This window comes from Acanthochromis polyacanthus, chromosome 10 (assembly GCF_021347895.1).
Source record: "Acanthochromis polyacanthus isolate Apoly-LR-REF ecotype Palm Island chromosome 10, KAUST_Apoly_ChrSc, whole genome shotgun sequence".
Taxonomy (NCBI): Eukaryota; Metazoa; Chordata; class Actinopteri; family Pomacentridae; genus Acanthochromis; species Acanthochromis polyacanthus.
In genome coordinates, this window is record NC_067122.1 from 29,779,702 (window position 1) to 29,923,880 (window position 144,179).

Here is a 144,179-nt window from a genome sequence, read left to right on the forward strand (position 1 = left end):
TCTATAGGAGGATTGAGACATTTGTATTTCTGTAGGTTTTCATTCACAGAAGGATGGAGCTCCTGTGAACACTTAAACCCCTGGAATAACTTCTTCTTTTTAAAAGACAATGACTTTCAATTATATGCTATGGATGTTTGTTTAATGAACTTTCATGCTAAAATCCCTTTTCAGCTTTAGGAGACCCTCAGCCAGAGATGCCTCTGCATTCCACAGATCAGATAACAAGTCGTAAAACTTTATGGCTGAAGGCTGGAGTCACCCTCTCTCTCTCTTTGACTGAAACAAAGAAACTGGAACTGAACTTAAAAACCTTGCCAAATTAATATTTCTGGAATGTATTTTGTGTTTACAGGATTACCAACGTCAATGGAAATCATTCATAATTAACATATCCGAAAATCAAGATTCTATCTTTCACAGAAGTCTAGATACTAATTTGTGATGTTTAATCATTTCTTCCCCAGGATACTATGATTTTGGAATGAATTCCAGAATTAACCTCTGAATTTCCTCTCCATTTAGGTTGAATGATGACCATTGTATTTACCTGTTACCAAATCTCTGACTTGTTGTTATATTTTCACTGTGATACATATTTTTAATGTCATAAACATAAACATATAGTTATGAATGAAATGATTCACATCATATGAACATATGTATTAATCTACACATTTCACTTTCACACAACTGAATATGGTGGGATAGACAGATCGTGTTTTGCGCGTTTAATATCATATTTTAATCCATTCTGGATTCCTCTTTCTTCTCTACTCTGTGAGAACAAAGAGATTCCAAATTCCACCAGACTCGCGCCTAAAAGTTCTCTCTCTCCGCCCAGGTCCTCCCCTTAGCTGGACCCACAGATAAAGTCAGCCGTAGCCCACATCATCGCTCTCTCTTACCGACTCTTCTCTCTTGCCTCTTACCGACCTACTCTCTTACCCCTCTCTTCCTGAGAGGCCAACCAAAGTCTCTCTCATTATTTTCTTACCTAAAGCGCGTTTTTCCTATCTTCAAAATTCCCTCACCATCTAAGTTTGTTAACTATTTATCTCTTAATATTTTTGTAACTTAAGGAGACATTTTGCTCAATTTTAAACCAACGTTATTCGTTTTAATCTGAAGAACCGATTCAGAACCAGCATTTATTTTTCTTAATTTTGACCGTTTTTCATCAACACCCATTTTTCTTGGCTAAAGCCTGAGAACCATCATTTTTAAACACTCAGCTGAGAACTACGGAGACCTGTTGGACCAGGTCTTTGCATAGAACCGATCAACCCGCGGCAGGACATCTAGGCCACCACAACGACGACGCACCGCTCCGAACCCGCAGGTCCAGACCGTGTGCTGCGAATCTGAAGGCCTCGCAAGTCCCAGCCCCATGACGGTTCACTTCAATAACTCCAGCTGAGTTTGCTCTGATTCCATTCTATGGGTGATGTACTAACAGCTTGGTCAATTAATTAATTTAATCAATTTATTCTTTTACAAATCATTAGAATTCTTAATCCAAATTACCGGTTACCTCGTCAGGTTAGCTCTGGCTAATCCTCACCATATTTCCTTCTCTCTCACACCACACACACACTCCCACATTCCACGCACACATGTAGTCCTGCACGCACACACACACACACACACCATATCTACATTGTACATAGTTCACTTGTCATTATTTTCATAGAATAGTTAATAAATACCTCATTTTAGACCAAGTTACAGTCTTGTGTTTCTTTGTGTAGAATGTGTTCAATTTAAACGAGGATTCAAGACTTTTTGATATGAGATTGATCAAAATTTTTATGAATATTAATTTTTTTATTAATATTAAATTTTTCCCTAGAAATCTAGGGTGGTGCCCCAATTATTGATAACGAGAGCAATAAATCATAACGTAGTACCGCTACAATGAACATCCTTTCAGTGTTTGTACGGCTGTGCTCGATAAAAGATTAAATTTTTGGTCAAAATAGACCCATGCAAGCATTAGTCAGCCATTGTTTTCTGTCGCTGTTTTCATTCCGTTTCATTTGGTGTTTACTGTTGGTGTTCTCAGTCATTTTTTGTCACTGTTTTCAGACGTTTTCTGTTGCTGTTTTTAGTCAGTTTTCAGTCATGTTTAAGCAAAGTTTTCAGCCATTTTCTGTTGTTAATTTTTTAATTGTTTTCAGTTGCTGTTTCAGACTGCTGTCTGATTGCTGTCATTTTCACTCATAGTTTCCAGGTCAGTTATTGTCAGTTCTCGTTTACGCCAGAAACCTACTTGGTTAAATTTAGGCACCACGACTACTAGGTGCTGTTTAATGTTGAGGTTTTCAGTCATTTTCAGTCGCTGTTTCCTATGCTGTTTTCATTTCTTCTCATTCACAGCTTTTTAGTCAAATTCTGTGTTTTCTGTCACAGTTTTCCACTGTTTTCAGTTATTATCAGCACTGTTTTCAGTTGTTTTCAGGTACTATTAAAACTCCTTGGTCAGGTCATTTTTAGTCACTGTTTTTAGTTGTTTTCAGTGGCTGTTTAGGTAACATTTTTCAGTGGTGATCACTTGCTTTTCAGCCGTTTTTAGTTGCTGTTTGTCTCGCTGTTTTGTGTTTCAATTGCTGCTTTCACTCATTGTTTTCACTTACTATTGCTTTTTTACTCTACAAAACTACTGGGTTAAGTTCAGGCACCAAAATTGCGAGCTGTTGATGCCTCCACTGGAGGTCTGGTTTAACATACACCTGTCCAACCGTCAAACATGAAGCTCTGAATGTTTTCTACATTGCTCAGGTAGCAGGTCCAGCTCAATAATAGCCCCTTAAAGGACTGTTTTACAGCCTTTTTAATGAAACTAATACATTTTGTGTTGTGGATCAATGTAGCGATTGCAGATTTAGTTTTTGCAAGACTGGACTGTTCGGTCATTTGCTACCTGAGTGGATGCTATGATACAACTTAATGGAATGGAGCCGTTGCTGATGTGATTGGTCACATCTGTAGAAAGGCATATAAATTGCTATCTAAATGGTAACAAATGGGCATGTTTACATCGATTTATGAAAAGCCAAAGGCTGTCTCGAGGAACATGTTGAGGTAGAAGGAGGAAAACAGGTACAAAAGATTAAATTGAGGGTCTTTAGCTGCTAGCGTTGCTCCACAGAGCGCCAACGAAAAAGCACCGTCTACAGAAACTCAAAACTCATCAGCAGGAATTTTAAGGCCTGAACACATTTGAGTGTTTGATTGACAGGTGCAGTGCAGAGACACCTCAGCTCTGAGCCCGAAGCTCTACAGATGGAGACAAATAAAAGTTCATGTGGAGTTCATGCTATCGGCTGCCAGATGATCTCACTGATGCTAAATGCTACGGCTACATCTCTGCAGCTCCTCCTCGTGTACCTTATGTAACTCTGTAGATGAATCACAGGCACACTTAGCTTATAAAAATTAAAAAGGTCACTTTCATGACCCTGGCAATGTTATTTATGTAGCAGGAGTTTTCTGCTCTCACTGTTGCTAATTTCCCTCAGGTTACCAGGGAAACTAAACCGAGTGCAATCCCCTGGTCCTCTGTGTCTTGCTGGTCATATTGCATCTGCCATCTTCAGCTCCAGAGTTTCTACAATAATTCCCTTTTTAGCCGCGGCTAAATTTAACCGCTGAGCTGGTGTACAAACAGCAGAGAGGGAAAGCGTGGGCTCTCACACCTGGTTTCTACTGTCACATGCCGAAAAACATCTCAGCGTCACAATACAGCAGAGAAACAGAAAAAATGACAGATTCTAAGTTCAGGAGCTGGAAGTGGGCGGTTTGATATTGTGCGACTGAAGTAGTACAAATCTGAAAAAGGTGTGTTATAAGGTGTGACTACTCAGACTTATTTACAGGAATTTGTACTTCTGCTTTATGAATGACGCATTTTGTACGCTGAACCACAGTCTATATCGGTTTGTCTTTAATTTGAGAGTAAAAATGGGCGAATGCAGCTGTGATTCAAGCTAAAATATTCTAAAAAAAGAAGTCATAATGTTACTAGAATACATTTTTCAAATAGTTTTGTCTCTTTTAAATAGCCTGTCTCAATAATTAGTAACTAATTTAACATTATTTGTGCTTTTCACTGTTAATTTCAGTCTCCTACAATTAAAATCTTACACATAATTGGTGTTTTACATGATTTTTCCAGTCTATTCAGAGACACACAAAAGTTTGGCTACTTTTACGACAACAAAAAAATAGTTGTTGATATCAACGCCTGTATAACAACTTACCTGTAAAATTATTTAATGTATCACTAATAAAACAAATAAAGCATAAAATATAGTCAGAAAGAAAATCAGGTTTTAAAAATGTAAATATCTGATTAAAAATAGATAAATGGTTGGTTTTTAAAAAGTTTTATCCATTTAATTTTTTTTAGGTATTTATCCAGCAGAATATTTTCCAGACAGATTGAAAACAACTTTTTAATCAGCGTTTTTACCTTCATGCTGGGAAAATAAAGAGTTGATGTAAATAATAAAACATGAAATACCCTGATACTAATAACAGAGTTTACTGGGCGACTTGCAGTCTTTGCAGTATTTCTAAAGCTTCCCTAACATTTCCTATAAAGATCACCTTAACTCTTCATTAAAGTGATTAATGATGATAGTTGTGCTAGTAGTAAAGTATATTTTGAGGTGCACGTCAGTGTTGTTCTGTATATTTCCAGCTGCTGTTAAAAACAACCACTGGATTCACTAGATTCAACCACTCATTCAGCCTGCAAAGTGAATGAACAAATGTAATTCAGACAAGAACTAATTAAATCTTTTTTGACTTTCAAACTTCATAAGAATTCAGTAGTCGATCGTTTGGAATCGTCTCTTTTCTAAAGACAGAACAGCGACTAAACATCAGATAAAACACATTGTCATGGAGTACCGGCACATCCTTTTGTTTTTCAGAAAATATTAATTGAATACAAGCAAACCAGAATAAAATAAAAGCATCTGTAAAGTTAAATGAATCATATAGCTTTCAATATAAAATGCAGCACTGCTGTCAGTATCTGCACTGTTACTGTAATTGAATTACTGGTGTAAATTAGTAACACAGTGATGTTTTGTTTTGTCCATTATGTTTATTTGATTTCCTTATAGAAAAAGAAACAAAAAAAAAAAACAGAAAATGACTTAATAGGTCAAGAGGTTTACACAGCAACATATACATCACAACAGAAAACAGAAACAAAACAGAACAAGCAGCTCAGGTGGAATCAATTAGCTACACAGGTCCAGGCAACAACAATTATACACTCATACTTGGTCGAGATACAGATTCAAGGGACTCCTTTAATAATAATGGCAGAGAGATCAGGTCCAGCGTAATCCAAATAAGGCTGCCAGACTTTATAAAACTGGTCTTTCTTTGCATGTAATATACTTGTAAGGTATTCAAGGGCAACAAGTTCAAAACCAAGTTTGCTCCACCCTTTAACAGAGAGGCTCTTATCATTAATCCAATTTAACAATATATTTTTCTTGCTGCAAAAGTGAGAATGTTATACAATCAATTTGCATCAGAGTGTAACATCCGACTTGGAAGACCCAAAATTAGAGAAATGGCATCCATCTCAAAGTTTTTATGAAATATTTTTTTCATTTCAAAAAGTATTTCTGACCAGTATTTCTGTACAATACGACATGACCAAAAACAATGCGTTAGAGTGCCAATCTCTGTTTTACATTTAACACACAGAGGGGAAAGTGAAGGGTTAAAGGAATGCCTGCGACTGGGAGATATATGAGTTTGATGTATAATTCTGTATTGGATTGACTTGGTCCGTGAGCATATTGAAATCTTCCTTGCATGTTTCCAAATACTTTCCCACACCTCATCACTAATAGTCACTGATAAATCCTTCTCCCATACACCTTTCACCCTCTGCGTATCAGTTGGTGAAATATCAGACTATACCTTGTAAACAGAGCTCAAAGACATTTTTTTCTGGATGCTGTAGTAACATTTTCTCAGTTACAGACACTTCTGGATGCTCTATAAGGGTAGTACTCTGAGTAACGTAATGCCTCAGCTGTAAGAAGTGGAAAAAATCCTGCCTTGAGAGCTGGTGTGCATTTCTTAATTGTTCAAATGACATCAAACCATTATTCTGAAATAAGTCCCCAAGTATACTTATATTTTTGTCACACCAAAGCTGAGAACCAGAATCTAAAATGCCTGGAAGGAAATCTGGATTATTAATTATAAGAGTAAACATTGAAGTTAGTTTAGACCTTCCCTCTAGATGTCACACCAACCTCCATGCCTTTAAGGCATTAAGTATTATTGGATTAGAGCAACTCTCTGTAATATTCTTAAAATTCTTAATAAATAACATGTTTCGCAATTTATATTTTGATAAGGATGATACAATATCCAGCCAGATGCAAGATGATTTGTTCTTTATCCACTCAGAAATGAACTTCAAGTGAGCAGACAACTGTTATATTTTTTATGTTCGGCATATCTAAGCCACCCAATGCACTTGGCAGTTGTAGGACAGCCAATTTAATTCTTGGTCTGCGTTTATTCCAAATAAAAGAGGTCAACCAACTGTTCAAGTCCTTGAGAACCCTCTTTGAGAACAATACAGGGATCATTTGAATAGGATAAAGCAGTCTGGGTAATACAACCATCTTTATCAAGGCTGCACGTCCCAGCCAAGAGACAGGAAGAGAGTTCCATCGATCTAAATCTTGTTTTATTTTACTGAACAAGGGAACAAAGTTAGCTTTGTACATTTGGTCAAATGATGGGGTGACAAAAATGCCCAAATAAAAGAAACCTGAAAGCGACCATTTAAAAGGGAAAGATGGTATGGTTTGGGGTATGGTGGTAAGACTTCCCAGGGGCATGGCTTCTGATTTATTTAAATTAATCTTATACCCTGAAAATGTACTAAACATGTTAATGACATTAATTAGTGCTGGCACTGACATCTCAGGATCACTCAGAAAAACTAACACATCGTCAGCATATAAAGTAATCTTATGACAGTAATTACCAATCTGTAGACCGTATATCAAGGGATTTGTTCTGATGGCTTCAGCCAGTGGCTCAATAGCCAAGGCAAACAAGAGAGGGGAAAGGGGATAACCCTGCCGTGTGCCTCTATGTGTACAAAAATACTCTGACTTGAGTCCATTTGACATAACTGCTGCTTGAGGATCATTATATAGTATTTTAACCCATTTGACAAAGTTGAAGCCTAGTCCAAATTTTTCTAAGGTATAAAATAAAAAGACCACTCAATTCGGTCAAAGGCTTTCTCTACATCCAGAGAAAGCACTAAACCATCTATGGACTTCCGTTTAAAGGCTTGAATTACGTTTAAGAGGCGTCTCATATTGCTTGTTGAGTTGCGGCCTTTTATGAATCCAGTTTGATCTTCTTTAATTAGAAACGGCAGGAGATTTCTAATCGAACAGCTAACACTTTTGCAAGTATTTTCCTATCTACATTTAACAAAGCAATGGGTCTATAAGATGAGCAAGACTCCGGAGATTTACCTTTTTTTAGTATCAAAGATATATTAGCCTCTTTGAGAGTTTGAGGTAATTCCTCGGTACAAAATGAATGATTTAACATCCCTAGTAAGGGTTCCAAAAGTAGTAAAATTCCCCCGTGAACCCATCAGGCCCGGGTGATTTCCTGTTTTGGAGACTTTTAATAGCATTAATTAACTCTTGTTTTGTAATTGGACCATTGAGAACATTGTTTTGTTGTTCTGTTATTGTTGGAAGCTTAATCTGAGTAAAGAAACAATCCATTAATTTAGAAGCGTCCTCTGTTTGCTCAGAAGAATATAGATTGACATAGAATTTTTTAAAACATTCATTTATCTGTCTATTTTCAAAAACTCTGTTGCCATCAGTGTCCACTATAGTAGTGATAGACTGGGATTCTATTTGCTTTTTCACTAAGTATGCAAGACATTTACCTGGTTTTTCTCTGTATTCATAGAACTTCTGTTTAGTATATTTAATCTTACGCTCTGCTTTAATAGTCAGGAGACAGTTTATGGCTGATCTGAGAGCCAAGATTTCTCTCCATAAAGCAGGTGATGGGCTATTAATGTATGCTATTTCTTTATTTGACAGTTCACACTCCAAGGATTTTTGTTTCTCTAAATTCTGACGCTTTTTAGTGGTGGAGTAAGATATGATCAGCCCTGTTGCAAAGGCCTTACAAGTTTCCCACAGTAAAGAGGGGTTATCTATTGAACATGAAGTCACAGACCAGAACACCTTAAATTCTGTAAAAAAAATAAGAGGTAAAGGTATTATCTTTAAGAACTGAAGTATTAAATCTCCATTGCTGTGTTCGGTAAATGACGGTTTTTGGTTTCAGATCCATAATAATACTTGCGTGATCTGATATAGTTATACTGCCAATATCACAGGACAAAACAGATTGCAGTTCAGTTTTGGGGAGGAAAAAAAAGTCAATTCTTATCTGGCATTCATGAGGTGGCGAAAAAAAGTGTAAGCCTTATCTGAGGGATGAATATTTCTCCATACGTCTTCAAATCCAAAATCCTGACATAAATTATGGAGAGCAATGGCCTGAGAAGAGGGAGTCAATAGGCTGTGAGGGAATCTGTCAATGAGTGGATTTAAAATACAATGAAAATCACCACCTACAATAACCAAATCAGCTGTCATTTCTACAAGTTCTAGGAATATTTTAGTAAGAAAATCAAAGGAGGGACCTGGTGGGTAATAAACATTCAATATTAAAATATCTTGTCCCTGCAAAGTGCCTTTAATTAAAATGTAGCGACCATTTATATCTTAATATAGTTTGTCAGCTTAAAAGGTAGATTCTTTTTCATAAGCACAGCTACACCCCTGCTTCTGGTTGTAAATGATAAAAAGAAAATTTGACCAAAATAACCCTGTTTCAGTTTTAGATGTTCTTTATCATCAAGATGAGATTCTTGTACAAGTGCTAATCTATGTTTTCTTTTTTAAAGAAGGTAAGAACTTTCCTGTGTTTTATGGGATTATGCATACCTTTTATATTCCAGGTACAGATACGGAGTCTATTTGACATTGCCTTAACCTATCCCTGTAAGCATAAGCCTGAAAACCTCTTGAAAATAAAAGAAAAATAAAGTCACTGAGCTGCACATGAACAAGTTAGTCAGAACTATATACAAATTGAAAGACAAAACAAAAAATGATGTGGGACCACTCCTACTTAACCTGCAGGGAACTGAAGATTTCACCCTATCCATGGCTAAAAGCCAGTGGATCAACAAACTGCACTTACTTCTAACCAAAGACAAAACACAGGTCCCACTGCGCCCACGGCAATGCATCATTAAATTACTCGGCAGTTAATAACGGCAGGGAGGTTAATTATAGATAACATATATATTAATAAAGTTAAAGTAACGGGAAAGCAAGGCGAGTACTCACATACAAATACACACCAAAGTTCCAGTCCGTTAGTAGAAAAGAGAATGTCCAATGTGGAAACATTTACTCATTCAGACAGTTCAGCCGATAGAGTCCACAAACGCCGCAGCATCTTCAGGGGTGTTGAACCTCTTCTCTACCCCATTAACAGTCATCTTGAGCGTGGCAGGATAAACCAATGCATAGTCTATATTCTTCCTTTTCAGCTGTGCCTTTATCTCGTCAAACGCTTTGCGCTTCTTAACAACCGCTGCCGAGTAATCATTGTAGAAGGATACCCGTGGTCCAGTGGCGGCGTGGTCCGGGTTGGCTCCACAGCAGCGGGCAGCATCCATTACACGCTGTTTGTCGGTAAAGTTGTGAAACTTTAGAACCATCAGTCTGGGGCGTTGTTTAAGTCCAGGCTTTGGTGCAAGAGAACAGTGTGCGCGGTCCAGTTTGATCCTTCCGTTTTTGTTGAGATTTTTAGATGGGTGGGTAACCACTTTTCCATGAAATTAACAGGATCAGACCCTTCAAAGTCCTCCGGCAAACCAACCACTCGCACATTACATCTGCAACTTCGGTTGTCTAGATCATAGATGTGGTCTAGCATTCTGGTCACCTGCTTCTCCAGACATGTCACCTTAGCTTGTAGTGATTCAGCCGCTGTTTCCACGCTGGCGATCCTGTCCTCCGCCTCACCGACCCGTGTCCCCAACGCCTGAATTTGGGTTGTTTGTTCTTTATGGCTGCCAACACCATGTCCACTTTAGTATCAATGACTTTTGTGATGTTAGCAGTTAGTTTATTCATAGCCTGAAGAAAGCTCGGGTCACTGCCAACATTACCGGTATCTCCCTCTGCTGCTGCAGTGGTCAAGCTAGCAACCTCACTAGCACTCTCGTCTCGCTCCCCCACCTCTTGAGCAACCTTCGTGTTTTTTTCCTTGGCATTTGCAAAAAGTAGTCGTCAATGTTCATTATAAATCGCTCCCACACTTTAGAGGGTAACACCTGCCTTGTAAATCTGTAAGATAATCGAATAACTGGACAAATTACCGGAGCACAACGTAACACCGCGCTGTCGCTACGACGCCATCTTGCCCCCCAACACAGTGATGTTTAATTTTCCTGTGGTTTATCTTTTACCTTCTACTTTCAACCTTTGACAGCCATATATGAAGAGAAACATTTGCATTTCATTATCTATAAGGGTTCCAATGACAACATTAATGTTCAGTTGTGAGCAACTATGAGCAAGTTGGACTCATGAAGGTAAAAATTGAAACCAAATTGTCAAATTATCTCATCTAAAGTCAAGAGTATCTGAAACTACGCAGCAATTTAGACAAATTTATTCACTCACTAACCTGCTTGCTTTGGATTTGAGCCAATGAGGACATTAAAGGTGCAGTGACTACATTTTTCTCAGATTTTTAATAACCTCATATCTGTGTAACATGATTGAAGAAAAAAATCTAAAATATGGTTTTGAGACACTTGACGGCGACAAAACAAGCTGGAAACACAACATTTAGAGGTTATTGCCTTCTAAAGTTGTTGCGGTTGCTAACATGTTAGCAAACAGCTGCATATTTACATATTCAGCAAATGCAAAGCCATGTAACGTGCTGTTCATGTAACAAATCTATGTTCAAAATTCACAGATACCACTGATATTCTCAAACAAAGAAGCATGGCCCTTTAGGATCTGAATCTGACAATTAGCATGGTTCTAGATCTCTAAATCACTGTTCTCTTGAATTTGTCTGAGCTGTGAATTTGCATGAAGAGAAACAAAAAGGCAATTCAGACTGCAACTCGATTTGGGGGGATTTTTTTATTTTTATGTTTTCCTGAAAACAGCAGCCTGCAGTGACTTAAAACAGACATGACAGTCTGTTGAGCTAAAAAAAATCTGCAGAGTTTTTTATATCCCTTATTAATCCCACGAGGGGAAATTCTGATTTGGGGTGATGATTCCTGATCATTTAGTGACTATTTGACATTACACATTTAATTAACTGTTAATACTAATTAGTGTTGTTGTGTTAAACCACCTGTGCTTGACAGGTGATGACAGATGATGACATTTACTGTCACTGTCATGTTCTAAATCTACTAATTAACACAATCACATGACAGAAGAAAGATATTGACTTCGGAAAGTTCTGTTTGTGCAGTTTGAGGTTTCTTGAGACGAGGAGTCAGCAGCTTTGTGTCATGACATTAAACTGGCAGCGAAACCCAGCAGCTGCTGTTTTCCCAGCATGGACACATGAAGAAGTTTGTCCTTTTATCCTGCAGTTTTGTGGTGACGTATTGAGGCTGTTTTCAAGTTTTGACTTTATATTAATGCATAAACAAAATTAGAAGATATTTTGCTTGAGAATAAAATCAAAATACATCAACAGAAGTACTAGATTGTTACGAACTGGAGTGTAGAACCCAAGCAGCAGGCAGACAGGTGGATGATTTATGGAGAGGTTTTAATAATAAATGAACAGGGAATATTCAACAGGAGGCACGGGAAATAAACAGAGCAATAACTAATAAACAGATAAGCTAAACTAACAAAAGGCGACGGCCTAGGACCGCAATGAAAACTAAACTAAAACTAAACGGGGAGAGGTGGCTTACAGAATGTCCAGGAGACGAGGCGGGGCAGAGTTGAGGGAACTGATGGCGAGAATATGGCGGAGACTGAGGAGCGAGTAGACCATGGGCAGACGCCGGAGCGGAGGATGGGAGACAAACAGATGAGAATTCCGGGGTGAGGAGGGAGACGGAGCAGGCGAAGAATATCCAGGGTTTGACAAGTCCAGACAGCAGTGTAATCCATACGGGGAATCTCAGTCAATGGTCCAGCAAGGCATAGTGGAAAGAGCCAGGCTTTTATGCAGCCCTGATTGATAATCTGCGCCGGCTGTGCTGGAAAGCCCGGGGGCTGCACAGACTGGAGCCGGACAGGCTGGAGGAATCGCTCGGGGGACGGCCCGAGGGATGGGTGGGCTGGGGTTGGGCGGGTGGGAGGGACAACTCCGGAGGACGGCTCGGAGGATGGACATGCTGGAACCGGACAGGCTGAAGGAACCGCTCTGGAGGATGGCCTGGAAGCTGGACAGGGAACTGATGGCCGGGCTGATGGGGACCTTCTGGAGGCCGAGCTGGGAACCGGCAGCTGGACCGACGGGAACCCTCTGGAGGCCGGGCTGGGAACCAGCAGCTGGACCAACGGGAACCCTCCGGAGGCTGGGCTGGGAACCGGCAGCTGGACCGACTGGGAACCGGCAGCTAATCCAACGAAAATCCTCCAGGAGCCGGACTCGTAACCGGCGGCGGTAGAACTCCTCCGGGGGCCGAACAGGAGCCGAAGTTGGAGCCGGGGGCCGCCTCCGGGGGCGGAGCTGGAGCCGGGGACCCCTCCGGGGGCAGAGCTGGAGCCAGGACTGGGGACCCCTCCGGTTGCAGAGCTGGAGCTGGAGCCGGAGCCAGAGCCAGAGCCGGAGCCGGAGCCGGAGCCGGAGCCGGAGCCGGAGCCGGAGCCGGAGCTGGAGGTCCCTATGGGGTGCGGAGGAAGCTGGAGCCGGAGCCGGGGGCCCCTCCGGGGCAGAGCTGGAGCCGAGGGCCCCTCTGGGGCAGAACTGGACTGGACTGAAACTGGACTGGACTGGACTCGAGCTGGATTGGACAATAGCTGGACTGGATTAGGACTGAACTGGACTGGACTGGACTCAAGTTGGACTGGACTAGCACTGGACTGGACTAGGACTGAACTGGACTGGACTGAACTTGAACTGGACTGGAGTAGAACTGGGCTGGACTAGACTATAGCTGGACTGGACTGGGACTGGACTGGATTGGAACTGGACTGGACCCGGGTGCAGGATTGGGCTTAAGATTGGGCACCTCAGGGAGTAGGACAGAAGACTACACAAAATAAGGAATGAGGAACCCCTTGGGGGACAGGACTGAATTAGGGACCGAGGACCCCTCGGGGGGTAGAATTGAGATAAGATAAGATAGACTTTATTGATCTCACAAAGGAGAAATTTACTGTTACAGGGCTCTTAGGAACAAAAAACAGAGGAATGCAAAAGTCACGAAAGTGCAAGAACAAGATAATAAATATTGCACATTATAACAACTACACAGTAGTGTTATATAGTCTGATGGCAGTGGGGATGAAAGGACCTGCGGTAGCGCTCCTTCTTACACTGAGGATGTCTGAGTCTCGTGCTAAAGGAGCTGCTCAGCTCCACTACAGTCCGGTGCAGTGGGTGGGAGCTGTTGTCCATGATGGATGAGAGTTTGGTCAACATCCTCCTCTCACCCACATCCATCACAGAGTCCAGTGGGCAGCCCAGGACAGAGCTGGCCCTCTTGGTCAGCTTGTTCAGTCTCTTCATGTCCCGCTCTGTGCTGCCCAGGGCCCAGCAGACGACAGCGTAGAGGAAAGCAGAGGCTACCACAGTGTCATAGAAAGTCCTTAGTAGAGGTCTGCACACTCCGAAGGACCTCAGCCTCCTCAGAAGGTGGAGGCGACTCTGGCCCTTCTTGTACAGAGCATCAGTGTTGTGGGACCAGTCCAGTTTATTGTTGAGGTGAACACCCAGGTACTTGAAACTGTCCACTGTTCAATGTCCTGCCCCTGGATGTTCACTGGTGGATGTGGGAGTGTCCTTCTCCTGAAGTCGACCACCATCTCCTTCGTCTTACTGGTGTTGAGGCACAGGTGGTTGCGCTCACACCAGTCCACAAAGTCCATGATGACCGACCAATACTCCAGCTCGTTCCCCTCGGACACACGGCCCACAATTGCGGAGTCATCGGAGAACTTCTGGAGATGGCAGCTGTCCGTGTTGTAGGTATAGATGGTGAAAAGGAAGGGCGAAGAGGACGGTGCCCTGGGGCACCCCCATGCTGCAGACTACCACCTCTGACTCACAGCCACGCAGCCGCACGTACTGTGGACGGTCAGTGAGGGTAGTCAGTGGTCCAGGCAGCGAGATGTCCATCAACTCCCGCGTCCACCAGCTTCCCCCGCAGCAGCGCCGGCCCTGATGGTGTTGAAGGCGCTGGAGAAGTCAAAGACATGACTCTCACAGCGGCTGGCGCGCTCTCCAGGTGAGTGAGGCGCTCGCTGCAGCAGGTAGATGACAGCGTCTTCTACCCCCATGTTGGGCCTGTAAGCAAACTGCAGCGGGTCCAGGTTGGAGCTCACCACTGAGCGGAGGTAGTGGAGGAAGAGCCTCTCCATGGTCTTCCATGAGGTGGGAGGTGAGGGCGACAGGTCTGTAGTGGGCCAGTTCCTTGGCGTGAGCTGTTTTAGGGACTGGGACCACGCAGGAGGTTTTCCCACAGGACGGGGACCCGCTCCAGGCTGAGGCTCAGGTTGTAGAGGTGGCAGAGGACCTCACAGAGCTGGTTCGCGCAGGTCCTCAGCAGCCTGGGACTGATGCCATCTGGTCCTGCAGATTTCCTCTGCTTCAGTCGCCTCAGCTCTCTCCTCATCTGGTCCGGTGTGAAGGAGGAGGGGGAGTGAGGGGGGAGTGAGGTGGGCTGCAGGGGGTGGGAATAGTCCATGTGGGTGAATGGGGGGCCGGTGAAGGTGTCGCAGGAAGGAGAGTCCGCTGGGCTGGGGATGTGTGAAGAGGGGGGAGCAGGAAGGGGGGCAGAGGGGGTGGGGGGAGAGTCAATCTGTTAAAGTAACAGTTCAGCTCGTCCGCCCTGCGCTGGTCTCCATCAGCTGTGCCCTCTGGCACTCTGTCCATGCCCAGAAATGTTCTTAAGTCCTCTCCACACGTCCCGCACCGTTGTTCTGAACCAGCTTCTCCTCCAGCTTCTTCCCATAGTCCTTCTTGGCCGTCTGATCCGCCACTGGAGCTCACGCTGCACTCTCTTCTGCTCCTCTCTGTCCCCTGAGATGAAAGCCCGTTTCTTCTGGTTCAGGAGGGCTTTGAGCTCAGGGGTGACCCAGGGGTGGTTGTTGGAGAAGCACCGTACCGTCCGAGTTGGCACAGTGCTGTCCACGCAGAAGTTGATGTAATCTGTGATGCATGCGTGAGGCCATCGATGTCTCTCCATGAGGACTGTAGAGCACGCTCCAGTCTGTGGTCTGGAAACAGTCTCTGAGTCTCTCACTGGCCTCATCTGTCCATGCCTTCACAGTCCTCTTCTGCACAGGTCCTCTTCTCACCTTGGGTGTGTAGTGGGGGAGCAGATGAACCAGGTTGTGGTCGAGCGGCCCAGTGGGGGGAGGGGGCAGCGGTGTAGGCGCCTTTCACATTCACATACAGTAAGTCCAGTGTCTTGTCGCCCCGCGTGTGACACGTGACATACTGTGTGAAAGTTGGGAGAAGGCGGTGAGGGAGGCGTGGTTGAAGTCTCCACTGAATCAGCACTAGCGCCCCGGGGATGGCGCTCTGGGCTTCGCTCACGCGCTGTGGAGTCTTTCACACGCTGTCCCTGCATGAGCTGATGGTGGGATGTACATGCAAAACACAATCACCGTACGAGAACTCCTCGGTAGATAATCGGCCGCAGCGCCACCGTAAGATCTCCAAGTCCCACGTGCACAGCTGTTTCTTCATGTGCACATTTGCTGGGTTACACCACCGCTCATTCACGTACACAGCCAGTCCTCCCCCAGACTTTTTGCCGCTTCCCACCGCGTTCCGGTCCGCGCGCACGAGTGTAAAACCATTCAGGAAACCACAGAGTCCGGTGTATGTCCATTCAGCCACGTCTCCGTGAACACCATGAGGCTACACTCGCGATGCTCCTTCAGCCGCGTCAGCGTGGCCAGCTCCTCTACCTTGTTGGTGATGGAGAGGACGTTTCCCCATGATGATGGAGGGAAAATAAGTCCTGCGCTTTCGCCGTCCTCCTCTGCAAGCCTCTTCTTTTCCCTCGTATCTCCGCGGGGACATGGGCCTCTCCGTGTAAGAAAGGATGAGCTGCGGAGGCCGAGAAGGGTCTCACGTGTGTCGCGTCTTTGTTCCTCAGAGCGGCCCACCACTGTGTCCAGAGGGCTCTCCTGAAGCAAGTTCCAAAAGTGCAAAAACAGCACAACTCCGAATAAAACTGTGATAAAAGTGGGTTCCCATATGCACGATTGCACGAAGCTTCACCCACTTTAAGGAAAAATAAGAAAAGTGCCCTATTTACAATAGAAAGAACAAAAAAGTAAGAAAAATAGGGTTGAGAGCTCCTGTAACCAGCTGCTGCTCGCACAGCGCATCCAGGACAGGACTGGGTTTGTGGACTGGGACGGGGCTTGATTTGGGACTGGGGACTGAACAAACAAAAAGCAGAGGACTGAACTAAACAAAAAACTGGGGATCTTTCGAGGAGCTGAACTGGGGACGGAGCTGAAAATGGAACTGGGGATTCTTGGGGAGCTGGGCAGGACCTAGGAGAAAAAATGGGGGCAAGGAGACCACCTGCAGTAGACCAATTGGGGGTGGCCCACTGCAGGCGTTTCTCTTCTCAAGGCTGGTGGAGAGGCGCTTGGCCTCTTCTGGGTTTGGGAGGAGTCGATACGTCTCCTCAAGGCTGCCGAGGAGGAGCTATGCCCTTTTGAGGGTTCAAGGGGTGGCGTTATGCCTTTTCAGGACTCGGCAGTAGCACTAACGCCTTCTCAAGGCTGCAAGGAGGCGCTACGCCTTCTCAAGGACTCGGGGAAGGCACTACGCCTTCTCAAGGCTGCCGAGGAGGCGCTACGCTTCTCAAGGACTCGGGGAAGGCGTTTCCGCCTTGTCAAAAGCTGCAGGAGAGTGGGAAACCTCTTCAAGCTGCAGGAGAGGCGGGAAACCTCTTCAAGGCTGCAGGAGAAGCTTTACACTTCCTCAAGGCTGCAGGAGAAGCTTTAGCTTCTTAGAAGCTGCTGAGGTGGGACGCCTCCTCCAGCCCGCGGAGGGGGCTTCTTGCTCCTTCAAGGCGCAGGGGGAACTTCTTGTCTGCTTCAAGGCCGTGGGGGGAGCTTCTTGTCCTTAGACACTGCAAGGGAGCTTCTTGCTCCTCAGACACTGCAGGAGGAGCCTTTCGCTCCTTTAATGCTGCAGGGGAGCTTATGCTCCCTTTACGGCTGCGGTGGGAGCTTTTAGCATCTTTAAGGATGCCGGGGAGGCTTTACACCTCTCAGCAGGCGCCGGGAAGGTTTTAAAGCCTCTTCCAGGCTACAGGGCCGCACGGGCTGGAGACGGGGCGATGGCCCCCATTAGGACAGAAGACGGGGCTATGGCCCCCACGAGGACAGAAGACAGGGCGATGGCCCCACTAGGACAGAAGACGGGGTGATTGCCCCCACCAGGACAGAAGATGGGGCAATGGCCCTCACTAGGACAGAAGACGGGGCGATTGGCCCCCCACCAGGACAGGAGATGGGGCAATGGCCCCCACTAGGCAGAAGATGGGCAATGGCCCCGACTAGGACAGAAGTACGGGGCGATTGCCCTCACCAGGACAGAAGATGGGGCAATGGCCCTAACTAGGACCAGAAGACGGGGCGATTGCCCCCACCAGGACAGAAGATGGGGCAATGGCCCCCACTAGGAACAGAAGACGGGGCGATGGCCCCCACTAGGACAGAAGACGGGGCGATGGGCCCCACAGGAAGCAAAGACGGGGCGATGGGCCCCACAGGAACCAAAGATGGGGCGATGGACCCCACAGGAACCGGAGGGAGTGAGGCGGCACGGGGCCTCTCCTCAGCCGGAGGGAGTGAGGCGGCCCGGGGCCTCTCCTCAGCCAGAGGGAGTGGAACAGCTCGGGGCCTCTCCTCATCCGGGAGGGAGGCAGCCTCTCCTGGGCATGAACCAGGGACGAGGAATGGAAGCAGCAGGCTGGGCAGGCTAATTGGTGTGCGCAGGAAACGCAGGAGGTTGCTGGGAAGGTAGGGAACCAACTCTGGTTTCTCAAAAGTCAACCTGCGTCCCATAGAAACCGCTGCATCTTTATAAGCCTGCCCAACCGGTTTTTTCCATTCCTGCAACAGGGCATACAGGGCCATCAAAAAAATCATATGACTCTGGGGTTTCAAAAAAAATATCCCAGGGGCCGATAGGGGACATGGGCAGGTCCAAATAATCTGGGTTGCCTGCTGGGTTTCTTGGGTGGCTGGGCCATTCTGTTACGAACTGGAGTGTAGAACCCAAGCAGTAGGCAGACAGGTGGATGATTTATGGAGAGGTTTTAATAATAAATGAACAGGGAATATTCAACAGGAGGCATGGGAAATAAACTGAGCAATAACTAATAAACGGATAAGCTAAACTAACAAAAGGCGACGGCCTAGGACCACAATGAAAACTAAATTAAAACTAAACGGGGAGAGGTGGTCATATGGGGAATCTCAGTCAATGGCCCAGCAAGGCGTAGTGGAAAGAGCCAGGCTTTTATGCAGCTGCACTGCTTACAGCACCAATGTCCTTTTTAAATAATATTTATTTTTCTCACTGTTATTTCTTTCACTTTTCACTCTTTTTCTTTCTCACCTTTTCACAGTTCACCATTATTTCACCCGTAATAATCACTTAAACCTCACAGACAGACATGAGAATAGGAATTTGTTGACACACATCAGCACTATACACAGCTCACATAAACACATTTACTTAAAGTTTGTTGGAACAGCACAACCACGTTTGAAAATATTTAACAGGGTGATTCAGAATGCACACCCGGCTGGCATGTATGCACGTATGGGGCCCCTTTTAGATATAAGCTCTGGTAATATGCATGTAGCACTTACTTTTGTTGCTCAGTCATGAACACACTAAGGTTTGTCACTTGGAATGTGCGTGGAGCTGGTACAAGGGAAAAGAGACTGAAAATCAATCGGCAACTGCAGAATTTACAAGCAGACATTGTCTTATTGCAGGAAACTCTTGTAGGATCGACCAGCCATCATTATCAACAGTGGAACATGACAAGAACAGATTTAACACCTTCACAGCCACAGTGGAGACGAGGCTCCCCTTTTGATCAGCGAAGCAAGAGGGACACCAGGACACCACGCCAGATGTGGGACATGTCTGGCATGGGGGCGCGAAGCACCAAGTCAGCAGGAAGCAATGCCGAGAGCTGACTTTAAAGGATTCCCCCCAATACAGACCTCCAGGATGTGTATTGGACCTGTTTTAGCAAGAACCTGGCTCAAAAACCCCAAGCACCATCAAGCCTCAAAGGAACCAAATTGAGGGCAATAAAATTCTGACTGATTCCTGAATCACAGAAGAGGGGAAGCTCAGAAACCTGGAGGAACACTTCAAAAACATTCCATTCACAAACAAAGGAACTCTGGACTCACCTCAAAGCTAACAAAGACAATCATCTCCCAATTCTGGACAAAACTCCTTTTTTGTACATCCATTTCACCAAACAAGTGAACTTTTCAATGATTTTGTGATTAATCTACCTCTTGCCTTACTTTTAATATTTTACTCCTCCTGATTAGTATCAGTGTCATCATTTTAACATGTCTGCCGATCACATATGAGCATGTTTGGTACCATTTTAATCAGCTATCTGTCAGTAATGCTCCTAGATAAACCATGTTCAACAAATTTTAATATTTTGGAAAGTTACAGAAATTTCCTGAAAATGTAACTCTGTGAGGGACCTCTGGACATCAGCCTTCCCTGACAGGGATGTACCAGACCCCTGCTGAGTTAATGATATGCAAAGGCACACTTTAAAAGACCACATCTGAAACCAGCCTTTTGAGTTCTCCTGAAATTTGAAGTCCACTTGCCATCCATCACTCTGAGAGTTCTTTTGAGTTCTCCTGAAAGCACCACTCTGAGTTTTTCCGAGTTCTTCCGAGTTCTCCTGAGTTCTCCTGAGTTCTCCTGAATTTTGAAGTCGACTTGCTATCCATCACTCTGAGGCTCCACTCTGTCCACCTTTGTTCCGACCCACATCAAACAAGGCCGACCGGACCATCCACCGAGGCATCATCATCATCATCATTATCATCATCACGGCACGCAAGTACCTTTCAGTCACTGGAACTTGGTGCAGCTTTCTCAAATTATCTTTTCAAAGATAATATTTACAGGCTAACAAATTAGCCTACTATCAAATTGACGGCTGCTTTCAGGTGTGGTCTACTTATCCTGTTTCCCTCAGAACTCCATATTTCAAGTGTAATATTAATCCCAGTGTTACGTTGAAATATTGTGTTCTCTTCCTTCCCTTTTCCCATCATTCACATCTCACCATCTTATTCGTTTGTGTTGTTGTTGTTCATCTTAATGTGTGTTATTGTTGTTGTTATTGTTTAGCTTAGTTTAATAAATGTACATAAATATAAGTTCAGTGCCTCAATTGTTTTGTTGTTCACATTTTGGTCCCTAACTTGTATAGATTCCAGCTACCTCAATTTTATACATAACCTCTCAAGCTAAATAATTCCCCTTATGATCCCTTGACAACGCAACATGAAGTGTTTCATAGGCTAATTATTATATTTGTCTAATCTAAATACTTCGCTGGTCGAATATCAGGTAGACTATATAATAATTCTGTATAAAACCCTTAACCCCATTTGAGCAAACATTAACCCGACATTATTATAATCTTACGATTATAATTGGTGGAGAAAACCCTTAAAACATATATCAAAACACATATCAAGAAATCCTACACTCATTTATCAAATTCATCATTGGATCTTCTTCCATCAGCACAGTTTCCACATGTGTACTCAGCCTGTTATAATTCTAGGCAAAGAGGAGTAGCAGTCCTTATAAATAAAAGACTAAACTTCAGTATTGATAGCACAATTGCAGACCCACAAGGCAGATTCATTATAGTTGTATTATCCATCCAAAATGTTAAACTGTGCATTGTGAATGCATATGGACCAAATGTTGATGACCCCTCCTTTTTTCACTCCGTCTTCACTTCACTTGATGGTTACTCAAATAACGCACTGATTATAGGAGGGGACTTCGACATGGTATGTGACCCGGGAATGGACAGGCTCAGTACCACAGGAAACCAGCGAGTGTGGCAATCCTCAGAAACAGTTCAACAATATATGAAGGATTTTGGTCTTTGTGATGCATGGCGCTCTCATCACCCTACCGTAAGAGAATATACATTTCTTTTCTTCAGCTCATCGTTCTTACTCTAGACTAGATTATTTTTTAATTGGCAACACGCTGATGAATGACATTTCAGAAATCAAAATCCATCCCATTACCATCAGCGATCATGCACCTGTATCATTCACTCTTAAAAATAAGAATAATAAACCCTCAACTACAAACTGTAGATTTAACACATCATTACTTAAAGATTCCGAATTTATCAGCTATGTTAAAAGAGAATGGTCTATATATCTAGAAGATAACGACTTGCCAGAAACATCAGCGTGTGTTCTGTGGGAAGCAGGAAAAGCAGTTTTGAGAGGAAAAATAATATCTTTCTCTTCAGATAAGAAAAAGAAAGAGGTTTCAAGAATCTCAGAGTTAGAACTTCTAATTCAATCCCTGGAGGAAGCTTATCGTGTTTCTCCAGAGGAGCACCCGCTGAAGGATATAAGACAAGCTAAACTTGAACTTAATGAAATTATAGATAATAAAACTAAATTCATGGTGCAAAGACTTCGCTTAGAGAACTTTGAACATAGCAATAGATCTGGTAAATTTCTGGCCAATCAATTAAAAGTAAACAAAGAGAAAACAACAATCTCTGCTGTCAAAGACCCAGATGGAAACATCAGCCATGACGCAGATAAGATAAATAATACCTTTAGAGATTTCCATAAAGGATTATACAAATCAAATATAAACACAACAGAAGAGGACATTAATCAGTTCTTTAGTTCAATTACTCTACCAAAACTACAACATGAAAATAGATTGGTGCTGGATTCTCCTCTGTCAGTCGAAGAACTCCACAAATCTCTGCAGCATATGCCGAACAATAAAGCACCAGGTCCAGATGGCTATCCAGTTGAATTTTATAAAGAATTTTGGACAATGTTGGCTCCCACCTTTCATAAAATTGTAACAGAAATTAAAAACAAACAAAAAATACCTTCAAATATGAACTTAGCCAGAATTATTTTGTTATTTAAAACCAGAAATAGAACAAGTGCAGTGTTTTACATTTTCACTTTAGACAGCAGGGGCTGACAACAGGTAGGGACAGTTTGGCTCGTAAGGAAGAAAGCAGTGACAAGCTTAGATTCTTGCAGTCAGTCTACTAAGTTCCGGTGTAGATTTTGAGAGGAAAGGAAAAGGGACAGCACCCTCTCTGACCCCACACTTCCATCTAGTTACCGTCCAATTTCATTAATAAATGTACATCTTAAAATTAATAGCAAAGCTCTCACCAGTAGAATAGAAAAAGTAACCCCCCTTATAATACATCCTGATCATACAGGTTTTATTAAAGGGAGACATTCTTCCACTTATACGCGCAGATTAATTAACATAATAGATTATTCCACAATACATCAATTAGAATCCACAATTATCTCGTTAGACGCAGAAAAAGCATTTGATCGAGTAAACTGGAAATTTCTGTTTGCAACATTAAACAGATTTGGTTTTGGGCCATCTTTTATAGACTGGATAAAAATCTTTCATAATAACCCGGCTGCATGTGTTAAGACCAATGACCAGACTTCTCCAAGTTTCTGTTTGCAGAGAGGTATCAGACAGGGTTGCCCACTTTCTCCATCACTTTTCGCCATCTTTATTGAATCTCTTGCAGCTGCCATAAGACAAAATAAAGACATCAGAGGAATCCAAGCCAACAATATAGAACATAAAATAAGTCTTTATGCAGATGATGTATTACTTTTCCTAAATAACTCCAAATCGTCTATCTCCCAGACAATTACGCTTATTAATAACTTTTCATTGATATCTGATTATTCTATCAACTGGTCTAAGAATACAGCCATGCCTATTAATTGTGACATACCAAGAATACCTAACATCACTATACAGTCTGGAAACCTCAGATATTAAGGCATAAATATCTCTCCCAGGATATCATCCATCCATCCATTCTCTATACACCGCTTTATCCTCACTAGGGTTGCGGGGGGTGCTGGAGCTTATCCCAGCTGACTCGGGCGAAGGCAGGGGACACCCAGGACAGGTCGCCAGTCTGTCGCAGGGCTACATATACAGACAAACAATCACACTCACATTCACACCTACAGGCAATTTAGAGTACTCAGTTAACCTCAGCATATTTTTGGACTGTGGGAGGAAGCCGGAGTGCCCGGAAGAAACCCACGCATGCACAGGGAGAACATGCAGACTCCATGCAGAAAGATCCCAGGCTCACCCCGGGATTCGAACCAGGGATCTTCTTGCTGCAAGGCGAAAGTGCTAACCACTACCCCACTGAGCAGCCCCAGGATATCAGAACTTACAAAACTAAATTATGTTCAGTTATTGAAAACAATAGAGGATGATCTTTTACAGTGGAAGCGCTTACCCATATCACTCATGGGGAGAGTTGCCACTATTAAAATGATGGTTTTACCTGAAGTTAACTATCTATTCTCAATGATACCATCCAAACCATCCCTCTGTTGGTTTAAATCACTGGACTCACATCTATCCAAATTTCTTTGGAAAAACAAACCATCACGTATCAGTTTAAAGACTCTACAACAGACTAAAAATAGAGGTGGACTGGATTTAGCTAACTTCAGTCACTACTTCCTAGCTAGTAAGTTGCAGTATATTTCCAAATGGCTAAAACCGAGTAATGTAGATGAGCTATGGTTAGATGTAGAGCAACATAGCCATTTCTGACTTGCCATTTATCAGCACAACTATTAAATTTTATCAGTGTTTCAAAAGCATTAATATCAGCTCTTCTTTAAGGGCTTGGTGGGAATTTCTAAAATCAAGTAAGTCTTCAGTCATTCCATGTAGATGTAAGCCGGCACAAGGGGATGTGGCATTTAATTTGTGTTTTTCCTTATACCTTTGTTTGTTTTGCATGTATTTATGGTTTATTGGGTTTGTTGTGCATGTATTTATGATTTATTGGGTTGCTGTGTTTTTGAGTTTATTTGCATGTGTAATTAGTTGTTGCCACCTACCTGCCGTTGCCATGACAACCCTAAATCACATGATGTTTTTCCCCAATCACTGAGTCCTGGGCAATCATGCTCAGCTGTGCGTGATTGAAGCCAGGGAGAATAAAGCAGCTGAACAGGAGCAGCAGAGGGACGCTGAGAAGCCGACACCAAGGGACGGGCAGCGGAGAGGCGCCAGAAGCGCCAAGGGCGCCAAGACGCCGAGACCAAGGGAAGAGAAGCGGAGAGGCGCCAAGGGCGCCAGGAGCAAGGCGCCGGGAGCAGCGAAGAGACGCAGAGTCAGATCGCAACCGGGCTAAAGGGGCTAAAGGAAAGGCACACGCACCGGAGACCGCAAGTGTTACGACGTGATTCACTCGCAGCGGCAGGGAGAAGTCCCTGCCTGTCGTGTAAGTATCGGGAGAGAGAAAGTAGTAGCACTTGGCGGACATGAGCTAAGCTAACACTGTTGTTGTACGAGAACGCATACTGCCACTTGTTGTTGTGTCTATGTAAGGGTTCCCAGCGTGCCAGAGGAGTGGCCAGCCGGGTGGAATTCCGAGACGAGTGAAGCGGCGTCGTGAGCTGACACACGTAGGGGCAGCGGTAACCCACATTGTGCATTTTTGGCCCATTTGTTTTTATTGAATTTTAATGGACTTTTAGGATAAACCTATTTTTATTCATGGGCATTTTTAAATTGATTTAATTACATTTTGTATTAAAGCCTAATAATTGCACCTCTCTGTCTTGTCCTCTTTGGCAAATTCCAAGTGTGCTCCACCCGGTCATTACTCAAGGTTTGCAATATTTGCTTCTCTGGTCATTTACTCACTTATTCCACAATTCAACCCTTCCAATAGCCCCCATCCCATTACATAAACATACACCAATCTGGAATAACCCTGACATTCTGCAAAATAAAAAGATGATAAATTTTACTCACTGGAGAAATCAAGGGATAAAACAGTTAGAACATATCATAAAAGATGGTAACTTTCTGTCATTTGACACACTTACTTCACAATATGGAATTAGCAACACAAAATTTTTAGAATACCACCAACTTAAATCTATTATAGGAAAAAATACACCCTCAATCAATTACATTGGCAGCTTCCTCTTAGGGTAGAAGAATTCTTAAATCTTCGTCCCCCAAACCTATTATCAAAAGTATATAGAATATTATCAAAGTCACAAGATACCACCTTTCTTCCTACAGCAAAATGGGAAGCTGACCTATCCAGTAACCTTAATCAAAATGCATGGTCACAAATATGTTTAAATACCTTTAAAATGACAAAGAACTCAAATATGCAACTTATACAATTTAAAATTCTGCACAGAATTCATTATACAGGACAAAGGATGTTCAGGATGGGTCTGTCCCATTCGGATATTTGCTCACACTGCAGTGATAACACGACTGACAGTTACCTCCATGTCATGTGGTCCTGCACACCTGTGTAAAGGTTCTGGCTTGAGGTATGTGAAGACCTGTCATTATGGTTTAAATGCAACATTGCTGCAAGTCCCACACTGTGCCTATTAGGTGACCTAGGTGAAATCAACATAGGATCTAACTCTGTATGCATGGTTCTCACCAGCTTATGCATCGCAAAGAAAACTATCCTTATAAATTGGAAAGCCAAAAACAATCTGAACAATAAGCAGTATAGGAATCTCTTATTAGACTACATCAGCTTCGAGACAATGTCTGCAGATTCAAAGGATCAGTTAGCTGATTTTCATTCCCTCTGGTCCCCTGTGATCAGTTCCATCACCTAATGTAAGGGGTGAATTGGGGCCCGGATTTGTGGCCTGGTATCCCCCGGCCTTCCGGGGGTGCCCTCATGGGGCACTATGGGTGGGTGAGTGAGTAAATGAGTATGGATGTTATGGGGGGGTTTTGGGGGGGGGCACTGGTGAGTGGTGAGGGGGCAGTGGGGGGGGTGCCTTGGATCTTGGGCTGCGGCGGGGGCACCGGCTCATGCCAGGCGGCCGTCTGGGGTGGCCGGTTCCCCTGGTGATGTTGCCCCTCTGCCTGGGGGGACGGGGGTTGCCTCTTGGATGCCTGGGGCCCGGGGTCCTGGGCTGTGTCCACCCTGGGCCTCCGGCCCCTGGCGGGGTCGGCGGCCACCGGTCTTGGTCGCCTGGGGCCCGGCCCCGCTGGACGCTGGGGGTCCTGGCTGGGTTCTCCCTCTGCCCCCTTCCAACCCGGTCTCACGGGGATTCGTGAAACTGTCACGTAAGTTTTAGTTTCGGTTTCGTGCGCACCAACACGATTTCGTCATGTTTTTCGTGCCGCTCACCATGAAATGTTTTTCGCTGTGGTAATCACATCTGAAAGTGGTTTTTACCGGCGGATTCATGACGATCTAAGCTGTCCATCGGCGTATACTGCTTGTGTGATCGCGTTTGCGGCCGCCGGCCGCTGGACATTCTTGAAATTCCTATGCAAATTGGTAAGTGTACCACCGGCTTATGGTTAGGTTATGGTTAGGTTATGGTTAGGATTATGGTTAGGGTTATGTTTAGGGACGATGTCATGCAAAATATAGCGTTGGATTCGCCGCGGTTTTACATTAAAAATATAATATACACATTCTTTTGAAATACGTTCTGAGTGGCACGAAAAGTCCGCCGTTTAAAATACATTGGCGCGCATTTCATGGTGAGCGGCACGAAAAACATGACGAAATTGTGTTGGTGCACACGAAACCGAAACTAAAACTTACGTGACAGTTTCACGAATCCCCGTGAGATCGGGCTCCCCCTTCCGGGCCAATCCGTGGTCATCCTCGTGGTTTGGTGGCTCGGGTCTCTACTCTGGGATCGCTGCCGGTTCGCCTGGGTCTTGTGGGCTCTCGGGCCCGCTTCTGGCCTTCACGGAGGTCAGAGGTCATAGTTGCATGATCACAGTCACAATTGCACCGTACTCTGCATGTGGACATAGCAACCATGTTGTCTTGTGGGGTGTTAAGTTTGTCCTGGTGCCAAAATATCAAAAGACATGTTTCCTCAGTTTGTTCGTTTCACGTAGATGTTCTGAATAATTACTAGCTGTGTTTCCTAACAAAACCCGTAGGATACTTTCCGCTGTGTCTTTGTTAAGGTGTACTAGCTTGTTGTCTGTTGTGTCGGTTTCAATTGGAAAATTATTGTATTCTTGCACTCTTCCTTTTCTCTTCTCTATCCCCCTTTGTTTTTTTTTTGTTTGTTTTTTTCTTCTTTTCTTGTTTCTCTCTTCCTGCCTCTTTGTTTCCCTGTCAGGTCCGGCAAATTTATGTATATTTAACTAATCAACAAGTATTCAAACTAAATAAATTACTGAACATTATCAAGGGGATTCATATACTTATAAACTCCCCTTGGAAAAGCAAACTTGTGTGGCACAATGCAGCAGCCAGATCCCCATTCTGCCTGCTCTGTTGCTGGACAGGAGAAAAAGAAGAAAAAAAAAAACGGGACACATCAGCCGGTCGGACTGCTCCGACCGACAAAACGGGACAAAAACATAAAACAAGGCGAAAAAAATAGATTAAAAGAGCATCAGCTGGTCGGACTGCTCCGACCGACAACGGGACACATCAGCCGGACGGACTCCTCCGACCGGCAAGACAGGACACATCAGCCGGTCGGACTGCTCCGACCGACAACGGGACACATCAGCCGGTCGGACTGCTCCGACCGACAAAACGGGACAAAAACATAAAACAAGGCGAAAAAAATAGATTAAAAGAGCATCAGCCGGTCGGACTGCTCCGACCGACAACGGGACACATCAGCCGGTCGGACTGCTCCGACCGACAAAACGGGACAAAAACATAAAACAAGGCGAAAAAAATAGATTAAAAGAGCATCAGCCGGTCGGACTGCTCCGACCGACAACGGGACACATCAGCCGGACGGACTGCTCCGACCGACAAAACGGGACACGTCAGCCGGTGGGACTGCTCCGACCGACAAAAAAGGGACAAAAACATAAAACAAGGGGGAAAAAATAGATAAAAAGAGCATCAGCCGGTCGGACTGCTCCGACCGACAAAATGGGACAAAAACATAAAACAACTTGAAATATATATATATATATATATTGATTGATAGATAAAAAGAGCATCAGCCGGTTGGACTGCTCCGACTGACAAAACGGGACACATCAGCCAGTCGAACTGCTCCGACCAACAAAAACGGGACAAAAACATAAAACAAGGGGGAAAAAAAAAAAAAAAAAATCGATAAAAAGAGCATCAGCCGGTCGGACTGCTCCGAACGACAAAACGGGACACATCAGCCGGTCGAATTGCTCCAACCGACAAAAACGGGACAAAAACATAAAACAATGGGAAATTTACAGTGGGTACGGAAAGTATTCAGACCCCTTGAAATATTTCACTCTCTGTGTCATTGCAGCCATTTGCCAAAATCAAAAAAGTTCATTTTATTTCTCATTCATGTACACTCAGCACCCCATCTTGACAGAAAAAAACAGAAATGTAGAATTTTTTTGCAAATTTATTAAAAAGAAAAACTGAAATAGCACATGGTCATAAGTATTCAGACCCTGTGCTCAGTATTGAGTAGAAGCAACCTTTTCAGCTAGTACAGCCATGAGTCTTCTTGGGAATGACGCAATAAGTTTTTCACACCTGGATTTGGGGATCCTCTGCCATTCTTCCCTGCAGATCCTCTCGAGTTCTGTCAGGTTGGACGGTGAATGTTGGTGGACAGCCATTTTGAGGTCTCTCCAGAGATGCTCAATTGGGTTTAGGTCAGGGCTCTGGCTGGGCCAGTCAAGAACGGTCACAGAGTTGTTCTGAAGCCACTCCTTTGATATTTTAGCTGTGTGCTTAGGGTCATTGTCCTGTTGAAAGGTGAACCTTCGGTCCAGTCTGAGGTCCTGAGCACTCTGGAAGAGGTTTTCCTCCAGGATATCTCTGTACTTGGCCGCATTCATCCTTCCTTCAATTGCAACCAGTCGTCCTGTCCCTGCAGCTGAAAAACACCCCCACAACATGATGCTCCCACCACCATGTTTCACTGTAGGGATTGTATTGGGCAGGTGATGAGCAGTGCCTGGTTTTCTCCACACATACCGCTTAGAATTAACACCAAAAAGTTCAATCTTGGTATCATCAGACCAGAGAATCTTATTTCTCATAGTCTGGGAGTCCTTCATGTGTTTTTTGGCAAACTCTATGTGGGCTTTCATGTGTCTTGCACTGAGGAGAGGCTTCTGTCGGGCCACTCTGCCATAAAGCCCCGACTGGTGGAGGGCTGCAGTGATAGTTGACTTTGTGGAACTTTCTCCTATCTCCCGACTGCATCTCTGGAGCTCAGCCACAGTGATCTTTGGGTTCTTCTTTACCTCTCTCACCAAGGCTCTTCTCCCACCATTGCTCAGTTTGGCTGGACGGCCAGGTCTAGGAAGAGTTGTGGTCGTCCCAAATTTCTTCCATTTGAGGATTATGGAGGCCACTGTGCTCTTAGGAACCTTGAGTGCTGCAGAAATTCTTTTGTAACCTTGACCAGATCTGTGCCTTGCCACAATTCTGTCTCTGAGCTCCTTGGGCAGTTCCTTCGACCTCATGATTCTCATTTGCTCTGACATGCACTGTGAGCTGTAAGGTCTTATATAGACAGGTGTGTGCCTTTCCTAATCAAGTCCAATCAGTTTAATTAAACACAGCTGGACTCTAATAAAGAAGCAGAACCATCTCGAGGAGGATCAGAAGAAATGGACAGCATGTGAGTTAAATATGAATGTCACTACAAAGGGTCTGAATACTTATGGCCATGTGATACTTCAGTTTTTCTTTTTTAATAAATTTGTAAAAATTTCTACATTTCTGTTTTTTTCTGTCAAGATGGGGTGCTGAGTGTACATTAATGAGAAATAAAATTAACTTTTTTGATTTTGGCAAATGGCTGCAATGACACAGAGAGTGAAAAATTTCAAGGGGTCTGAATAATTTCCGTACCCACTGTATATATATATATATATAAAACAAAAAGAGCGACGCGACAGCCGGTGGGACTGCTCCGACTGACAAAAACCATAAAACAAAAAGAGCGACGCGACAGCCGGTGGGACTGCTCCGACCGACAAAAACCATAAAACAAAAAGAGCGACGCGACAGCTGGTGGCACTGCTCCGACCGACAAAAACCATAAAACAAAAAGAGCGACGCGACAGCCGGTGGGACTGCTCCGACCGACAAAAACCATAAAACAAAAAGAGCGACGCGACAGCCGGTGGGACTGCTCCGACCGACAAAAACCATAAAACAAAAAGAGCGACGCGACAGCCGGTGGGACTGCTCCGACCGACAAAAACCATAAAACAAAAAGAGCGACGCAACAGCCGGTGGCACTGCTCCGACCGACAAAAACCATAAAACAAAAAGAGCGACGCGACATCCGGTGGGACTGCTCCGACCGACAAAAACCATAAAACAAACAAATAGATAGATAGATAGATAGATAGATAGATAGATAGATAGATAGATAGATAGATAGATAGATAGATAGATAGATAGATAGATAATCAGCCGGTTGGACTGCTCCAACCGACAAAACGGGACACATCAGCCGGTCGGACTGCTCCGACCGACAAAAACTGTACAAAAACATAAAACAAGGGGAAAAAAATAGATAAAAAAGAGCATCAGCCGGTTGGACATTTCCGACCAACAAAACAGGACACATCAGCCAGTCGGACTGCTCCGACCGACAAAAACGGGACACATCAGCTGGTCGGTATCACAAACTAGACTGGAATGAACCCATGCAGCAGGCTACAGACAGGCAGTATGAGATAGTGAGAATTTATTAAATGAATAATAAAACAAAGAGGCACTCCATAAGGGAGGCGTAGGGAAATAAATCAGGAAACGGAAGAGACGAAACTGAAATTAACTAAGGGCGACGGTGCGGGACCGTGACGTAGAGGATAACTAAGCTAAACGGGGAAACGCAACTCACAAACTGTCCAGGGGGGTCGGGAGACTGGGGGAAGGTGGAGCAGAGGAGCCAGTGTCGGAGGTAGGGTGTGAACAGCGGGGCAGACGGGCTGGGAGTAGACACCGGAGGTAATTGAGCAGAGGAGTAGTGATGAACCATCCGAGTATCCGTGGAATGAGAGAGCGGAGCCCTCACAGCAGGTGGTGAGCAGAGAGTAGAGAGTCTCTGGCCAGAACATGATGCAGCAGGAGTGTGGCAGGAATGCGACCGGGATGTGGTTGGTAAGAGGCAGATGTATCTGAATGACGCAGCGTGGAGTTGAGTGGAGCGCCTGGCTTTATACCAGGCTGATTGTCATTATGCACAGCTGTGCCTCTCCCCAGCTGCTCCTAATCAGCCGAATCCGCACTGGCACAGGAGGATTGTGACAGTCGGACTACTCCAACCGACAAAAACCGGACAAAAACATAAAACAAGGGGAAAAAAATAGATAAAAAGATTATCAGCCGGTCGGACTGCTCCAACCGACAAAACTGGACATGTCAGCCGGTCGGACTGCTCCGACCGACAAAACGGGACATAAACATAAAACAAGGGGAAATGTATATATATATATATATATATATATATATATATATATGTTTATATATATATATATTGATAGATATGTAGCCAAGTGAAAAAATATCAATATATATTTGCTCATGTAAAACAGGCATAAATAAATAAATAAATAGGGTTGAAAAGTGTATTAAAAAGTGATTAAATACATGTTTTTGGTTTGTTGAAATTGTGTGTGTAAAAGTTCATAAGAATGTTTGAAATGGTTAAATGTATTTTATTTCATTTATTTTTGAAAAGGAAGTGCTAAATCGTGCTTGAGAAATGTATGTGATCACGAATGCACTTTACTTTGGGTTGATTGCTTCACGTGAGGAGCATGCAATGAGGCCATGTGCATGTGTGAGAGGTGGGTGTGCGCATGTGGAAGAGAGAGAGAGGAGAGACTAGCGGTGTTGGCAGGAGTGTATTGTTGTAGCAGAATCTTTAAGGAAGTTTTGCACCGGAGTGTGATAACTTAAGTTTACAGTTTATTGGAAAAGTAATCTGTAAAAACCGGAACTTTAGTACAGAGTTCCAAGTAGAGGACTGCATCGGCGGCTCTTGGACAATTGAGTCGCAGTGAACTGACACAGACACTGATGTTGCGCTGCTGCTAGCTAACCCAGCTGGTTCCCGTGGCTTCGTTTGGGCTGTTTTCGGCCGGGAAGCTGGATAGTACTCTGAGCACCCTGGACACTCAGAGTTAGTCTGGCGACGCTGGAGATCTGCTGGACGATACGCCATCTTCATCCTGTTCCTTGGCTCTCCTTCGGATATTTGTGGACCACCCACTCACGGATGTTTGGACAGGTACCTCCAGGATTACTATCGTTTGTGCTCGCTGGAGGAGGGGTGAGTGCTAATCCCAACGGACTTCAGTGAATCAGGTCTGCAACGTTTATTTTATTTTATTTTAGTTTATTTTGCCGGCTTAGCATTGTGTTGTGTTTCTGTGTGATGTGATCTGCATACAATTGAAAGGACATTTTTGTGTTTATTATTTTTATTGTTTTTGTATTAAAATAAGGCATTTTTTGTGTAATTTAATATGGTTCATGGATGTTACTGTTATCCAGGAAGACATGTTTAAGGTTTAAAGGTTCTTAGAATAATAAGCCCTACAAATTATTTAAATGTGTTTCTAATTTGGAGCCCCAAATCTGAACTGGAATATGGGCTAGTTCAAGGGTGGGGGGGAGTTGATGTTATAAAGGCATGTAATTCTCTTTGAATATAATTTTACAACTGTCAAGATGAAAATCATGCTGAAAATTAATAAAGAAAGTTGGATTAAATGTGTTTCTAATTTGTACAGTTACCTTGACTACCCAGAACTATTATTACATTGACAGTGTTTCCCCTAGGATTGGTGCCTTGGGGGTGGGGGGTGGGGGTGGGGGTGTTTTCGCGTCAGTTGTTGTCGCCGTCGTACAAAAAGTCGAAATAAGGAATTTGAGTCATAATATGTTTTATCAAGTATAGCCACGCCCCCTGGCTCCGCCAACTTTAACGATTTATTTAAAATTCAGTATTGACTTATTTTAAGATCGGCCACCTGATCTCTCATTTTGACCATGAAAACTAACGGGAAAAAAATCCTGAGCTTTAGAAAATCAGTCTATCAAATTTTATTTTTTCCAAAAATGAATTGGGGTCTATGGAGCAAAAGCTTTTTGGAGCCAACCCTAGTGGACGGCGTGATATCGCAAGTTTTTGACACTTCCGGGTTGGCTTCAATTCTGGAGCCAGATGCTACGTCCACTATATATACAGTCTATGGGTCAAAGCCCGACATGCGGTGGTGAGATGATGACTTTTCTGCGGGGCAGGTGGGGGGGCTTGCCATGCAGAACTTTGGCTGCTGTCACTTGGCCCGGGAGAGGCAGAGCTGCTCTGGGTGCTACCGCTTGAAGAGCCAGAGGGGCGGCTGGTGTTGCCATTATCACCCTGTGATTGTGAGCGTACCTGTCACAGTTCCGCTCCTCTGTTCTGTCTGTCTGGTTGTTTCCCGTCCGCTCCTCTGCCCTGTCTGTCTGGTTGTCTCAGTTCCGTTCCTCTGCCCTGTCTGTCTGTCTAGTTGTCTCCCATCCGCTTCTCTACCCTGTCTCTCCTCCCACAGCTCGGTGCCTGAGTGGAGTCTAGCTTCTCAGCTGACTCCACTCAGGCAATCAATTACCTCCACGGCTCCCGGACAGCTGACTATCATCTCACTAACGACTCACCTCTACAATAAGTACCGGCTCAGCCTTCCACTCCCTGCCAGAGTGTTGAACCAAAACCACGCAGTTAGTTCGCTCTCTAGCCTTTTGCATTTTCTGTTTTGAGTTCCTGCCTTGTTTTGACATTGTTTTTTCCTGCCTCCACACAGCCAGCTGTCCGGGATCCCCGCTGTCATCCTTCCCCTCCGGCTCTCCCCCAGCCAGTTATCACCGGTTCTTCCTTGCCTGGACCCCCACTCCTGCCTGGAACCCCCCACTCCTGCCTGGAACCCCCCCACTCCTGCCTGGAACCCCCCCACTCCTGCCTGGAACCCCCCACTCCTGCCTGGAACCCCCCACTCCTGCCTGGAACCCCCCACTCCTGCCTGGAACCCCCCACTCCTGCCTGGAACCCCCCACTCCTGCCTGGAACCTCACTCCTGCCTGGAACCCCCTGCTCATGCACTCTGGTTTCTCCATCCTGGCCATAATCCACCCCATACAATAAATCATTCTAAATCATCCTCTGGTCGAGGAAGCATGGCTCTCTGCTCGGGTCCAACCAGCTCCGTTTCGTGACAGAACACTCTGGCCAAGCATGGACCCGGAGAACTCGCCGCCAAGGCCGGATCTGCCCATTCCACCCAACATCAGGCAAGTCCATCAAACCTTCTGTCAGCTTTCAGCCAATTACCAAAGGATGCACAGTCAACTCACCGTTTTAACCAGCCTGAAATCACAGGAAGTTTCCGTCCCGTCCCTGACAGCTCAATACAGCCAAGCATTACAGGATGTTGCCGCCACAAAGGCACAATTGGACCACTTCATCGCCCTGCTCACCCAAGTTTCCTCGCCGCCAGCCCAGCCAGCACCCTCTTCCCTCCCATCAGTGCCACCAGCCCCGGACCCAGTCCACACCCCGACCCACGTCCAAGACACGCCCTGGGTCTTCTCCTCCTGCGATGAGTACAGTGTTTATTTCAACTCGCTGTACGATTTGTGGGAGGAATGGAGGGAAGACCCAAAGGACTCGAGCATAACCCTGGGTCGCAAGCGAGCAGGACAGCGACCCGGGTTAGCCGACCTTCTTCCCGATGACATTCATGAATTCTTGAATGCTCCTCTGTCTGACCCGCCTGCTGGCTCCCCGCCACCTGTCAAGCGGCTTGGCCGTCAAAGACGCAAGGCCAGGAGGCGCTATGGCCCCCGGCTCCCGTTCTGGCCCCGGAGGAGTTCCCGGCTCCGCCTCCAGTCCCCGCGGTGGTCGACGCTCCGCCTCCAGTCCCCGCGGTGGTCGACGCTCCGCCTCCAGTCCCCGCGGTGGTCGACGCTCCGCCTCCAGTCCCCGCGGTGGTCGACGCTCCGCCTCCAGTCCCCGCGGTGGTCGATGCTCCGCCTCCTGCCCCCAGGATCTCGGCCTTCGAGAGGCTCTGTGCCTTCCCTCCGGCTCCGCCCCCGGAGGACCCACCGGACCCGGCTCCGCCCCCGGAGGACCCACCGGACCCGGCTCCGCCCCCGGAGGACCCACCGGACCCGGCTCCCAACCCAGTTGTCTGTCCGACCCCCGGGCCGTCCGCCGGAGCGGCCCCTCTGTCCTGTCCAGCCCCCGGGCCGTTCGCCGGAGCGGCCCCTCTGTCCTGTCCGGCCCCAGTCTGTCAAGACCCGGTCCCTGTCCTACCTGCCTCTGTCTGTCCGGCCCCCAGGCCGTCCTCGGAGGTGGACCCTCCGGCGAGTCCAGCTTCGGCCGGTCCCGCCTCCAGGTCACCCTCTGAAGAGGACCCTCAGGCCCACTCATCCCCAGCCAGTCCGACCTACGGTCCGCCCGCCGGAACGGATCCTCCGCCCACCGGAACGGACCCTCAGGCCCACTCATCCCCAGCCAGTCCGACCTACGGTCCGCCCTCCGGAACGGACCCTCCGCCCACCGGAACGGACCCTCAGGCCCACTCGTCCCCAGCCAGTCCGACCTACGGTCCGCCCGCCGGAACGGACTCTCCGCCCACCGGAACGGACCCTCAGGCCCACTCGTCCCCAGCCAGTCCGACCTACGGTCCGCCCGCCGGAACGGACCCTCCGCCCACCGGAACGGACCCTCAGGCCCACTCATCCCCAGCCAGTCCGACCTACGGTCCGCCCGCCGGGCCGTCCGCCGGAGCGGCCCCTCTGTCCTGTCCGGCCCCCGGGCCGTCCACCGGAGCGGGCCGTCCGCCGGAGCGGCCCCCGGGCCGTCCGCCGGAGCGGCCCCTCTGTCCTGTCCGGCCCCCGGGCCGTCCCCTCTGTCCTGTCCGGCCCCTCTGTCCTGTCCGGCCCCCGGGCCGTCCGCCGGAGCGGCCCCTCTGTCCTGTCCGGCCCCCGGGCCGTCCGCCGGAGCGGCCCCTCTGTCCTGTCCGGCCCCAGTCTGTCAAGACCCGGGCCGTCCGCCGGAGCGGCCCCTCTGTCCTGTCCGGCCCCAGTCTGTCAAGACCCGGTCCGTCCGGTCCCTGTCCTACCTGCCTCTGTCTGTCCGGCCCCCAGGCCGTCCTCGGAGGTGGACCCTCCGGCGAGTCCAGCTTCGGCCGGTCCCGCCTCCAGGTCACCCTCTGAAGAGGACCCTCAGGCCCACTCATCCCCAGCCAGTCCGACCTACGGTCCGCCCGCCGGAACGGACCCTCCGCCCACCGGAACGGACCCTCAGGCCCACTCGTCCCCAGCCAGTCCGACCTACGGTCCGCCCGCCGGAACGGACCCTCCGCCCACCGGAACGGACCCTCAGGCCCACTCGTCCCCAGCCAGTCCGACCTACGGTCCGCCCGCCGGAACGGACCCTCCGCCCACCGGAACGGACCCTCAGGCCCACTCGTCCCCAGCCAGTCCGACCTACGGTCCGCCCGCCGGAACGGACCCTCCGCCCACCGGAACGGACCCTCAGGCCCACTCCTCCCCAGCCAGTCCGACCTACGGTCCACCCGCCGGGCCGTCCGCCGGAGCGGCCCCTCTGTCCTGTCCGGCCCCCGGGCCGTCCGCCGGAGCGGCCCCTCTGTCCTGTCCGGCCCCCGGGCCGTCCGCCGGAGCGGCCCCTCTGTCCTGTCCGGCCCCCGGGCCGGCCCCTCTGTCCTGTCCGGCCCCCGGGCCGGCCCCTCTGTCCTGTCCGGCCCCCGGGCCGGCCCCTCTGTCCTGTCCGGCCCCCGGGCCGGCCCCTCTGTCCTGTCCGGCCCCCGGGCCGTCCGCCGGAGCGGCCCCTCTGTCCTGTCCGGCCCCCGGGCCGTCCGCCGGAGCGGCCCCTCTGTCCTGTCCGCCTACCGGAACAGACCCTCCAGCCCACTCATCCCCAGCCAGTTCTGCCTTCGGGTCGACCCCCGGAGCTACTGCCTGGCCACTCCAGTCCCCGTCCTGCCCTGCTCTCAGTTCAGTTCAGTCCTGTCCAGTCCAGCCCTGCTCTCAGTTCAGTTCAGTCCTGTCCAGTCCAGCCCTGCTTTCAGTTCGGCCCAGTCCTGTCCCTCGCTCCGCTCAGTCCAGCCCGGCCCAGTCCTGTCCCTAGCTCCGCTCAGTCCAGCCCGGCCCAGTCCTGTCCCTAGCTCCGCCCAGTCCTGTCCCTAGCTCCGCCCAGTCCTGTCCCTAGCTCCGCCCAGTCCTGTCCCTAGCTCCGCCCAGTCCTGTCCCTAGCTCCGCCCAGTCCCAGTCCTGCCCTCAGTCCGGCCCGGCCCAGTCCTGCCCTCAGTCCGGCCCGGCCCAGTCCTGCCCTCAGTCCGGCCCGGCCCAGTCCTGCCCTCAGTCCGGCCCGGCCCAGTCCTGCCCTCAGTCCGGCCCTCAGTCCAGCCCGGCCCTCAGCCCGGCCCTCAGTCCGGCCCTCAGCCCGGCCCTCAGCCCGGCCCTCAGCCCGGCCCTCAGCCCGGCCCTCAGCCCGGCCCTCAGCCCAGCCCTCAGTCCAGCCCTCAGCCCAGCCCTCAGTCCAGTCCAGTCCTGCCCTCAGTCCAGTCCAGTCCTGCCCTCAGTCCAGTCCAGTCCTGCCCTCAGTCCAGTCCAGTCCTGCCCTCAGTCCAGTCCAGTCCTGCCCTGCCCTGCCCTCAGTCCAGTCCAGTCCTGCCCTGCCCTGCCCTCAGTCCAGTCCAGTCCAGTCCAGTCCTGCCCTGCCCTCAGTCCAGTCCAGTCCAGTCCAGTCCTGCCCTGCCCTGCCCTCAGTCCAGTCCAGTCCAGTCCTGCCCTGCCCTGCCCTCAGTCCAGTCCAGTCCAGTCCTGCCCTGCCCTGCCCTCAGTCCAGTCCAGTCCAGTCCTGCCCTGCCCTGCCCTCAGTCCAGTCCAGTCCAGTCCTGCCCTGCCCTGCCCTGCCCTCAGTCCAGTTCAGTCCAGGCCAGTCCTGCCCTGCCCTCAGTCCAGTCCTGCCCTGCCCTCAGCTCCGCTCCGCTCCGTTCAGTTCAGTCCAGTCTTAGTTCAGTCCCTCTCCCATTTCCCTCCCTCCCGTCCCTCCTGTCGTTTCGGTCCCTCCTGTCTGTTACCCTTGTTTTCTGCCCTTCCTGTCCTTTTGGTCCCTTCTGTTCTGTCTGGTCCCTGTGTCTGTATGCGTGTCTCTGTCTGCTCCTTGGTTGCCCCAGTAGGTTTGGTTGGGCCCATGGGGCGCCGGGAGGCGCCCGTTGAGGGGGGGGTACTGTCACAGTTCCGCTCCTCTGTTCTGTCTGTCTGTCTGGTTGTTTCCCGTCCGCTCCTCTGCCCTGTCTGGTTGTCTCAGTTCCGTTCCTCTGCCCTGTCTGTCTAGTTGTCTCCCATCCGCTTCTCTACCCTGTCTGTCCTCCCACAGCTTGGTGCCTGAGTGGAGTCTAGCTTCTCAGCTGACTCCACTCAGGCAATCAATTACCTCCACGGCTCCCGGACAGCTGACTATCATCTCACTAATGACTCACCTCTACAATAAGTACCGGCTCAGCCTTCCACTCCCTGCCAGTGTTGAACCAAAACCACGCAGTTAGTTCGCTCTCTAGCCTTTTGCATTTTCTGTTTTGAGTTCCTGCCTTGTTTTGACATTGTTTTTTCCTGCCTCCACACAGCCAGCTGTCCGGGATCCCCGCTGTCATCCTTCCCCTCCGGCTCTCCCCCAGCCAGTTATCACCAGTTCTTCCTTGCCTGGAACCCCCCACTCCTGCCTGGAACCCCCACTCCTGCCTGGAACCCCCACTTCTGCCTGGAACCTCACTCCTGCCTGGAACCCCCTGCTCATGCACTCTGGTTTCTCCATCCTGGCCATAATCCACCCCATACAATAAATCATTCTAAATCATCCTCTGGTCGAGGAAGCGTGGCTCTCTGCTCGGGTCCAACCAGCTCCGTTTCGTGACAGTACCCCTAATATAATGGTAGGGGAAACACTGATTGAGCAATATATATTCTATAGTTTAAGAACTCAGGGCCCCTTTCTATCCATTTAGCTGGTAGACGGGCTACATAAAATGGAGGCACCACTGGGATAGTTTTGGGTCAAAAGTAAATTTAAATGACTTTATTGCAAAGTGTTGAAACAGCTAAACAAAGTGACATTATGGAGGACAAAACAGAGCTAGTTTTGGAGTTAAAGAGATGGTGCAGAGGTGAGGGTTTGGATGAGGCTCGTGCACTGGTGACTGTAGTCCCTGAAAATGTAGAAATTGCCCAAATTGAAGAGACTCTTGAAACAATTAAGTGTTTGGGCAAAGTTCGTGTAAGAGGGAGAATCTTCAGCACGAGACTTGACAACCTGATGGTTTTGTGTGAAACTAAGGAAGACTTATCCACAGCCAGTGTTCCTCCTGAGGTGTTGTTTCCAGTGAGTGGAGAAACTTGGCCTCTAGTTGTAGCAGGCAGTCGCCCTGCTGTTGAGGGAGATTTCAATAGCAAGTTAAAAGCACTGTTGCAAGCTGAGGGCCGTACCATGGATGACATCAAAGCTCTCTTTCCTACCCCACCACCCTCTACTAACTCTACTGAGTCTATTCTTAAAGCAGTTGGAGATTTTATGCAAAAGACTAACAAACCTCCCATTGAAAGTGGCTATCGCCACCTCCACTTGTTCTCAGGAATGCAACCTGTACCAGTAGGTGAGGAGCAGTTTGACCACTGGCTGGAACAGGCACGGCTCATGGTGGAGGAAAGTGAATGCACTGATAGAGAGAAAAAACACCGGTTAATGGAAAGTCTTAAGGGGCCAGCCCTTGAGATAGTTAAAGCTGTGAGAGATTCAATTCCTGATGCTAACCCTGCAGAGTTCTTAGAAGCTCTTGATAATGCTTTTAGGACTGCTGAATCAGGTGATGATATGTATTTTGCATTCAGACTGATGCAACAACAGCAAGAAGAGAAACTGTCAGACTTTCTCAGGCGACTTGAGCGCTCTCTGTCTAAAGTTGTACAGAGAGGTGGTCTACCTTCCAGCTGTAAAGATAGGGCCCGTGTGGAGCAGTTGCTGAGAGGGGCAGTTTCTTCAGACCTGATGCTAATGCAGCTACGTCTCAGAGAAAGAAAGGCTCGGCCCCCAACTTTCCTCCAGCTTCTTAGTGAGATTAGAGCTGAAGAGGAATATGAAGCTTCGAGAATGAAACTTAATACCTCAGTGCATCAGGTACAAGCAAAGCAATCTAATGAAGTTAAACAGACTGAGATTCAAAGCCTTAAAGCTGAGATAAAAGAGCTCAAATCACTAGTTGCATCTGTAGGAGCTAAGGCAGTTGTAACCGAAGAGGGATATTCCTGTCCTGTACCTGCAACCACATCCCATTCGTGGGAAAAGCAACAGAGTCCGAGCTTACAGCTTTAAAGAAACAAGTAAAAAGATTACAGCAAAAACTGAGTAAGACCAATAATGCAGCCAACCCAAACAAAGACTTTACCGTGGAAGCTACCTCTAGAGTTGTCAACACTCCTCCTACCAGACCTTCAAGACCTGCTGAAGATCAGTTCTGCTACAGGTGTGGAGAGAATGGACATTTTGCCACAAAATGCCAAAATGAAGAAGATCATAGTAAAGTCATTAAAAACTGATTCAAGCTCTCAGACTGTCCAAGACAACCAGACTTCCACAAAGTTCACAGCACCTAAAGTGAACTGTGATGTCAAGAAAAGTCTTGCAACCTCACCAGCAACAGCACAGCCCGATCTCACGGGGATTCGTGAAACTGTCACGTAAGTTTTAGTTTCGGTTTCGTGTGCACCAACACGATTTCGTCATGTTTTTCGTGCCGCTCACCACGAAATGCGCACCAATGTATTTTAAACGGCGGACTTTTCGTGCCACTCAGAACGTATTTCAAAGAATGTGTATATTATATTTTTAATGTAAAACCGTGGCGAATCCAATGCTATATTTTGCATGACATCGTCCCTAAACATAACCCTAACCATAACCCTAACCATAACCTAACCATAACCTAACCATAAGCCGGTGGTACACTTACCAATTTGCATAGGAATTTCAAGAATGTCCGGCGGCCGGCGGCCGCAAACGCGATCACACAAGCAGTATACGCCGATGGACAGCTTAGATCGTCATGAATCCGCCGGTATAAACCACTTTCAGATGTGATTACCACAGCGAAAAACATTTCGTGGTGAGCGGCACGAAAAACATGACGAAATCGTGTTGGTGCGCACGAAACCGAAACTAAAACTTACGTGACAGTTTCACGAATCCCCGTGAGACCGGGTTGAACAGCAACAATCCCTGAGGGTTTGATTGGCCCACCTAGCATAGTAAAGTTAAAGTCAATGGTCATGCTTGTGATGCACTTTTTGACAGTGGCTCTCAAGTTACCATAATTTTTGAGTCCTGGTATCAAAAGTACTTACCTGATGTCCCAGTTCAGCCTGTGTCTGGTCTCAACCTCTGGGTTTGAGCGAGTCTGATGCTAGCTATCCTTACCGAGGCTACACTGTGGTGGATCTGGAGTACCCAGCTGAGGTTGCTGGACCTGTCAGACTGTAACAGTTCTTGCCCTCATTTGCCCCAGTCCTCGAACAGCTGAGCGCACCCCTGTCATTGTTGGTACAAACACGAGACATGTGAGAAGTCTGGTTAAACAACGTAGGGAGAGTGGCGTTGACATTACACAAACCTTAGGCCTACAAGCTGACCATGTGAATGGCTTTGCACCCACTGACTTTGCATCACCTACCTGTGATCAGGAGGACGATGTGGGCATTGTGACATGGCAAGGCCCAGGTCCTCTAACTTTACCTCCCAGGGAAGACCTGCAAATGGTCTGCAAGGTTGATCTCACGCAGCCTGTTAGTCAAGAGATCTTGATGTTTGACTCGTCCCCCTTGTCCCCACTCCCAGGTACCGTGCTATTACAGCCCATGGTAGTACCAGGAGATGCAGTCAATGTCAACAGCTTCCGGATCTTGGTACAGAACCAGTCCCTTAAAGAGACTGTCATTCCGGTGGGTATGATCATGGGACACATGTATCTTACAGAAAGTGTCACTTCTGTCTCACTTGACAAACCCACAGCAGGATCTTTGGACACTGAACTGATCAACTTTGGAGACTCACCTGTGCCATCGAAGTGGAAAGAGTGCTTGAAGCAGAAACTGTCTGAAAGATCCAATGTCTTCTCTCTGAATGATTGGGATGTTGGATTAGCAAAAGACGTTGAGCACACGATCCATTTGTCAGACTCAAGACCCTTTCGACAACGCTCACGCCGCTTGACACCAGCAGACATTGATGACGTTAGGAAACATCTGCAACAGCTCTTAAGAGCAGGCATCATCAAAGAGTTCGCAGTCCTTACGCATCACCAATCGTGATTGTGAGGAAGAAAAATGGCACAGTAAGGATGTGTATTGACTACAGGTTGCTGAACAGCCGCACAGTCCCTGATCAGTACACCACTCCTTGCATTGACGACATATTAGACTCCTTGTCAGGGAGCTGTTGGATCTCTGTCCTTGACCTCCGAAGCGGCTATTACCAAATAGCAATGGCCGAGGAGGACAAGGGAAAAACAGCTTTCATTTGTCCCCTGGGGTTTTTCCAGTTTGAAAGGATGCCTCAGGGTATAACTGGAGCCCCTGCAACCTTCTAAAGATTAATGGAGAAGACAGTTGGTGACATGAACCTTCTTCAGGTCATCGTCTACCTTGATGATCTCATTGTCTTTGGAAGGTCACTGGAGGAACATGAGAGGCGACTTATCAAAGTCCTTGACCGCCTTGGGGAGGCTGGGCTTAAAATCTCTCTCGACAAGTGTCAGTTCTGCCAGCCAAAGGTGAAATACCTGGGACATATTGTCTCTGCAGATGGTGTTTCACCAGATCCCGGAAAAGTGGAGGCTGTCACAACCTGGCCCCAGCCTACTGACCTGAAGACCCTGAATCCTTCTTAGGTTTCTGTGGTACTATCGTAGGTTTATAGCTAACTATGCTGCCATAGTTCGGCCACTGACAGAGATAACCAAAGGCTATGCTCCGACTCAGAAAAGCCGGAAACATAACAAAGACTCCACTAGAAGCTATCTGAAAGAATCAGAGCCATTTGGAGATGGATGGGATCAGGCATGCACAGACGCATTCCGTCAAGTCATCTACTCTCTGACTCATGCACAGTGCTTGCATTTGCTAACCTTGACAAGCCTTACATCTTACATGTGGATGCCAGCCTAAAGGGCTTGGAGCCGAAGGCTTGAGACCAGTTGCATTTGCTAGCAGGAAGCTGAGCCAATCAGAGAAGCGATATCCTATACATCAGTTAGAGTTCTTGTCACTCAAGTGGGCTGTCGTTGACAAGTTCCATGATTATCTTTATGGAGCTCGTTTTACAGTACGCACCAACAATAACCCCCTGACCTATGCGCTCTCAACAGCGAAGCTAAATGCTGTTGGGCACAGATGACTTGCTGCCTTATCCACTTATGATTTTGATGTACAGTATCGACCAGGCAAGCACAACATCGATGCTGACGTGCTCTCGAGAAACTTCGCTGAAAATGAGGACATCACAGAGTGGGAGACTATACCACAGAGTGGTGTTAAGTCCATCTGTCAAACATGTCTCCATCCCCCCATCTTTGACAGTTCCATATGGTATGTAGAGCAGTTGTGAGCTTCTTCTGATGCTGCTCCTGATCTCTACGCTTTTCCTACTCAGATGGAACTGAAATCTTTGGAGCACATGTCAATGCCAGAACTGATAGCCCAAAGAAAGATCAGAGGCATTGGACCAGCCATGCAGGCAGTTCAACAGCAAACATGGCCTGAATACAATGACAACCACTCTGAACTCTCTCAACTGAAGCGAGAAAAAGACAATTGTTCATGAGGATGGTTTGCTTCATCGTTTCAGTAAGAGACCTTCAGGTGAAGAAGTCATGCAGCTAGTTCTGCCAAAAGAGTTTCGTGAAGCTGTGCTTAAGTCTTTGCATGATGACTTAGGGCACCTTGGTATCGAAAGAACTACTGATCTGCTGAGAAGTACGTTCTTCTGGCCCAAAATGGCTAAAGATGCTGAGCAGCACATCAAGAACTGTGGAGAGTGTCTTGTGCGCAAGACACCAGGTCAGAGAGCAGCTCCACTGCATCAGATCATAAGTAGCGGACCAATGGATCTCGTATGCATAGATTTCTTGTGCATGGAACTAGATTCAAAGGGCATCAGCAATGTGTTAGTGGTGACCGATCATTTCACTCGCTATGCCCAGGCTTTCCCTACAAAGAATCAAAAGGCTCAGACTGTCGCGAAGGTCTTGGTTGATAAGTTCTTTGTGCACTATGGGTTGCCCACCAGAATCCATTCTGATCAGGGAAGGGATTTGAGAACAAGTTGATCCGAGATCTCTTGAGGATGATGGGGGTCAAGAAGTCGAGGACAACTCTGTATCATCCTCAAGGGGACCCTCAGTCCTACATATGTAAGTAGGATATGTAAATACAAAGATGGACGCCAGTTGGAGCTGCTATGAAACGCTCGTAATTTTTGTCTCCCATTGTGTTGTGTTTGTGTATCTATATGTAGAAATCACACAATCTGTAGGTTGGAGGCAAACACTGCCAATCCTGTACACTGAACAGACAGCAATTAAAAGTAAATAAATATGAGCATATTAAGCTTAATTCAATGTGAGAGAAAGAGTGGATACCCTTTGCAAAATGAAGAGAAAAAAGGACATTTCGTCCTATTTCTGCACCAAAAAGACAAAGCCATCAGCAGACACTGAGAGAGAGCCAAATGATGGTGTTGAGAGCGCCACAGGGACAGAGCCAGAGGACTTGGGAGACACTGATTTTCAGAGAGAGGGCACAGGGCAGGAAAGAGAGGCAGATGAAGATCCTGAGAGTGAAGAAGCTGAGACTGAGATACAAGCGGAGTGTGAGACACAGACAGAGAATATATGTGCATCTACAAGCACTGGACCATCAGGTTTGATGTTGAAAAGAACATTTGCCAGCTTAATGTGTGTGTGTGTATGTGTGTGTTAATTTTTATTCTCATGTTTATTTAACAGGTACGATACATACAACGTTACCTTTAAAAATGGGAAAATGTGATGCATCTAGCTTCAGCGTATTTGCAATCTTAGTCCCTGGTCAGGCTTTAGAATACAATGAAAGAACATACTGAATACAATAAAAAATACAATTAATTAATACAATTAATAAATACCATTAATAAATATTACACAGCGAAGCAGTGTGTGAGTGCTATATGTTATATGCTGTGTCCATGCAGAATTTATGTTTACATATATTCGGTTTGTCTTTCTCCACAGACATCAGCAAATGTAAAGAAGACCCACCGATGCAGCCGGACCTAAAGTCATTTCCAAGGACCCTGATGGGGGACAGGAGGAGGAGCTTCAAGGCAGCCTGGTACCACATCCACCCCTGACTTGAATATTCCAAACAGCTGGACTCTGCGTATTGTTACGATTGCAGACACTTTAGCCCTCCCAATAGCCCAGACACAATCTTTGACTCACTAGTTGGTTTCAAAAACTGGAAGAAAACATCTTACAAAGCGGGGGGGTTGCACTGCATGCAAGGTTGAGTGACACAAACAAGTCATGGTTACATGGCGGAACTATCAGAGAGCTGCAGCAGCTAATGCAACACTGGTCAATGCCTTATCTTTTTATATTCCTCTGAAATGTGATATTTTGAACCATTCACTTTGGTTACAATGGTTAAACACTATTTTTATGAAATGAAAATACATCAAATAAGATTTTGAATATTTGTCTTTTTTGCCTCGGGTTGAATGTGCCCCTCTGACAAAAACCCTGGCCCCCAGCCAGGCCCCCTCAGTAAAATTGGTCTAGAACCGCCACTGATTGTAGGGCTGTACTTCTACTGGTGGTTTAATCCTCTTCACATGCTGAATGGTCTTCGAGCAAGACACCTAAGCAGAAGTAGCTCCTTTATAGCAGTCTGAACAAAACTGGTGTGTGAACATTTTAAAGTACTTTGAGTATCACTAAGGTTGAAATATATCTCTTACATGGTGATAGTATCAAGTAATATCATGGGATTGCACATGTAAATAGTGCATCACCTGAGGCACATTTCACAGACTATGTTTACACGTACTAAGCTTTTAGCATTTCTTTTTAAAAATACATCATCAGAAATATTTATAGACAGGGTTATAGTCAAGGGAAAGGAAAAAATAGCCATACACATAGTTTGTTATACGTTATTTCATGTTATCAGGCTGATTAGTATGTCAGTGTTGTATTAACAGTTTGCTTTGCTGCCCCTAAGTGTCCAAAAAAATAAAAATTGAAAAAAAGATGAGTGAATAGTTTCATGGAGTACCCTGTAAAAGTCCAGCACTTTATTTATATTCTTGAATAACCACCATCGTTGAATAACAGGAGTGACTTTTACAGTTTGTTTGTGTCGCCTGCACTAAACATTTCATTTTCCCAAATGACATTACAAACATGGAGTAAAGATTGGTCTAACATGTTTAATTGTGTTTCTTCAAAACAGTGCATTGGATGGGACTAATAAATAAAACATTAGTTTCAAAAAATACTTTATATTAGCATATCGACTGTAACAACTTGACAGGATGACAAACAGATCAAGTTGGAATACAGTAACGTACAGTACCAAGTCACCTTCTAGATAATTCAATCTGGCATCAATACTAACTACACAACACAAACTCCATAAATCCCACTGCAACCAGCAACTGCAACTGATAGTTCTGCACTTTTGTAAAAATGTTACTTGAGGGTTTGTTAGTTTTGATTATGAATTGGATTAAGTAAAGTGTTAATCTTAACTTCTTACATAATGGAAAAGCATTGTGATGAGTCCTTTGGTGCAGCATGTTAGGAAGCTGTTTCAGGTCTTGTACTTCATGTTCCAGGCTTTTGTTTACATTATTGCTGTCTGTTTGTGGCTTATCTAGTGTTCTAAATATTGCTGTAATTGGTGCTCCTACTGTTGAGTATTATCATTATCATAATTGAGGGTGATTCTTGACTCCAGAAATTCATTATTCCACATCACTGCGGCCCTATCGGTGCAAACAGACAACAGCAGACAAGACAAGGATTTGAGGCTTTTCATTTTGTGTGACACCACAAACAGTCGGACTCGCACCTTCCTTCTCCAGCGGGAAGATTAACAACTCCCCAAATGACTCACGCGTGAGCTAGAAAGTATAATACAATTAGACTGTATTATCCTATTAACTACCAAGGGCCTACATGTTAATTATCTTGGCCTGTGGCATCCCAGAAAAGTGGGTTAAGTAAGGTCCTATTACACATGAAACCACTCAGATAAACAAGCTGTGTGAGAAGTGTGCCCAAAGGAATATTCGAAAAGATTGTGGCCAATTTCAATCATTTCACATGTGACAAATAGAGCATCAGACAAAGAAATGCACATTGAAAAAACAGTGGACTTAATCTTTCAGCGGACCATCTGTAAGCAAAATGGATAATTAAAGCAAACCGCAGCAGGTCTGTTCGGAGCTGGAGTGGATGTCATGAGAAACTAGCATCAAGAGTTCTGGGTTTAGTGTCTCCTAGCTCCTCCAGAACACAATGTTAGAGTATGTATGAAGATAATCCAATTTTAGGGATAATATTGACTCAGGTTGTGAGTTTTTGAGGTTCAACCTAAATAAGTGACTCCTCTAGTTGAAGGATTCTCATCTCTGAGTGATAAGAGTGATAATATGGATCGTAGACCTACATCGTAACTGAGCTGATCTCTGGAGAGTTGCTCATTGATTGAAAAATAAAAGAGATTTGTAAAATAAAGCTACTCTGAGATATCTCTGGAATATAATAATTGCTATCTGTAGATCTTTTACATTAGAATCACATAAATTCGGCACTGCAGTGAAGGTAAATCACTGTTTGTTGCTCTGATGTCTGGTCTGATCAGTTGAAGTCTGAAATGAAGAAAATCCCAGCATAAGGCTCCCTCTAGTGGAATAAAACACAACAGAGTAAACGTCTTGCTCTCTTGTTAGTGTGTGTAAAGACAAAATCACCCTTAAAATTGTTCAAATTAGCCTGAAAGTTTGACATTCTGCAGCAGTGATGTGAATTTTGATCCTTTAAACAGTTAGAGTTCATGTTGATCTTCTATTGTAGTACACATAAGACCACAATTCACTTCTTTAGCTCTGCAAAACATTAAAAAGTTTTAATTCTTACTTTTTGCACTGAGTTAAATGTATTTTTTTGGTTGTTTTTAGGCTTCAAAGCATATATTATCATCTTAACGTCACACAGTACTGGAGCATAGGATGATCAAATGCTCTCCTGCAGTTGTATCTAAAAATAAAATAAAAAGTTAAAATACAAGATTATTGAATATTTCATGAAAGAATGTGAATTATATTCTGTGCATTGAGTCTCAGAGTCCCATATGATGATAATATAATGGAGATTTGCTTTTTCAGCAGAAAAAAAATAAAAAATAAATAAACTTCATGGTATAATTTTGAGTATTTTAGTATTTCCATTTTGTGATAGTTTTTTTTTAACCTCCATTAGATTTGCTGGACAGATACAGTTACATTTCATACTAAGATTTTATAAATAATCATATGAGATAAAACATGTCAAAGATTATTATTAACATTAAAGCAGGGAGTTTTGGTTTCTGGCCCTTTTAAAATTGAGGAACATTGTCATAAGTTTATGACAAGCAGCTCCACCAAGAGTTAATTTATTTTAAATAACTGCTTGAAGCCCAAAGAGGAAAGATTAAATAATATTTAACAAGATTAGAGAAAACCTAAAAACAGTATATGAAGCAGTTAAACTAGTTCCAGCTAAAAGCAGCTACATTATCAAGCCTCTCTTTCACTAAAGAATCAGTTTTAGGATCCAGGTTTAGAAGACTTTGGTGTGTTAACATCCAGGTTTTTGATTATTTTGTGCATTCATATCCAAGTTTTTACACCATTGGCACATTTATCCAGGCAGATTATAGTTCTGTGCTTTAATGTCAAGGTTGTTAAACATTGCTGCACATTGCTATATCCAGATCATTGTTATTTTTGTGCTTAATATCCAGGTTGTTTAAACATTGGTGCATTAATCCAGTTTTTGATGTTGCAGGTGCATTAATTAGTAGCTATTTTTCTAACAAATTCAGTTTTTTTTTTATATTTTGCTATATTAATATCTGATACCTTTGCGCATGAAACATCAATGTTTTATAAACTTACATTTTTCTATTAGTATTATCCACATATACTTTGATACGTGATATTTTATGCATTAACCTCTCTATTTTCTACTCTTAAGTGCATGAAAATCCAGGTGTTCAACACTCCAGTGTGTTAATATCCACATTATTGATGTTCTTTGTACTTTGATATGATTTTTTTTTATAAATGGGTGCATTAATGACCATGTTCTTCATACATATTTTTCCTAAATTTGCATGTTTAGACACTTTGGTCCATACCAAGTTGGTATGTTAGTATTTCGGATTTTGTCACTTAAGTAAGATAACATCCAGGTGTCTGACACTATGTGTAGGTTTTTTTTTTTTCTGCTTTAACAACCTAATGAAGACATTTAATCATAACCACATTTATTTTTGAGACTTCTTACAGTTTCTCTTTGTATTTAAACTAATGCACAATAATTTGTAATGTTAATTTTTACATTCTATTGGTACTTGTACTCACATATATGATCTAGATAACTGCTCTATGTGATTAAAACTACTTGACAGATGAATCAGCTTTGAACCTCCAATATTGTCCTCTCAGGGTTCAGACAGAAACTTTAGAGCCAGTTTGGCTCACATGAAATAAATAAGGTCAGCGTTCATCCTTTATTCTAAGCTCAGAGTGTTGAAGTTTCCATATTCCTGATGTTCAGGTAGCCAATCAGCTCCTACTTCTTCAAAATAAACGGAGAAGCACAAAATAAAGTGTTTCAGTTGTGCCACTAGAGGGACCGCTACACCGCGTTTTACTTCTAAAGTGTCCAAAACTACACTGAATGTGCCATTTTCTCAGCTCTCTGCGCTGTCTCCTCTTTAAAAAGCTATTTGATGCTCCTGAGGATGATTAATTGAGAGCTTGATCTCAGGATTGGCTCCTACTTTCCACAAATCTGCACCGAGGCAGCTTGCAAAACGGCCAAGCGAGCATCTTTAACTATCTGCCTGTCATCTAGGACAGCATGTTTATGGAAAGAAAAAAAACAGCAACAAAAAAACCCACAACCTGTCGTTGGCAGCTCCATCAATCACGCACACATTTAGAGCAGCAGCAGAATCACAGCACATAAACGCCACACATCAATCTGCTGCTGACAGGGTCCTCATTAGGACATGAATATTGTGTGTTTTATGATGAGATCTATTTGTGGCCTGTTATGACAGACAGAGAGAGATGGAAGAGAGTGTGGAGAGCAGCAACCAACAGGGAGGTAAAAACGGCAAAATCAATTCACACATGACTGCGCTCAGGAGAGGTGAGTGGCGCCGGGCATCTTGATCTGTCCATCAGCTTGCGTGTTTCTCGTGGCTGTGGCAGCATCATAACTCCTGTTAGACTAACCGATCAACCAGGCCAACAACCACGACTACATGGATGATACGGGCTATTAGAGCAAGAAACGAAGCACCTACTGCATCACCAAGCCCTGCATACCCCATATCCATTATGACATCTCTGTCTGCAGCTCGTCCATCAACTGGTTCACCTTCAGCTTCTTCCAAAGAGCAGAGAATGAGGCCACAGGGAAACAGATTCTAATTATCAAGTGTGATTTTGTCTTACTTTAACAATGTCTTGGAAACATATCAGAAGAAGAGTCACCCCTGTTCCTTTCTCTTCTGGAGATGCAACCTAAACCAGATCTAGATGGTAAAACTCATCTGTGAAAAAAAATGTAATTTCCATGGGACATCTGTCTGTAGAGGTGCATGAGCTGACATACAGGCTATTTAACCTTCAGTTTCTTCAACAAGGATTAAAAAATGAGGTCATGAGGAAACACATTCTACAATCAAGCATGATTTTGTGTGATTCCTTTAGATAAAACGAGATCATTCTAATGGATATATTTCTGGTCTGAAGCTGCAACCTAAACATCATTTGTATTTAAAATGGCAGCGAGTAAATTTTCAATTATTAACCCAAAACTGTCATTTTTGTGATGTTCTGGAGACAACTCATACAACATCTCTGCCTCTGGAGTGTACAAGCTCATCCACCAACTGCTTAACCTTAAGCTTCTTTCAACAAGGAGCAAAGAATGAGGCTACGAGGAAACATACTTTGCCAATCAGCATCATAATAGCAGATAAAATCTTAAAGCAGTCGCCTCTGCTCAATTCTATCTGAAAGCTGCAACTTTAAACCAGATTTATACGTAAAAAAGTGCCAGTTTAATGCCCAGAAATGTAATTCCATGGGACATCTGTCTGTGAGGTGTACAAGCTGATATATCGACTGTTTAACCTTCAGTTCCTTCAATGAGACAAAAGAATGAGGCCATGAGGAAACACATTCTACCAATCAAGCATGATTTTGTGTGATTCCTTTAGATAAAACATAAGATTAAAGCAGCCCCATGACGTTCTTGTCACGGCGAGCAGGTGGACCCGAGCAGAACCCAACTCCAAGGCTGCTGAATGAAAGTGATTTTATTGTTGGGGGGTGAATAATGGCTGTGTGGGGGGAAAATCCAGGGTGCAGGAGTGGCTGGTGTAGTGGAGGGTTTTGGCCAGAAACAGGGGGTCCAGGTAGGGACAGAAGGGTCCAGGCAGGAATGGGGGTCCAGACAGGAGAAACCGGTAGTGACTGGGTTGGGAGAGGCCGGAGGGGAAGGAGGATGGTGGGGATCCCGGACAGCTGAATCTGAGGGCAAGGAGAAAACAACGTAAGAGACAAGGCAGGAACTCAAATAGATTTTGTGAGAGGGCTCGAGAGCAAACCGAACTGCGTGTTCTTGTTCAACAATCTGGCAGGGAGTGGAAGGATGAGCCGGTTCTTATTGTTGAGGTGAGTCACTTAGTTGTGAGAATCGTCAGCTGCCCGGGAGCCGTGGAGGTGGTTGATTGCCTGAGTGGAGTCAGCTGGAAGCTAGACTCACTCAGGCACCGGGCTGTAGGGGGAGATACAGAGCAGAGGAGCGGATGTGGGGACAGGCAAGACAGACAGGGCAGAGGAACAGGAGATGGGGAGAGGAGCATGAAAGGGAGAAACAGATGGGTGGAAAAAGGGTATTTGGGATGTTCAGGTTGGGAAGGACGGGGGGTTGAGGATGCGAGCCCTGGACAGTACCCCCCCCGCCCCCCCCCCCCCAATGGCGCCTCCTGGTGCCCTATGGAGCCAAGCCGGGGCGAGACCCACGGGCTACCAAGGGCAGCCAGGGACACACAGGGGAAACTGGAAGGACCCAAAAGGAAACTGGAATGGAAGGAAGGATGGGGACAGAAGACAGAAATGGGAGAGGGACTGAAGGGACTCTGGGCTGGTCAGGACTGGGGGAATGAACTGGGACAGGATTGAGGGCTGGGCTGGGCTGGACTGGGGGGGAGGGAAAGACAGGGCTGGGCTGGACTGGGGGAGGGAAAGACAGGGCTGGGCTGGACTGGGGGAAGGGAAGACAGGGACCGGCCTAAGGATCCACTTCGGGGACCAGGACTGGTCAGGGCTGGGCAAGCCGGAGGGGCCCGTCTGAGGACGGCCCGGAAGGCGGGGACGGAGCTCCGGTGACCGGGACTGGCCTAGAGGGCACTTCAGAGGGTGGCCTGAGTGCGGGACGGCCGAGCTGGACTCGCCGGAGGATCCGCCTCTGAGACAGCCTGGGGGCCGGACAGGTTGAGGCGGGTTGGGCAGGGACCGGACGGGCCGGGGCTTTACCGACTGGGGCTGGCAAGGTGGGAGGGGCCGTATTGGAGGGCGGCCCGGAGACTGGACAGACAGGGTGGATCGTTCAGGGGGATGGTCCGGGGACTGGGCAGGTAGGAGCTGGACAGGCAGGAGGGGCCGCTCCGGTGGACGGCCCGGGGGCCGGACAGGCAGGAGGGGCCGCTCCGGTGGACGGCCCGGGGGCCGGACAGGCAGGAGGGGCCGCTCGGCGGACGGCCCCGAGGCTGAGCAGGAAACTGGGTTGGAGGCCGGACCCCTCCGGGGGCTGGGCCGGAAGCCGGACTGGAGGCCGGCGGAGGCGGGACCCCTCCGGGGGCCGGGCTTGGGGTGGCACTGGATCCAGGGGGCCCCTCCGGGGTGGCACAGGATCCAGGGGCCCCTCCGGGGGCGGCACAGGATGGGAGGCCTTTAGGCCTTTTCTAACGCTGCCGAGGTTCCAGGGAGCGGAGGCGGGGCGTCGACGGCCTCCTTCAGGGAGCGGAGGCATCGACCTCCTCAGGGAGCGGAGGCGGGCGTCGTCGACCTCCTCAGGGAGCGGAGGCGGGGCGTCGTCGACCTCCTCAGGGAGCGGAGGGCGGGGGCGTCGTCGACCTCCTCAGGAGCGGAGCGGGGCGGTCGTCGACCTCCGCGGGAACTGGGTCTGGGGGCGGAGCCGGGAGCCCTCCGGGGGTGGAGCCGGGAGCCCCTCCGGGGCGGAGGATCCTCCAGAGCAGGGCTTGAGCTGGGGACCCCTTAAGGACAGAAGCAGGCCAATGGTCCCCACAGAGGACTGAAAAGGAGGGACGCGGCTTGGGGCCCAACCTCAGGTGCAGGGAGTGGGGCGGCATCAAGTCCTTCCAGAACAGAGGAAGCATTAGCCAAGCCTCCAGGAAGGATGTAAACGTCCTGGGTTCTAAAAAGGTAGCTAGTACCTCCCCGTGGGGTTGCATAGTTAGCCTTGAGCCCCTCCAAACCGGTGATGAAAGCGCTGATTGCCTCATAGGTGGGGAAGATGGCCTCGGACCCTCCCAATCGGGGTAAGGCAGCTGACAGCCTTTCTGCGACTGCAGAGGCCGCTCTCAGGGTCTCCAGAAGTGAGGGGGCGCCACCAGGTCCTCTGGGCTGGGGCGGCAGTTGGGTCACCCTGCTTAGGAGAAGCTGGAGGTGCAGGGACCCTCCAGAGCTGAAGCTGCGAGGACCACGACGCTTCTGGGCGTTTGGCCTACGACAGGCAGGCTTCTCTGCCGGTGAAGTTGTGGTTAGTGGTGAAGAAACTCTGGTTGGCTGCCGGGTGGGGTGCTACCTGGAGGTGCGACTCGCTCAGAGGCGGGCAGCATGGTGGGTGCAGCACAGGGATGGCGGAATATCAAGTCAGGAATAGTCAGGTATGGAAGGGGGGGTCTCCAGAAAGTCCTTAATTTCAGCTGGTAAGTGGTCCATCAAGGCAGGGTCGTTGGGCTGCAATTCTGCGACCCAATGTGACTGTAATATTTTTTGGGTCCTGCTTCCATTTCTGCCATAAGTCACTAATGGTTTTAAAATATATACTGTTTTTCCACACTGGAGGAAAAAAACCATCAGGGGAGAGTTCTGGGTACTGGACAGGATGCCTGCTGGGTTCTGGGATGGCTGCATAATTTACAGGTCAGTATCAGAGTTTTCAGAGAGTCTGGTGGATTTACCCTAGGAGATTACCTGGAGGGGCTTCCGCATACATGATTTCGGGAGAAGTGGGGTGCACTTGGCTAGGTTCAACAAAAAAAAGGAGAATAACTCACTGGGGGGCCGATGAGACGAGGAGCAGAGCAGAGGGATTCCAGTCAACGGGATGGCGAGGGCTGTGGAGGAGAGAGGGTTGGTCCAAACCCTGGTAGTGGCTCTCCGGGTTCCGTTGTTGGCCAGATTGTTCTGTCACGGCGAGCAGGTGGACCCGAGCAGAAAGCCACACTACCAAGGCTGGCTGAATGAAAGTGATTTATTGTTGGGGGGGTGAATAATGGAACGGAGGGGGGAAATCCAGGGTGCAGGAGTGGCTGGTGTAGTGGAGGGTTTTGGCCAGAAACAGGGGGGTCCAGGTAGGGACAGAAGGGGTCCAGGCAGGAATGGGGGTCCAGACAGGGAAGAAGGGGTCCAGGCAGGAATGGGGTCCAGGCAGGGAGAAACCGGTAGTGACTGGGTTGGGGAGAGCCGGAGGGGAAGGAGGATGGTGGGGATCCCGGACAGCTGAATCTGAGGGCAAGGAGAAAACAACATAAGAAAACAAGGCAGGAACTCAAATAGATTTTGTGAGAGGCTCGAGAGCAAAACCGAACTGCGTGGTTCTTGTTCAACAATCTGGCAGGGAGTGGAAGGATGAGCCGGTTCTTATTGTTGAGGTGAGTCATTAGTGTGATGATCGTCAGCTGTCCGGGAGCCGTGGAGGTTGGTTGATTGCCTGAGTGGAGTCAGCTGGGAAGCTAGACTCCACTCAGGCACCGGGCTGTAGGGGGAGATACAGAGCAGAGGAGCGGATGGGAGACAGGCAAGACAGACAGGGCAGAGGAACAGGAGAGGGGAGAGGAGCATGAAAGGGAGGAAACAGATGGGGAAAAGGGGTATTTGGGGATGTCAGGTGGGAAGGACGAGGGTGAGGAGGGAGCCCTGACAGTTCTGGAGACAACCCATACGAACATCTCTGTCTCTGGAGTTGTACGAGCTCATCCACCAACTGTTTAACCTTTAGTTTTTTCCAACGAGGAGCAAAGGAAGGGTGGAGGAAACTTACTTGCCAATTAAGCATCATTTTTGTTATTCCTTTATGTAAAATATGAGATAAAGTTTTAAAGGAGCCATCTCTGCTAATTCTGTTCTGAAGTTGCAACCTAAACCAGATTTATACATAAAACTATCTGTTAATGTGCCAATTATCACACAAAACCATGATTTTGTGACATTTTCTAGACCATCCATATGAATTCTCTGCCTGCTGAGCGTACGAGCTCATCCACCAACTGTGTAACCTTCAGCTTCTCCCAACGCGGAGCAAAGAATGAGGCCACCAGGAAAAATAATCAAGCATGATTTTTGGGATTCCTCTGTATAAAATATGAGATAATTCTAATAGATATATGAAAAGGGTGGAGCTGCAACCTAAACAAGATTTATAAGAAAAAATGAATCTGTCACTGTGCCAATTAATGCCCAAAAATGCAATTTCCTTGGTACGTCTGTCTGCAGAGGTGTACGAGCTGATAAATCGACTGTTTCACCTTCAGTTTCTTTAACGAAAAGCAAGAATGAGGCCATGATGAAAATATTTTATCATTTTGTCATTCCTTCAGATAAAATATGAGATAAATTCATATAAATTCTAACAGATACTTAAAGATGAGTCACCTCTGTTCCTTCTGTTCTGCAGCTGTTAACCTGAACAAGTCAACTTCATCTGTTAAAGTGCCAATTATCACCCCAAACTGTAATTTTGCGGCGTTCTCCAGACAGAAGTCCCCTCGGCTCACAGAACGTCACTTTGTCCAGACAAAGGACTCAATGACAACAGATCTCCTACTTCACCTCCACCAGATAGCTACAGAACAGACAGCAGCGAGGGCAATTATCTGTCGTCACATTGTGTTTTATCTGGATGATGGTGTCCTTTACCTGTTCAAGGATTCAATTATCAGCACATTCATTACGTGTGAGGCTCACCACAGTTTGAAGCTGCACAAGGTCCTGGTCACATTGGAAGTATGCGTCTTTTTAACACTTTCTTCACTATTCATGCATTAGTGGTGACGACAAAACGGCTCCAAACAGCAAAAATGTGTCTGGGTAAATTTCTAACTATTGCAGTTCTTGTCAAAAACTTAAAGATGAGAAATTGATATCACTGTCATATCTGGGAAACTAACATACAGCCAGCAGTTGATCAGCCTCACACAAAGATCAAAAACCAGGCTAACACACTTCCTGCATCTAATTAGTGTAATTAATTAATGAGCTTTAAATCTAGGTGGGGGCAACTTAATGGTAACACCCTTTTTACTGGAAACAGACTAAAAGCTTGGAAACATTTTATTTATTGGACTCAATACTGATTTAACAAGTATGTCCCTTCATGGAAAAGGTGAGAAAGTACAGTTTTTGGTTTCTACGCACTCAGATTATTGCTACTGCTGCTGTTGCTATTGTTGCTTGGACATTGGTAAGTTAAAATGATCAGTGTTTCCCCTCCCATATAACCAGCGAGGCGGCCCACCTCGTCGGTATAGGCCACCGCCTCATTAAAATACTGTCGACATTGCCACCTCACTGGTCCGCGGCAAAAAAAATAAAATAAAAAATAAGTGCAGTGCAAAACCCGCCGGACCGACGAGACCGTCCGCGGGGGGGTGCGCAGCTGCGGCGGGGTGCGCAGCTGCGGCGGGGTGCGCAGCTGCGGCGGGGTGCGCAGCTGCGGCGGAGACGGCCCGATAGTATATATAATTCCTTCCTTCAATCTCAGAGAGATGTCAGTTGGATCTGAATGGAAATCATAAAAACATTAGTAATATGATAGAGCAAGTGAGAAATCTGTGAAAACAACCATAACGGAAAAGATATGCGATGCCTGGTTTTCCAAAGTAAATTAACTTTTAGTATTTACATGGATGCCAAAAGGCTTTACTATAAAATACTATAAAGTTACTATAAAGTAAGCTTTATGTAGAAGTTGCTAAAAGCTGACAAAAACTGCCACCTCCAGACTTGAATGTGGATTTGGTGTTGCAGTCACAATGCCTTGGTTCATGGTTTGGTACCAAGTATGTGGCAGGTGGCAGGCAGGATTGCATAATGGTGTACTTCATGATTATTGATTAAAGTAAAGAAGTAATTTAATGCCACTTTAAAAGTTCACTATGTGACACAACATTAAAATGTAGCCCGAAGTAGACTGATGTTAGTCTTGTGTCGGCTACTTACTGTAGATGATCCCAAATGTTTCCATACAGTGTGGCTAGCCAGCTTTATGAATTATTATGTGTTCCTTGGCGGAGTTATGTGATGATTGGTGTATGTTTTCTGTTTATCTGTGCACAACATTACTCAAAAATGGACCAACGGATGTGGATAAAATTTTCATGGAAGGTCAGAAAAGACACAAGGACCAACTGATTAGATTTTGGCAGTGATGCGGCTTATAGTCTGGATCCACGGATTTGTTAAAGATTTTTGTATCATTGCGAGATAGCAGCACGGCGTCACTGTAACTATGACAAGTGAACACTACGTCAGCTGCTCAGCAGCTCACATGATTGCGATTCTACTACAAACACGCTACATACTTAGGTCACATGATGTGGTATCCGTACAAAGCATACACATTTCTGATCAATAAATAATAAAAATATTCTGCATTTCTGGCAATGCCATATGGGGGATGAACAGCCTTGGTGGAGTACTGCGCTCTCTGGGTTCTTTCTTATTTGTATTGCTAACACGATTACTTTAGTATGACCGTTTTGACCACAGAAAACACTGCTGGACCACCCCATGACTGAATTCTCCAGACATTAGCTGCAGTAGCTGTAGTTGATTGAGCTGCGATCCACTGATAATGTCTTTGAAGATGGCCACTAGTGATACAAGCAATGTGTTGGTTTCTTTACTCTTCTCCCTTCACTGTTCCCTTTGTTAAAGACAATTTCTGAGCAAAGACATGCTTGTAAAGTATTTTTGTGTCTCAATTGTTTGGTTTGCTGAAAAGTTTTGTTCTTCGGTATCAACTGAAGAGTCTACAAGCTAGCTTGGTCGGTATTTAAGCTAGCAGCTAAACACCTCATGGTCCCACTGCAGAGTCTGACTGTCGTTTCCAGTCACAGTTACATGTCCTAATTATTATTTATTACACAGTAAAAATGTATTTATTGTGTTAGGCGATGTGTTTCTGGATAAAACAAGATAAGAAGATAAGAAGATAAAAGATAAGAAGATAAAAAGATAAGTCAAGACAGAGAAGGAATGCACTCATTTGTGACATCGGTGTAGTTTTTCTGTGCGTTGTGACGAAATGGCAGTGTTCTGGTTTCTTTACTCTTCCTCCCTCACTATTCTCCTTTATGAGGGCACAACAAAGACAACAACTTCTATGATCCCCCATTACGTCACAGCGTCATCTGACTTCGTCTTTAGCTGGTGTTTTGATTGCGAGGTGCCAGCAGCAAAGATTAAAACACTGTGTTTAAGCTAAGCTAAACAACTACTGACTGCTGCGTTATTTTTTTAAGCATAGCATTTTCACAGTGCTATTGATCTTCTCATCTCAGCAAGAATGTAAATGAATGTATTTTTGTCTGCAAAAACAGTCGCACAGAATGAAGCAGGGCCAGATGCAGTGCTGCGCTCAGACTTTTATTAGGAATTATTCTGGCTGGTATTACAGTGCGGCTACAGTAAATCCCATTACTCTAACCCTAGTTGGCAAAATGCTGACTGAGTGATTGACAGCTGCACATCAGCTCACACTGGCGTTACCAAACAGAATCTTCCTTCACACAACCTTCACAATGTGTGTTCTGATGCCACGCTGCAGCTTTATACTCAGTTTCTTCTTGTCGTACATGAAAGATGATTCCCCATCAATGTGCGGTCAAACAATGAAATGTGTTCACAATGAAAGCATATAGAAACATCTTTAAGAATGAGGATGGCAACAGTCTTTTGCTTCCTCACCCTCTGAGCTGCAGTTCAGTCACATTAACACACTATTTCACTGCCACGGTGATCTACGAGCAAACGGCTTCACCCTCTGCTCCTTTATTTGTTCAAGTTATGACTCTTTTTTTAATCACTTACACAATCTTTGTCTGCTATTCGGAAACCTGTTTGTCAGGAAAGAAGCTTAAACCCTACTGTTACATGAATTAATAACTTGAATTTACTACTTCCTGCCCGATTTTATCCCCGTATTTCATCTTCAGTATTTCAGATTAGTTAATCCATCTTGTATAAGAAAGATGCTTTGCAAGTAGGTACTGTACAAAAGAAGCTTTTCGTGGTTGATCAGGTCCCAGCCAAAGCTCCACTCAGCCTGGTTCGAGGATTTTCCATCTGAACAAATCTATTTCATTTTAGTTTCAAACTTATTTGGCCAGCGTTCAAGAATTAAAGTTTATCAGCCTGAGTCCACAGACCACGACCACAGTCCCTTTGTACTCTCAGATAGTTTAACTCCCCTAACTGTCTGGCAACAAAGCATCAAGTCCTAATATTGAAATGGAAGTAGACTGTATTCATTAAATATAAATCTGTTTGCCCTAATAAATGTATATATTTACAAAGTTGGTGGAGTTCAGTTCAGGACGGTGCAACACACATCCAAACATCTTACCAGGTGCAGGGTACAAAAATAGGAAAATGAAAAATTCCCATGCTTTATCTCGACTGCAGGCCGAAAGAGATCATGAGGCAGTTGAAGCCAATGAAGACCTTCACAGTCAGATGAAGCACGATGTGATATAAAGAGGACAGTCGCATATTCCAGTGTGCAGGTGCTCGTTCCTATGCTGAGTCAGATATTTCTAATTTGGTTGATTTGTTCCCATGCTTGCTGTTCCAGGACCTTAGGAAGAAAAAAATAAATGTATTCTGAGAGCGTTCTCTGGGATATGGAAGTGCTTGACCAGCATATTTTGTTTATCTGTTTGGCAACAGTCTCTGCAAACTCCCATAATCCTGATTTGCTTCCCGTGTGTTGAAAGAAACGGTAATCACTCCTGATGCCAGAACAAAGTCTAGCCACCTTTAGCCACCATTGTGTCCTTCGATAAGTAAACCACCCAGTAGACCATGTTAAATGCACCAAAGGACACTGGGAACAGGATCCGTGCATACTTGTCAATTTTACTGGTACCTCCCATCCCAGCGGTTGTAGGCTGAGAGCACGGCGTCTGCTTTGGCTCCAGTTTGTTCCCCATCATCTGGATGCGCTCCAGCTTGGGCCCCAGCAGATGCTGCAGGGATGAGGAGCTGGTGTTCTGTTTGCACGGCGTCCCGGCCATGACGTCTGGCGTGGAAGCTGCAGCCTGAGGTGCGTTCTTCACCAGCTGGGTGGAGGACGAGGCCACGCTCAGCAGACTCTCAGACTTGGGGCTGGAGCGTGACAAGGTGGAGGAGCTGCCGTTAGCTCCGCTGGCTAAAGGTCGCAGCGGCCTTCCTCTTCCTATTCCTGAAATGTTGGTGGTGGACTGAGCTCTCTGCTGACTGCGCAGCTCTAGGTGGGAGATGTAGTTCATCCGTTTCCTCAGGTTGCCATTAGTGTCGGGATTTTGCTGTGAAAGAGAAGAAGAAACAATGCTTTAGTGTCGCTAATGTGGACTCTTACTAGCATTTCTTCTAACTTCCTTGTGTTTCGTTGTAGCATTTTTCCACAAAACTGGATTCCTATGCCACTAAACTGTTCATCCATCCATCCATTTTCATCTTCTTATCCGGGGTCGGGTCACAGAGACAGCAGATGAAGTGGGTCATTCCAGACATCCCTCCCCCTGGCGATGCTTTCCAGCTCTTCCTGGGGGATCCCAAAGCATTCCCAGGCCAGATGAGATATATAAGCACTCTAGTGGGTTCTGGGTCTACCCCGAGGTCTCCTCCCAGACGGATGTGTACGGAAAACCTCCAAAGCAAGTCTCACCAAATCCGATGTCTAAACAACCTAAACTGGCTCCTTTCGATGCAAAGGACCAGAGGCTCTACTGCGAGCTCCCTCCAGATGTCTGAGCTCCTCACCCTATCTCTAAGGCTGAGCCCAGCCACCCCATGGAGGAAGCTCATTTTGGCCGCTTGTATCCACAAACTTGTTCTTTCAGTCACTACAGCAAAACAACAAAATGCAACTAAGCTGCACTGCATATGTTTTAGAGAGAACATAATTTTGTTTTAAAATAACCATAATTTTGCAACGTGCGAAATTGTAGGAAAGATGGACAGTTTTAAAACTGTGAAGAAAACCAAAGTTTGCAGTCTAAGAAATAACGTTCATTTTCTGTCATTGTTGACTTTGTTTTCACTTGCTTTCTGGTAAAAATATGTGGTTAGGTTTAGTAAACTATCAGCTTTATTGTATATTTTTTCATTAGGATCAAGAGTTCCAGTATTATAGCTTATAGCTGTAGTTTAGGATTTCTGCACATGTTGTCGAGGATGCTTATGGGGTTGTAGTTATATAGGCAATAAGAATTTTGATTCACTTGTTTCCTTTAACTTTACGAAACCAAAAACACAAGAGCAAAAGTATAAGTAATGGGTGAAACAATGTTTTTGGAAAAATCTTTAGTACGGCCTGCAACCTAGTTTGTTAACTACACTAGAAGATTAACCCTGCATTACTTCTTAAGGCTAAGAGATAGTAGATGATCAGCCAGCTAGACTTTCTGGAGTAAAAAACTAGTTCATAATTCTACTAGTGTGTTCATGTTAATGTTAGCGGGAAGTGGTAAATTTGACACCGTCATTGTAAACTGAAAAGCAACATGAGCTAAATGTATTAAAAACATTACAAAGATATGCTTGAAATAATCTGTTACATGACTAGTTACAAGTTAGTATTCACCCTTTCACAGTTCTTTAAAATCTAAATCTTAAATATGTATTTATAGGTTTATGTTTAAAAAGTCAATCTATGTTTATTAGATTTCAAATGGTAATGTAGATATCATGCTCCAAAAGCTCTAGAATGGGGAATTTATGAGTTACACGGTCCTAAGAATGGAGTGTCTGAGGCTTTTCTATCATGTTGAAGTAGAAAAAAAATAATGATCCTATAACATCTGCCCAAAAATAAAAGCCTACTATGCTTTCTTAATGACAATATTAAACTGTGGTCTGAGTGAAAACTACAATTTGGACCCACAACTGAGAGAAAAAAATATCAGAAATTAAAGTATTTTTAGTGTGAATAATGTTGTCTTTTCTCCTCTGTGCTTTTTGTGTGAATGCGTTCGCTGGCAAGGTAAAGTTCACTCATGTTTCCTTTCTGAAGAAGCGCGGCTAGCAGCATAAACCTTGTCATATTGATCTGATTACAGTCAGCCTGACACAGATGGCCTTCATCTGGAAGCAGACGAAAGACTATATGCAATACAGATGTCACTTACCGAGGATTTCACTCATTTCACACGAGCTTAAGACAGAAAGTAGGTAGCACTGCATCGGGGCGGTAATGCAGTGTAGCGTCAAAGGAGCTTATCCTTTGAGAGTTGATGTTTTCAAGCAGGGAGAGTGTGATGCTAGTACTGAGGCATTTGCAGAAATAATCCACCGCCACCCCCCCAACCCCGAAAATTGAAAGGATCCAGTGTTATTGTGTCCCATGTGCAGCAGAGGAGGCGTGTTTGAGCGTGTGGATGGTGAGGTTTGTTTGTTTTTTTATCACGGAGGAGGTAAAAGGCTGAAGACTGACCCGTGTGCCAAGCCCTTTGGTTAGCAGGGCCTCGCTCTCGAGGAAGAGAGTATTAACTTTCCCCCCCAGCGCCAGAACTTCTCTGAAACCTATACAGATGTACTCTGGCTGCGTTGCCGTGGCAACCTACTAATCCACTGAAGTCCCGTTGTCACTATACTGCATTCAGGCGTGATTACGCCACACTGGGATTTGGACTGGAGGGGGCAACTTAAAGCAGTTAGTGTAAAAAACTGACATATGCATCGCTGGGTCACGCCGGCTTCAGCGATCAGTTAACAGTAGACTGTGACTTCAAATATGCAGTCAGAGGAACGTGCACTTCTTCTCATAGTCACCCCAGCTGTGAAGCCATGTTTATACATCACCGTAAACATTCTGCTACACTTACATGAGCAATGATTTCAACACATTCATCATTTCTGACTAAGAGCTCTAAAATAGCTTCATGGTATATTCATGAATTCTGATTCAATCTGTATGTTTTCAACTTTGTGACACAGAAATAAGAGATTATGTCAATTTATTCATGTGGAATTTCAAAACAAGGGCAAATTGAGAAACACTGTGATTAGCCACAAACATCTGAGCTGTGAAGCTGTTTTTAGATTCTCCTTTTTGTCACTTTCACTTTTTTTCCTGTCATCTCTAAACCAGAGTCAACCAGTTAGCTTCTAAATTTAAACCTGAGCAACATTTGTCCAGACTCATCTGGGAGAAGCAGGTATGGGAGATGTTAGGCATCTAATTTTTTTTCCACTTCATTCAGCACATTTAATAAGCAGTTGCTTTTATTTGTCAAACTTTGGTTGACAGAGTAATTATTAGTGCTATTAAGTCAAAAGGTTCTTGTTTGAACTCTTACAGGGGCAGAGCAGAAACATTGTGGCTGATCTTAATTAATTAAAGCCGAAAAGCACCGTTTGTTTTTCTGTCAGGAAACATTTCTGGTTGCTAAAAACATTCTCTACCTCCAAAAATGTCAAAAACAAGCAGGTTCCGGTGTTAAACAGAAATCTATAAATATCCTAAATGAGATTTCTCATCTCTATCTAAGATCGCACAGCTGACAATCCTGAGGCAGTCCCATTCAAAAAGTCCAGGCTAAAGACCAAATACAGTTAGCACCTAATGAGGGACATGCTGTGTAAGTGCTCCTTGAAGTAAAGTGTGATCCGATTATTGAGCCACTTTAAAGGGAAACAGAAATCACCTGCAGCACTTCCTCCGTGTCCTTGACCTTGACAGGCGTGGTTTGGGGCACCGGCGGACATTTGGCCGGCTTCTTTTTGGCCCGCTCAATCTGTGCATTGGTGAAGTAGTTGACAGCGGCAAACTCAATGAGGGCAGAGAAGACAAAGGCAAAGCAGACGGCGATGAACCAGTCCATAGCGGTGGCGTAGGAGACTTTAGGGAGGGAGTGTCGAGCGCTGATACTGAGAGTCGTCATGGTCAGGACGGTGGTGATGCCTGAGATGAGGAGAAAGAGTGAAATATTTTGAATTTTTGTCAATAAATCAACACCTGATTGAAGCAAGCAGATCAGTCGTATAAATATTGCCTTCCCCTCACATGAATTTCAACAGCACTCAACTGAACGGGACACAAGCAGTGTTCAATAACCCATATCTATGATGCTGCTCTCATCAGCATATTTCATTAACTGAATGCAGAAGGATAATGATCCAGACACATTTTTTGCTCTCTGTAATAGCAGACATGCATATGCAGTGCTTACAGCTGCATTAAAATTTCTTTTGGCCACTTGGGGGAAGCTAACACGCCAGCAAACAGTTGCGTATTTACACATCCAGCAGGCACCGAGCAACATTAGCATTCATCTGGAGTTGTGTCTCTTGCTACCTGGTGAGTAAAAGTCCAATATTTACTGCTGAGAACTGCTTTGGTGAGCATCACAGCAGGTGAGAGGGAACCAAAGCGCAACAATAAAAGTGCTAAATGATGCCAAAATGCTCTGAGCGAGTCAGGTTTTAGTTAGACGAGGGTGCAACGGTACAGGACAACCGTGGGGAGCTGAACATGAGCTGTGAAATACTGACAATATGCTGTTTTAGTCACGCATTTGTAGTTGTTTGTAGCTTCATCTTAATGGATTATGTGTAAAATTTGTCTATTATTGATGTATGATTCATGCATGAGGGTGATTCATCAGCAATTCACTTTAATAAAGATATCAGCTTGCATGTTCTTGCCATCACCATCAAAGCATGGCCATGCAATATCGTAAACTCATTTTTATCTCAAAGCTCAGAGAAAAACAGCTTTGTCAGTTCAAACCACTCTAAAAGCAAAACAGAAGAGCAACAACAAACTTAACTCTACATGATTATGGTGCGGACAGAAGTACAACAGGCAGCCACGGCCTTTTTAAATCAGTTTTCTTATTATTCATATAATATTAATAGTCTTAATGATAAATAAAAGCTAAATCAAGTGCTTTATAAAGCTGGTGTCTGTCGTTTCTGACAGAAGTCCAAAATGTGAAAAAAGCGAGCTCCTCCTAAAGCCAGACTTATAAAATATCTGTTGCACAAATCTGTTTAACTCTTGACTACTTTAAGCCATCCTAACTTGCTATGAATTGTGGGTAAATTGTAATTTAGTCAAACAGCTGCTCCCTTCATTACAGCAGTAAATTCTCATCTCCCAGAATACAGTTACAAGTAAAAAAGATATTTTACTGCGAAAATACAGTTAATAGTGGGAAAAATACAAACTGAAAAAATAAACATTTGGTTAAAAAATGTTCATTAAAAGTTACCATAGTCAGTTTCCAGTGAGTTACTGCAGTTTCAGAAACACTTTTCCTTCTCATTGTCCCACAGTGTTATAAGCAATATTCTAAACGTTGATAATGTGTTGCCATAGAAACATACACACGTGGACAAAATTGTTGGTACCCCTCAGTTAAAGAAGGAAAAACCCACAATTCTCACTGAAATCACTTGAAACTCACAAAAGTAACAATAAATAAAAATTTATTGAAAATTAAATAATCAAAATCAGCCATCACTTTTGAATTGTTGATTAACATAATTATTTAAAAAAACAAACTAATGAAATAGGGCTGGACAAAAATGATGGTACCCATAACTTAATATTTTGTTGCACAACCTTTTGAGGCAATCACTGCAATTAAATGATTTCTGTATTTGTCAATGAGCGTTCTGCAGCTGTCAACAGGTATTTTGGCCCACTCCTCATGAGCAAACAGCTCCAGTTGTCTCAGGTTTGATGGGTGTCTTCTCCAAATGGCATGTTTCAGCTCCTTCCACATATGTTCAATGGGATTCAGATCTGGGCTCATAGAAGGCCACTTTAGAATAGTCCAACGCTTTTCTCTCAGCCATTCTTGGGTGTTTTTGGCTGTGTGTTTTGGATCGTTGTCCTGTTGGAAGACCCATGACCTGTGACTGAGACCAAGCTTTCTGACACTAGGCAGCACATTTCTCTCCAGAATGCCTTGATAGTCTTCAGATTTCATCGTACCTTGCACACTTTCAAGACACCCTGTGCCAGATGCAGCAAAGCAGCCCCAAAATATTACTGAGCCTCCTCCATGTTTCACCGTAGGGACAGTGTTCTTTTCTTCGTATGCTTGGTTTTTGAGTCTATGAACATAGAGTTGATGTGCCTTACCAAAAAGCTCCAGTTTGGTCTCATCTGTCCAAAGGACATTCTCCCAGAAGCTTTGTGGCTTGTCAACATGCATTTTTGCAAATTCCAGTCTGGCTTTTTTATGAGTTTTTTTCAGCAGTGGTGTCCTCCTTGGTCGTCTCCCATGAAGTCCACTTTGGCTCAAACAACGACGAATGGTGCGATCTGACACCGATGTACCTTGGCCTTGGAGTTCACCTTTAATTTCTTTGGAGGTTGCTCTGGGCTCTTTGGATACAATTGGAACGATCCATCTCTTCAATTTGTCATCAATTTTCCTCTTGCGGCCACGTCCAGGGAGGTTGGCTACTGTCCCGTGGGTCTTGAACTTCTGAATAATATGAGCCACTGTTGTCACAGGAACTTCAAGCTGTTTAGAGATGGTCTTATAGCCTTTACCTTTAAGATGTTTGTCTATAATTTTTTTTTGGATGTCCTGGGACAATTCTCTCCTTCGCTTTCTGTTGTCCATGTTCAGTGTGGTACACACCTTTTCACCAAACAGCAGGGTGACTACTTGTCTCCCTTTAAATAGGCAGACTGACTGATTATGAGTTTGGAAACACCTGTGATGTCAATTAAATGACACACCTGAGTTAATCATGTCACTCTGGTCAAATAGTTTTGAATCTTTTATAGAGGTACCACCATTTTTGTCCAGGCCTGTTTCATTAGTTTGTTTTTTTAAATAATTATGTTAATCAACAATTCAAAAGTGATGGCTGTTTTTGATTATTTAATTTTCAATAAATTTTTATTTATTGTTACTTTTGTGAGTTTCAAGTGATTTCAGTGAGAATTGTGGGTTTTTCCTTCTTTAACTGAGGGGTACCAACAATTTTGTCCACGTGTGTAGGTATTAGTTGTAAGCTAGCCTCAGGGTCGTAATAGCTCCAGGAACACGACAAAGAGCTCAAGGATAAAAAAAAAACTATTTAATCAGTCATCTAGAGGAAGCACTGGAACAAGCCAGAACACAACAGAGGTCCTGTGTTCATGCAATTTTGGCAGCACAACAATGAACTACACAGTTTTAGTTTTTGATGTTTTGGTGGATCGTGTAAATCAGTCTTTGGTTTTGTGAAACTGTGAAACTTGCAAGATAATCCTCTGTGGGGGACATCATTAACATGGCAGATAATATATGTCCAAATAAGTAACATTTTTACAGCAGAAACAAACATATGTGTAATAATATTATTAATAAGGTGTACAATAAGCACAAGGATGAAAAATGAAAATGAATAAATACATTATTAACACACTGTAGACAAACAGCAATATAAAGTGGCTTGTAAAATAAATGTAAATGTGATTACTTTTCAATAACAAGCAACTGAAGGAATTTCAGTTTCAATTCAGTTATGAAATGACATGAAGTAATCCCACTTAACTTGTTGGCATCTTACCAGGTGGATAGCAATCAAGTTTTTCACCTTTTTAATGTGCCCCTGTGATGTATTTATATACTGGAAGACACATAAAAAAAAATAGAAAAGCACTCAGAGAGTACAGTACTCCACCAAGGCTGTTCATTTCCCAATATGGCATTGTCAGAAATGCAGCAGTACAGTATGTATGGATAGCGGATTGCATGACCTAAATATGTAGCGGACGTCGGGAATTGATGGGACTCAGAAACACCCCCACAATTTAATCAGTTGTTCCTTGTATAATTTCTGACAGATAAGTCCTGATAAGTCTGCAGCGGTGGATTTGTAGTAGGATCACAATCATGTGATTGTCAGCAGGCAGCTGATGTGGTGTTCACTTCTTGTCATGGTTACAGTGACGCCATGCTGCCATCTTGCAATGATACAGAAATCTTTAACGAATCCATGGATCCAGACTATAAGACGCGTCACTGCCAAAATCTAATCACTTGATCCTTGTGTCATTTCTGACCTTCTCTGAAAATTTTATCTGAATCCATTTTTGAGTAATGTTGCTAACAGACAGACAGACAGACAGACAGACATCCATCGTCACATAACTCCACCCTTCCTTGGTGGACTAATAACTCCCTTTACCATTGAAAAATGCTTCCTGATATTACACTTGGTGAGTGCTCATCTACAAGTTCTGAGATCTTCTCCATCAGTTCCAGGCCTCATGATGCTGGATAAAAAACTGATACTAAGGAGGCAGTGCTTATTGATTCCCTGGTGCCAGATATCTATATTTTTATTAAAAACCTGCAGGCACACTAAACAGATTCCCAGTATGCCCAACCAGTGGTACTACTTCACAGCTACTTGTGGCAACACTTTATAAAAGAATGCCTGTATGGAGAAGTTGTTCAACCTGCAGTGAAGAAATAGGACACTAACATACAGCAGGGGGGCTCAAATTCAGGATTGTTGGCATATTATTTAAACTGAATGAAAAAGATAACAGATACTGACACCAAAATACTGTTGATAAATACATGATTTCTGCTTCCGAGGTGTTGTTCCTTCTTCAGCTACACAAACATCATGATGTATTGCAGAATCACTGAATCCTAACAGTCTTGTGTTGTGAGTTTCTGTGGTTTGCAGCCCTGTTACTGAGGGGAAAATGCTGCATCCACACTCAGGATTATTTGCTCTTCCTGTAAATACTGTGTGTACAGCCAAAAGTCTGATGTGTATCAGAATGCATTAAGCCACCAGGAGCTTACAGTTGCCTAAAGAACACTTTAACTCCTATTCAACAGCAGCAACACTGGAAATGTGGAAACAAATGTGGACACGATGTAAGAGGTTGTACATCACAGAGCTGGAGGACGTGTTGTCAGGACTGAATGTCATATTTCCTCATTTACTCATCGCTGCACTACCAAGAAAGGCCCCGTCGAAATAAAACAAGACACCAATCTGGCCATCACGCAAGGTCGCACATGGCTCCATTCAGCCACAGAAGGTCACAGAATATAAGTCTGTAGCTCGTCCTTGGTATTATTAACCAATAGCAATAATGTGATTTGGAGAAAATCCCCTTTACGTCGAAGATCTAGAACAATCTGTGCTGCAGAGTCCTTGCCCAACACAAATTCACTCCCCCCTGCTCGGACGTGACCGCCATATAAATTACCTGTCAATCAAAAGCAGCGGCGTGACATTGATAGTGAACTGCAGCTCAAGGCCACAGACGGAGGATATTAACCTCTAATACAAAGCTGTTCGCAACATAAGCAAAAAACTGAGACGCTTCCCAGCTGTCAAAATAAAAGCAGTGAATGTGAAACTAATACTGAAAGCAGGACAATGTACTGTATGCATCAGTGAAATCAGAGAAATTATCCAGACGTCATCCTTTTATTGTAAACAACACCTGAATTAGTAAGGCCAAGTGCATGTTAGTGACTTCATGCGGAAGTTTAAATTGTCTAGTTTCACATCCTAAACTGCATCAGTTCAAACATGATTTTAAAAAGTTCATCATCTATAATAAGTCATATTTGAATAACAATAACTAAGACATGTCTGCACACCCTAAACCTTCGCCATCTCGTGATCAACACCTTGCCTCCGAGCAAATTGCTTTTACTTCCCCACACTTGTCACTTCTGTGACACTAGAAAACATACTGAGACATTTTCATCAACATAAAACTTTTACCATCATTCAAATATTCTTTTTTCCTCCAACTACCCTGCATGTGTTCACTCACATAAAATAAGGAACTCTGTGACACAGTTTGGCTCAAATGCAACCAAACTGCACGTTCAGACCACTGTTGAAAAGCATGAATGACTTGTTGACATGTAAAAAGCGGCTCAGATATGTGACAAAGCTGATTCCAAACTGGGAGCACTGGCTGCACTACTACTGGCCTGGAGTGAAAACTACACAGAAAATGGTGGAGACACTTGTGCAGGCAGCAAATTAACAAAAACACCCAACAATTGTGTACTAGAAGAAGAAAAAAACAGTGTTCATGTCTGTGTTTTTTTTACAAAGTGTGCAGACAGTCAGAAATTGACTTTAACTGACAATACTAACCGCAAAGATTATGAAAAACCATTAGATTCTATTGATCAGTAGATCCTTTGAACACCTTCCACTAAATCTGAATGAATTACACTTTGATGCTCATGGTTAATGTAAAATGAACCATAAGAGATCTAACAAACATTTATATCTTTATGCGCAATGCTAACTCTGTCTTGAACTGCAAGTAACCCAATGGATGTCAAGAGGTTTTCAATCCAGATTTGGCTACCAAGAAATGCATGAGATAATCTCTACAACTCTCAATCCTGCACTTAATGTATATGGAGACAAGAGGTGCCTAGCTTAGCTTAGCTTAGCTTTACTTAGCATAAACACTGAAAGCAGCAGCACCTTAGAACAACCGCTCATTCCTCCACTTATGGATATCAACGTTTTCTGCATTAGTTCACCAGCATGGATCGTCAACTCTCACCCAAGCCACTAACTGTTGATTTTACATCACCACAAATTAAATTATCTAGCTAGCTAGATACTATACTTTACATGAATCAGAGACCCCAGATGATCCCATTTGTGACTCCCTCTGCCATGAATGGCTGCACCTGCATATTCTTATTTCAGGCAAACACTGCATCAAATCCGTTGCGTGCCAACATCCAAGAAACCAATCACTTGATGCTTTGAAAGAGCTTGTTAAAAATGTGCTTTTTCATTTTGACCCATCTATGTGAAGCTGGGCAGCTCTGACTGTAATCCTCTCTGCTCTCTCTCCTGGTTGTCTCCCTGACAAAATGCTTCCTCCACGTTCAAAACAGGTCACCGCAGTTGAGTCACCGAGGCTGCAAGTCATCGCAGAGCGTGGCTACATGGAGGAAGAGGAGGAATCCAAACGCGGACCACCCTCCTCCAAAACAGCCACACATTCAGCGGATAACAGAAATCCGCTGCCTCAGAGGCTCCACCGATGCAACAATAGTTGTGCTGCTGTTGAGCCAGACGGTTTGCAGCTGGACTGTCAGATACGTGTGCGACTGCAGGAGAGCAGCACTGATCCTCTGCTGCTTTATTTCACTGTGTGACAACTTTACTGAGGAACACACACTGGCTGTCGCTCAGCAAAAAGACTCAAACCACACAGTCGACAGCAAAGACATACAATCGCACACTGAATTGATAGAGGTGAAGCTGCAGCATGAGTGTGTCAGGAGGAGGCTGGTTGTTTGGTTACCATGAGGGATTCAGTCTGTTGTGACAGTTTGACTAAACACTGCTGCCAGCCAACAACATGCCTACTACTGTAATTAAAGGGGAAGTGTGTCCATTTTATACAATAAATTGTGTAGAAAGTTTTTGAGAAGCTCTGCTGAATTGGTTAAACATGTTGGAAAAAGTTGAATAAAGGCTTTTGTGTAAACTTGTGTGTAGGATAATTAACAGTCAGCAAAGACTAACACTGGTATGTTTTTCTTTATTACTTGTGCTGATAGTTTAAAAGCACCTCTTGAAAGCGATGCATTACATCAGAATAAATCACTTTTTAATGGCACAACTCAGCAAGCACCGAAATGTTCATGCAACATTAGCTAACATTACCTGCAAGTTCTAATAATGTTTTAAAGAAAACATTTAATCTAATGTTTGAAGAACCTTTTAAGGATATTTATTATTTCAAATAACGCTCCTGTGAGGTTATAAATGAACTAAGACAGAACGTTTTAACATTCACAGGATGTTTGGAGGATGTTGTCAGACTATGTAACATGATGAGAAAATAAGAACATTCTCTGATGTCATCCAGGCCTAAGAAGACAGAATCCAGCTGGAGAATTTTTTATTTTTTGTTCTATAAACATTCTTAGAAAGTGTTGTAATGTTTTGAATGTAAAGTTTTCTTTTAGTTCCTAAAACACTGCTCTCAGAGGCAGGATAAAGTTCTCTAAAGACACTAAAAAAGGTTTCTAAAACATTTTCGGAATGATTGGTGAATGTTCTTCCTTTGTTATTTGGTGACATTGTGGGAATATTTTATGAAAAAAACAGCAACATTCCCACAACATCCTCTGGATATTGCAGGCAAAGTTCAAATGACAGGTAAATACATTCCCAGCTAGCAGGGAACATTCCCATAACATCGGCTGACATTACCTACAGGTTGCAATAATGTTTTAAAGAAAACATTTCATCTAATGTTTGAAGAACCTTTTAAGGATATTTATCATTTCAAATAATGTTCCTGTGAGGTTAAAAGTTAACTAAAGATATGCTGCAAAGTTCTGGTGATGTTTTCAGTATAACATTTTCTTTTAGTTCTCTGAATGTTGCTCTCTAAAGACACTCTACAAACATTTTAAAAATTCCAAGAACGTTCATCCTTTGTTATTAGGTAAACTTCGGGCAGAAAATATTACTGGATTTTTGCAGAACTTTCTCAGAACATCTTAAGAACAACATAAATTCATCTGGGAAGCATCAGTGTCATGAATTCTGAATGTTTTTCCATCAACAGAAGTGGAGGAACGTTGGAGTGTAAATCCCGGCCACACTGGTTTCTGACACAATCAGTCTATTCTAGGACAGAACCAAACATGGTACCAGGGGAGCCGGAGAGAACGTAACTGGGTCACAGGCCAGAACTGACAGCAGCTTGTAATGTGTCTATAAGAAGCCTACATGCAGCCTATTGTTCCATCTCTGCTGTTTAAAGAGAGCTTCACAGCACTGTTTCATGATTCTAATCCTGTTTTTTTGCAATGGTATGCTGCTTAAATGACTAGTGAACCAAATAAAAACATGCACAACTGAAATGTATCAATAGTTAAGGCAAAGTTAACTAATATTTGACAAGTCCTCCTAAAATATTACAAAATGAGGATTTGCAGCATCTGTACAACAATTTGAGGAAGCTCAATATTTATTGCTGCAAAATTATCACAAGTCTTCAAGTTGCTACAGTTTTCAAAGGAAAACAAACGGAAAACTTCTCCAGGAGGCTTCCTGACATGTATGCTAGAAACAGCTGCAACTTCTGCAGAGCGCACTTATAAACAACAGCTGATGCAATATTACATCATCATCTACGCTCGTTAATCTTATCTGATGCAGTCTGGAAGGAATGTTGTGAGTTACTTTGATTATTCAGATAAAAAAAATACAAATTTAGAGGGTGATGCACTTTTTTTGAACATCACTGCACCAACATTTGTTTTGGAGCTCTTGATGTCATTTTTCTTCATTGGTTTTAAGTTGCCTTGAGAAGATTGAAATAAGTGATTTATGATCACTTTGTGGCGACTCTGTAACCACGGCAACAAGTGAACACTAAATCAGCTGCCTACTACAAATTGACCGCTGCGGATTTAAAAGGACTCATCAGACGGAAATCATACAAGGAACAATTGATGAAATTGTTGGGGTGTTTCTGAGTCCCATCAATTCCCGCTACATATTTAGGTCATATGATCCGCTATCCGCATATATCATACTGCTGCATTTCTGACAGTGACATATGGGGGAATGAACACCCTTGGCGGAGCACTGCGCTCTCTGAGTGCTTTTCTAGTTTTGCTAATGTGTCTTCCAGTATATAAATACATCACAGGGGATGATTAAAAAGGTGAAAAACTTCATTCACTAACTCCTGGTAAGATGGCTAAAAAGCTAACTGTAATTACTATATGTCATTTCATAACTGAATTGAAACTGAAATTCCTTCAGCTATTTGTTATTGAAAAGTAATCACTTTCTATTGCTGTTTCATTAGCAATATGAATTTCCCCTGGCATGGGCAGCAATAAAGGATTATCTCATCTGATCTTACTTTACTCTAAATAGTGGTGTGCTACACAGGAATGTGTCTCCTCAAGTAATTTTCAGATTAAAGAAAAGAAACTGAAGATTAGTCCTAGATCTGTGTAATATTTAATTATTGTTTGAGGCCTAAATCTGCTGAACCTCATTAAAGTCATACAGTATTCATCTATTTAATTAAACATTTAATCACCTCATATTTGTAAATGATAAAACAATTTGAAAACATGCTTTTGATTATTTAGTGGTAGTGGTTTATAGTCAAAATTGTCTCTTAACGTATCGTGTCCACAACAACATCTTTCCATTTTACTCGACGTTTATAGCAAGACTGTTTATTTCAGCTCATTTACAGAAACATGTTCATCGACTGCAGCTTCTATTTAAGGCAAAACTATCTATAGAATGGCTTTAAAGGTGGATCAAAATGAAAACGAATGGGATTTCACTTTGAAATCTTATAATAAATCCTTTAATCTTGTAATAAAAAACAGCAGCACTTTATACTTTCAGAAAGCATCACTGCACACTTGAGCATCGCCTTGTTGTAGCGAGTGGAGAGACGCTGCAGCTCTGATTGCTGTGCTGGCATGCAAACATCAAATAAACAGACGGCGAGGAGCAGGAAGGCTGTGGAGGATGAGGGATGTGTGGAGTCTACGTACCAAAAACTGTGCGTGCCGGGACAGATTCTTTATTTATCCAGAAGGACACTTGGGAGAGGATTACTGTCATTATGCAGGGGATATACGTCTGAATCATGAAGTAGCCCATTTTGCGTTTCAAGTGGAAGTAGACCGTCATCACCACATATTCACCTGGAGGATCAACAGCAGTGAATTAGTTTGATGAACAAAGAGTTTAAAGTTTCGGGCTGACAGATTTCAGTTAATACAGCTCGAGACAGATGTCACATTAGATCATTTATTCACACCCTTCTACATTTTAGGAGCTCTGTCCATTTTCACCCAAATGAATACGTCATCCATTCCAGCTCTCTGCTGCTAAAACCTTTTTTTTTCTTCTTCTTTTTAGATCCTCAGTATTTATGTGAACCAACTGGCCCTCTGAAATGTCTCAACGAGTTTCATTTCACAAGGCTGGTTCTGTGCGCTCGTCATGGTCCAATAGACTGACTGTCATGTCTGTGCAAGTGTCAGCGCTCCAAATCCTTCCAATATCTACCACTGAAGCTGCATTTCTGCAATATTTGCCCTGTCACTCGTGTGGAAAATACAGTGCAGACCTGCCAAACCCACCCAGTTCGACATTACAGCTAAGAACAAAAGTCTACCTGTACTTGTACAGACCAAGTATATCATGGCAGTCTTTAAACTCCTGATTTTCTATGACAGAATAATTAAAACACATCTCTAAATGACCCCAAACTTTGAACGGTAGTGTACATACAACAATATTATTATTTGGTTAAATGTCCCTTGGCCATTGTCACCTCAATTAGGCACTTTATGGTCGTCATCCATAAACAAAGGTTGTAGTGTCTTTGACCATGCATCTTAACAGAATGGACGCAATTCAATTGAATTTGGTGTCTTTCTGACACAGATTTGTTTCGTCTTCACAGTCCAAAGGTTCTTAATAGGGTTTACATCAGGACTTTTGGGGAGATTAGTATAAAATAAATATTATTGCCTGATTTAGCCATTTATTTACCACTTTGGAATCATTGTCTTGTTGGAACACCAAACTGCATCCTCGACCCAACCTCCTGGCTGATGATTTTAAGTTTTTCTGAAGAATGTGGAGGTAATCATCCTCCTTCATTATTCCATTTACATTGTGTAAAGCACCAGTTCCACTGACAGCAAAACAGCTCCAGACCATAATACTGCCACCACCATGCTTGATGGTAGGTTTGGTATTCTTAGGGTTAAAGGCCTCTTCTCTCCTACAGCGCCCTCCAAAATTATTGCCCCCCCCCACCCCCCACCCCCCCACCCCGGTTAAGATGTGTTGAAAACCTTAAAATAAATTCAATTTTTATTGCAGAAGCATACACTCAAATTGAAAATTGTAGAAAAATGTATTATAGGAGGAGATTAGGTGCTGTTTTGTTGGCAAAAGGGGGTTGTACAAAGTATTAACATCAGGGGTGCTAATAACTGTGGCACACATGATTTGATTTTAAAGAATTAAATGTGTGATTTTTTCCCCCACTGAATAAATGCACTTGAATTAAAGGTTGGATTTCCCTCTTTTTTCATTGTGGTCCTGTATTATTTAGAAAAAAATGAATTTATTAGAAGCTAAAGAACACATCTTAACCAGGGATGCCAATAATTATGGAGGGTGCTGTACTTCTGGACAATGTGGCCAAATAGCTCAATTTCTGTTTCATCTCATCACAGAACTTTCCTCCATGAGGTCTCTCCTTTGTCCATGTGATCATCAGCAAACCTGAGTCAAGCCTTAAGGTGCTGCTACTTGAAGGTCCTCCATCTTCACTGAAGCCTCTCAGCTCATGTTGATGTAAAACACTGTGGACACTAACAGCTGTGTTCCAGCAGGTTCTAATTCATTGCAGATCTGCTTTGTGGTGATTCTTGGTTGAATCTTGGCCATCCTGACTAAATGTCTCTCAGCAGTAGGTGATAACTTGCGTTTTCGTGACAGTGACTCATGCCTTTTATACCAACAAACACTTGTTTGCACAGACTATTTTTGGGATTTGTAGCTGCTTTAAATTGACTCCAAGTAACCTTTTCTGACTCAATTCAATGATTTGTTTTTCAGATCTTGCAAGGAGCCTCAGGCTTTCCAACTGCAGTGTTTGTGGCAGAGTCTGATGAGTGCATCAAATAGGCCCCATTCAAACTGGCTCAGAGGAGTCAGCAGTTGTGATCAATCATATTTACTCATGAGAAGCTAAGAGGTCATGCCACCAAGGGAAGTTGATTAACATGGCTTCCTACACCACCAAAACTGACAACCCTAGTTAGTTGCTGTATGTACATTTTTGACCCAACAGATTCCTAATTAATCTATGAAAGAACCAAAATGCATGATTTTTGGTACACATTGGGATTCAGTGACTCTATCATAGAAACCTGAGATTTACAGGAGTTACTGGAAACTCAGGATTGACATGATTTACATGGTCTTTACAAGTGTGTGTAAACTGGTTCACAGCTTTATTTAACACACACAGACAGCTTCCCATCAAGAAATGGCATGCCTGTAAAATTAATAAATGAACTACTGAGCTCATCCCATCATTTCTGGAGCCATTTTGCTTGGAAGCATGATTCATTTACAAAATGGTGAAAGGACCAACATGTCTCACCTGTGATGGATTTAATCGTTTCACTGGAGACCGTCTGGCCGATGAGATCATACTGAACGAGGCTGGAGGACTCAGGAGGGACCTCCACCGAATGCTGCGGCCCTTTGGTCCAAGTATAGATCATCTCTGTTTTTGGATAGGCATCTGTGGGCAGACAGCAGAGCCACATGGACGTGAGTCACTTACTGTACGTTGTGAACAGTGCAGCGTAAAGAAAAATAAAATGTGCAGCGTACTGTGGGAAAAATGCTTGATGTATTGTAAGCTGTCTTTATCATTTGTACTCATGCCTCCCGGGGCTGGTTCTGGCCTGCTGTACTACAGTGGGCTGATAGATGGTGGTAAGTAACCCAGAGGTCAGAGAAGTGGGTTAGTAATCAGAAGTTTGCCAGTTTGAGGCCAAATACTTATATCTCCACCTCAGAGCAGAGTTTTTGAATGATCCCTGACATAAATAAGTGTGATAAATGAAAACTTACAGTTGCAGAAGGCAGAAATGTGGAAAAGGCAACCAAAAAACTGAAACAAAAAAACACCAGAACTTGAGAATACACTCAGAGGTAGAAGAACTCTGAGGAACCTTTAGGGGTTTTCACCATTGCCACTGTAGAAAAACCTTTTGAATTCAATATGCTTCCTTGAAAACCCCTGTAGCAGAGAATATCTGTGGACCCCCACCCAAGAAAGGTTCTTTAAGAAATCATTTTGTGTGATTTGGGCTTCAATGTTGAACTTTTATTTATTAAAAACACCCAAAAATAAGAAAAATAACAGACAATACTGCAGATGTTCCAAAAATAGGGATCTTGCCATTAGCATCCAGAGTCATGGGCACATTAATCTGTTGGCAGAAAGTCAGACCCAGTTTTCCCAAATATAAAAAACCATTCAATCACACTTTGGCTTTCCAATCAGGCATAGAAGCAGGCAAACATTTTCTCTGTTATTTTTCTATTGGCAGAACCTTTTTTCTGCGACTGGGTGGGAAAGATACATGTATTGCTGGACTAAGCCCACCATAGCCCTTAACCCTTTACGCTTCAGTGCGTCGTAGGTGTACCGCTGGCGGTACACCTACTAATTTGCATAAGAATTTCAAGAATGTCCGACGACTGCAAACACGATTATACAAACACTATACGCCGATGGAAAGCTTAGATTCTCATGAATCCGCTGGTATAAACCACTTTCAGATGCGATTACCATAGCGGGGTGAGAAAAACACATTTGTCCGACAAAAACGAATATTCATCCATCCGTTCTCTATACACGGCTTCAACGCACACAGCGCGACTCACATTTCCAGGTTCATTACTACACACAAAAAAAAAGATTCCACAAAAAACGGCCATAATCCAACCTTTTACATCCAGACGACACAAGCCAGTAAACTGTTTTGTCCAAAACATGTCCTGAAGTCGTATAAAATCCCCAAATCGGTCATTTTCAAGGAAATGCACCTCGTGATGCCCGTCCAATATTCCCCATATTTTTCGTAATTTTTTTTATTTAAAAATAGAATATTAGCGATTTTTTGTACTGAAAACGGCTGGAATTGACTGAAGCTTAAAGGGTTAACCAGGTGTATGTTTGTGTATCCACATATGTGTGCCATGACTATACATCTGTAGTTCCATCTAACTAGCTGAGTTTGTGGACAGTGCCTTGTCCCTACTACCAGACCACTTGACTTCCCTAAGTTAAAGTATGCTTAGTATGGAATTCATGCTCAGTGATGGTGAAAAAATACTGCCTACCACAGCTTTACCTGGAGGGAAACAAACTTTGTTGAGCACAAATTTGTTCCAGTCCACACATAGGTTCTCGTTAAGCAATTGTATAAGTTATTTTTCAGAAGAAGTAGGATCAAATTTGTATTTTTGTTATGGAGGCGAAGTCAACACATGAAGCCATTGAGACATATTCAGGTACACTACCGTTCAAAAGTTTGGGGTCACTTAGAAATGTCCTCATCTTTTAAAGAAAAGCAGTTTTTTTCAATGAAGATGACAATTTCTGGCATTTATCAGAAATACAGTCTAGACATTGTTAATGTGGTAAATGATTATTCTAGCTGGAAACGGCTGATTTTTAATGGAATATTTCCATAGGGGTACAGAGGAACATTTCCAGCAACCATCACTCCTGTGTTCTAATGCTACATTGTGTTAGCTAATGGTGTTGAAAGGCTAATTGAGGATTAGAAAACCCTTGTGCAGTTATGTTAGCACATGAATAAAAGTGTGAGTTTTCATGGAAAACATGTAATTGTCTGGGTGACCCCAAACTTACAGTAATGTATGGGCGCCCTGTTTCCCAAAAAATTACATGCCTGTACGACTAAGCTGCATTGTCGGTTATGCTTTGGGGGAAAACATTTTCACTGACAACAAGTTTTTATTGGATGGGGTGGGACTCATCACTCTGGTGACTGAGATAATGTAGCTGAAATTTCAAACATTTAAAGGAAGGGTTGTAATTTAACACAAAGCCTGATAGTTTTTGGTGCAAAGCAATGAGTAAAAATGAAACTGATGTCTAAAAATAATGGTTCCACGTGGGACATGGACCCCAGTCCCCAGGGTGAAAATCCGTTTTGGACTTACAAGGACTTTGTGGCTCTTTGAAGGTGGAAATGTTTCCTGCTTCATCATTAAAATACCTCTTTCAAAACATAACTGAGAATTCAGTTTTGCTGTATATGAAAATCATTTTAGTCAGCAGGGTTGTCTGCTTGGATTTACTGATGGATTCTTTCATAGTTTAATAAGTAAAGCTAGTATTCTCTATGTCTATGGAACTAGATTAGTATATATGAGTTTATAGGAGTGAAAACGTCTCCACATAATTACTGCAAAAGTGCAGAAACCACAAGAACTGAAATAGATTTTTGTCATTTTGTTTAATGTCAGTCCAGCTTCTAGACATTTACCTTTTCCACTCACTCTGCATTCATTGTTTCATTTGGCTGCTTGGGGCAGTGCAACAAGCTGTAACGCTGACATTTAATAAACTTATAAAGATGTTGTGGCAAAATACAAATAGCTGCCTGTTTGTACATCAGATTCAGAGCAACATCAGTATTCAGTCAGAGTCGTGTTTGAGCTTCAATGTGTTCACCAGCTTGTCACTAACTTTATCAGTCTGTCATTTGGCTGCTGGGCAGTTGACTCTATCAAAGCATTTTTCTTCCATAAGCTGAAACACAGCTGTGTGTTCCAGCTGGGATGAAGGTTAACGAGACTGGTGAGAGTGAAGCAAAACATTAGCCGAAACCAGCCAAACCAAAACAATGATCTGAAAGATGGTAAAATCATGAATGAAACCCCAGAATCAAATGATAAATTGACACCCAGTGAGTGTCACTTTTCACATTCTGCACAGTCATTCAGTCAGCTGTCCACATCAGATGAGCAGCTTTGAGCTTAATTAGGTCGCATACGTCAATAATCTTACATTTGAAGGCTTTCAGTGAAAATTGTTACTGCGCATTAATTGTTCTTTGGTCAGCCCTGCCGTCTGATCCAACATGCCCTAACCCTAACGGACCAATCACAGCAGAGTTCATCCCTATGGCTGATTCAATCTAGCCTTAATTGTTTCCCTGCATAATGCATTCTTGGCTAACAGCCTCTGAAGCAGCATCACAGGATACTAAAAGTCTCCACCGACTAATTAGATTTTTCTCAAGCTACCAGCAGATTGACCCTTCACCTCTCCTCAAATGTAATTTGAGGAGAGGTGTATTCTGCAAGAAAAAAGATTCAGATGCAATTTTGAGAGACCATTTGGTCTAAATGAGTAGCACTTTATTGGGGCGATTTGATATTTATTGATAAAAATGCATGAAAGCATCACATCCGCTCCAGATCCACAGAGTTTTAGGCTGTGATATTTTACTGTCGTCATCTATGCAGAAGTTGCAACTTCCAAATAAATCCTCCTTATGCAGCCTTTAAGCATTCTTTTGTGTCCCCCTGTTGCTTCCTCGGAGTGTTTTGCTCTATGCATATTGGCGACCAGTGTGTGGATGCACGACAAAATGCCAGTTGTCTCTGCCTGCCACTCCCTATGGGACTCCACATCAGCAGGATACCAACTGTGTTGCCAAAATGAAATGACTCTGGTGTGTCATGGAGTGGAACGCAATGCCTGTGCACACAAGTCCAGATGGAGAAGCAGAAAAGGAGTCGTGGCGAGAGGGAGAGGGAAAGAGTGATGGAGGAAGAAAAAAAAAACGAAGGCAGGGCAGACAGCGAGAAAATTAGCACGAACACACTCAACACATACAGCAGCAGCAGCAGCTATGGAAAATAGCTGCATAGGTCTGTGCTATCCGGAGGCAGAGGAAGGGATTCTGACCTTTCCTTTGCTTCAGGCCACATCAGATCCATGGTCGCTTCTTTCTGACTGGAGGCGAGCAGCAGAGCAGGATGGTGAAAGGAGGAGGACGAGGAGGGGGGAGAAGGATGACAGTAACTGAGAAATGTGAATTTGTCCTCTGCAATGTCACCACACTGGGTAATTGACGGCGGATCGGACGAGTGTACTGGCAAACTCGTCTTTTCCTTTCTCTTGTAGATGTAATCTTCAAATCGCTGCTCTTCCCCCTGATAAGACAGAGCTGCTCCTTTCTGAGAAACTCCTTCGCTGGAGATAAGTTTTTTCTGCTGACCAGTAGTCCCAGTATGAACACCGGTGCTGAGCTAGAGCTCCATTGTTTGCGACGAAGAATGAAATATTTCATTATTTAGTGTTAGCATTCAGTCGCTTTGTGCTCAGCTCTTCAGCAATGCTTTTCAGCTCAGAATCCATTTCAGTGCCACCAAGAGGAGGAACGTCGTGATCGAGCTTTTGTGTCTCTTTTTTTGACTTTTCACACTAAGTCGAGACAAAGATTAGATTTAAAACAGGCCTCCAACTTTTTAAATGTCCTCCTGCTTTTTGCTCTTTCACAGTAGGTGTATCCAGATGGAAAAAGCTTAAAACAACAGAACTGCAAACCTAAAATTTATGCAAAATAAATTAATTTGAAAGGTTGCACCGTCTAGTTTCTGAAAATGTGCTTGTTACTCTGCCAAGCAATGATGGAGTTATGTGCAGTCAGTCTGTCTGTCTGTTAGCAACATTACTCAAAAATGGACGAACGGATTTGGATGAAACTTTCAGGGACGGTCAGAAATAACACAAGGACCAAGTGATTAGATTTTGGCAGTGATGTGGCTTATAGTCTGGATCCACAGATTTGTTAAAGATTTCTGTATCATTGTGAGACAGCAGCATGGCATCACTGTAACCATGACAACAAGTGAACACTACATCAGCTGCCTGCTGACGATCACATGATTGAGATCCTATGACAAATCCACCGTTGTACAAGGAACAACTGATTAAATTGTTGGGGTGTTTCTGAGTCCCATCAGTTCCTGCTACATATTACATATCGCTGATGAACACTCCCCGTGACCCACCCCTACCCCCACACTCTACCTGACACCAACTCCCACTGTAAACCCACTGCAAATCAGCTCTTTTGATCACATTAATTACTACTGTGGAGTAACTGTGCATACCTTTGTCTATTTGTCTATTTTATTCTATTTTTATTCTATATTTTTCATTGCACCTTGACTTTTATTTTATTATTATTATTATTATTATTATTATTATTATCTCTATCTTTTTACTGACGATTCTGTTTGTACTTGCACCAAGAGCACCAGAGAAAATTCCTTGTAAGTGTAAAAACCTACTTGGCAATAAAACTTATTCTGATTCTGATTCTGATATTTAGGTCATGTGATTTGGTATCTGTACACATGCATAACACATGCAAAGGGTTATTTTGTTTGTGGGTACATCTATATTAAATGGCCACATTCTATTGTGATTTCTACAACTTCTTTAACAATTTCCACCGTCGGAAATAACACAACACACAGAATGATATGACTGAGCAGCCTTTGTGGAGTACTGGGGCGGCATAGCTCAGTGGGTAGAGTGGCTGTCTCGCAACCGGAGGGTTGCGGTTCAATCCCCCGGCCTGTTGAGGTGTCCCTGAGCAAGACACCTAACCCCTAATTGTTCCTGATGGGTTGTGGTTAGTACCTTGCATGGCAGCTCCCGCCATCAGTGTGTGAATGTGATGTATCATGTGAAGCGCTATGTAAATACAACCATTTACCATTTTACTGCCCATTCTGAGTGCTTTTCTTGTAGTCTGTGACTAAAACTAGCCTAAATACGTTATCCGTGATTTTATCCTCTAAAATGAATCAATCTGGTTTAACAGCACTAAAACATTGTTCCACACTGTAACTTAAAAACAAACTTTGGGAAATTCTCTTACATCTGCTGTCTTGCTGAGAGTTAGATAGAAGATTGGTGTGCAGACTAGCAGAAAGATTGGAATCAAGTAGAAGCTAAAAAAAGATTTACAGACACGAGAATGGTGTCATCCTCTCAATAACTCTCACAAACAAGCATGTTTTCCAAAACACAGAAGTCTTCCTTTAAGAATCCTCCTCCTTGTCGTGGCTCACTCTCACCTCATTTGCACCAGAATGGATGAAAGCCGATTTACAGCACATTATGAGTCCTGCTAAGCTAACCCAAAGTCAGAACTCCCTCCAAAAGCTAAACCTGGCTCACTTGTTGTGTGTTCCATGCTAATTACTCTGCCACCTGTTTTGTAATGTAAAGTGCTTCAGCAGGTCTCCTGTGAAGCGACACTGGGAGGCACGAAATCTAAAATGCAGCGAGGAGGCCAGTGGAGGCTGCCAGTCTGTTTAGCAGCGGGCTTATTTGTTTGCAGCTATTTAGGAATGACTCAGGTACAAACCTTCACCGTGATAATGACGCATAAATAAAAATAAAATGTGTCCTTTGAGAAATTGCCCTACACAAGATTAACATTTTACACCCAATAAACAGCATCTGTTGCACCTACAGACAAACCTGATCACTAAACGTCTGTGATTCTGTAGAGAAACAGAGTTCAGGCTCTGATAAAAACGGTGTGTTCTGGAGCAATGCTGGCTTGTTTAGAGGCACAGCAACAGCGTTAGAGGGTAACAAAGACGTATTTGCCACCAGATAACTGCATTTACACAGCTGGTTTACATTGTCCTGTCAGAGTAATTCAGCAACTTTCTTTACCTTCTTCCCTACAGTCACTAAAGGGCATTTCAGCCATGATTTGGGATGACTCCTGCTTCTATACTGTTATTTTACATGTAAATTATCATCTACACATCTCTACCAGGACTCCAAAGTTACCGTCAACTGACATTACTTTTTTTCCAGCTTACTGTTTCACATTCTGATTAATTTCCTGCAACCAGAAATCTTTTTTCATTTGCTTTTGTGCACTTTCCACTCTATTATTAGAGCATTAATTATTGTGTTTCATTCTCTGTTTTTACTGATATTTCTTCTTCTGGCTGCCTACTGAGCACTTTCAACAAATCAGTCTCCCAGCAGGACTCAATAAAGCTTTCTAATTGTGAATATGAGCATCCACAGAACTTACAGCTCCCAAACTTGAGGGGACAAGCGTGTCCGTCCATGGGGAAGTCCACCAGCTTCATGGGACACTCAGCGCTGATAGTCAACCTGTTGTAGAACCAAGAAGAATTAAGAATCCATTTAGGACCAAACCAAGATGCTGCACACAACAACACTTGTAGTTTGTGGCTAAATGTTACCATTCTGGTGATATTCACAGAACATTCAATCAGCGACACAGTAAAATCCCACCGATTTGCTTTTTAAGAATTTTGCTCTTTGTAATTGCTACTGTAAAGCTCATGGTTCAGTTACTCCACTGCTATCGTGTTGAGCTGTATTGAAAGTTTGGCATCTGTGCTGCCTCCACACAGATTTCTCCTGTTTGCACTGTGAGCCTGGGTCTGATTTCACACAAAATCTCCTTTATTGCTGCTCACCAAACAAAGACTGTCATCTCTCTGCATTTTAATGAGCAAAAAAAATATTAAAAAGCATGTGAAGTGTAATTATCCTAAACGCAAATTAGATTCTTAAAAATGGCAGGAGCTAGATGCAAACATTTGATCGAGGTCAGGCTGCAGTTTTAGCTTTGAAAAGGGCTCATAAGTCGTTTAACGTCACCTCATGGTGTACAGGATGGTGCCGTTCTTCATGATGCGGAAGAGCTTGTTGGGGGCCGTCATGTTGTGAGCGACGGACTTCTTGCCGTTCCTGAAGAAGGTGTCCGGCGTCCAAACTTTGGTCACCATCAGGTTGTTCAGCCTCAGAATCTCTATGGGACCTTCGTACATCAACCTCCGGTCCACCCAGGTCTGCCGGAAGAACACATCCATTGTGTATTCCTGAAACATGGAAGTTGACAAAAAGTGGAAAAACACATAAGATTGGTCAGCCATGTTCTGCTTTTATATTGAGGAGAGCTTGTTGAGTCCAACATCTTGTTACATAAAGATGCAAGATGGTTTGCGGGTACTTGAATAAGTTGTCAGCCTCGCCCAGAAATAATGGCGTAATTCTCATTTTGGGGCAAAACTGTATATTATAAAACCTGATATCACTGCCCACAAAAACTCAGATGTTTGAAGCAAACACAAAAAAGGGGAAGCTTGGGGAGCCTGCTGTTCCAGGACAATGGGCCTCACTTCTATCTATTTCTCAAACTGAAATCCCACTTTTGTGGTCGCCATTTTCAAAGTCATGAAAAGGTCATGCATGCTGTTCAGGAGGCTCAAGATGTGACCTTCTGCATCAAAGGAATAGCAGGGCTACGGTAGACCAAGGAGACTATGTTGGAATATAATGCAAGAACAATCTTTTTCCTGTGACATTTCATGGCGAGGCTGAGAACTTTTCGCAGCGTCCTCATATATCCTCTTTGAGTGTTTCTATATCTCTTGCAGAGACCAAACTTACCATTTCAACATCTGACACGGGCCCAAAGCTTGTCACATAAATGTCAGTCTTGACCTCAGTCACAGGACCTATCAGATTGATAAAACACACAAGTGTCACATTTAAGGACCTTCCTCCTTGCCTCATAGAAACACCAGTCTTATTCACACGTGTTAAAAAAATTCTTTACAGCCCATCAGGATGAAAATGCAGAAGACATGCAATAGCTGATCCCCTCCAGACCCTCTGCATAATGGAAGTGAAAAAAAGCTTAAAAGATGTTTTTTAAAAATCTTGTTTGATTTTTTTCCTCGTGAATGATTGTCGGGCCAGACTGTAAAGGCTGCATATGGACTTGTCTGTAAAGCATCATGGAGGCGCCTCTCTGTTGGAATAGTGCTGCTGCAGACATGATGTACGAAGGAGAAAAAAATTAACCCAAATCCACACTTTTAGCACTTGAACTGTGCATTAAAGCGTTTGTCCCGCAACATACATACGATTATATAACCGCACTGGCTCCAGCTTAGAGGCCCATCTTCAGAGGCAAAACTCACGGCTTTCAGGATCAAGTCTGCAGTAGCATCGCGTGTGTTTTTAAACCCACGAAGTAACATGTTACATATGAAGCACACGGAGAAGTAAAGACAAACCCCGCATGTTGCAGCACTGTTCCCATTACGCACATGTTTCGCGTGTTCTTAAAAGCGGTTCACTGAGTTTTTGCGCATGTGATGGGGATGTTTGCTGTTTTAGTGCATGCAAATAAAAGTGACTTGACTTACAGTTGTCTTATTGCACTTTAAGGCCTGTTTTAAGCCTCCAGGGACAAGGTTTTATTCGCTGAGAGTGAAAATGCGGGTGAAACTCTCCCAAATTCTGTTTATCTCCATTATTTAACACTCATTTAATTTAATTTCCAATTGAGCAAAAAAGTCAAATAGAAGATAAAGACACCTATTGATTTTGTTTTAGATGTGATATTTGCTACTGAAGATGAAAAAAATATACAACTGACCTGACGTTTAGGTTGCATTTTGCGCTCAATAGTGTGTTTAGAGCTGCATTATTGTACTTAATGTTGTGTTTTTGTTGGTTTTGTTTTTCTACATATTCATTCATATGACATAAGTATGCAAAATATGGAGTGTCCGTTAATTTGAGGATCTGAGGTGTTGCTGTGGGTACTTTTCTTGTGGAAAATGTTCCGTACACAGTGCATAAAAATCGCGTTTTTTCCCTTAAATACCTCCAAATCCAGGTCGCAGCCTGTTGTCATAACCGTCCAGAAGTCGGTCCAAAATGCGCGTAAAATTCTCCGGATAGATCCTTTCATCCTTCTTTGTCTGTGCACAGATTTTCTTCGCGCTACAGAAGAAGAAAACACATTGAGGAAACACTCACAGCTCAACGAAAGTGATCCGCTGCGGGAGCTCGGCTTTCGGAGACACTCACCAAGTGGCCAAACAGAAAAAGTAGAAGAGGGTCCGAATAAACGCGGGGCGCGTCGCTGTCACCATCTCCTTCTCGTTGGCAGAAACCATCCTTGCATGCCATACTTCAAGCCTCTCTCTTCACATCTCACCGCGCCAGCTGCCTGCCTGTGTCCCGGGCAACAGGGAGCGGAGAGGAGCGCAGAGGGAAAGAGGAGGGAAGTTGTGCGCCTCTGTCCGCCTGCAGTCCTCCGTCAAGAGACACCTTCACCCTCCAGCCCCGGTCACTTCCTGTCCGGATCCGAGCTGCTGCTGCTGCTTCTGCTGCTAGAGCGCACCAATCCTCCCTCTCTCCTCTCCACTCTCTGTTTGCTTCCCTGTCTCACACTCTTCCTCTCCCTCCCTGTCTCCTCTCTTGTTTGCTTTCTCCTTCCCTCCCTCTCTCCCTGCCTCTCTGACACCTGCTTTGGTTAGACGTGCACTGCTTTGAAATGACTTAAACAGAGTCAAATCTCTGACTTCACCCTGCTGTTAAAACTGGGGGAAAGGAGGAAGGTTTGACTCATCTCCTCCACAACCCTGACAGCATGACCCCGTCTGCTTTTCACACTCATCCTGTGTGCTTTAAATTATTTTTGAAACTTTTTTTAAGCTTTAAATGTGTGTTATTTCTTGCCTCTGAAAGCACATCAGGAATCCAGATGTGTGGCCTTTGACCTCCAGCTGCTACATGTTGAACCAGTTTCAGGGATGCGTTGGTGAGAAGCCTGTATTGAGATTCAAATGGGTCAGTCTTGTCGCAATACGCAATCAGACACACACACACACACACACACACACACACACACACACACACACACACACACACACACACACACACACACACACACACAGGCACACAGGTACTGTAGAGGAACTGGGACAAGCCACATGCTGCTTCACAGATTTCTCTGCACCTGGGACAAGCACAAGACCTTCATTTGTGTGTGTGTGTGCTAGTGCAGTGTGTATAGGCACAAAGTGTGTGTGTGTGTGTGTGTGCGAGTACAAAGAGTGAAAGTGTGTGTGTACAGAGAGTGTGTGAGTGTGGCTCTGAAGGTGAAGTGCGGGTAAATCTCAGGATAAACAAGATGTCTGGGTTCCACCACACTGGCTTTCCTGATTAGTTTTGAAGCAGCACACACACGCTAACACACACACTCTGCACACACACACACACACACACACACACACACACACACACACACACACACACACACACACACACACACACACACACACACATGCTGTGCTGAAACCGCTGAAGCCACTTCGTGTGCAGCGAAGCTGAGGAAACATTATGTAGATGTGTTACATGTAAGCTGAAGCTGCCGATCCCCTGCATGGCCGCCCACCCTGGTCCACCCACAATACACTGGAGCAAGGCGGCTCTGTGGGGGATGAGTAATGCTCGATGTGGGGGCCGGCGTTCGTCCGAGTTTTTGGTTTCTTGTCTTTTTTTGATTACAGTTTAGCACTTCTAATGGACGCTCTTTACTGTATGCACAAAAGAGGTTGCAGTAATGCTCATTCTGTCTGCCTGGAAATGTCAGATGTACAGTTTTAGGAAGCGCTGGCCTTATTATTATGCCCTGTTGACCTTTTCCTGTAAGTCTGGCCACTGTTTAAATTACATCATGTATCATAGTGTTAACATTTGCAGCCTGAAGACACACACTCCAGTGTTCAGGGAGCACTAAAGAATCTCTCATTTAATTTCTCTTATTGCGTTCTTCCGAGGCTTTTATTGTGTGTTTGTGTCTGACACAGTTTGTCCTGAGATTCCTTGAAACAGGTTCTTGTGCTTTGGAAGCTTTCTGCCCTGCAGCAAAACTGACTGCGATGATAACCCAGTTTTTTATCAGTGTGAGCGCATGTGAGTGTGACAGATGCAGGTAGAGGAGGTGAGATGTGGCTCAGTGAAGGCTCGTGTATGAGGAACACTACTTTACTTCATGTATGAAGTCATGCAGGTTATGCTGAGAGTCCCAAACCGAGGACAAACTCACCTGCAGCTGCTGCAGCGGAGCTTGTTAGTCTGAGCTCAGCACACATGAAAGACTGCTGTCATTACGGTGTGGTAACAAGAGCGAGATCTCATTAATTTAGCATATTCCGATTTCACTTTAATAAGCCTCTTTATTACTCTTTTCTCTAACAGTAAACAGAAAGTAAAGAGTTTTACTTGCTCAGCATTTAATTGTAATAAAATGTCAACACCTAAAGCTTCAAGAAGTATTATTAATTGTAATTATTAGTTACTTTACCCAAAATTTTGCATGTATATATACATATTATAGAAGATATGATTAGTTTCTCAAGTCCGAACTAAGCTAGCAGTATATGCAGAGGTCAGATCTAAAATTTAAGTTCAATCAAATCTAGTCAAGCTTAGCAAGGTTAACCCCTTGACGCCTGAATTTATTTACAGTTATATTTTTAAAAATTACTATTTGTGTTTTTGCTTTCCAGCTGATGCTAAAATAAGTGAAGACTGTTAATTTATCTATTACACATACACACGTGGACAAAATTGTTGGTACCCCTCAGTTAAAGAAGGAAAAACCCACACTTCTCACTGAAATCACTTGAAACTCACAAAAGTAACAATAAATAAAAATTTATTGAAAATTAAATAATCAAAATCAGCCATCACTTTTGAATTGTTGATTAACATAATTATTTAAAAAAACAAACTAATGAAATAGGGCTGGACAAAAATGATGGTACCCATAACTTAATATTTTGTTGCACAACCTTTTGAGGCAATCACTGCAATTAAACGATTTCTGTATTTGTCAATGAGCATTCTGCAGCTGTCAACAGGTATTTTGGCCCACTCCTCATGAGCAAACAGCTCCAGTTGTCTCAGGTTTGATGGGTGTCTTCTCCAAATGGCATGTTTCAGCTCCTTCCACATATGTTCAATGGGATTCAGATCTGGGCTCATAGAAGGCCACTTTAGAATAGTCCAACGCTTTTCTCTCAGCCATTCTTGGGTGTTTTTGGCTGTGTGTTTTGGATCGTTGTCCTGTTGGAAGACCCATGACCTGCGACTGAGACCAAGCTTTCTGACACTAGGCAGCACATTTCTCTCCAGAATGCCTTGATAGTCTTCAGATTTCATCTTACCTTGCACACTTTCAAGACACCCTGTGCCAGATGCAGCAAAGCAGCGCCAAAACATTACTGAGCCTCCTCCATGTTTCACCGTAGGGACAGTGTTCTTTTCTTCGTATGCTTGGTTTTTGAGTCTATGAACATACAGTTGATGTACCTTACCAAAAAGCTCCAGTTTGGTCTCATCTGTCCAAAGGACATTCTCCCAGAAGCTTTGTGGCTTGTCAACATGCATTTTTGCAAATTCCAGTCTGGCTTTTTTATGAGTTTTTTTCAGCAGTGGTGTCCTCCTTGGTCGTCTCCCATGAAGTCCACTTTGGCTCAAACAATGACGAATGGTGCGATCTGACACTGATGTACCTTGGCCTTGGAGTTCACCTTTAATTTCTTTGGAGGTTGCTCTGGGCTCTTTGGATACAATTCCAACGATCCGTCTCTTCAATTTGTCATCAATTTTCCTCTTGTGGCCACGTCCAGGGAGGTTGGCTACTGTCCCGTGGGTCTTGAACTTCTGAATAATATGAGCCACTGTTGTCACAGGAACTTCAAGCTGTTTAGAGATGGTCTTATAACCTTTACCTTTAAGATGTTTGTCTATAATTTTTTTTCGGATGTCCTGGGACAATTCTCTCCTTCGCTTTCTGTTGTCCATGTTCAGTGTGGTACACACCTTTTCACCAAACAGCAGGGTGACTACTTGTCTCCCTTTAAATAGGCAGACTGACTGATTATGAGTTTGGAAACACCTGTGATGTCAATTAAATGACACACCTGAGTTAATCATGTCACTCTGGTCAAATAGTTTTCAATCTTTTATAGAGGTACCATCATTTTTGTCCAGGCCTGTTTCATTAGTTTGTTTTTTTAAATAATTATGTTAATCAACAATTCAAAAGTAATGGCTGTTTTTGATTATTTAATTTTCAATAAATTTTTATTTATTGTTACTTTTGTGAGTTTCAAGTGATTTCAGTGAGAATTGTGGGTTTTTCCTTCTTTAACTGAGGGGTACCAACAATTTTGTCCACGTGTGTAGAACAGATATATGACAATTTTAACAGATATATAATAATTAGGTCCCACTACGAGAAACCAGTCCTTGCAAAAGGTTCTGAGGCACGAATTGAATATTCACAAACCGGCATTATGGGAATGGATACACTATCTCTGCTGCAGCCTGAATGAAAGTGGTATGATGTGAATTCACAACAATCAGCATCAAGGGGTTAAGTTAGGTTAAGCTAAATGAACTTAAAGTCTAAATGATCAAGTCAAGTTTATCACATCAAATCATCAAGTCAAGTTAAGATAAAGTAAGTTAAGTAAACTTAAGTTAAGCTAAGTAAAACCAAGTTCAATGAAATCAATCAAGTCAAAATTAGTTAAGTTTGGTTGATCAAGCCAAGTCATGTAAGGTCAAGCTAAGTTAATTTAGGTTCAGCTAAATTAAGTTAAATTCAGTCTAGTCAGTCAAGCTGAGTCCAGTCAAGACAAGTAGATCAAGTCAAGTCATGTGTAGTCAAGGAGAGTCTAGTTAGGTTATGCTAACTTCAGTTAAATTAAGTCTAGTCATTCAAGTTAAATCAAATCAAGTCAAGCAGATCAAGTTTTTCCACAGACTATGGGTTAGGGGTTAAAGGTTATGGTTATGGTAATGTAACCTCTTGGGCACTTGACCATATATTATTGGTCATAAAACATGTTGTAAAATATTTTTAAAAATACCCGCACTCACTCAGTCACAGCACTACAACTTTAAGGCCAAAAAGAACAACTTGGAGTGCTCTGGATAAGAGACATTTAACATAATTTTGAAATCCAACAAGTCTCTCTGTCTTACCATCAGGTCAGAGTGAGATCTGAGGAATTCCAGCTAAAATTGACATTTAACTTTGCTTTATTAGGACCTCTGACACTGATGTAAAAATTCTCAACTCTGCAAAATCTGATGCAACATAAACAAAGAACAACAATGCTACATCCACAGTGTTTCCACTTAGTAAAGTAGAATAGAATAGAACTTTATTTGTCATTGCAACAAGTACAACGAAATTGCAAAAGCCCTTCAGTCAGTGCAAAACAGTAAAACAGTAAAAAGTTGATTAAGTTCAATTCCCTGTTTGCCCAGTATCACAACACCAGCCTCTGATCACTGCATCTCCTGCCTTCATGTGTTGAATATTGTAAAGCTGCACAGTCTAAACCAGCCTAAATAGGATGAGTGAGTGAATCAGTCACAATACTTTCACTTCTGACAACATTTATCATAAAACTGTCTGTCTGTGTCATTTATGTCGCTGCAGCAACCAAAGTCACACTGTTCCTCGGTCGTGTTACTGAGCAAAAAGAATCATCATGGCCAGGTAGGGAGAAACAGCTCTTTTTGCGCTCGGGGTTACGATTGATGAGGCTCATTGTGGCAGTGCAGGAAGCTAATGAGTCAGAACCACAAGTCAAGCTGTTGGGAAATCACACCACCATCACCCCAGCCTAAAAAAAGCTCAATGTGACATCTTCAACTCCAAACAAATGCTGTTGGAGACACAGAGACGGACTGAAAATGAGACACCAGAGAGGGGAGCTTATGTCGCCGCTTGACTTCTACAGTAATTCATTTCTTGAACATGCATTTCAGTTTAGCCGTGAACATGCTACAAATGAGCTGCATGTCAGTGTCAGTGTCACCACATAAACATGTGACAAACAGGAATACATATCCAGACACAGAACTGCTGCACCAGGAGTTAACACCTGATTGGCAAAGGACGGACACCTAAAGCTGATGATATCTACAGATGCTCCATTTTGAAATCGCATTAATTATTACTTTGGCCACTTAGCTGTAAACACCATGCTAAGTTTCTGGTGAAAGTCTTAGCAAACATTTGTCTGTTTAAATATCTGGCAGACATGGGTACCTAGATGATCATTTATATTCTTTCACTTGCTAATTGCAACCCTTAGTCATGGTGGACAGGTAGAATACATTATTTTTTATTCTCTTTTTTACTGTAAACACCTGCCTGCAGCAGCTGAAAACTAAGCTAATGAGACTCTGAATTAAAGAGTAAAGTCGTGGGTTTTAAAACCAACACAATTAGATTTTAAAAAATGCAAAACAAACAAACTCAGAAGAGTTCTGGAAGCTGTTGAGTTTGGTGAAAGCTCTTCGTAGGTTTGTCAGTATGATCATGTGTCACGGCGAGCGGGTGGACCCGAGCAGAAAGCCACACTACCAAGGCTGGCTGAATGAAAGTGATTTATTGTTGGAGGGGTGAATAATGGAACGGAGGGGGGAAATCCAGGGTGCAGGAGCGGCTGGTGTAGTGTGTGTGTGTGTGTGTGGGGGGGGGTTTGGCCAGAGATGGGGGGTCCAGGCAGGGGCAGAAGGGGTCCAGGCAGGAATGGGGGTCCAGGCAGGAGCGGGGGTCCAGGCAGGAATGGGGAGGTCCAGGCAGGGAAAAAACTGGTGATGAATGGTCTTGGAGAGAGCCGGAGGGGAAAGAGGATGGCGGGGATCCCGGACAGCTGAACTGTGTGGAGGCAGGAGAAAACAATGTAAGACAAGGTAAACTCAACAGATTCTACAAGGGCTAGAAAGCGAATTGAACTGTGGTGTCTTGGTTCAACAATCTGGCAGGGAGTGGAAGGATGAGCCAGGTCTTATTGTTGAGGTGGGTAATTAGTGTGATGTCCCTCAGCTGTCCGGGAGCCGTGGAGGTGGTTGATTGCCTGAGTGGAGTCAGCTGGGAAGCTAGACTCCACTCAGGCACCGAGCTGTAGGGGGAAAGACAGGGCAGAGGAGCAGATGGGAGACAGGCAAGACAGACAGGGCAGAGGAGCGGATGGGAGACAGGCAAGACAGACAGGGCAGAGGAACAGGAGAGGGGGAGAGGAGCATGAGAGGGAGGAAACAGATGGGGAAAAGGGGTATTTGGGGATGTCAGGTGGGAAGGACGGGGGTGAGGAGGGAGCCCTGACATCATGAGCAGAAACTTTCACTGAACAAATACTGTTAGCTATTAAAGAACATGATTAATAAAGGTTGTTGCTAGAGGTACGGACCCGTACCCGTAGCCTGTGGACTACGGATACGGCCCTTTCCATTTGCCAATCAGATATGCGAGATCTGGTCACGTGACTCCCGGTAGACGCTAGCGGTACGGACCCGTAGCATCGGTACTGCAGGTACGGACCCTAAACCTAACCTTAACCTTTGCTTACCTTTCAACAGTTTGCAGTGGTTAGCAGCTTCTTGACTCGCGAGACTCGCGTATGGGTCCGTATCTGACTGGCAAATGGAAAGTGCCGTATCCGTAGGCCACAGGCTACGGGTACGGGTCCGTATCTGTAGACACTACCATTAATAAATGTAGTTTTAACACAGGTTTCTTCCATTGCCTAATAAAATTTGCATAAAATGGTTTCATAATTATTACCAGATGATTTGTGCATGATGGGCGACTCAGTCTGAGAGAGCTTGATGTCCAGGAATGTATGAATCTGTTTTGGTTTTCTTATGCACAGAAGAAACTACAGTAGAAACCACTAGAGACTGAGTCATTTATACTTGAACTGCTTAACTTGAACATTTGTAGCAAAAACTTGAATCCCATAGTTCGAAACTGAATTTAAATGCATTTGATCCTCACTGAAAATTCAACTCTCTCTATACTTCCATATTCAGTTTGTATAATTCAAATTCCGTTCCTGTATTTCAGTTTCAATTTTGTGAAATTCACAATCAGGTTATTGAGGATTACAATTTTACAGAACCATTTTTAGACCAAAACAACAAATATACTGCTGTTCAAAAGTTTGGGGTCACTTAGAAATGTCCTTATTTTTGAAAGAAAAGCATTTTTTTCTTAGAAGATAGCATTAAATTAAACAGAAATATAGTCATTGTTAATGTAGTAAATGATTATTCTAGCTGGAAACGGCTGATTTTTAATGGCATATCTCCATAGGGATACAGAGGAACATTTCCAGCAACCATCACTCCTGTGTTCTAATGCTACATTGTGTTAGCTAATGATGTTGAAAGGCTAATTGATGATTATAAAACCGTTGTGCAGTTATGTTAGCACATGAATAAAAGTGTGAGTTTTCATGGAAAATATGAAATTGTCTGGGTGACCCCAAACTTTTAAACGATAGTGTATGTCCTCTTCTTCCTACTGTACAAGAAGCCAAGTCATCCTTCTGCTGGTTCAGGTCCACACTTGCAAAGGTTAGTCTTTCATAAGCTAATCGGTTGTTAGCTAGCTAGCTAAGACTACAAGCAGGCTAACATGAGGTATGCAAGTTGGTTGTTCAGTTTCAAAAGGTTTAATGTAAAACAGTGTTTGTAAAGAAGAAGGAAACAAGGAAGGCAACCTGGAGAGGAAAAATCTGTTGTATATGAAAGACCGCCACGGGAATCTTAAGGTGCATGAAGGATGGTGACGTTGTAGTTTGTGGTTTGGGAACCCAAACATTTTGGAGAAGGTGAACGTGATGTTGGACATGGTGAGTTACAGGCAGAAGCTTGACTTGCAAGTTAGACTGAGGAACTAACAGGAAGAAGAAGATACTGTCATGTATTGAGATATGCATTACGTGATGACGTAGGAATGCACGAGTACGGAACCCACTGAACAATAGACGTCTATTAGACGTCTAGATTTTTTTAGACCTAATTTCAACCGTCTAGATGCCGTCTGTTTTTACACGGAATTTAGACGTTGTAGTTTAATCGATTATTCTATAACTATTTATTTTAAAAAACAACTGTAAGGTGCATAGCTAATATCCAAATACTGAACTAAAATAATTATGATACCCGTTGAGCGATATTCAGTATAGTATAAATTTAGCCGAGATTTATACGTTTAAATATCTACCGCATTTCAACATCTAGATATACACCGAATCTAGACAACTGAATTTATTCCATCATTCACACGTTGTTAATTTAAAACAGTAGCTGCATGTTGCATAACTGATGTCCAAATACAGAACTAAAATAATTCTGATGGCCCTCGAGCGATATTCAGTATAGTATAAATTTAGCCGAGATGTATACGTTTAAATATCTACCGCATTTCAACGTCTAGATATACACCGAATCTAGACAACTGAATTTAATCCATCATTCAAAAGTTGTTAATTTAAAAAAACAACTGTAAGGTGCATAGCTAATCTCCAAATACTGAACTAATATAATTCTGATAGCCGTTGAGTGATATTCAGTATAGTATAAATTTAGTCGAGCTTTATACATTTAAATATCGACCGCATTTCAACGTCTAGATACAGTGCCTTGCGAAAGTATTCGGCCCCTGTGAACTTTTCAACCTTTCGCCACATTTCCGGCTTCAAACATAAAAATATAAAATTTTAATTTTTTGTCAAGAATCAACAACAATTGGGACACAATCGTGAAGTGGAACGAAATTTATTGGATATTTTATACTTTTTTAACAAATAAAAAACTGAAAAGTGGGGTGTGCAATATTATTCGGCCCCTTTCAGTGCAGCAAACTCACTCCAGAAGTTCAGTGAGGATCTCTGAATGATCCAATGTTGTCCTAAATGACTGATGATGATAAATGGAATCCACCTGTGTGTAATCAAGTCTCCGTATAAATGCACCTGCTCTGTGATAGTCTCAGGGTTCTGTTTAAAGTGCAGAGAGCATCATGAAGACCAAGGAACACACCAGGCAGGTCCGAGATACTGTTGTGGAGAAGTTTAAAGCCGGATTTGGATACAAAAAGATTTCCCAAGCTTTAAACATCTCAAGGAGCACTGTGCAAGCAATCATATTGAAATGGAAGGAGTATCAGACCACTGCAAATCTACCAAGACCCGGCCATCCCTCTAAACTTTCACCTCCAACAAGGAGAAGACTGATCAGAGATGCAGCCAAGAGGCCCATGATTACTCTGGATGAACTGCAGAGATCTACAGCTGAGGTGGGAGAGTCTGTCCATAGGACAACAATCAATTGTACACTGCACAAATCTGGCCTTTATGGAAGAGTGACAAGAAGAAAGCCATTTCTCAAAGATATCCATAAAAAGTCTCAATTGAAGTTTGCCACAAGCCACCTGGGAGACACACCAAACATGTGGAAGAAGGTGCTCTGGTCAGATGAAACCAAAATCGAACTTTTTGGCCACAATGCAAAATGATATGTTTGGCGTAAAAGCAACACAGCTCATCACCCTGAACACACCATCCCCACTGTCAAACATGGTGGTGGCAGCCTCATGGTTTGGGCCTGCTTTTCTTCAGCAGGGACAGGGAAGATGGTTAAAATTGATGGGAAGATGAATGGAGCCAAATACAGGACCATTCTGGAAGAAAACCTGTTGGAGTCTGCAAAAGACCTGAGACTGGGATGGAGATTTATCTTCCAACAGGACAATGATCTGTCAGTGCTCCCTCCTCACCCCCGTCCTTCCCCACCTGACGTCCCAAATACCCCTTTTCCCATCTGCTCCTCTCTCCCTCTCCTGTTCCTCTCCCACTCATGCTCCCCTCTCCCTCTCCCGCTCCTCTCCCACTCATGCTCCCCTCTCCCTCTCCCGCTCCTCTCCCACTCATGCTCCCCTCTCTCTCTCTGTCCCTTGTAGGCTATGGGCCGAAGCCAAAAAACGTGTTATTCATTGATCCCCGCCACGTAAGGAGGAATATTTTTCACAGCAGATAGATAAAATTATTCTAAGTATATCAGTAGTTGTTTCCAACTTCAGTTCGTGCACATTAATGAAAGAGAGCAAGCAATAACTTTTAATTTTGAGCAGGCAAACGAAGGGGGCTACTTACGTCATCTCCATGACAACCAGGAAGAAGCCGCGGCAAAATATGCTAACGCCGGCTTCAGAAAGACTTAAAATAAACAGAATACGTTTTTCCTCCGAATGAGCTTACAGCTCGACTACATGGTCCTAATTATTAATTCCTAACAGTGTTATGGTACACTTGCACGGCAAAAATCAACGCTATTGTTTTCTCCTGGTATTAAATATCCAACGTTCTTTGACGTTCTTTGTCATATTTCACACTACATTATCTTTCCAATTCAACACAGCTGCCACTATTACAGTGTCAAATGAACAATATTTAAAGCCGTTTTTATTTAAAGACCAGAATGTCCAAATAAAACATACATTGTCTGTTAAACGTCTGTTAAATTGTCTCTGTGTTATTTATATCCCACAACATTGAGGTGCAACTATGGGCATAATTGAATTACAAGAATGAAACTATGTACTAGATTGTTTTGGCTATTTTCAATGATGGATAAGTCTCTTACCGTCTCTACTGCTGTGGTCCGTCCCTTGGTCTGTCCTCTCACTTGACCTCTGCGCTGTATTTCCGCACACACACTTACACACATACTGTACCCCCAGAAGAGCATCTTACACTGTGACACCCCCCCACGTGTTTGGCAGTACGTGGGAAGATGAAGTGCTGCATGCATTTAATCTGTGACACAAAGTCTGCAGTAACACCTTTTTCACAGAAAAGTTGGGAGAAATTTGTCTATTGTGCCAAACAATGGGTTACCCTCAACACTGCAGAAACACTTATTGCTTAAAAAGCATTTTCAGCATTTAATATCAGCAATGAAGATGTCCCTGACGTGCCGAGCAATGTGGGATACCACAGAGAATGCTACAGCGCCTTCACAAACAAAGACCACATTCGAAGAGCAAACTGTAAGCAAGCCAAGTCAGCCCAAGAAAATGAAGGTTTGTATCAAATCCATTATCTATATTGCAATACTGCAAGTATGATGACCAAATATGTTAAAGATGTGACATACTAACTCTTGCAAGCCAATACAGTTTTGACAACTTGATTGTAGTGCACCACCACAGCAAAATAAAACTCTCCACAACATCAGAAGTATGTTTTTTTATTCATTTACAATTGTTAGAAACAATGTGAATTTAGATCATTTCCATTTATTGATCACTTGTAACTTACATTTTAGTGCCATTACAATGTTCAGAAGAACCGCTGCCAGATAACAGTGATGGTGCTGCATCCAAGGTTCGGGTTCTGCGCTCTTCAAGTGGCCCAGAACAACCCAAAAGGGCTCCACACCTCCTGCCTGTTGCATGCCTGCTATGCAAGGAGAACAGATATATCAACATCTGGCACAACAGAAAGAGGGAAAAACTCTCTCAGTGTCTAACATTTACAGCAGGTAAACAGGGGTGGACAGTTGCCTTGTAAGATCTTTATGTGACCTTTTTTATGTCAAGCAATATGCCTGATAAAAATATCAGCTATATCCCCTATTTATGACAATTTTTTTATTTTATTTTATGAATTAGTCATTTGTCTTTCTGAATACTTTATACTCGGGTAAATACTAAAGTATTCAGAAAGACAAATGACTAAGTACTGGTATTTACTAATAGTATTTACCTGAGTATAAACACCTTTTGTCACTGGCATTTCTTGCTGTTAAAAGAAAAATGCTGATGAACTGGAAAGTAAGAAAGCCAGGATGCTTTTGTCTAGATTCATGGCTTAATGATTTTGCTGATCTGTTAGCCCATTGCATAAACTTTTCATATTAAAAATATTACATGATAATCGAGTAATTAATAATATCTGACCTTTTTCTCGTTTAAACGTGTTGGACATCTAGTTACTGCCGCTTGTTAGCTTAAACAACTGCAGCTGTTGTGACTGGTGACATGCTACCTGCAGCGACGTTACGTTTCATTAAACATTAACATTAATTTCGGCATTACAATGTGCTGTCAATATGCTTCGTTTGCACCCATTGCATCAATTTCTCATAATAATCAAAAGTTTCCACATGACAATAGAGTAATAATATAATATCTTACCTTTTCCTTCGTTTGCTCTCATCCCTTAACCAGTTGTGTTAACGTTGTGTTTTGGTTTTGCCAGAAGTACGAGGAATCCGATTGGCCAACTGAAGTCCACGAAGTAGTAACAAGAGCTCTCATTGGTTTGTGGTTGCTGGAGCTAACAGCATATCCATTAGCTCGTGTGACGAATATATCAACGTTATTTATGAAAATGTGCAACTTTTGAGGTTGGAAACATTAACTTATATGTTATATGATAATTTATCTACACAATACTAAAAAATCTGAAAATTACCGGCAGGGGATCAATTGTTTCGTAAACGAAAGCAGATAGACGTACTCGGCCCATCGCCTTCAGTATCTGTGTCTCCCTTCAGTCTCCCATCCGCTCCTCTGCCCTGTCTCTCCCTCTACAGCTCGGTGCCTGAGTGGAGTTCGGCTTCCCAGCTGACTCCACTCAGGCAATCAACCACCTCTACCTCCCGGACAGCTGAGGGACATCTCTTTGATTACCACCTCAGCAATAAGAACCGGCTCATCCTTCCACTCCTTGCCAGATTGTTAAACAAGACTCCACAGTCAGTTTGCTCTCTAGCCTCCTAAAAGTTTGCTGAGTTTTTCATACCTTTTTAACTTGTTTCTTTCCTGCCTTCACCCAGACCCAGCTGTCTGGGATCTCTGCCGTCCAGAGCCCTCATCCGCTTTCCCCTACCCATTCGGCACCGGTTTCCCCCCATCTGGATCCCCCCCTTCTGACTGGACCTCTCCCTGGAACCCCGACCTGTTACCCTCCTCCGAACCCCTCGCCACCCGCTGGACACCTTGTCCCCACCAACGTCTGGCCGCCAGGGAATCCCGGCTCCAGACCCACCTGGCCAAACCCCCCCACTACATCAGCCGCTCCCCGCTCCTGCACCCTGGTTTTCCCCCCACCGAGCCACTATTCACCCCCTTTACAATAAAACTCCTCCTCAGTTCCACCGGCCTTGGTAGTGTGGCTTTCTGTTCGGGTCCGCCTTCTGAGATTGTGACATAATCCAAAACATAAAGCCAAATCTACAATGGAATGGTTCACAAATAAACGTATCCAGATGTTAGAATGGCCAAGTCAAAGTCCAGACCTGAATCCAATCGAGAATCTGTGGGCAGAGCTGAAGACTGCTGTTCACAAACGCTCTCCATCCAACCTCACTGAGCTCAAGCTGTTTTGCAAGGAAGAATGGGCAAGAATTTCAGTCTCTTGATGTGCAAAACTGATAAACATACCCCAAGTGACTTGCAGCTGTAATTGCAGCAAAAGGTGGCGCTACAAAGTATTAATGCAAGGGGGCCGAATAATATTGCACGCCCCACTTTTCAGGTTTTTATTTGTTAAAAAGGTTTAAAATATCCAATAAATTTCGTTCCACTTCACGATTGTGTCCCACTTGTTGTTGATTCTTGACAAAAAATTCAAATTTTATATCTTTATGTTTGAAGCCTGAAATGTGGTGAAAGGTTGAAAAGTTCAAGGGGGCCGAATACTTTCACAAGGCACTGTATACACCGAATCTAGACGACTGAATTAAATCCATCATTCTAAAGTTTTTTTATTTAAAACAATAACTGTATGTTGCAGAACTGATGTCCAAATACAGAACTAAAATAATTCTGATGGCCCTCGAACGATATTCAGTATAGTATAAATTTAGCCGAGATTTATACGTTTAAATATCTACCGCATTTCAATGTCTAGATATACACCGAATCTAGACAAGTGAATTTAATCCATCATTCAATATTTTTTTATTTAAAACAATAAATGCATGTTGCACAACTGATCTCCAAATACAGAACTAAATCATTTATGATAGCCGTTAAGCGATATCGCTTATAGACCGAATTTCAACAAATTAATTTTATCCAAAGTTATTTATTTAAAACAATAACTGCATGTTGCAGAACTGATCTCTTGATATTGGACTAAAATCATTTTATTAGCCATAATCGCTATAAACTACAGTCTATATGTAGATGTCTAATATTCCTCTTTTCAACGCCGACACCATTCAGAGGTATGTATTTTAAATCTTTGGAAAATAAAAGAAATAAATAATCTAATGGAATATAGCCAGCTATTTCCATGTGCAGTGCCATCTTGGCTTATTTGTTGACAAAGATGCAGCCACCTTATTGGTGTAGCACGCTCACGTGACGCACCGTGCAACCACTTCCTGGCAAAATATTATTCTGCTCAGAGGGAAATAGTCCGTGATAAAACTTATCGCCATAGCCACTTTGCTACGGTATCGACGACAAAAGTAATTGGTAGCTCTGTAAGGCCCCCGCTTTGTATTCGTATGGAGATCACATGGTCATAACATGAAAAAAGCTTCACTTTATGGACGGCACAACTTCCGACCATGCTGTCGACAGAGGAATCCTTGCGCACTATGCGCAAGGATTATAAACGCTCTATGCAATCACGAGTTTGAGGTACTGGAACTTTCAAGAGACGAAGGAAAAAGTTTCGAAGAAGGCAATTTCACCTCATTCAGCGGTTAAGAGGTGGGTGCTGAAGCAGATATTATAGAAAAATGTTTAATTTTGCAATGTTTGGTCCTTATACAATCATGCTTCAGTTTAGCATTTGCATGCATCATGTGTCGGTTGATAGCATGAGGGCTAGCTAGCGAGTTGCTAGTTTACCCAGTGTGGGCCATCGACTAGTGGGGAACTTAGTTTGTTTTCAACCTGGGGTCTGTTTTCATATGTCATTTCATACATGTGAGTGATGGAGAAATGATTTTTCGACATAGCTCCAGTATTTAGCCAGGCAGACAGCTTTGCAGCTCAGCTAGTGAAAAGTATAGGGCAATTGGCCTATACTGCCCTAACGTGCTTTTTTTCCCCCCACACTGACCGGCTCGGATAGTCTGAACGAGTGTCCCACAACACTGAGAGTGAACGAAAACCTGCATTAAAGCTATTGTGTCAGGTTTAGCAGTGTTTTTTTGGTGTATGGGTTTTTTTTAAAGTTGTAAAACAGGCTATGATTTTGTTTAACAGCCTAAGTAAAGCATGACACTCAACTGGTCTTTTGTATCGCATGAAGCAGTAAAGAATGAAGAATCCTTCTGGATAATACTATGCGATTTGAACTAATGTTGCCAATGTAAAGTCTGTATTTTTTGTTGTTCTTGTTTGCAGAGAGTGTTTGTCGTCGGTTTCCAAATACCACAGAAGAACAAGTCGGAGCAGCTCTCGGTGATCACCTAAAACAGCCGCCAGCTCGATGTGGTGGGGGGGCTACAGGAAAGACAGAACTTCCCCCTTCTGAATTTTTTTCTAAAAGCCCCATAAAGTTCTTTAAAAGCAAGTGTTTTTTTAAACAAACATTTTAAATCTAATTTTTTATTTTCCTTTTCGCATTGCGAGGCAAATTTCATAAAACTAGTTAAAAGGTTGTTAAAAGTATTTATATTTATAGTTTTTTAAGACATTTTTTCCACTGTTATAATGTGTAATATTTTGTTCAGTTTATTTTGAATTGTTTTAATTTTTCCAAGTTCAAGGTTTAAATTTATGTTCTATTTGTGTAACATTAAAGAAAAATTATGCCAAGTCCATGATTGTAATGGTTGTATTCTGAATGAATAATGTACTGTAATTGCAATTCCAGTCTACTGATGACAAATGTAGATTAGTGTTAAATTATGAAAAAGCATGACATTAGATTAAAAATGTATTGTGAAAGGTTCAGAAAGAGACACATTGGCAAAATAGTCGGGACATCCTTGGAGTGGATCAAGGTAAGAATTGCAGGTAATTTCTCATTTAGGCTTTTTTTTTGTGAGAGAGATTTTTGTCTACAGTACATTTTTTAAACATTTTTATTGTGAATATTTTTATAAATTGCCAAATTCTAATTACTTTATTGGAATTTGGGTAAAATATGCATTAATGATTGTCAGTTTATTACAGTATTGATAGGAAACCACTGACTTTTTTTTTAAATCTTTTTTTTATTAGACGTGTAGTCTAAAATAGGTATACCAGAGGTCTAAAAATGAAAGTTTTTTTAGACGTCTAAATTTAGACTACACCGCTAATAGATGTATAATAAATGTCGAAGTGTATACCTGTGTTTATATTCGGTATAAGCATGAACGTCAGATAAACGTCTAGAACAGGGGTGTCAAACTCCGTTCCTGGAGGGCCACTATCCTGCATGTTTTAGATGTTTCCCTCTTCCAACACACCTGATTCAAATGATCAGGCTCGTTATCAGGCTTCTGCTGAGCTTGATGATAAGCTGATCATTTGAATCAGGTGTGTTGAAAGAGGGAAACATCTAAAACATGCAGGATAGTGGCCCTCCAGGAACGGAGTTTGACACCCCTGGTCTAGAATTTAAACGTGTGAATTTAGCCGTCTGCTGCACGTGATTTCAACGTCTGAATGTCTATAAATAAACGTTGTTTAGACGTATAATAAACGTCTAAGTGTATACCTGGGTTTATATTCGGTATAAGCATGAACATCGGATAAACGTCTAAAATTTAAACGTCTAAATTTATACGTCTAAAAAACTTTCACTTTTAGACCTCTGATACACCAATTTTAGACTAGACGTCTAAGGAACATTTAGACGTCTTTTAGACCGAAAAATGCTCGGTGGGAAGTGAGAACCTCGCAGGCGGCATGTTGGTAGTCCGCAGTTGTTTAATAAAAGTACCAAAAAGACAGTGCTACATGTCTTGGTGTTTTACCTAATTCAGTATTAAGGTGAACGGTACACACCAATGGCGACGAGGAAGAGAAAGACGAGGACCATGATTTTCGCTTGGTGAAGAGAGGAAAATCGGCGGTGATACGGCAAGTTAGCAAAAGGCTAAGCTAACAGTATGGAAAAGTCAGGTATTCCACCGTTCGCTTGTTACACGGATCCAGCTACACTCGGACCGAGATGGACACGGTGGTTGACATCTTTCGAGCTGTATGCAGATGGGAAGGGACTTATTTTGACGAATGATGCCACGGATGCGATCAAACAGCGGAGACGCGCTCTTCTACTGCACCTAGCAGGACAGGACGTGCAGGATGTTTTCTCCACCTTACCACAGACAAATGAGGCGACGGACTACACGCAACGGTGGCGGCACTCAACACATATTTTGTTCCACAAGTAAATGCAGCATTTGGACGCCAAACTTTTCACAAGTTGTCCCAAAAACAAGGTGAGACTGTGCAACAATTTTGTACGTGCTTAAGGCAAGCTGCAAAAGACTGTGACTTTCAAGGAGAAAGAGATAACCAAACAAGAGACACTATCCTGAGTAAATGCATTTCTGAATATGCACGGAGAAAGCTACTTGAGGAAGGTCCAGGTTTAACATTGGCTCGCACATTGGAGGTGACTTCGCAATGTGAATGAGTGGAGGAGCAGTTGGCAGCTATGAGTGTCACGAGAGAGAAGAAAGAAGAGGACACCGTCAACCGGATTTCAACGACAAAGAAAGGAAAGTACATAAAACCAAAAGGAAAAATGAAAGAGGAGAATAAAACAGACAGACAGTGTTATAGGTGTGGTTATACTGATCACATCAGCAAGGATTCCAAATGCCCAGCACGAGGACAAACATGTCACAAGTGCAATGGTAAAGACCACTTCTCAAAAATGTGTTGAACAAAAGGACATAAGAAGCAAACTGTGAATGTGGTAAAACAAGATGATTATGCATTCATTGTAAAAGATGATGGTCTACCTGAGAAAATAACTTTTTCTGTGGGAGGAGTAGAGTTGAAAATGTTAATAGATTGTGGTGCTACAAGTAAAATAATGGGAGAAAACATACGGCAAAAGCTAAAAGATGAAAAGATAAAGTGTCATTCATATATACCCAAAGAGCCGAGGAATTTGTACGCATATTCCTCAACACAGTCACTATCGGTTAAAGGAGCATTCAGATGTGAAGTCAAGATTGGTGATAGGACTGATGAGGCTGAGTTCATTGTGATAAGAGGTAATGGTGAACCACTCCTGGGTAAAAAGACTGCTGTAAAGTTAGGGGTGCTGAAAATAGGTGAAAATGTGGCTGCTGTCACAGACTTAAAGCACACTCTTAAAGAGCAGTACCCAAAAGTGTTTAACGGGGTGGGAAAATTAAACACTAAACAGATAAGCCTGTATATTGACCCAAACGTCAAACCAGTAGCACAGCCACTGAGGCGTATACCTTATCATTTAAGGGATGCGGTTGAGAAAAAGATAAACGAACTGATCGACATGGACATTGTAGAACGTGTAGAAGGACCTGCACCCTGGGTAAATCCTGTAGTGGTACTCCCAAAGAAATGTGACAAAGATATCAGAATGTGCTTGGACATGAGAAAAGCAAATGAAGCATTAGTCAGGGAAAGATACCCCATTCCTACAGTGGATGAAATACTCCAAGGATTGAACGGCTCTGCAATCTTCAGTAGACTAGATCTCAAGTGGGGCTACCATCAGCTGGAGCTAACCCCAGAGTCCAGAGAGAGCACAACGTTTGCAGTGCATAACGGAGTTTACAGATACAAAAGACTGATATTTGGAGTTTTCTCAGCCAGTGAACAATACCAACACGAGATTGCTAATGCACTAGCAGGCATTGAAGGAGTTGAGAACATCTCAGATGACGTGATCATACATGCACCAGACCAGGAAACGCATGACCAGTGACTGCATGCTGTTTTGAAGAGACTTTCTGAATGTGGTTTAACACTAAACCCAGAAAAATGTCAGTTCAACATGGACAGACTTGTATTCATGGGAATACTGCTGACACAAAAAGGCATTGGCCCAAACAAGAAAGAGTAAGAGCTGTAGTGGAAGCCAGAGAGCCAAAGAATGCTGCAGAGGTGAGAAGCTTCCTTGGACTGGTAGGCTTCTGCAGCAGATTCATACCACAGTTCGCTACACTATCTGAGCCATTAAGACATTTAACCTGAAAAGAGACAACATTTACATTTGGACCAGAGCAAAAACAAGCATTTGCAACTTTAAAGAGTGAACTAGCCAGAGCAGGTACTCTAGCTTATTTTGACAAAGGAGCCCCAACCAAAGTCATAGCAGATGCAAGCCTGGTAGGTTTGGGTGCAGTGTTAGTACAAGAACAGGATGGAGAAGAGGTACCAGTGTGTTATGTAAGTCGTAGCCTAACAGACTGCGAGCGCAGGTACTCTCAAACAGAAAAAGAAGCCTTAGCACTAGTATGGGCATGTGAAAGACTACATCCATATGTGTATGGTAGAAAGTTTGACCTTCTCACAGACCACAAGCCGTTAGAGGTCATATACAGTCACAGATCTAAACCATGTGCGCGAATAGAACGGTGGGTTCTCAGACTACAACCATATGACTTTAAAGTGGTGCACATTGCTGGAAAACAAAATATTGCTGATTCATTGTCAAGACTGCTGTCAGAAAAAACACCAAAAAAAGATACACAAACATGAATCAGAGGAGTATGTGAGATTCATTGCAGTAAATGCAACTCCAAAAGCACTTACCACAAGAGAGGTCAAAGAAGCCTCTGCCACAGACCCAGAGCTAACAGAAGTGCGAAAAACGATTGAAAATGGACATTTTGAAAAATGCAAAGCATACGCACCCATTGCAAACAAACTGTGTGTGATAGGATACATAGTTTTAAGAGGTAATCACATAATATTGCCAGAAAAACTCAGAGCTAAAGCACTTTCACTAGCTCATGAAGGACATTTAGGAATTGTAGGAACCAAGCAACATCTCAGAACAAAAGTGTGGTGGCCTGGCATGGACAAAGCTGCAGAAAAATATTGCAAAGTGTGTCATGGATGTCAAATAGTGGCCAAACCTAATCCACCTGAACCACTGAGACCCAGATAGCAAACTATGGGTGAATCAATGTTGAATCTATGTTGAGACCTAACGTCGAAATTATACAGAAAGCGCAAGGTTGATAAAATGTTGAGTCAACGTTTGCTTACATAGATTACATGTTTGCAAACATAGATTCAACATTAATTAAACATTGACCTGTCAAACATTTTAATTAAACCAAAATACAACGTAGATTCAATGGCATCTTTTAAACACAAACTTCAATGTTGACAAAATGTTGTTGAATCAACGTTGATCCAACCATCAGTCTTCAACCGTAACCACAATTCAACCTTCTTAACCCTAATTCAACATTGATTTAACATCTTTTGCTATCTGGGTAAAGTGTGATTTATGGCTGAAAAGCAAACGTTGACTCAACATTTTATCAACCTTGTGCTTTCTGTATAATTTCGACGTTAGGTCTCAACATAGATTCAACATTGATTCACCCATAGTTTGCTATCTGGGGAGTAACTACCTTACCAGATGGACCTTGGCAAGATGTCGCTGTAGACATACTTGGACCGCTACCATCAAACCACTCAATACTTGTAATGGTAGATTACTACAGTCGCTACTATGAATATGATGTGATGACATCTACAACCACTGAAAAAGTGATCGACTCTATTGACTGTATTTTCGGTAGACATGGACTTCCAGTTACCATTAAATCTGACAATATCCCGCTGTTCAAATCTGAATTGCTCAGGGAATATTGTGAAGACAGCGGAATCAAACATGATAAAACAACACCAAAATGGGCTCAAGCGAATGGAGAAGTGGAACATCAAAACGCATCACTGATAAAAAGAATCAGGATTGCGCAAGCTGAGGGACTTGACTTGAAACGTGAACTGATAAAATATGTTACGGCTTATCGTAGCATTGAACATCCAAACACAGGAAAAATTCCAGCAGAACTCCTGTTCAACCGGAAAATGAGAGGAAAGTTGCCGGACATTTGTGAGTCAAAAACGACTGCTTTGGAAGTATGTGACCAAGATGCTGAACAGAAAGGAAAAGCAAAGATGTATGCAGATGAACGAAGAGGAGCTCAGTATTCAAAAGTGGACACAGGAAACAGTACTGGTTCAACAAGACAAAATGGACAAGTTTTCAACGCCATTTAAGGCAACACCACACAAGGTTGTGAGCAAAACTGGAAACCAGGTCATAGTTGAATCACCAACTGGAGCTCGCTATCACCGGAATACAACACATGTAAAGAAATATGTGACCAATGAGACCTTAGAAGGACACTATGGACAAGAAATAACACCTGAAAGGGAGGAAAATTAAATGAACACATATACTGACACTTACACTTTAACACCACAAGAGGGCACACAGGGTCCAGAGAAACAAATCAGACCCAAGAGGGTTAAAAAGACACCTGACAGGTTTCGTGATTTTGTGGTGAAATAAAGAAAAACGTATGGGTTCTAAGAAAAGGTTCATGGTTATAAGAAAATGTTGTTTGTGTTGTGAGACAGTTAGAAAATCACATTGTTAGACAGTGAGACAAGTTGATGTAAAACTAAAATAGATGCATATACATGTATGTGAAGATAAACTTTAATTCCAAGGAAAAAGGGGATGTCATGTATTGAGATACGTATTACATGATGACGTAGGAATGCACGAGTACGGAAGTGAGAACCTCGCAGGCGGCATGTTGGTGGTCCGCAGTTGTTTAATAAAAGTACCAAAAAGACAGTGCTACATGTCTTGGTGTTTTACCTAATTCAGTATTAAGGTGAACGGTACACAACAGATACTACTGGGGGAATCTGAGCTGACAATACCATCAGGTCTGGTGAGGTGTTTGGTGACGAGCTTTAGTTTAAGTAGGGTAGCAGGTGACTAGTGGATGAATCTCAGGTGAGCGCTCACCAAGAGGAACAAAGAAAGGACAACCAGGGACAAACAAGAGACAAAGATGAGAGGGAGAAGCAAAGAAACACAAGGAAAAAACAGAGTGTGAAGGAATTTCAATGTGACAGAACCTAAAGTGCTTTTACTTTTATTGTTAGTATGCACTTTATACTTGTATACAGTTTACATACATTGTGTTTTTAGAGACATGTGCATCTGCATTGCCACTTATACTTACTATTGTTTGAAACTGTATGCTGTGCAAAAAAAGAAGGCTTTGACATGCGCAGCTACTGTAACTATCGGGTGTGGGTTTTGGTTGTTGTATTCAAATGGCTCCAGCCTCCCTCCTGTCTATTTTAAAGGTATTTCTAACCTGTTAGAAGGTAGAACTACAAGACCTGGAAACTCTCCGGTAACAAGGATCACGTCTTTTTAAGGCAATAACTCATATCAGAAATCTCTTCGTGTTGGATGAGGCTGTGCAAACACAGCTACTAGGTCAAATTATCCAATTTCAATTTTTTAGAACAATTTGTACTCAGCCATCTCTGAATTGTCTGAAATATTTATAGCATGAAATATGTATATTTATGAAGATGTTTGTGAAGTTGTAGCTATCAATTCCTTAGTTTATAGATTTTTGCTTTGTGTTCAACTAGGAATAAACCTGACCTTTAAGACCAATGTCACAAGCTGTTAAAGTTCAAGAGTGAGTCAATGTATATTTATAGGAACTGTTCAAGAGTTCACCATCCAGCTTCCCCTACATTAAGTATATAAATTCAAGTACAACAGGAAACAGTGCACTGTATCTAGTCTACAAAGTGGGGTCTGAAAATGAATATGTCTACATTAAAAACAAGTTACATTTTGAGAAGCATGTTAAAACTCCAGAACTCTGCTCTACTTGAATCTACCAATACTTTTGTTTTGTGACACATCTCGTCATAAGTGCTCAACCGGTTCAGCAAAAATACATTTTTCTCATTTTTGTGTGAAGTTCTTCATATTGACAAGTCTTCTATTTGTGTTGTTTTGTATTACTGTGACATGTAACTACACTAAATAACACCAGCTGACTTGCAGGTGGGACCTTTAGTGAATCCCTCATTTTTTGGTCATTTTTAGATTCATATATAATGAGAGACTAATTGACCTTGTTGTCTAATACAGATTCTGAATTAATGACATGATGACAAATATCAGTGGAAATGTGAGGATCTTATCTTCAATAACTCATGAGACATTGTTATTCAAATAAAGCCTTAAAAAAATTTTTAAAAAGTGCTCAAAGTTGGTCAATTGGCAGTTTCTTTTAAAGAAATGATCTCGAACGGTATTTGATATATGAAGCTTAAATTTCACAGACACCATTTTAAATATCCGGAGTTTATGATAAAAAGAAGTTTCAAGCAAATCAAAGATGGTTAAGCAGAAGGATGCTGATGATTTGCATCTGTTCATGCAAAATTCAACTCAAAACTGCATTGCACATTGACGGTCTGTTGGATAATATTGATGCCGTTTTAGAGAATTGCATGTAATTTCAGCACATTTTAATTCTGTCAACTGGAGTTTTACTCAACCAGTATCATCACTATTGCCTCCAGAGCTGCTCTTCTTCTGAGATGCATTTGTCAAACTGAACCTCCAAACTTCTTATTAATCCATCTGCCTCCTGTCAAACTTCGGCTCACAGTCTTCAAGGTGCATTTACCCAATGAGACTGTGCCTCCGTGATCTGTTCGGCACTCAGAATTCCCAGTTTGATTTTGTTTGTGCTCAAAGAAACATGAACAAACACCCTTCATGTGGAAGACCGGGATACTGTTTGGTATCTGACCGTGACCTCTGACCTTCAGTGGAGGCAGAGGTGGAGCCAAAAACAGTCTCCCCTCAGGGTTCAAACGGCATAAAATAAACACCTTCACTGACACCCAAGCCAGTAAAAATAACTACAATTTCCACTCATCTATGCACAGAAGCAAAAAAAATATTGACTTAAATCTTTTCCTTTGGGGTTCTACTTACCACCTCACAGCCCACATCGCTGTTGGGCACTTCCTACCTGTGTTAAATGAACGAAGAAGCTGCACATAAAAGGGGGAAACATGAGGCTTAAACAAAAATGTGACTCTGGAGCTTCTATCCCAAAGTCATCTACCGTCTGCTCCTTTTGCCGAGAGAATTAAAGCGCGAACCCGAGGTGCTGAAGAGTCCTTCAAGAACGAGGTATTTTCAGAGAAGCGTTTAGAAAACAGCGGCTTAATGTTTTGTGTCTTATGAAGGGCATTTTCTTTGCTGCCGTCCGCAGTCGTGGAAAATGAAGTCACCCCATCCACATGCAAAAGAAGCATCATCCTGAACCATTATCCACTCGTGAATGTGAGTGATTTGGAGTCATTTATGCTCTGCAGTGGCCCGGCGCCCTCTCCTCCACTTCAACAGGCCTGCCCAACCATTACATGCAAGCGCTTGACAACACTTGAGTGCCCTGTGATGTACAGATGGCAAATTTCCCTCTTTCCAGACGATGCTCTGCTGCAACACACTTACATGGAAAGTTTAGATCTGGGCTGAAGAGCAAATGAGAGGTGGGCACCGAGTCCATCTTTAACTCAAAACTGTTTTATTTCACGTCATGTTGCCTTCAGTCATATAAAAACAAAGTGACCGTGGTGCAGGAAGTGGCGTCCACACGATTAACCTAATGTCCCACAACCTTGTTTTGTCTGACGTCCCAGCTTCTAAGTATAGACATCTGTCCCAATTTAAAGGGATACTTTAGTTTTTGGTGAATTGTGCTATTTTTCCACTCACCTGGAGTTGAGGCTTTTTATGTTTCTGACTGAAGGTGTGATGAAGTTCTGCCTCTCAGCTCTCTCACCAGATGAACATGAATACACCTTCTCCAGCTTAAAGGTTTCATTCTGACTCTGTTGACTGTTTTTCTTAATAGGTTGCATGTAAATAGGATGCTTAATACGACTGAATTTCTTTCTCAAAATTACATGCAAAGAACATTAATTTAACATTTTTACCAGATGAGTTCACACAATACTGATTAAGCCTGTCAGCAGGTAAATCTTTTGGTATTTTGGAGCATACAGGAGTTTTAAATGTGGTTTTTATAGGTGATTCTTGAGAACATTCATCAGCTTTACCAACTTTGTACTGCAGAGGGTCACATCAGCTGGAGCCGGTTCCACCAGCACTGGAAAAAATGCTCCTCTCAAAACAAGAAAAAAATTATTTCAAGGAACTTTTACCTTGAAATAAGTGAAAAAATCTGCCAATAGAACAAGTGAAAATGGCTTGGTGGTAAGATTTCTTCAAATATGATATTTAGAATACTGAGATCATAAAATTAGCTAGGAAAACTTATTTTAAGCTCCATTTTACCAGGATTGTCAAGCTTAGGTGTCTTAACCATCCTGCTGTCCTCATTTACAGCACAAAAAAAATATTGTTGTCTTGTCTGAAAAAAAAATCAAAATATTCAGCAAAAAGTTCCCCAACTTTATAAAAAATTTGCAAAACCATCAGGAAGAAAATTCCTTAAAAGTTTCCCTTCAAAGTTTTATTTTAAAATAAAATCCCAAATGTGGGAAACTATCTAAAGTGATTACATATATATCAGTAGAAGTTGTAATATTTTCTTTAAGAATATTCGGGGAAAAAATCAACCAAAATCCAGCGAATTTCACTTTTTTTTAACATTTCTTTTTTTGCACCAAAAAATGTTCAGAAATTTCCCCCAAAAAATTGAAAATGTGGAAGTTTCACTGTGAAGATATATATATACTTTTTTTTCCACATGTTCAAACTTTAAACCGGGTCAATTTGACCTGCAGGACGACACGAGAGTTAAAATTATTTTGAGTTTTCTTGTAAAATTCAACTCAAAACACTTTCAGGTTATCATTTATTCATGTCAACCATCTGTTAATCTTATTTTCACAATCAGTGACTTACATGTTTAGTTGTTTTCAGAGAAACTAAATTCTTGTGTATTCAGTTTCAGGTTGACTGCTGACTATTATAATGTGAAATGTGTTTGTTGTGAAACTATAGTCAAAAATAGAGATGTCAGCCCAGATAGCAAACTATGGGTGAATCAATGTTGAATCTATGTTGTGACCTAACGTCGAAATTATATAGAAAGCGCAAGGTTGATAAAATGTTGAGTCAACGTTTGCTTACATAGATTACATGTTTGCAAACATAGATTCAACATTAATTAAACATTGACCTGTCAAACATTTTAATTAAACCAAAATACAATGTAGATTCAATGGCATCTTTTAAACACAAACTTCAATGTAGACAAAATGTTGTTGAATCAACGTTGATCCAACCATCAGTCTTCAACCGTAACCACAAGTCAACCTTCTTATCCCTAATTCAACACTGATTTAACATCTTTTGCTATCTGGGTAAAGTGTGATTTATGGTTGAAAAGCAAACGTTGACTCAACATTTTATCAACCTTGCGCTTTCTGTATAATTTCAAAGTTAGGTCTCAACATAGATTCAACATTGATTCACCCATAGTTTGCTATCTGGGAGGTGCCTCGTTGGTCAACTTATGAAATGTAACCGAGCCTGCAGGTCCTTCTGAGAAGTCTGATCTGTAGGAAGTGTTGTGTGTAAAGACCATAGGACTGATTATGAGACAATAGGAAAAGAGTTGGTGTTCACTTTCATGTTATAAATAAACCGTTATTCTTACTCTTCTTTGTGGCAGAGAGGAGAGACGTGAAGTCTTTGTTTCCTCATTACAATGATGTGCTTTTGTTATCCATATTGTATACAATATTACATTTTCCAACAACCCAGCTGTGTGTTTGTTCTCTTGTTTAAGGACAATGATGCTGTGTTTTTTTCCCATGACAAAACTTTAAAAAGAAACGCCTGAGTCGAGAAGTTGTTGTGGAGTCCAGTTGATTTCTACTGAAACTATAGGATTCCCATGACCTGGATGACTGAGAATCTACACAAACGTTTTACTGCATCAAATGTCAACGGACCGACACAACCAGACACATCCGGTCAAATTCCTGATGTTTTCACTGGAACCAGAAAGTACCCGAGAGCTTTCATAGATACAGAGACTAGAGGGAAAAGGACGCTGAAGCAATGGAACAGGAGGAATCTCTGTGCTGAGTCCAACATTACTTTCAGTTTACTATGTACAGTTTTTTTTGGAGCGGAGAAGCTGCTTGGAAAGGATATTGAGCTAAATTACCAAATAAATGAAGCTTCACTATGCAGTAGCTACCCCTAGGGACGTTTACAGGCTGTAGCTGCCTACTTTGGCTACACCACCACAGCAATACACTGGAAAAAATGCCCATCTCAAAACAAAACAAAAAAAAACTTATTTCAAGGAACTTTAACGTTGAAATAAGTGGGAAAAAATCTGCCAATAGAACAAGTGAAAATGATTTGGTAAGATTTCTTGAAATAAGATATGATATATTTAGAATATTGAGATCTTAAAATTAGCTGGAAAATTTATTTTAAGCTCCATTTTACCAGGATTGTCAAGCTTAGGTGTCTTAAAATACGCCAGACATGCTTAAAAAAAACAGCAGTTTTTCACTCAAAAATAGATTTTTGCTTTCATGTAACCTCCTAATTTAAGATATATTAAACCTCCTGTTGTCCTCATTTACGGGTACCAAAAAATATTGTTCCCTTGTCTGAAAAAAATCCAAAAAATCTGCAGAAAAATTCCCCAAATTTCTGAAAATTTGCAAAACCTTCATGAAGAAAATTCCAATAATTCCTTAAAAGTTTTATTTTAAAATAACCCCCCAAACTTGGCAAGAAAATTCTTGTAAATATTTTCAAGAAATGAGTAAAAATCTTCCAAATCCTAAAAATATCTAAAATGATTACATTTATATCAGTAAAACTTCTAATATTTTCTTTAAGAACATTCACATAAAAATCAACCAAAATCCAGCGAACTTCACTGGACTTTGGTTGATTTTTATGTGAACGTTCTTAAAGAAACATTTTTAACATTTCTTTTTTCCACCAAAAATGTTAAAACATTTCCCAAAAATGTTGAAAATGTGGACATCAGAAGTTTCACTGTGAAAATATTTTTTTTTCCATATTTTTAAACGGATCAATTTGACCCAAAAGATGACACGAGGGTTAAAACAAGATAATTTCAAGATTGTTTGACTTAACAAGATATTTAAGATGCATCGTCTTAAAACAAGGGCTGCACAGTGATGTACTGGTTAGCACTTTAGCCTTGCAGCAAGAAGATTCCCGGTTCAAATCCCGGGGTGGGCCTGGGATCTTTCTGCATGGAGTTTGCATGTTCTCCCTGTGCATGCGTGGGTTTTCTCCGGGTACTCCGGCTTCCTCCCACAGTCCAAAAATATGCTGAGGTTAATTGGTTACTCTAAATTGTCTGTAGGTGTGAATGTGAGTGTGATTGTCTGTATATGTAGCCCTGAGATAGACTGGCGACCTGTCGAGGGTGTCCCCTGCCTTCACCCGAGTCAGCTGGGATAGACTCCAGCACCCCCGACAACCCTAGTGAGGATAAAGCGGTGAATAGAGAATGGATGGATGGATGTCTTCAAACATCCATCTTGCCAAAATGTGAATTTGTCTTAAATCAAGTGGGATGAGGCATTTGGACTAAAAATAAGACAAACAGACTTGGTAAGATTTTGAGTTTTGCAGTGTAGTAGTTAACTACAGCAGAAGCTACATCTTACATATATTTTTGACTTTAATTTTGCTCATTTTGTGCCGACTGCTCATTTTGTACAGACTGTGAAAAACTCATATCTAGCTTTAAGTTAACTTTTGTGAAGCTGCTAGATAGAAGTTAGCAGGGACTGCAGAAAGGATTGACAGTCAAATGGAAGCATTTTAATAAAAGTAACATCCATGCATGGTGGCGGCATCACATACTGATCCTCAGTCATGACTAGTATTACTGCAGGTAATTCTCCTTTAACCACAAATTATATTATTATCATTTCTGATAGAACTTAAACAAGATGCAAAAATGTTAATTCATTTTAAAGATGCAACAAGACATTTTTTTTCACTCTAAACAGAACCAAGCTAGTTGTTTCCCTCTCTTTGGATGATGGTCCATACAGAAGACAGTTGCAGTAGCAAAGTGTGCAGCTTTTCTTCTGAACTCAAAGAATGAATTCATCTGGCAACCTTTGAATCAGAACCCAGCAGCTGATGATGACATAACAGACCACGAATAACTGTCATTACACGATGAATACTGTTGTGTTCCTCTTCTAATCTAAGCATGTCTCAGCTCCTTAGCCTTCTTTCCTTCCCCCCTCAGCTCTCACGGTACCTTCAGTTTAAATATTTTCTGCCCAGTCATATTTTAGACCAAAGGACTGCTTCCCATATGACTCAGCTGTTCAGAGAGAGCCTTCATTTAGACCTTAAAGGATTGGTTTTGTTTTTCAAAATCTTGTGCATTTGAGTGAATGCACTCATTAAAATACATATTTTTAAAGCAATGAAGCCAATCAAGCTTTTTTTGGAAATATTTTCCTAAAATGTTGATTTAATTATTCTCAGCACCAGAACCTATTTGAGCATGCAGTATCCAGCATGCAGAGGAGCACATCTGTTGTAGGCAGTGGGCTTTTTTCCTTTTTTTTTCCCCCCACACAAACGCAGGCAGAAATGAGGCAATCACACATTTATAGATTATTTCTGGTGATTATGAATCTGTCTGCAGGGGACGTGGCCAGTGGAAGATGCAAGAAGAGGCGTAAATGTTGGTGGGAGAATTGACCCAGAGCCCTAGAGATAGTAAGAGTTGCGACACTCCCACAGGGTGCCGTTGTACGCGGTGCTCTAGTGTCGAAAAGACAATACACTTTTTAGTTTTTTTGTTTTTAGTAACTTGCGCATTGGGTAAGAAAGCGAGCTCATATTGTTTAGCATTCCATGCATTAATTTCCTTAGGAGTGAAGTCTATCCTTGGATTACTTGACATGGGAAATGTTGTTAGTTGCATGTATTGTACCAAAGTTTAACTTGCAGTATGTGTGATCCATTACACTCAGGGTTGGAGGCACCCTTTCAAAAGGGAGTTTCCTCCTCTTCGGCTTAGGCCGATGAATGAAGACTGTTGGAACAGCATCTGGCCTCAACCTTAATTTGCCTCCTGCTTTTGTGGCAGTGAATTGGTCATCCTCAAAGTGTACCTGTAGGTAGGTTTGTAAGATCAGTTTCCATTACAATTCAAATGTCATCAAAAAGTCATAATCTGTGATGCTCTTTGAAGTGCTAGCAAGTAATGTCCCTTCTGTGAACGTTACCTACATGACATAGTTTTTTGTTGTTGCTGGCCCCTGTCATTTGCAGGTTTTTTCGGCTGACCATTGCCATCCATTTTTTCTGCCGTTCTTGGTCCTTGGGAAACCCATACATACGGTAACCCTTCTCGGACCGATTAGAGCACCCAAATGCTGCACAGCCAACCATGGTATGACCACTGATCTATAAAAAGTTAGGTGTAACCAGTGAACCATGATACCATTGAACATCACAAAGCTTGTGACAAGTTTTCCTTAACCAGCCCTCTGACTTTTGTGAATAGGTAAGAGATCAGGGTTCATGACTAATAGAGGTAATAAGGTAATTGCATGTTTGCAACATTATAATACGCTACCCGGTGTGCAAAGTGTTGAATCTGTTCTCTCCCTATTTTACTTCATCTACTTTTTAGTGTCCAGGACACACATGAAGAAGATGTCTCCCCACACACAAGTCATTTGATTTTTTTTTTATTTCAAAAATAATTGTAAAAAATAACATGTTTCTCCCATTGTCAATAAAATATACAATTTCATTCATCAAAGCATAATGAGTTGTTATTCTTGAATATATATTTTGTGTATGTCTTAAAATGGTTATAGTGAGTCAACTCCTGCCTCATCAGAAGTGGCTGAACACTATCTGCTGAATGGACTGTTGTTACTCTGCTTTTCAATAACTCCCAGACTACGGGTAAGTGAATCAGAGAAATATAGACATTGTCTGTAAATACAATAATCCAGCTGGGCAAAAATTAACATCTTCAATCATCTTACATTTCTGTGTAAATGTCAGGCCAGCAGCAGCTGGGCCTTATTGAGCATGATTCTGTGGTTTTGTTTTGTATGCTTTTCTTCCTCTCTCTCTAGGGCTGAATCCCAAACCGCCCCCTACACACTATCCCTACACACTACCCCTCCGTTTGCGCGTTCCCGCGGAGGGTCCTCCATATTAAGGGCCGTCCCAAACCGCGTAGTGCGGAGGGGGAGTGGACTGTTCAGCCCTTAAATAGCGAGTCTGCATCGATGCTCACTCTGGACAACTTTTTCAGGAAGTGCAACGTCGAAATGGAGGAGGAAACAACATATTGATGTGAGTTCCACATGCGTCCTTTATTTCTCCCACGCCTTTTTCACACTGACAGAACATCACAAAAAGAGTGGTGTAAAAAGATAAAACAAAAGAAACAAATCTTCTTCTCTGCTGACGTTTGATTTAATTGTGCACCCCCTGACACCTTAAAATTTGATCACAACTGACAGAATTCATTTATTCATTCGTTCATTTGTTGGATTTGAAATGCTAGATAATAGGATTGGAAAACATGTGAGTGAAAAAAAAGTGGGATGCTTTCGTCTCCTGGAAGCAGCAGCGATCCTTGTTAGTTGCAACCTGTGCCACAGCGCTACAGCCATGCACAGTAGGCGTCTTTGTGTTACCATGGCGATGACGTCTTCTGTTTTCCGGTGAGGCGACAGGGCGTCCCATTCCTGACGATCATATTTATACCCTCCCCCTTCAATAATAGGTGCCCTCCACAGCTGCGAGTGTGACTTCTTTTGGAGTGACACTCGGTAGTGGAGGGGGAGTGTGTAGGGGGCGGTTTGGGATTCAGCCTAGGTGTGGCTCAGCAGGCAGGAGTGGCAGCAGGTGTTCTTTATTCACAATCATGATCGCTGGGCGGGGAAGCAGCTGAGAGCAGCTCATCAGATCATCACCTTCTCCTTCATAAGCAGACGCTGCCTGCTCCTCAGCGCCGGATCGTAGCAATAGCAACATCTATTCCTGTAATCACTCACCTGATTACTTTACCACTTCTCACCGTTATCCGTTCCTAACTCCGCTCTTTGTTCTTCTCTCCAGTCACCGGTTCAGCCGTTCCAGTTCCTGCCTCGCCACAGCCACCAGCTACGTTTCGTCTGCTCGTTTGAGGAAGTTCGGCAGAGACGTTCCTGCTATTCGGCGTTCCCTCCACACATCGATGGTTGCCCCGCTCCAGCAACCATATAGACTGCCGGCCGACTACAAACCATCAATCGGCCCTGGAACCCAGTCCGAGCATCCCGATTCTTCCGTCGTTAAGTACTGAGAGAAAAACTAATTGTTTGCCTGAGTTGAGAAACATGAACCTGCGTAGTAGTAGTTGAGATGACAGCTGGTTGTCAGAGCCGAGCATCAGTGAGAGAGAGCAAGTTTGTATTGAACATTTCTGTGTGTTAACTTCACCATAAGTATCCTTGAGATTTAGCGACATTGAGCAAGTTAGTATTGAACATTTCTGTGTGTTAACTTCACCATAAGTATTCTTGAGATTTAGTGACATTGGAAGCACTAGGAGATTAGCTTCGTAGGTGTTTTGTATGTAATTCTTGTTGAGGAATTTAGTTTGGAGTTTTTTCACTGGTGATTAGTTCTCTGAGCCACTAGTCTGTGCTACCTCTGTTTTGTGTTACACAAGATACTTCCTGTTACTCGCCCCGTTCTGGGATTTGTAGTTTGTTGCAAGAAGAATTAAATTTCATTCATTTAAAAACTTATTGTCTGTCGTTTCCTGCACCTGAGCTCCATTTACCCCAACAGTAAAAGTCAATTTTTCCATGCTAACACGAATGTGAAACATTCCCTCCAAAACCCCAAAAGTGTCTTTAATATGTCACCTTACGGCTCAAAATGTAAAATTGACATTTACATACATACTCCAATGAATTAATAATCAAACAAGTACTTGGAGGTGTGATTTTATTCCTTTTTGTACCGTGAAATATAATTGCTGCTCTCAGTCCCATAGAAGGAAATGACAGCGCTGCCTGTTTGGAACTACTCAGGCTTACATAAACCACGTGACCGCCCCGCTGCGAGAGCATGAGTGTCGCAACTCTTACTATCTCTAGGGCTCTGAATTGACCCTTCGCTAAGCCCCTCCCACAAATGGCTACCGTCCAATCCTACCTTAGCAAATGTAACTAGGCACGAGAGGTCTGTCAAGCTTTCAGCAGAAGACAATATGCCGAAGCGGTGTGTGTACGGTACTTGCAAGTCCGACACTCATTATCCGCAAAGCTTGGATTGTGGTGTTGATTTTTTTTGCATTCCCCAAGCCAAAGACACAAGAAGAAAGGTGCCGCAGTGTGGGAGACCGCATGATCAACTGAATCCTTCCAAAATCAATAAGAACACCTACGTCTGTTCTAAGGTAAGTTGCTAGCTAACCGTAGCTCTGTGTGTTAGGTCAGATAACATTAGCAAAGAAAGACGTCACAATGGAAGGTTACTTCTCTTAAAACTTGAGCTACTGTGTATTATTTGAGCAAAATAAATACTGGTGATATATAGAGACAACTTCTGACATACTGGTATAGCATATATATATATATATATATATATATATATATACTAGCAATCTACGGGTCTCCGCCTACGCTCATGTCTGGCTTTGGCGACAACAGATGAGATCGGTACTGCATTAATGTTGTAACCCCTTGGTTTGTGCCACTGTTGTGGCAAACTTGTGCAAGATATTGCTGGGCTTTGCTTTGCCTTAATGAGATCAAGTGTATAGATCAGCCCCACTATATGTGAGCAATATCCTGGCACGCTGTAAACAAATTAGCAATTTGGCTTAGCAAGAAATGGGCAGACACATGATAATGACAGTTGACATAACATTAATTTAAATGTATATAATGCATATCGGCTTACCCTGCTGTACAAGAACATTGTTGTTCTTGTATATGATTATTTTTGACGTGAAGTGACAATACATGGAGTGTTTGGCACTTACACTGAGATCTGTGCGCTCTTCCCTCTATTTTAACGTCCTCTTCATTTGCACTCCGCCAACATTTAATTTGGTGAATATAGTTCTCAAAAGCATATTGGAGACTCTTCTGTCTGCTTCTCTCTGATATCGCTGTAGAATATGTCCAGAAATTTGCACATATCTCCTGAGAAATATCACTCACTGGTACCGCTAAAAACTCCATATTTCAAGCTAGGAGGGAAAGCTTGACAGGCGTAGCAACAGTAACCAAGGGGGGCGGGGCTTAGCGAAGGGTCAATTGTTTGCCCGGCAGCAAATATTCATGTACGAGTGCATGTGTGAGTCAGTGCACATGTGCATATGCAAGTGTGTTTTTCATGAATATATTACATGTGCAGCAACGAAAGCAGCCTTTGCATAAAGTTATTTAAAGCAAACATATTGAAGCAAAAGGCACACTGCAAAAACTCAAAATCTTACCAAGTCTATTTGTCTTACTTTTAGTCAAAATGTCTCATCCCACTCGATTTAAGATAAATTCACTTAAGTGACATTTCAGCAAGATGGAGGGATTTGTTTTAAGACAACGCATCTTAAATATCTTGTTAAGTCAAACAATCTTGAAATGATCTTGTTTTGAGGTGAATTTTACAAGAAAACTCAAAATAAGTTCAATACATCTCAAATTAGGAGGTTACATGAAAGCAAAAATCTATTTTTTAGTGAAAAACTGCTATTATTTAGCATCTATGGCTTATTGTAAGACATCTAAGCTTGACAATCCTGGTAAAATAGAGCTTAAAATAAGTTTTCACAGCTAATTTTAAGATCTCAATATTCTAAATATATCTTATTTCAAGAAATCTTACCAAGCCATTTTTCACTTGTTCTATTGGAAGATTTTTTTCCACTTATTTCAAGGTAAAAGTTCCTTGAAATAAGTTTTTTTTTGTTTTGAGAGGGGCATTTTTTCCAGTGTAGTAAACAGCCAAATGTGGAGAAGAATGCGTAACGACGGTAAAATTCTTAATAATCACCAGTATGCTGATTAAGGTAATGGTAGAAATAGAGTGAAATAATTCTGCAGTAGAAACCATGTGATGATCACTTGAGACTTAAGTGTGTCTGTCTGTGGTTTTAGTAAATCAACTATTTTTTTGTTGATTTTTTGCTGAAAACCAAATCCTAATGACAACTTCAACTCTGTGCATCCAAAAAAGCACAAATCTGAGCTCTGGATGAGTCTCACAGCATTTCCTCATGGAAAACATGATGGAAAACACGATCTCAGTTTGCTGCTGCTGCTGCTTCGCCTCCTCAGTCTTCTCCACAGCAGCCCGGACCTCCCACCGGCAGCAGCAGATGTAGCCACAACACTTTACTGAGGCGTTTTGCTGAGCCATGACAACTGCAACAGAAACAGGGTGACACCACACAACCTTGGTATCACTGACACACAAACACATACACAAGGACAAACTTAACGTGTCACCATGGCAAACGTGTCATCATTTTAATCTCTGCAGGCAGCATCAAGTCATGGGAGTGAGTTTGGATGCCAGTTTTGGCACGTGTTTCATTACCTTGATGGCCACATTACGGGCCTTTTCATACACTGAATTCTAAAAATACACTAAACACATGATGCTGGCAAGAAGCGTAATCACAAATGAACGCAATCAATGGCATTACTGAATTATGGAGTCACTATTAAAACCTAATTTTATAGAATGGGTTTTGTGTAATGTTTTTTGTTCTTTGTTTTTACTGAATTTTTTGGTTCCATTTTATTTATATTTATTTTTGGCGTTTGTGTCATCTTGTTATATTTTTGCATAGCTTGTTTTTACAGTAGCAAGAAGAAAAAGCAAAGTGACCGTCTCAATACAAATATAGCAAGCTAAGTAAGGTACAAAATAAGAATATACTGAAGTGCAAAATAATTACAAAGCATAAAATATACTATGAGTGGAAATAGTACCAGAGTAAAAAAATGCACCATATAGTATCAAATGTATAAATATAGTAAAATGCAGGGTGACACAAAAAAACGGGAACTTTTTAACAATCTAATAAAAGCAAGAGTGATGGAAGAAAAATATTTTATTCATAGTAACAGAAACCTTAAAATATGCCATTTAAGAAACAATGATGGAATTTTCATTTTTTAAAAATTACTTCCTGTAGATGGCGTCCTCCTGTACGAATGCATTCTTGAAATCTACCTGGGGCTATCTCAAGAGTAAAGTGTACATGACTTGACCAAGAACTCTGGATGAGTTAAAACAGAGAATTCAGGATGAAATTCACAGTATCCCAGCTGAGATGTTGTAGCTGTTAGAAAGACTGCTGAACAAAATGATGAACAAAATGGGATTCTCCGACTCCGACATCTGTCTCCAGTGCTCCCAGAACACTGCTGATACTTATTTTCATGCTCTATGGCTGTGCACCCCCGTAAAAAATTTCTGGACCAACGTCTCAGAAAAACTTTCCGCTATCTTAAACTGCAGGATTCCTCTATCTCCAAGTCTGTGTTTACTCGGCGACTTAACAACAACGGACCTACCACGCAAACAATCTCAATCCTTACTTGTAGCCCTCGCCATTGCCAAAAAAACAATCCTTGTTAACTGGAAAAATAAGCAATCTCTGAACATTAATCTCTGGTTGAACCTCCTAATAAATCACATTTCAATGGAGAAAATCTCTGCTTCAAATAAAAATCAGTTGTTAAATTTTATACAAACATGGTCACCGTATGTTAACTCCCTTAATTTAAACCTGGTAACCTGACTCTGCCTGTTAGCGAGAACCACCACATCACCCCAATATATGTGGTTGTGGGGGAAGTGGGGCTGTGGGCCGGTGGGGCACCGTGGGGGTCCGCTATGGCCCGTCCTGCTGTGCAGGCCTTGGGGCTCTGGCTGTGTCGGGGGGGGGGTCGCTTCGGGCTCCTGGGCTGGGTCTCCGCTTGGTGGCTCCTGCGGGGGGACTGGGTGGACCTCCTTGGGCTGGAGGGGACAGCTCCCTCCTTTTGGTGGAGGTTTTCATGCATGCCAGACCCACCACACCGGCACCTACCAAAACTCAATAGAGTGTGTTCCTCCGGTTGCTGAGTCAGTGGAGGTTGCTGGGTTAGTGTCTGTGGATCTCACTCTGCTCTATCTATCCTTCTTGTGGCCTCCTGACATCTTCATGATTGATCCAGTTGGGACTTTGTCGTATTAGGTGTTTGTGAAGGGTTTTAGATTTGTAAATGGTTTTAAGGTGTGAATTAAAGAGTACAAACAAATAAAATGCACCTTTTCTCTTAGAACACTGTCTATGCCTCACCTTTCTGTCTGTCCTGTGTTTGTTTTATGTTTCACTTGGGTGTGCACAGCCCTCAATGGCATAATGTAGGAAACAGCTTGAAATAAACATGATAGGTTAATTTGCCATGAGGGCCGGTGATGGTCACAGTCACAAAGAAGAAAAAAAATTGCACATGAAAAAATAAATAAATAAAAAATAAAAGAAAGACTGCGCCCTCCTTTGCCGTCTCTCCTCCGGTCTCCTCCCCTCCTCGTCTGAGACTCAGCAGCTCTCGCGAGACTACCGCGACATCTCGCGAGAAGAAAAACCGGATGAGGAAAGCTCCGTTCAGAGACGCTTACTTCTGAACGTTAATTCATTTAATATTCATTAATAACATGCTCCAGAGCAATCTGTTCACCTACGCCACACTCCAGAACGGCTGTGTATGACGCAGTAAGTTGGCTCCTAAGATTATAAATGATGCGCGATGTGTTCTGGTGTATTGTGAGCTTAAGTATCAGGTTGCTAATGCTAGCGTTGTAGCATCATAAAGGGCTATCGGCCGTTCCGAAGTGCAGTTGGTTACATCCATAGGCGTCAGTTTAGGGGGGGACGGTGGGGACGTGTCCCCCCCACTTTTTGTCAGGGGTCATTTTGTCTCCAACACATTCAAATTCTTCACATGTAAGCCGTTGTAAACCCAGTTATTTTCAGTAGTATAGGAAATTCCGACGCTCCTGAACGCACCATCCGCACTCGGCCGAGAGTTGCACAGACACGCAGCACACCTTCGTGAGGTTAAAAAAAAAAAACGCGCAGATGCTAAATTTGCGCCTGTGCCAAGTGGAAGCTCCGATCAGAAGTGTGCAGGGGCAAAATTTCGGCCCAGGAGAATTAGTACTATAGCGGCCCACAGACCCCTCTACCCGCATGTACCAATAGCTTAACAGTTTGAGCCTCCACTTTTGGTACAGTGGTTGTGAGTTCGAGCCCAGCTTGTGGCATTTTACCGCCGTTCTTCGACATTTTCTCAAAGTGCTGTGGTCTCCGTCCCCCCCCACTTTTAAAAACAAACTGATGCCCTTGGTTACATCCGTGTTAAACTAGAGTTCATGTTCATGTGTGCACTTCTGTTTAAGGGGACCAGTATTGCTGTGTTTGGCTGAGCTTGTAACTGTTCACTTAATATGAGCCCACTGCTGTTTATAGATGCAATGAGCAGACAGGTGCGATCTGAACCTATATCTGGGCAGCTAACTGATGTGGAGGTTTTTGGTTATCGGAGCTGCTCTTTATTTTTTGTGATTCATTACACTTATTTGAAATAGCTCTTACTCAGTTGCATAGTTTCTCTTATTAGACATGCTTGCAATATAGTATATGTGTTTACATGTATATTTGCAATGACAGTCACACTTGTCTGTATGCTGTTTATTACAGAAACCACACATGTCAATTGGAGAGATTAAATGGTCCTCATCAATTTCATGGTCGTCTGCATTCTAATCGATGCCCAAGGGCGAACACACTCTACCTAACCAGAGAATCTATAGAGATAGATGAGTCCTTCATAATAGTAGCGGTCAATGAGGAATCTAAACCGCGTATTTCAAGAAGGTTGTTGCTAGAGGTACGGACCCGTACCTGTAGCCTGTGGACTACGGATACGGCACTTTCCATTTGCCAATCAGATACGCGAGATCTGGTCATGTGACTCCCGGTAGACGCTAGCGGTACGGACCCGTAGCATCGGTACTACAGGTACGGACCCTAAACCTAACCCTAACCTTTGCTTACCTTTCAACAGTTTGCAGTGGTTAGCAGCTTCTTGACTCGCGAGACTCACATACGGGTCCGTATCTGTCTGGCAAATGGAAAGTGCCAAATCCGTAGGCCACAGGCTACGGGTACGGGTCCGTATCTGTAGACACTACCTTTCAAGAATGCATTCGTACAGGAGGACGCCATCTACAGGAAGAAAAAAAATTTTTTTTTAAAAAGAAAATGTCATCATTGTTTCTTAAATGGCATGTTTTAAGGTTTCAATTACTATGAATAAAATATTTTTCTTCCATCACTCTTGGTTTTATTGGATTGTTAAAAAGTTCCTGTTTTTTTTGTGTCACCCTGTAAATAGAGAAATTAAAATGTCTTGTAAACAGCAGTGCAACGTGTGCAAGTTGGGTGTGTGTGTGTGTGTGTTTATATGTCAAAAAAAATGTTGTTGCTGCTGTTGTTTCCCTTGCCCTCACAGAAAGTCCCTTAAAAAGGTCATTCCTAACGGCCAATCTCGTGTTGTCAAAGATAAATCATGAACCTTACTGTTCCTGCACCCTGAAGTTTTAGGTTTTGGGAAACTTCAGTTGAGATGTGTTGTGCTCCCAACCCAGATAATTACACTAATTAATTCAGTTGCTTTGAAATGTTCCCTCAACTAATGTGCAATCTTCAGCTTGTAGGCTAACACCTGCTTCTCCAAAGTTTTCCTTATTTAGGAGGTACAAAATTTACATTAAGTAACTGACAGTCTAAAAAATGTTCTGAACAAGAGATGCAACAGATTCCTTATGGATTGAGGGCGAGTTAAATTCACGTATGTACTTCATTCTCGAGATTTTAATAAATGTGATGCTTATTTGTATAGACAGAAGAAATAGTTTTGTGGTTCTATTCCAATAGTGAAAAATGTATGGTTTCATATTTGTATTGAAGCAAAAAAATTCGGTAAAGGGGAGTTGGCTCCTTTTGTGTAGATACTGTAGGTGATTTCAAAAGTTACTTTAAGTTGAGCTGCCTTCAGTGTATTTATTTTAATATGTTGAATTGTTTTAACTAGATTTAAAAATGTAAAGGACTTTATAACTGTTTTTGACAAGTCCAAAACAATGAAATTTATTCTATTTAAAGCTAAACTAATGAATCATCATCTACAGAACCGGTTAATGCGTCCAGAGACGGTAAAAGAAGAGCGGCTTTGTTGTACCAATAAATGTATTTTTTCTTCATATCTGCAACACGGTGCAGCCAACCCTGTTTTATCGTCTTAAAAGATGATAATAGGTTCATGTCATGTGTTGAGTTTTCCAATTAAACAACTGTTTGCTTTCAATATATGAAAAAAAACATTGCCGTGGGTTAAAATCAGCAGTCAACCTGTCAGTCTTCTTTGTAAAGACGTGATTGCAACAATAGCAGGAAAGTGCAGAACAATGTAGATATTTTCGGACAAAAAAATAACAAAGCTGACATAAGAAGAGCGAGTGGTTGAATGTGTTGAATAGGTGACAAACAGCTACATTGATGGAGAACATGCTGTACACAGTGTGGAACTAGAAAAGGCCTCATAGCTGTTTGAGACTAATCATGAGCACAATTTAAATTAACATATGTTAAGCACTTTTGCTTTTCAACCAATCATATCTCAGATAGATGCTGCTTATCATTCTGCTAACTCAAAAAATGAAGGAGAAGCTTCAAACCTGTTGTGTAAGGGTCATATTTGTACTGCTTTACAAAACCTAACCAAGTAGTTATGGCGCCTAAACCAAGCAAACAGTCAGTTAAAATGAAAATAATGGGCATGAAACCCATCCTGGGTCAAGATCCTGTGGTGTCCTAATGAAACTATGACATCTCCAACCTCCTGCAGAATTTGTGGCTCATTGATGGAGGAAATGTTTATTCAGCTGTCAGGGTTTGTCAGCAAAAGGCAGGCAGGTTGTGGTAGAGAACAAATTTAAGAAAAGAAACTTACTGTGTTGAGCAAAGGGAAGGCGACTGGTAATCCAGGGAATAAATACATCCAGAAAATGAAGTTCAGCTGAGAAAAGTGAATCCAAAAATCCATAAAAATCTCAAAAACATGACGTACAAACGGTATGTTACGGCCACCAGTATTTGGTGCGCCGTCTCGTTTTGAGGTGGTGTTTTGTAGGGCCTTTGTTTGGGAGTAATTTGTGTGTGGGTTCAGTTGGGGCTTTTTGCAGAGCCTTTGGAACCCCAGCTGCCAGCCGTTTCAAGCTGACGACAGAGCTGATGACGACCTGCACTCCAGTCTGGTTCTCCCCGCCCTCCGGCCGTCCTGATTGGGCCACCCTCCAGCTCGTCCTCCTCCGACCACCCAGAGGCAGCCAGGCACCACACCTGCTAACTATAAAATGCCACCATGCCATTAGTCTTGGTGGCTGGTACTTTGACCAGTCCACCCTGGTGCCGCTTTACACTGTGGCTCTGTATTGTTGTTCTGTGTGGTCTTTTGGTCTGGAAGCACTGGTGGTGGGTGCTACAGACAACTTTGACCTTTATGTTGGCGACTTTAGTTTAGTGTGGAGCCCTATGTGTCAGTGGAGACTGAGGCTCCAATTTTGTAGTCTGCCAACTATGTGTAGAAGCCACTTTCGTATTTTGAGCTTTTGTGAACTGTGCTCAGTATGTACACCTATTCAGAGGCACCAATTTTGTTTAGTTCGATTTGTACACATTTTGTATTAGTTTTTGTTCCTGGTGGTGGGTTGCTTCTGTAGTTTGGTTTGGCTAGGGAGTTTAGTTGTTTTCTTTGTGTTTAGCTTAGTTACAAACTCTGTTTGCCTTCGTTATGTTTTATTCCGTTCTTTGTTTTGGGAACACTTCATTGTCACCTTTTCGTTCCTTTTACTACTAAGCAATAAATCCCTTAACCTAAACCAACACCATCTGGTTATTTTGTTGCATCCAGCCAACCCCTAGAGGTTGGATCGTAACACCGTAGCAGCTGGAAGAAGAAACCAGAAGTCAAACTTGATGGTAGCAAACAGAACAGATGCAGAGAAAAAAAATCAGTTTTAAACTCTCAGAACTGATACTGGAGATAAGACACAGGTGAAACTGATCAGGTAGTTCAAAGGAGGGAAAAGAGGGACAAAGAACATAAGTAAAAACCGCAGCAATGTATGAGCAAGGGCAATTTCAAAATAAAACAGGAAATTAAAAAAGGGCATGAAACCTACAGAGACACAAAAACAAAACTACAAACCACAACCTCAGTCCATGACATTAACCAGGTAAATAATGTCTTCCTCTAAACAGAATGAAGAAATAATACCATTAAAAACTAGAAAAGCACTCAGAGAGTGCAGACCTCCGCCAAGGATAGAGAGGAAAACAAGAAACCCATGCAGTAAAGGATCATGAGCTGGAATTGAAGGTCTGAGCCTTGATTTAACAGCTTCTCTCTCACATGAGGTGGCAAATACGATGCTATCACGCACCATTTCGTCACTATTAGCATAGCCGCATTGCTTCACAAGTAGCTTTAGCTCAGTAACGAAATGCTCAAAAGACTCCCCTTCGCCTTGCAGTCTCTCATTGAACTTGTACCTTGCAAAAATCGTGTTAGTTTTAGGCATGAGGTACTCTTCAAAGCGTCCGTAATAAGTGTCTAGCTTATTAGCTTCATCTGCGGTCAATGTCCAAGTGTTAAAAATATCACGGCCTCTTTCTCCTACCCACAAAAGCAAGTAGCTGCATTGGGTCGCTTCCTCCTTTCCCTTTAGCGGTCCAGAAAACATGAGTTTTACATGCTGCACGAATCTCCGCCATGTGTCGGGAAGGTTTGCCAAATCCCAATCCATCTGCGGTGTAGGCACTCCCGATGGGTCCATCACTAACTCCTTTCTTTAGAAGCGTATGGTCCGATGAGTCTGTGACACCATGTAATGTTGTGGTTTGCATGAAATAAGACGACTTATTGACGATTCTATCGGAGCTTTATTTGCTGCTCTGCCGCTCACATTGACCTTCATTATAACTGACGTAAACAACACATCCCAGCATGCATTGCTACTCCGACTTGAACTCTGGTGAGTGATAAGGGACAAAATACTAGTACGCAATGGGAATACAACACATACGAAAAAAACATACTAAAAAAACAGAATCCAGGATCCTTTCCGGATTGCCACCAAAATTAAATCAGCTCTTCCTCTTACCATAGTCTACATCCCCTCAAAATTTCATCTGACTCTGCCCAAGCGTTTTTGAGTTATCTTGCTAACAGACGGACACACATACGCCAACCTCCTTGGCGGAGGTAATAATTATCTATAAATGTGAGACAGCATAGGAATGCAGTTTTTGGGAGACAGGGCTGTTACTGAATGCTAACAGAGGAATTATGGTTTCATTTCTTACAACAGATCCTTTACTGTAGTTGATTCTGATGAACTAAATTTCTCCTTGTTAAATTTCTCCTTTGTGAGATTAATAAAGTCTATCTTATCTTATGACTACAAGGAACATTTCTAACTTCTTTTTATTTTATGTTTTAGAAATGCCTATAAAATAGATCCTTAATGAAATATTGCATTTCGTGACAGATGCGAGCAGCAGTCGGCTCAGAGGTGACATCTGGACTTCACACCAGAGGGACAGATTTGTTCCTCCACTGAGGCCCAAAGTGTTCTTTGTCGCATTCATCTTTATTCTGTGAAGGTCTGAGCACTCTGCCGTTCCCCTAAATACTCAGTAAACATTCAGGTTCCCCAGCTAGCAGAGAACGTTCCCACAACATTAGCCAAGGGCTAATTGTTTTATAATTTTTTTTCAAGGATAATCAGGATTTTAAAAAATGAATGAATTAAAAATTCTGAGTGTTTTGAGGATGTTGGCAGGAACACAGATTTTGTTACATGATAACAAATAGAAATTATGTTTAAGAAATATTCAAGAAAGGTTTTCCAGATGGTATTGATGCCTCAGATGACAGACGGTTCTGTAATGTGACACATTAAAGGTAGAACATTTTACCTTTCTGTTGGGGGAACACATTATAGAACGTTCCTCTATAAGATAATTCCACAATGATAACAAAGGAGAAAATGTTCTCGATGCAACATTCAAAAAACATTTTCCAGATGACAGATCAATCTTTATAAGATGTTCCTGTACTGCGATGTGTTAACAAAGATGGAACATTTTGCCTGAAATGTTTTGGGGACGTTGTTGAGGGAACACATTGAATCGATAATGTTCCCACAATGTTACGTGATAGCAAAGGAAGTGAGTATTCAATTTTGAGAGTGTTGGAGCACAATGGTCTAACAATGTTATCAGCAAACATTTTTAGAACATACAGAGGGTTTTGGCTTAAGTTGGAATTCCGTTCCTACAGCGCAACGTAACGCAATTTTTGCCATAATTCGGACCTTCATCGGTGTTTCGCCCTTTTCCAAACGTTTTATTAAATCGAATCTCACTTCCATGGAGACAGCTTTCCTTTTCATCGAAGCATCAGAATAGTCTGAATTACCGTATTTTCACGACCAAAAGGCGCACTGTACCAAAAGGCGCAGTCTCAGTTATGTGTGCCATTACTGTATTTAAAACACACATAAGGCGCACCTGATTATATGGCGAGGGTTTTATATATAATCCACGCCCACACTTCCCCCTTTAACGTTCTCATGGTGTCCTCTACTACGTCGGCCTTACAACAACAACACACAAACAAGCATACAAGTGTGCGTATTTAAAAATAGAGCCGGAGCAAAACTGAGTTTGGTTGTGCTTTATTTAAGTATTGATTACAAAGTACTAACATTTTTTTAATCATCAATAGGCGCGGGCATGGTAAAACACAGATAAAACAAGCACACAAGTGTGCGTATGTAAAAATAGAGCGGGAGCAAAACTGAGTTTGGTATTCACTTTTTTTTTTTTTTTTTTTTTTTACCGGTAATCGTCATCAATCAAACCCATGGAAGTCCTCATCCTCTGTTTCTGAATTGAACAGCTGCGCTAAACCTCCATCAAACATGCCAGGCTCACTTTCTTCACTGTCAGAGTCACTTTCCGTGCCGTGCGGCGCCTCGGAAATGATGCCGGCTTTTGCGAAAGCTCGAACAACAGTGCCAGCAGACACGTTAGCCCAAGCATTTACAATCCATTCGCAAATTGTGGCGTAACTCGCCCGGCGCTGCCTTCCACTCTTAGTGAAACTGTGGTCTCCATCGGTCATCCATCGCTCCCACGCCGCTCGCAGCCTTACTTTGAACGGCCGGTTCACACCGATGTCCAGCGGTTGGAGTTCCTTTGTCAGGCCTCCCGGAATGACAGCAAGCTCAGAGTTCATTTGCTTCACTTGTTTTTTCACATCGGCTGTGAGATGGGCACGCATAGAGTCACAGATCAACAGCGATGGTGATGCGTGGAAAAAACCACCTGGTCTACGTCCGCCTTACAACAACAACAACACACACAGGACGCACTGCACCATAGGGCGCGCCGCACAATTTGAAGAAAATCTAAGACTTTTATGTGCGCCTTATAGTCGTGAAAATACGGTATGCTTGGGAGCCATAATGGAGGGCAACACAAATGAAAGAAAGCGAACGTAGCACAATCCAATGTGGCGTACAACCAGCGAAACTAAACAAAGCCGTCTTCCTCGTTTACCACCATGTGACGACGTATTAATTCGCTCTGCTCGCCAACTAGTTACCATGCAAAATTTGTTTTAACTTCACAAACATCGTACATCGGAATGATGGAAGAAAATTTATGGGAGACACAAACGTAACCATGCAACACTGTAGGTGGAAGACATCGTAGACCTGCTGTAAACCTGCTGATCTGCAGTATTTAGACTTTAAGAACAACATTCTGGGACCTAAAAGAAAGCCTCCTGCATTTGTAGAACTTCGCAGAACTTTCTCAGAATGGAGCAAATATATTCTTGTTGGTTTACTAAGGATACAATATTAGAGATATTCCTTTATATCACAAAATAATCTGAGTATTCTCACTGTGCACTTTCACAGCATCTTTATTAATGAAACCACTTGTAACCTGGTGCTGAGTCTGGATTTTAATCGCTACACAATGAAACGATAGAATGCATCAATTAAATTGATTCTGGAAACTGTTCAGTAAGTTCTCAGTGAAAAAGGGATGTTTTTCCAGTGAAGCCCTCCCTTTCCTGGCCTGATTGCTGGGAAGCTCTTGCTTCATTTTGCCTCTGTTGAGACAGGCGCTGTATAAATAGGCACACTGGAAATAGACCTCCACTCTCAGAGGAGCCTCTCAGGAGAGGGCCTGGACCAATGGCCAGATTTCCAATGCTGAGATATAGGCCAGAACATTACAGACATCTGGATTGTAATGATGTTTTGTGGAATCCCTTTAAGAAGCAGCTCTAAGCAGAAGTTTCAAATCTTTAGACTCAGCATGTCTCTTATACAGGAAACTTTAATTCATTTCATGCAATGAAGTTGTTTCAGAAAAGACTTTTTTCCTCCTGCAGCCAAAACATTTATTCATTTGCTCGTCTATGCCTCATTTACTGTGTGTCATGACATGCATAGCTGTTGTCTTCAACACTGTGCAGGTCTGTTTGTTTGTTCCGCCCAATCCCTGTTCTGAATATTGTCGCAGTTATGTCGTGCATGAACAGACATGTTTTCCCCCAAAGACTTCCATGTTATTTACAAGCAGCTAATGAATGATGATCTCACAGCATCTTCCCATATCAGTCATACATTTTTTATTTGATGACTGTGCTGCTCCTGGGTATAACTTGTGAAAATTTTTACTTTCTGCATATTTTTGATGGTTTTAACAGAGTGCCTGGGAAGCTTCACTTATCCCTCATCCCAGACAGCAGCTTCAATCTGAATGATGGATCTAAGGAAAAAATAGCTACAAAAAATGATTTGATTCACTTCTTTTGAACATTTCATCACTGAAAATATCCTCTGGTGAAATTAATGTAGCTTTTTACCTTGATAACATGTCTGTAAGGTGTTTTTCTATAAGCTGAAAAACACATCAAGGGCAAAACAACTGGTCAACGCTATGACTGAGCATTTAACATCTTGAAACTGCCAAAAAAACAATCATAAAAACACAGATTAGGACTTTCAGGGTTTCATACATAACAAATCTAAAGAACCAACCCTGTCAACTTGCAGGGTGGGACTTCCTGCATCATTATTCTCCTTCAAAATCTGCTTCTGGTTTACAGAAACGTGGCCGACTTACTCAAATATTACAACTAGCCATTGTGTAGCGTGGAGTAGTTTTACAGTAGGTGAGCTGGTGTGCACAAGCTGCAGTGAATAAACAGAGAGGCAGGGACGTCTCTTCATGGAGAGAATTTCTAAATACATAACTTTGACACACAGAGATGACTTTTTGAGAGTTTAAGCTATGATTATTGAAGCACTTTAACAATAACTCTGTCATTTGTATTCTCTTTGTTGCGTGCACTGAGGATTTTACACACTGTTATTAAACTTTAGTTGTATAAAATTTATGGACTTAGTGACTTTATTAAAAGATTAACCACTTTAGACTTGTACAGCACTTATGTCTTTAAATGGGTAAGTAGTCAGGTCAGATATCAGTGAGGGTTCAATAGTAGAAATGTAGCGCATCTCAAAGAATTTACCTGACAACATCATTTTGGATTAACCCTGTTCTTCTCTGCTGAATGAAAAAGCTGAAGGGTTCGGATGCAGTAAATAACAAAAGAGGTCATGTTTTTGGTATTTCTCAATAAGACCCCTACAGGTGTTGGAAAAATGCTTTCCAACACTTGTCCAAGAGGCAAGAGCGGCACTGACCACATTTGCCACAACATTTCATTATGTCAGACTGATTTCTATGGCATCATAATTGGGTCAAAAGTCGCGCGCGCGAAACACATACCCCGCACGAACGGAAAAAAGTCTCCACGGGTGCAAAAAACATTCTGCGCGCGCGTAGCAATGTCTCCGTGCATCCAGTGTCTCACAAAACTGTCCTCCTGCGTGTGTGGAGCTCTGATCTACGCGCGCGGGGAGAAGACTTTTGACCCTTTGTGGGCGGATACCAGTGCTCGCCACAACCTCCCTGTGATTGGCTGTCTGCGACAGCAAGAACTCACCCCCCACATGGGATGCCACTGTATACAAGAGAGGAAATGACAGTCCGCTGGACTGGAGCCCCTTTGATGCTGCTGCCGCTGTTCTGCTGTGTCCATGGACTGCAGCTCCGCCGAAAATACACAGAACCGAGCCCGGATCTCCAACTGCCGGTGGGTGAGTGTCTCCACGTATTTCTGGCTCTAAATGGGAGGTCTCAGTGCTCCATTGCAGGGCTGTCAGCCTTTAGTACAGCGATTACACGTGAGTTAGCTCCATTGCTAACGGCAGTTACCCAGGTGGACTGACCAGAATCGGCCCAGAAGCCCAGTGTGTCAAATCCAGTGATTCTGACAGGGAGTGCATGTAGATCCACGCACGCAGGAGGACAGTTTCGTGAGACACTGGACGCACAGAGCTTGGTCTGCACACGCGGAGACATTGCTACGCGCGCGCAGAGTGTTTTTTGCGCCCATGGAGACTTTTTTCCGCTCGCGCGCACTGCCTTTACGCTATGTTTACCAGGTAATAAACCTGTTTTTAACAATGAACGGGGTCATTTTCAGCTTTGAATGGAGTGGTTATCGTTTTAAGCTGGCAGACAGAGAGTGAGGGAGAGAAAGTATAAAAAAAAAAAAAAACAGGAAAATGTCAGAGGAATAAAATGGCTGCCGAAAGGAATATAACCCAAATTTCCTTAATTTTCTCTCCCTTGAGTGGCATAGCACTTCAAGGGAAAATTATTTGCATGTGTGACAGGAGAATGTTTTCCTCCTTGCCACTGTGAGGCGCTGTGCCAGCAGTGTGGGTGTCTTAATTGCTGGGCGGTACCATGTACCATTTATATTCAGGTGTGCAGCAGTGGAGTTCACTGTCTTCCACTCTGGTTGCTGTCGTGGTGGCTGTGGTTTGGCATGGCGGCATTCTGGATGTAGCCACATTCTTTGTGTCCAGCTGCTGTAATTGCTGTCAAGGCATGCCGTCTACAATGTGAGTGCGCTGGTCCTTTTTTGTTGCATGTATTTACTTGCAGTCATTAAAATCACCGCTCCTTTTAGTGTGGCTGTTTGCTGGCCCGGGGGAGACGATCAGTTGGAGCCCTGCAGTGCGTGTGTGTGATTGTTGGTCAGCTCCAGGTGTGTGGCCAAGACGTGGATGGGCTGTATTTCCAGGGTTTATATCCTTGGCTCACCGGGTATGTGAATTTTGGCCATTTAAGTTGGTTGATTTTTTTGGTCTATCTAATTATAGATTTTTATCTTTTCTTTTTAGCTGTCCAGCGTCCAGCCATCACCACGTGGACCCGTGCTGCTGTTTTGGTTTGCTTTGGTTTTCTTTGGTTTTGGTATTGTTTTGTTTGTTTTATTTTCAGCTGCCAACCTGGAGCGCAGTACAATGTTGGCCCAGCACTGTTGAGTGCAGCCTGGGCCTGTTTGGTGCAGAGGCCGTGTCACCTGTTTGGACTTTGGATAGCTGAGGCCAGGCTCTTGCAAATTGTTATTGTTATTTTTACTGATGATTTAGATATTGTTTTAATAATTTATTTTGCTAGTTTGGTTTATTTCCTTGTATTAGTTGGTTTAATTGTTTGTTTTCTTGTTGTTTGAGTGTATTTTGTTTCATGTTTTGGATTTAATTAATTGTTCTGTTTTAATTCATTGTTTTCTTTTCTTTTCTCCACACCAGCTATGGTTAGTTTGGGCACGTTTTATTAATCGTTCTTTGTTCTCTGTTACAGGTGCTGTGGCTTACTGCGGCAGTTACCACCTGGTGGTGGTATTTTCTTCACAGTCCCCTTCCTTTGTTTGATTTTGTGTGTGTATGATTGGCAGTGTCACGGGTGATTACTTTGAGGATTCTTCTCCCCTTTTGGTTGTCCTGCCGCTGGGTAAGCCCCAGCCCAGGTTTTAATTCCTTGTGCCCATTCTTCGTTTTAGCTGGTGTATGTTAACTGGTGTGGATCTTTTTTTTTTTTAGATAATTTGTTAATAAACATTGTTAAATTGGACATGTCTCGCCCCTCCTGTGTAATGGAACTTGTGTTAACCTAGTGGCTGGAAACTCACCAGAGCTAGATTTCCTGGGTGCTAGACCAGGCGGGCTTCAGGCGGGACAGATCATGTACTGACCAGATCGCCACGTTTACGTATCATAGCTGAGCAGTCCCTGGAGTGGAATTCCTCGTTGTACGTAAACTTTGTGGATTTCCTCAAGGCCTTTGACAGTCTTCATCGTGACACCCTGTGGCAACTCCTCCAACACTATGGGATCCCAGCCAAATTGACACGCATCATTAAGGAGTCTTACAAGGGAATGGCGTGTCAGGTTGTTCATGGAGGTCAGTTGACGCATCGTTTCGAAGTGATGACCGACGTTCATCAGGGGTGCCTTCTGTCGCCGTTCCTGTTTTTCCTCTCCATTGACTGGGTGATGAGGCAGACGACGGAAGGACAGAGGGACGGCATCCAGTGGACCCTCAGGACTCAGCTGGACGACCTTGACTTTGCTGATGATCTCGCTCTGCTCTCCCACAATCAAAAACAGATGCAGAATAAGACCACAAGACTAGCCTCCCATGCCTTCCCATGCCTCCCAAGTCGGCCTCCGGATCCACCCCAACAAGACCAAGATCCTGATAATCAACACCTCCAGTAGAGAAGCGGTGAAGTTGGGAGACAACAACCTGGAAGAGGTCGAGACTTTCACCTACCTTGGGAGCGTTATCAACCAGCAGGGAGGAACAGATGCAGACGTTAAGACCCGCATCGGGAAGGCAAGAGCAGCATTCATAATCCTAAAGAACATCTGGCGATCCAACCTTATAACATCTCGCACCAAAATCCACCTGTTCAACTCCGTCAAATCAGTCCTTCTGTATGGAGCAGAGACGTGGAGAACAACAAAGACCACCATCAAGAGAGTTCAGACCTTCATCAATTCATGCCTGCGAAGAATTCTAAAGATCCACTGGCCAAATACCATCAGTAATGTCGATCTCTGGGAAAGAACCAACCAAGTGCCAGCAGAAGAAGAGATCAGGAGAAGAAGATGGCAATGGATAGGGCATACCCTGAGGAAACTATCAACAAACATCACACGCCAGGCCTTGACCTGGAATCCTCAGGGGAAGAGAAAGAGAGGCCGACCAAAGAACACCTGGAGAAGAGACCTGGAGGCGAACACCAAGCAGACCGGCTGCACCTGGCGAGAGGTGGAGCGAATCGCCCAGGACCGTGGATGCTGGCAGACTGTTGTGAATGGCCTATGCCCCTCTAGGGGTTCAAGGCCTAAGTAAGTAAGTAAGACCCAGGTGGCGTTGTTGAAACCATAGTTGGTCTGAATAAGTACAAAGATCCCTTGCAAATCTCGCCACACATGTAATTGTCTTCTGCTTAAATCCTAACCTATTTTTACTTCTCAATGATGAGACAGTGTTTCCTATAAGTCCTCTTTTAACCTGAGGGTTTTCAGCATCGGTCCATGTCGCTGATTGATAGCAGCCATTAGCACAACGCCTAATATCACCTATTGAGATGTGAGATGTGAAAGATGAGATGTGAAACCAAGCAGCAGCTCCAAACTGGAGGGTAGTAGGTTCTTTGATGTGTTGGTTATGAATAGTTTGGCTGGAGGTTTGATGCCCAGCTCCACAGGGGTTGGCTCAGATGACCCTAAACCGTCCGTTAGTCATTGCTCCTATAGGCTGAGATTGTTGGAAGATTCCCCATGGTGCACTGATGAGCACCTCTCCTCTACTTTATCCATCCATCCATCCATCACTTCCACTAATCAAGGGATTGGGTCACGGATGCAACAGGCTACGCAGATCATTCCTTACAACCTTCTCCTCAGCAATGTTTTTAAACTTCCTCCTGGGTGTTCAAGAGGTGTTCATAGGTCAGATGAGATATGCAAGTCCTCCAATGAGTTCTCGTTCTACTTTGGACTCTTCTCCTAGTTGGACATAGCTGGAAAACCCCAAAGGACAGCATCCAGAATCTGTCCTGATAAGATAGCCAAACCACCGCCAACTGGCTGCTTTTGATGTGAAGGAGCAGCAACCCTTCTCTGAGCTCCCTCCAGATGTTCCAGTTCCTCACCTTTCTCTGATGCTGAGCCCAGCCGCACTATGGGGGAAAGTCATTTTGGGCGCTTCATTATTTCGGTCACTTCCCAGAGCTCATGACCATAACTGACTGCTGGAACGTAGATCAACTGGTAAATCAAGAGCTTCGCCTTCCAACTTAGCCCCATCTTCACAATGACCGTCCAATACAATGTCCACAATACTGCCGGCACTGCTCCAATCCATCTTTCCATCTCATGCTCCATTTTCAGCAACAACATACTTCAGTGTCACGGACATTTCTCCTTCACCTGCACATCACGGACATCAGAGAAACTACGACAATTTGTGGCGTCACAAACAGGATTCGAACTTGTGCGGGGAAACCCCAATGGACTGGACTGGAATGTAGCGACGTCCTTGAAAGATGGTTGCTAAACTCCCCCAAACTCCAAACGTCAGTCACAGGAGAAGTTTTTCTGCTTTACACTGTCCACTCTGGACACATGAGCAATGGAGACAGTGGGCGGTAAATGAAGCCAAATGTCCAGACGACCGCTACTTAAGACACATTATCAAAGTCAATCACATTATCTCTTTAATCCCACTGAGGAAAAAACAAATACCAGTGCCGGTTAAAAAGCATTAAAGGCTATTATTATCCTCCCAGAGTAAATTATTTCAGATTGGGAATGATTACTGGTTTTAAATGAAGTAAATATGTGGGCCAAGGTGAAAGATCTCATTATCCTTCGTCATTAGAGGTTTAGTCCAAGAGGTGGATCCAATAATTCTCCTCAGTCTCAATGGCAATTAACTTTCCCGGGGTAAAAGCCGGAATATAGAGACAACAATACAATTAAATTGCTTCCTCGTATTTTAAACTCAAAACGCTAATAGTGGATTGTTCATCAGCCTGAGACGACACCGCAGAGAGTAGCTTTAGGTCACAGAATAAAATAGTTACATGGGCTTCCAAAGTTGTCCCCACAATACAAATTACAAAAACTTTCATGTTTCACCAGTTAATCGTTTCCCTTTAAGATGTCCTTTCGCTGCCAAATTGTCACCCGGATATCCAAACACAGACAGCATTTTCTCCAGACAAGACCAGGCGTCTGTCTGCTAACGAGTTTTTAATTATATGAGGATTAATTCTGCTGGGATCAAAGCCGACAGGCATGGACGGATCCCCCAAATATTCAGCTGTACATTCCCCTGACAGAAGTACACATCATTCACAAGTTCTTAAATTTGCAAATGGAAAAGTAAACAAGAAAGTAATAATTCATCGGACAGAAATATGGGTGAAGGGGTTCTGTTAGTGCATCATTTCTGTTGAGTTGCATATTAATGAGATAATCTGTGATGTTTGATTACTTTGTCCTTAAAGCACAAAACAGCTGTTTGGCTTTTAGTTTCTTATTGAAAATTCCATTCATTGATTTTCTGTAGGCACAAGAGAGCAGCAATCCAGAGATACAGACTCACAGCCTTAGCATTACCCTGCCTGATGTAGTCATTCATCATCAGATACACACATCATTTGCTGAAGTATGTGGAAATATCCAGGTACCAACGTGTGAAGCTTGGGAGGCTTTCATCATTTTGATAAAAAAATACAAAGAAGGCAACAAATGAGGAAAGTTGTTTATTTTAGCAACATGTTGAATGCAGGACTTTTACTTTAAACTGTTAATTTACACTGTAGATTTGATACTTTTACATAGAACAGAGTACTTTTACAGTGTGATATTGGTACTTTATTTGGAAAACACTACTTTTACAGTGTGGCATTGCTACTTTTACTTGTAAAAGTACTTTTACAGTGTGATTTTGGTACTTTTACTTGGAACAGGGTTCTTTAGTATTCGTACTTTTAGTTGAAACAGAAATTTTTTACAGTGTACTATTAGTACTTCTTGTAACAGAGTACTTTTACAGTGTAATATCAGTACTTAATTGTAACAATACTTATACAGTGAAGTATTAGTGTTTGTACTTGAAACAGAGTACTTTTTTGGTGTGGTATTGGT

At 43.1% G+C, this 144,179-nt stretch overlaps 2 protein-coding genes and 1 long non-coding RNA gene across 3 annotated transcripts; 1 reads left to right on the top strand and 2 right to left on the bottom strand.

Moving 5' to 3' along the window:
- Positions 1-17,169: 17,169 nt before the first annotated feature.
- On the bottom strand, positions 17,170-37,179 carry LOC127535831 (collagen alpha-1(I) chain-like). The gene is made up of 5 exons (XM_051954719.1): positions 36,887-37,179; positions 36,310-36,387; positions 35,631-36,153; positions 35,105-35,221; positions 17,170-17,235 (listed from the first exon to the last, which is right to left on the bottom strand). The coding sequence occupies exons 2-5, from the start codon at positions 36,369-36,371 to the stop codon at positions 17,170-17,172; spliced, it is 768 nt and encodes a 255-aa protein (XP_051810679.1). The 5' UTR covers positions 36,372-36,387; positions 36,887-37,179.
- A 14,399-nt stretch (positions 37,180-51,578) lies between these two features.
- Positions 51,579-55,555, top strand: LOC127535693 (uncharacterized). Its single transcript, XR_007944549.1, has 3 exons — positions 51,579-51,681; positions 52,193-52,297; positions 55,480-55,555. It is a non-coding gene; the product is annotated as an uncharacterized LOC127535693 (long non-coding RNA).
- Positions 55,556-59,905: 4,350 nt separating this feature from the next.
- On the bottom strand, positions 59,906-89,536 carry gabra4 (gamma-aminobutyric acid type A receptor subunit alpha4). Its single transcript, XM_022219631.2, has 9 exons — positions 89,056-89,536; positions 88,850-88,968; positions 87,622-87,689; positions 86,830-87,050; positions 86,231-86,313; positions 78,700-78,843; positions 76,061-76,213; positions 65,186-65,442; positions 59,906-61,843 (listed from the first exon to the last, which is right to left on the bottom strand). Exons 1-9 carry the CDS (start codon positions 89,142-89,144, stop codon positions 61,307-61,309), a joined length of 1,671 nt encoding a protein of 556 aa, XP_022075323.1. The 5' UTR covers positions 89,145-89,536; the 3' UTR covers positions 59,906-61,306.
- Positions 89,537-144,179: the final 54,643 nt, after the last annotated feature.

Excerpts from the sequence above, each read along its gene's own strand:
- LOC127535831 (XM_051954719.1), bottom strand. The coding sequence starts at position 36,371 with ATGAGTGGGCCTGAGGGTCCGTTCCGGTGGGCGGAGGGTCCGTTCCGG. Across the intron at positions 35,222-35,630 it reads GACCACCGCGGGGACTGGAG|GAGGAGAAGACCCAGGGCGT; the intron begins GCGGAGCGTCGA and ends TACTCATCGCAG. Across the intron at positions 17,236-35,104 it reads CTGGCGGCGAGGAAACTTGG|CTTGAAGAGGTTTCCCACTC; the intron begins GTGAGCAGGGCG and ends CCTCTCCTGCAG.
- gabra4 (XM_022219631.2), bottom strand. The coding sequence starts at position 89,144 with ATGGTTTCTGCCAACGAGAAGGAGATGGTGACAGCGACGCGCCCCGCG. Across the intron at positions 88,969-89,055 it reads TTTTTCTGTTTGGCCACTTG|CGCGAAGAAAATCTGTGCAC; the intron begins GTGAGTGTCTCC and ends CTTCTTCTGTAG. Across the intron at positions 87,690-88,849 it reads GCTGCGACCTGGATTTGGAG|GTCCTGTGACTGAGGTCAAG; the intron begins GTATTTAAGGGA and ends TCAATCTGATAG.